We start from the raw sequence: 144,179 nt of genomic DNA on the forward strand, positions 1-144,179 counted from the left end.
GCAGAGGGTCCCCAGCTAAGTGGACCCAAAGGTTCGATTACTGAGCGACGCTTGCAGCCGTTAATAAAACCGCAGTTCCCGCCTTCGAATTGGCCTATCTGCTTTTCTCAGATACTTCATTTACGTAAGCATTTAAGGCGATAGGGTAAAAATATTCGTCATACAGTACACGAGAAATGCTGAATAAATTAAAAAGTACTAAATATCTTTATACCGCGAATCCAACAATACATTCAAACCGTCCGCCATATATTTCTCTAATACCACTAAAAAATCGAATAAATAATAAAGTCGCATACCATGGTTCTAGAGAGACCATACGTTACAGATCGGGTTTTTGCAGCTTTAGCACTACACAGTCTGAACAAATGTTCTTCTCCACACGAACCTATCGAGCAAATATCGTCAGAAGAAAAAAAAACTTGCATAACAAAAGAGAAACAACGCTTGAAGCTACCGAATTTTGATACTGAATTGTAAAGGACAGGTCTCGAAATTGCCATAGTCATGATTCATTTCCAACAAAGGGGGCAACATCCAATCCAACACTGGCCTTACAGCGAAATGCTTAAAATGAATTAAGTTCTTGAGTTTAATAATTGCCTGTGCCTTCACTAGCTAAGGCGATGCGTCCTTTGAGCAGTGCCATAACGAAACTCGACTTTATGTACAGAACTATTGCGGGTCGAAGCGTCTTAATAACTTTTCCTTACTATGTACATGTAGTCTACAAGTTTCTATAAACGCTTGCATCATGTTTTTGAGTGCCGAAGACTACAAACTACTCGAATCGCATCAGTGACCAACGAGTGTACAGGCAAAAACATACCTTAGTACTAAAACACTTTAGGTTTCTGGTCCTCGGAAGTTAAAAGCATGACATGTCCTATCGAAAATTAGAAAAAGAAAAAAAATTTTGGCCAAACAGTGGTTCGCTATAGGTGCAGTCGCTTCAGAAACAGAAATTCGAATGGCTGAACGCCATAGAATAAACGAATACGGCTCAAGACCTGTAACGGAGTTACCTATCTCTAGCGGTAATTGCGATTGCTTCTCTAAACGACCGACAGGTGGCGCACTGTCTCAATAAGAACGCTGAGAAAAGTAGACAACTAGCTTCCTCTCGAACAGAGTTCAAGCCAGCTGTGATGTACTCTAGACACAATCTGCCTAACTACTATGAACGAAAGGGCTACATGGAGAACACCGCCACTATAAGCGACAAGTCTTTGTGATGATGATGGACGGGGGCCTGGTTCTGTGTTTTCACTAATTTTCGATAAATTTCACCAGCGTACTCACGAAGAGCAGCTAAACTACCTAACGTTGTAAACTTGCTATCCTCTTACACACTATACCAGCTTATAGTCATAGACAGGCAAAAACGTGGTGTAAATATTTACCAATATAATGTGCTAGTTGTGCGCAATTTTAGACCTATTCAAGTCTTTCAACATGTTCAATAGCTCCGGATAAACAAATATCCTCCCCAGAGAACCGGCCTAGCGTCGTGTACATACAATAACATCGTCTGATCAACTAGAAGATCTGGTTTCTATTATTATTTTATGTATTCAAGTCACTGGATTTGTTCCTGTGGTTGAATAGATTTGGAACGAGCTATTCGAATGGTGAAGTTAACGTATTTCCGCTTCTGTGATGATTATATCGTCATTAGGTAAAATAGCAATGTTTTCAACGTTCCAATGAAGCCATATCTATTTACTCTATTCAGCTATTCAATGGTCGATTGAAGACGCTACCGAAGGCAGCAAGCTACAGGTTTCCTATGAACATGATCTCAGCCTCAGTCAGTTCTAGCGGCTTTTTTAAAAAACAGCTAAAAAGACTGGCATCTGCCTATGTTCAGGCGGTACATTTTAATGCTCTATGTTTAATTTATATATTTATAAATATTTAATATTTCTATAATATAAATGCATTCAATGTTTCTCATTACAATGTCTCTGTTTTTCGAAAATAACATCTGGAATTGTATTAGGATTTCTGACTGTTTACTAAAGAGTGAGCTGTGTACCAATCAAGCTGACGCCTAGTTGCTCACTAAGCTTAAGTGATTGATGATAACCTGGAGTCAAACCGTACTTATGATCAATTATCACGTATATTGCATATAATCTAGACCAACCCCATCAATCTACACCTGTCGTCTGATTTTTGGCGGTACAAGCGAGAAGTATGCTTAGCAATGTTCCTTTTGTCCCAAAAGCACCTGTGGCCACATATCTTACATTACGTACTTGCAAGTTTAATGTAGTTGGAAACTGGTCCTTCTGAGCGTATTCCTGTTCATCGTTACTAGGCCGATCAGCCATATAAACATAAACCGATCAATAACGTACGGAAAACTCGTCGTCAAAGTGTGTGCTTGTAAGCAAAAATCATTACTAATAATCGAAAATAAACATGACCGTAGTCTCATGCACATTTGTTTGTTTTCGAATATAAAGGATCGGGCAATTAGTTTTCCAATGGTTCATACAAGGTAAATAGACGTTACCTTATGTACTGATGTTTAATTTCGCCTATCACTAAGATCAGCAACAAATGGATCATATATATTAGAATCTCCGATCAGGATATCTGTGGGCATTGTGTGTTACGTTGTACGCATTGAAAGCAGTTTCGGATAGTTCCTCGAAGCGCAGAGTCACGTTTGGTTAATCATGCATGTCCGCATCTCAAGCCTGGCGGTACTCTGATATTTTGATAGACATCTAAGCTTTGTTCGACACAATGCGTTCACTTTTCAAAAAATGATGCATTTTTTTATCTTGTAATTGAGGCGAATCAAGAACTCAGTGCAAAATTTCTAGGTGTTGATAACCCAATCAGATTACACCATCGGATATTATTCGGCAGGTCGCATGTCTGTTGTGTTCTCGTGTGTTTATATATTTAGTTTACTAGTCTGGTAACGCACAAGGCGTCGGACCGACTCGGTGGATCGGTGGGCAGCCCCATCGATGCAGTTCTAACCTCGATGAACGTCACCTACGAGCTCGTCACCCCGAAGGATCTGAGCAATTGGGGTATCTGTTTCCAAAACGGGACATGCGTTGGCCAACTCGATGATGTCGCGCAAGGGGTTCGTTGTTATATGTTTGTATATGCATGCACGTTTACGTTTACAAACAAACGCGGATATGTTTCGAAGTTTTGCGACTCGACACTGTAGCAAAGTGGGAAACTTAGCCGTTTAATATACGATGCAAAAAAGGATACTTCTTCCTTGCATTTATCTCATGTGGACGATATACAAGTTAGGTTTGATTGTTCAGCGGCCGACTTTGCTAGGCTGTCTGTACGGACGGGAAGCCAGAGGTTCTCGTTCAAAAGACGACTGTTCACGATTGTTTACTTAGACGAATCATGAAATTGTGAAGCTAGATGATCGGTACTATTAACGTGAATTCACGAGGCCGCTAGAAGCTCTGCCGCACGGCATTCGAAATCAAAATGGATAATTACGCTGAGTACAATTATATGATACATACGCATATTCTCACTCTGTTTTAGCGAGCTGATATCGCCGTTGGGCCTTTCGGAATACTCCCAATAGATATAGAAAAATTCCACACGACACCTGTCTCTGTCATCGACCGCCTCGTTCCAATATCAGGGATGTTCATAACGCATGCGACCGATTCAGGGGAATTTTTTCGTATGATTGACACTTTGGCCTATGTCATGCTCATTCTAACTACTCTACTAGTACCTCTTACCGTTGCGTTCATCGAGGCAACGCTACGAGCCGCCAAAAACCATTCAACGATATCGCTCTTCGAGTGCAAGTCCGATTTCTACAACCTTGTAACAGCAACTCTAGCAGGAATGTTAAATCTTGGTATGTATATTGAGCATTCATTGTAGAAACAATTATTTACTCGCTTAGCTCAAGATAAACGTACGTATCAGGAGCTCGCGTTCGTTCCATGCGCATAATTCTGCACTAAATCTGATCAAGATTCTACATTGAACTACACAAGAATTGAACAGATAACGAGTGCGGCCCATAGGCGGAACCTGAATTATTGTGATCTTCGCTCTGCTTCAATGGTCGCAACAGTTAGATCGTAAAGCAATGGACGTTAGAAAAATATGGTTTATTTTGAGTCTGTTTTTCTCACTTGTTCAGACACTAAGGTACACTTATTGTTATTCTATGTTAACGAAATATAGGCTCGGAGTTGGTTCCCTTTAAAAGTACATCATCTCGTTTGGTTTTGACGTCCTTGAGTGTTATGCAAACCTTTTTTACAATTACGTTGTCAGGAACCATAATGGTAAGCGATCATTCAAGCCAAAACGTAAGTACCTTATTAGCCAGGCATTAGATGTTATATTTTTATATATATGCGTCTATTTTGGAGCAATCAATAAATGAGCGAACCGTCAGGTTCGCTGTGCTCCATGACCTTTGTAATGAAACGAGCCGGTTGTAGAAATTAACGAGTAGAAGTGAGCGCGCCATGGCGTGAGACAACGTAAAGCATATTGTGTGTTCTGTGCGAAAACGTTTCTCGCTGAACCAGCTCAGTTTCTGCAAAGTCTTCTTTTAAGAAAAGCCTCAATTCTAGCATAGCTAAGCAAGCAGTTGAAACACATAGATAGTAGACATCTAGATAGACCTGTAACTACTTATAGCTACATTAATGGCGAACGTACTATTTCAGTGTAAACGCATGTTTACCATACACACTGGACATTATCGCATGTCCAGTAAGATCATGCCTAGCAAGTATGTATGAAAGCTCTGATAGGCCATCTAGGACCGCAAACATTCACCTTGCCTACGTGTTCGTTAATAGGCGGCAATTATGGTGAAATCGCCGACATCGCGTATAGAAACGCTCCAGGACCTGGCAAGCAAAACTCAGGTGAACCCACTCGTTCCACTGGGAACCACGATCGTTGACGCATTAAAGGTATTGTGTTAATAGGGTAAATGCAATAGGCTTTGTCTCAGAACCCTCTACAGAGATCGCCCATGAATTTCACATACGTTCAGACTGCACATTGTTAAAAAAATTAAGTTGGCAAACAGAATCGAAAGAGCATGACGTATGAAGTTCCCTCTTATCAGGCTGGACAAATAAACGTCCAATTTAAGTTAGTCAGAATCAATGCATCAGACAAAAAAAAATGCTAATTACAGCTCGGTAGATGAGATGAATGGATGGATGATGAAGGATAATGAAGGAGTAGATAAGTCCAAATTCGCAGCTAATTTAGAATTCCGATTACGGTCGTATTTTAATGTTTAAATATTGATCTAGTGCTATGACACTTCCTTATCAAAGACATCATCACTATTGGCTGCATGCCTACTTTCTGATGAAAGCCCTGTTTCGTGCGTAGCTATCTATCTTCAGTTTAAACAAATGAATCAGTCGCTGACCTCGATAGTTTCGATGTAATTAGCTTTTGAATAGGCACCTCTTGCCAGTGTTGGTAAGTCTACAATTATGTTGCAGAGCTCAACAATAATTCATATATATATATATATATATACATGCGGGGTCTAGTATAAAACGCATTGCAAACATTTGGTATGTATGTACTGCAACAACAGGCTAGAACTGGTATGACCTTGGATATACTGCTAAAGTCTGTCGATCCTTCTTCCAGTCAGTTGATGATCCCCGATACCGTACAATATACAAAAGGGCGGAGGATAGGGGTTTTCTTTCAGTGGAGACGTTTATATCACTTGAAACGATGCATGAACTCGCTAACGGAAGCGGCGTCGTCTTCTTTAGGTTGGTCCATTTTCTGGCTTGTTTGTGTCGCTCAGATCTCGAACGCCTTTTCGTTCATATGGTGAACAGTTCTACCTTAAGTCATACATTGCAATACATATTCAAAGAAGCGTACCAATAAAGGCGAACCGTTTTCGTGTCCTACTTTCGCAGTTAATATCCAGCATTAAATGCCGGTCTAGCAAAGAAAGGCCAAATTCTAACATATTTATAGGTAAATTTAGAATATTTCCAGGTGTTTACCCGTGTGATTTAATAATATGTCATAACAACGGTGAGGTTAGTAAGGGATTTGCGATTAATATCACCTGAAGTTCTATCTTTTAGATGGATCTATGGATTAAGCGCGTGTGGCTTCATCAATCACAATCAGTGGAAGGAAGTTAACAAAGTAACCAGGTTTAACGGGTCCCTACAAAGAGTCGAAGCGGATTCGATGAAGGATAACTCAATGAACGAGAACGAAATCTTCGAACTTTTGAATTTCGCTAGCCTTTGAAGGCAATCTTATTCCTACACTCATAACATCTACGGTATTCAATATAATAGCATCTAGTACTTTCCGTTTTAGCCCAACATTTCATCAAGTGGAACGATCGGTTGAGCTCTGCAAACGGAACTGGCAGCAACGGTCTGACTTAACTTCGCATATATTTTATTGCGGGTACTGCCTCTAAAAAGACAGAGGCTAACTAAGATCAAACAGAAGTTCCCAAAAGACAACGAAGCAATTAGCTATAACAATCGGCTTTTGTTTGTAGTTTTCTTTAATCCAAGACTTCATTGGGACTAAATACGTTCTCGCATAGTCATACACCTACTAAACAAGAATTCAATATTTATTAGCTTAGGTAAATTTGTCCTTAGTTTGTATTTAACCAATTGAATGAAATGAGCTTCAAGTCCGTCACGACGCACAATTTGGTGCCATTTTCTGGCTACTTTTAACCTTGATGACCAATATCCTCTAATTCAGATCAGTCCATTCGTCCACATATGTGTTTAAAATGATGGTGACTCAGGACTGCGTTTCAGACATAGATAAACTGTTTCATTTCTGAGCAATTATCAGTTCTGAGGACTTGAGAAAATGGCGATAAATTGCAGCCCCTTCTGGAAATTCTACAACAACATCACTCTATGTCTTAGAATGAATTAAATGTAGCAGAACACGAAATTATTGGGCTTCCACGCCATAACAGTTTATTCTCACTGCGATATAAACAGACTGTAGACATTTAGGTTCGCAAGGTATACGCTCTTAGATCAGGGGTGTCAAGGGAAGCACCTCTTAGGTCGTTGAGTAGCGCGTGTTTTCAAATAATAATTTGCGCTTACGCGTTTATAGATTTGCTACACGGCCTTTTACGGCCATCGAAAGCCCTTTTTCCGTTTCTAAAGACTCTGTCGGATCATGCTATTCGTTCTCTCCTGAGTTTACAATCAGTAACGTTCATTAAAGATCAAAGTTAGCATATCTATGCTAGGTAATCGCACAGCCTATTTTATTAGCAGACGGATAAGATGAATCGTTAGTTAAAATAAATATTTAGCATGAACAGAACGCTGAGCTGTTCATGGTTGTTTACTTAGCATGCTAAACAACCGAATGTCGCTTGTACTACTACTTCACTCGACGACGAGCATCATGCCTCTGTTATAGACGCTATATATATATATATATATATATATATATATATATATATATATATATATATATATATATATATACATATATATACATATATATATATCTATAGATGCGATTAGCTAGATAGAGTTGGACAGAAAAAATTTGAAATTGAACGCCTTCGAGAATATAGAGGGATTTATCTTTATTTAATGGACTAACTTTTTTTCTAGATCTCATAAGGATAGAGTAGTATCATTATGGTTATCCATCGGTAAAGTAAATGTCATGGTGGAACAAAGTTGTTCTATTGGCGCAATGTTGTTTGTCTTGGCAGCGTCTCAATATACCTGCTGGGCAAATAAATAAAGTTAACCATGCAATTTTACTCAGCGGACGATTCCGTCAAAAAAAAACTCAGGAATAAGAATGATTAGATGTGCGCTTTCGACGTATCTGCGACCCACTGATCGTTTACGACAAAGTGGTCCGATGGACATGCCGAGCCTCACAATGTTCTTCGCTACGAATGATCAGAACGATATCAGAAGCTGCTACTGGTATACTTACAGTGTTTAGGAGCTTGCACGATAGACAGCATGGTAATACGGCAGAGCGAGAACATACCTAGGTAGAACTAACAACCTTCGTTCTAGTTTTCTACTCTTAATACATTTTTCAGCTGTGAAAGCACGAGCCTTTTTTTCGCATCAGTCTTCGCACCGTACCGAGGTAAGGCGTGGCTCTTCTGCGGATCAGAATCGATATCGGATTATATGTACTCAAGTTACTTCTCAATGACCTTTGATTCCAACTTCATAATGGAGGCATTCACTCGGTTTGTGTATTGCTTTGTTGATTACGCATGTTCTTAAATCAATCTTGTTACTTCCATGTGTGATGTCAATATTTTGCGATACGTATGTACATGGTGATCGTATGCATGGGCTTCTTTTACTGCTAATATTATTACATATCTATATTATATATTACTTTTACAGGACTTTAAGTCTTGGCTAATTCTCATACCGAGCATACAGCCTCTGTATATAATTAGCCGACATTGGCCAGCTTGAGTTAACTGGGTGGCATTTAATTAAATATTTTCCATAAAGCGGCAGCTATGATTAAATGGGGGTCATCACGATACACTACAGGCGCACTAGCGCGTTAAGGGCGCAGTTAAGGAGCTTTTAGAGTAGCATAAACCACAGGTTCATTCTCATTGTGGCCAACGACAATTTTTCCCCAGGTCGTGGTAAATGGGCATCTGGCAGAAGACATAAAATAGAAAGGGCTTTATCGACGACTCTTTTTTTTGCTCAAAAGGGCCCTTTCGGGTGCGCTGAATCACAGTTGTTCGGCTATTTAACCGAACACGTTTAGATCTGCAGTTGTCCATTTGTTTAAGGATGACATTCTACCGGTTCAATCACATCCACTCACTGATATGATCGTCTACGATTTTTGTAAAAAATGAGGTCTTCCACAACACTCGGCACTGTTTTTTTCACTGAATATAAGATGAACTCGGTGAACTTATCTGCCGCTATAGTTCCAAAATCGAACTCCACAAACAGGAAGTTAGTAACTTACTTACATTCTCTTATCGTCTATGGCTCGCCTGCCAAATGCCCGAAGATTTGATACGAATGAACGGTCTCGTATGTGAAAGATAAGCGCAAGCAAGCACGGTGTTACAAAATGTCGCAGCATTTTACAAAGCGCTACTTTGAAATCTGCGATTGACGCTTCTCGTACCTTATACTAATTCATATTGATATAAATCAATCTGACAATGTACGGTTGCTAGGAACAGCATTTATCCGTTCACCTTTTATTTCAACTGCTTCTGCATCTTCGCGAAACTCTAGATCTTTTTTATAATTTAATCAACGTACTCCTTAGTCCTTGGTTCTTCTTTTTGAAACCATCAGTATAGTAAGTTTTTTTTTTAAATGGCCTACTTTTTGTTGCGAATGTTTTGGTAGTGGAGCGTTGGATTTGTCTCTGTATTTTCCATTGTTTTCTACATATAACATTAACATAAATTTCTACACATAACATATGAATTAAATTAAGCTAGGTTCTTCTTATTGTATAACAGCCTTCCAGGCGCATCGTGTTTCTGACCGTTAGCGAGTACGATGTATGTTTGCCCTTATTCTTATTACGTCTAGCCATAAATACGTGATTATTTGAGCAGCAACTTTATGGATGTCCTTGCATAGCAGCTTTTCTTACCTTGCAAATTACTCTTTAACCGTTCTGTATATAATTACATATATTATCTAGCATATAATATGTCGATACTCGGATCTTAGCTAGAGGTCAACGAAAGTATTCTTCGATGTTATTAATGAGTTTGCGTGTCCGTCGTTTTAATTTCAAGGGCTGGACCGCTTTTACCTTCATCCTCTGAATGGTAAAAGGTTTTTTGGCCAATTTTCGGTTATTAGGACTTTCTTATGTTATGTTATGTGGTTTTTAGGATGGGAACCATGAAATGCGCGCACTTGGCCTTATAGTAACGCATCCCTCACCTGTGTGTTCTTCCGACCTGGAATATTTTTCCTAGGATACATGTTCTTATTCTTCTTCTTGTCAAGCCTCTAGCGACCTAATACGTCAAACAGTGCCTATAATTTTTTTATGTATAAGTTTATTCTACGGGGGTTCTGAATACTTTCTAGTTTGCGTGTTTTACCCTTTGCACTTCAGGAAGAGCGCACAATAACATGTTTGTGACTTGCTCAGGACGTTTTTATTATGGAGTTCCTCTTTCTGTCGCGAAAATGATCTGCGTAGATATGATTTGCAGAAATGTCCAAACTTGATAGTGAACAACACATTATGGCAGTGTGGCCTTTTAATGACTTGGACAGGGAATCCAGGAAAATTAGCAGTCACATTTTCCCTTCTTACATGTATAGAAATTGCGCTGTTCGCGTCTTACTTTCGAATTGGAACGGTGGAAAAGTTGCTTAATAAAATGTTAAATTAAGTACCAGTCGTAACGGAGGCTTTTAGGCTCTTGAGATGTTAACAAAATTTCGTTTGTGGTCACTTTCAGATACCAGTGGCTAATTGATATGCCCAGCCGTTGGATTCACCCTTTCGTGTTCGGGGCTCTTGGGGACGAATTTTACACGAGTAAAGCTAGGATAACAAGTTCAGGGAAGAACGGCCTCACGACGACAGAATTTCATGGCGTGTTAGTAGCCTGTTGTATGTTACACGCTTTCGCTTTCGTCATATTCATCATGGAAGTTGTCGTATATCTTACCCTCGAAATTATACTGAAGTATTCTTTTGGACTTCACAAGGATCTGAAATTGGCCATTCCTACGTGTACACGTGGCGGCAATACTTTTTTGTGAAGATGCACTGCAACAGGTCATCTTTAAACGCAAACGAAATTTCCTTCTGCTGTTTAGAGATAAGCTGAAGGGGGTACTGTTAGAGCAGCAAGATGCAAAATTAGAAAATGACCGTCAGCTAATTCTCAACATAGGCGCCATGTGTTTTTGACTAATAAGGTTTTTGATACAAGACGTGAAAATTATTGTGACGAAACCGTTAAAGAACATAACAAACGTACTGCTGACAGTTAATAAACGGTCAGCTGCTGCCAAATCTCGATTTTTGTAAAAAGAACATAAAACATTGTGTTAGTTTTCATGACTGGTAATGAGTGCCATACAGGAACAATTGTGAACGTACAGAAACTTTGAAAAATTTAAATATTGCTGAGGACGGTACCCTAACGTTATCGTACCGATTCAACTGATGACAGGAAAAATTCTGCCGAGACTGTTCTATGAAAACGAGTAGAAGTCACATAGATAATGACTATACACATAGATAATGATAAGACGCTTTAATAGGACATCTGCATCCAAATGACCAGAGGTTCGTTGTATGGCATTTCAACTCAAGGAAACACTTTATTGGTGTCTCTATTAACGTCACTCAAGGGAAACAAGCTAACTTGATCCCGTTACATCGGATACTGATTGACCTCGAGCTTCGTATAATGCGATTCGTTTTTTTAGATCTTTCGCCATTTTCGTACAGTAAGGCGTAAACAATAAGTCTGCTTAACGTTATGTAGCATAATATAGAGGATCGAAACAGTTTATGGAAGGCTACGAAATGGAATAAACTATTAAAATACGGATGAAAGTCATCTACGAACATCAGGCACCAAGCAATCCCTTGAATTGAATTAGAACTCTTACGAGCGCTGAATAATATTATCGATTAGTTGTTTCCTATGCTACTTCGTTTCTCGAATATAAGATTAAGATACTGAACTTTATAGCCGACGTCATTCGACCTATGAATTTACTTATAGTTAGACAAATGACTCGAGATTTATAAATAAGTACAATTGCGATAACTCCCTAGGGGGTTCATAAGTTGGCGTTATTATAATGATATATGCTCTGTATCTATCGAAATTACGAATGAGCAAGCACACACGATACCCGTTACTATACCCGACTGCCATGTTCTAGCACAAATGATTAATTACAGGCCATAGTTTTGAGTCGTATTTGGTTCGAAGTATTGTTCCGGTACACCGGGCATCAACACTCGCGCAGTCAGTTCTTTTTTCCTATTGACGATTTCAATTATATCTCGCTCTTTCCGCCACTGTCCCTCTGCTGTGTTTTATTCTGTATAATAAGTCAGCTATTATCCAAGTAAGAGCATCGCGCTTTTTTTTTTTTATATATATATATATCTAGCGTTTCGGTATGTTCATGGACTGTAATCAAATATCCATACTAGACACTGTTCATGTCAGATTACCTAAAGCCCCTATAAAAAAAAAAGTGTCTCCTCTTGCCTGGTCTTGGCGATCAGCATTTTCATGATCCTCAGGACACTAGCAGGGCAGGTCTTGTTACTATGAAGAGTTTCTATTAAATGGCTAATTTACGGATTCGGATCTAAGTTATAAACCAAATTCTATTTTGGGTTCATTATACCGTACGACCTACTAAAATAGAACAATTTAGCTCCGATACGTATTATAGAACCCGATAAATAAAGCAGTAGAAAAGTTCGTATTTGACAGTCTCACCGTGACCGAAGCTGCTCTTCCCTGGGCCAGTACAAAGATAGTAGATGGTTATACGAAGGTCTAATGCTTCCCATATAATATATGGACACTATAAAAATTCAGTATTTACAGAATCAAAGGTAGAAAAACTTACTCAAGGTTCGTTTGGTTATACCTTGACTAGAACTTATTGTTGGTTTTTAATCTGTCAACGGTATCCATCGTCTTCATTACAATTTCAACACACAAAAATAGATAATACATTTTTTGAGATGATGCACATCTATATTTACCAATTACCTGTCACCAGAAACTTGTGAAACTCGAAGGTATATTACACATACTAATAAACTTATAAGAAAAACTACGGTTTTTTCAGTGTGATTTTTTTGTTAATGTCCAAGTGTTACATGCCGTCGGGAAGTTTTTTGCGCTCCTGTATATGCTGTCAAGATCACAAAATGTGCCTTTGTTTTCAGGGTTCAAAAATGGGTATGTCTACTCCTCGTAAATTAGGACCCTACAGGTAAAGTATACATAAGTTTATTTAATAATTATCCTTCCCAAAAATGACTCAAGATCAATACTCGACAAATTCTAAAAATCAAGTAGGGTTCTTTAGACCTAATATTTTTATCATTTGTTAACCTATAATTTTTTAGCTTAGCAGGCTACTTGTAAATAGCAGTTTTAGCTATAGACTACTTGTCGAGGCAGTTTTGGCGGTTGTATTTTCTATTAAACACATATAATGAGGGCCGAAAATGCTGTTTTCACGACTTGATGTTTAAAGCAGAATTTTTAATGGCATATCACACCTTAATATAACTAAATGAAAAATCATAGAGAAGCAGTAAATATTTGCCCGTCGTTAACATAAATTCGTATTTCTATAAATATCCACGAATTTCTTGCATAATATTGCCCGGTTGGCCAACGCGTTTTCTATTCAATTAGTGGGAACAACGAGTAAAATCGAACCAAAAGTGGCGTCCATTGTTCTGCTTATGCGCCTAAGGCTCGGGTACGCTAGCACAGCGGTAAACCAGAGCGAAACATAACAAAAAAACTGCTGAATGGTAACATATAAAAAAAAAAAAAGAACATAAGTAAGTAAGTTGCTTAGCCAAGATATAAACTTGTGTAAGAGGTACGAACACCCTTCAGTCGTTAAACTTTCATAGAGATGTAATGTGGGAAGTTTTTCGAGAACGAAAACACTTCGTCAATTAAAGTCTAGATATATATAAATCTATTGAACTATTGGTATGGATGAAATTTCTATATGCGTCCTTTGCTGGACGCGGAATTAGGCTGCAAAGACCCTTTCAGAAATGCCCTGACCTGAATAAGGCTGCCCCTGATCGCTGGTGCAAGCTACACAGCGTCCAAAAATACCCAAATTGAAGATCGTGTCGTATTATATATGCTCCGGCCGGCATTGATTAGCTAAAAAGTAAGAGCGAATAAGGCAGTGCGTACTTTTAAGTTATCGGTAGAAAGATGTATTAGATGTTTTCAAAGTAAATAGGTATCGGTGACGCTATGTGGGCTTTCGACAAGCATTTTGAACACAGCCAATTCGATATACGTATTATAGTTATCAGCCTGAGAATGACGGATATGATTAGCACAACAGGTCATCACATCCAGTAAGTACGCTTCAAAGTACACTCTGAATATTTCTATTCTATGAGGTAACGTTTTTATCTGAAAAGTCTTTCCCTAGTTTTATTTAACACGAAGACGTTATTGAACGTTAACCTCGACCATGAGCACTCTGGCTAAAATTATACTAGCGGTGTGAAATTATGAAGTTTAGATTTTACGTCAAAACATTTCTATATATATTCAATAAAAAAAAAACCCTGATTGAATCACGATCTAACTAGGATTTATTACATCTGCACGTAGTCGCTTAACTGCGTAAAAAAACACTAGCGTAAAAAAGTCAGGTCCCAGACATATGAAAGCTTGGAGAAAATTTACTCTTGGTATCTGCTTATCTTTCTAGTTGCTTTCTGGGACTAAGCATTGACTTGGTATACTAAATCTTCTAAGATTTATTACTTTTGTGTAATTTCAAGTTGATGAGCTGAGAAACTAAATGTTTTTGTACGTACGCAAGCACACATGATTGGGTTCAGGCTCCCACAAAGTAAAACGAACGCTTATATAGTCAGGTGTCTTAGAAAAAAAAACGATAGAATGATTTTTTTCAATAGAAACACATCAATTTCAAGAGTCCATAGCAAGCATCCGCCTTGTCGATTTGACAACTCTCCTTACAAAGCCAAATAACTAGTTGACTTTAATCTGACTTTAAGGTTATTTCGCATCAGTACATAAATAACGTATGTAGGGCTATTACATACGGACGCACGTAAACGTGTTCTTTCCTAAGTAGAGAGAGAACTCGATTATATGATATATAAGAAAAGAGGCTGTTTAAAATAGGTTCGCTCGAGGTTTATATATTATATAGAATGAAAAATGTAGTTGACATAAGAATAGTAGCGACATCAACCATGTTTCTTGTTATGGCAACACCAACATGTTTTTGCTATTTAGCTAACCCGCAAGAGTTCTATTTATAAACGGATGATTTTTAACGTTGCGTATCGTATAGTTCGTGAGTATAAAAACGCCACAATGAAACGTTGACATTCAAGTTACCGCAATGCAAACGAATGATTTAGGATGAATTAGAATGTATTGCATGTCTATTTACAGTAGTTCCACAAGGCAAAATAGATCCAGGATTTCTGATTCAAAAAATTAAGAAAAAAACACAACACGTAGGTAACGGTTTCAGCTAACAGTGGCCACTTCTACGGACAATCGTAACGCAGTGTATATAATCATCAAAGCGGTTCAATTATGCCGGCCATCCATGTTGGTTTAATCACCCTTATTGCGTAGTATCTGTCATTGGTCGGTCTGAAACTGTCCTAAACATGTTCCCCTTAATTTTCATCTATAATGTTTCCATTTAAGCGTGTTGGATTGTGTCGGCATTTAATCAAATAGAAAAATCAACTCTAATATGGCATTGGCAAACTGAGTGACGAGCGGTTTGTTCGCCGCTAGTGAAGCCAGATGAAGAAAATGATACCAGGGATTCCGTAGTAACTTGCAGTACTATGAGTATTGGCAACGTGAGCTGGCAAAGGAAAATTATTTTTTTTTTACAAGTCCATGCATTATGTAGACTGCACACTTCGTAAGTCAGTGATAAGCGCCACGTGCAGTACTTTGCAGAGCGTAAACAACAATGGTTAACTTGTAATCTAACTCACTCCAAATTAGAATTCTCATATTGAAACAACGACGTAAAACGTCGTAACAATTATACAATGTTTACCTAGTTTCTCGGCGAAAAATTCTGCGGCGGGAAAGACATCTTCAAAATAGGTTTAGCTAATGGCCCATAGTGAATTTTAGATAGTTTTTATTTGTAATCGTATCTACCCCAGGCTCAATGAACAAAAAAACTATGTTGAACTCAGTAAGACGCCTATCCGGTACGGAACAGAAGCTGGTCATCTAATTATTTGACAATTTCTACAGTAAACCTATTCTATGCCCACGAATGCTCTACATAGCTCCAGGATATTCTTACGGTTACGCCATTTACAATCAAATACAGACTATTGTTATTTTGAATGCTATTCTTAGGTTTCACGTATTTTAGGCGTTAAAAGCTGGACAAACAACGACCGCTAGCCGTTTTTGATAACAACTGGGCAGTCAACAGCAAATAACAGTGTGGAGCAAACGCAATAGGCTTTTGCTACTTGCTGCGTAATCATCCTCCAAATGTTCGCATCTCTTGAGCATAGATAAAGCCAAAAAACAAATTACTCCAGTATAGAAACGGCGCAGAAGAGGCGGGGGTGAGGGTCATTTTTTCGTGGGGAAATTCACTTAACACCAGCTAATTATTAAGAGAATGCTACTTAATTCCGTCCTACCATAAGTGCCATTATTTATGATCAACATACCTTATCTTTAGTTAAAAACTCAAAAATGACAAAAAAAAAAAGGTAAAAATTCATTTAGGTCCATAATAGATGTTTTATTTCCTTTTTTAGAGCTGAAGACAGAGCATATATCGTACTAGATTGTTTAATAGAAAGATGGCGATAGCAAACCTTTCGAAATTCTCTCACAAATATTGTTCTTTTATTTTTAATCGAAGGACGATCCTTTACTACGTTTTACTTCCTATCAATTGGATGGCAGCTTATCTATTCTGGTGCTATAGAGGTCTGAGGTACGGGTGTCCGAAGCCTCGACTAGCAATCAAGACATTGTACTGAGATTTATGAAACGGTGCAATCTTCGATGAGCATGGTCGATTAAGGAGAGCCTGCAACTGTTGCTCCTGCGTTTTTACCACCATAATTCCTCCGCTATGAGGCCAAGCGTTGTCCTTATTGCACGGTAGTACTTTCCAACACAAATGCACCATTCTTGGCTATCTGCATTACCGCTTTAGGAACGAAAGCAACAATTAGTCAATCAAACATCGAAAAGGATCGACCATACAATCGAACGAGGCTGCACCGACGGCATGGGTCTTAATCATCATCATGACCGGCAGAAATTGGAGTACGGTAACGGGAATCGTATATATAGGAATTAATTACGTCAATCTCAAGCATTTCTGATGTCAACTCGCTAGAAAAAAGAGTCAAGTAGGCATAAATACGTAAAAGAATAGTATTAATTATGACATAGTTTCCACAAAATATCAGTCATTATAAGTTCATTTTCTTTTGAGTAATTTTTGTGATCCACAATTGTGATAATTGGTTTTTCGTCCTTTTTGAGCGCGTTTAGACCTTCGCTAGGCGCAACTATGCAAAACGTTTTTTTTCCACGTCCTTACTTTGAAAGCCTAGCGAAATAATTTAGAAGCTGAGAGAGCCTTTAATCAAAGAAACAGTCTTAGAATGGGGATCTAAATTGCCTAGGCATATTACTAACTACTGAACTAAATACAAAATTAAATAAGAGAGCGGCCACGTGAAGTGAAGCGTGGCCAATAACCAGCGGATAAATAGCACTTTTAATCAAGGGAAAAATCGATCCAAAGACATAAGTTAATCCGGAGCTGGATCCAATTAACCATATACCTCCTTGAATAAGATATAACAAAAGGTGAGCAAGTTCTCACTTCAAAAAATCCACGGGGGCAGGTTGCTTAGTACTTTCGAATACATTACAAATACCCTATTTATCCATAAGTATTCATACATCTACGAAGCCCTGCGCGACTACTATCCAATGGAGCCACGCAGGATCCGTTCGGATCTGAAAATATTTTGAATCGCAAGTACACTTGGGATCGTTATAAAGCAATAAAACTGAAAAACAATTGGTTTCGTAACTGCATGATTATTTGTATACCGACAATTTCACGTCGCTGCCATCTTGTCAGTGTGTATTTTCTAGCTACTACCTGCGCATCGGAGATTGGATCTGATGATCAGAACACATATACAACACAACATACTCAAACTTCACATGAATCGATTATAAATCTGAATGGCTATGTGTTTTTATTTCAGAGTACGATTTCATTCGCAGTACCATTTTCGCAGAAACGTAACACAATAAAACGTAGAATAGGACTATTGCATCAAGTTAACATAAAATGGCTTCAAATAAAGAGAAAAACGGCTCGCAAGACAATACTGCTAAGATTAAAACGCTCACGAACGTGCGTCCTTTACCGGATGAAGCCAGCCTCTGATATGATTAACGCGCAGTTGATGTCGTATCTCTGTTCTGAATAATCTATTAGACAACAGTATTGATCGTTTGTTTTGTTTCAACTGAAGTACATTTTTTCCGAGTAATGGATCTAAGGAAATTCGGTAGTGCAATTTGAACTTCAGGTGAAATGACTTTTAAAAGATCTACAGAAGATATTGACGAAATGTTCCTCGTTCTGCTCAGCCGTTGAGTCGCATGCCATAGTTTTAAAGATGGAACCAATTGGGCTGACACTATGTAAACATAATTGAAAATCGACACTGCAGAAGCTATTCGTTTTGTGACTGCAAGCGATGCTAGCTTTTTACTTCGCTGGTTCAGAGGTGCTTGATCTGGATTATGTATGAGTATTTACAATGGGTGTCAGCTCTATCACAAGGTGCCTTTCTACGGATTTACCTATAATGTACCCGTTATTGTGAACGTTATTGTTAAGTTTAGATTCGATTACAATGCTACCTTTTACGAATATGAGAGCGGAAATATATGCGGAGAGGATTTCTGTCTTGTAACAAATACAACGTCGTCGAAGTGTCAGGACATAGCAACTATGGGTTACCATTCAATATGATGCTTTCACAGAGTCGGTAATGGTCCCTCGCGCACAGATCATTAATAGTACGCATTTTCTAACAACGTTTAGAAGGACACAGTAACTGTGTGTTAGACACCAGCGTAGAGGAAAGCAGTCGAAATACGTCTACTTTGGGAAGGATAATCAGCTCTTGATCGACGCTCATTGAAGGAAACGGGTGAACTACCTGAGCAGAAAAATTCAATGAGAGAAATGCTATAAAGATAACATTGATTCACAGGTAAATAAATCTGTCTGGGATGGCTGTGACAAATAAATCCGAAATTCAATCTCAATGAAGCAAATATATTTAATGATATATATAGATGATAGTATATAGGGTAGCGAAAAGACATGCTTGCTATGACAGTAACATTAATAAGAAACGTAACCCATCGCTATTGTGAACGTAATGGATGCAGCGATGAACAGACAGGAACGGAAGGCATCTATTTAATTGTAGCAACCATTGAATTAGCTGGTTCATTAATGTCTACTACATTTCAGACTGTTGCTTTGCAAATAAGAATGTAAGTCATTTTGGGGATAGTTGTTCACTCGCAGTCAACTGCGATCCGTTCTCCCACCAGGAATAATTCATTACGGCAAAATCTCGTTCCTTTGTGATCACTAAAAACATTGTTGTCGAACTGGTCTTAACCCTCGGAAAAAACTAAAATTTACGGGTTAATTAAAAACACTCAAGTTAAAAATAATTGATCGACGCGTTCGAGCGCGTAAAGTTCCGACTTTTCGACTGCACGGAAAAGTCACCCTGGGCAGCGATATGTGATCCGCGCGTTAATTTAGCATACCTAAACCCGCTCAGAACCGCACATACAGTTCATAGTTTGGCAGCGTGGCCAAATGGCGACTCTGATGTCTATTCAACCTTTTCGCATTTGAAATGTTAGGTTATTGCATTTGGACTAAGCATACATTTCAATAGCAAATTAGCGACAGCTAACGTGTGGAACTCAGTGGTATCATACGGCAACGCGCGAAATTTAAATCATTGGGGAAATTTTTTACTTTCAAAATATCGAAACGAGTTTTCTCAGTCAAAACCTTCATCATATCGTATCCTCATGATCATAAGGTTTACTCCAACAAAGTCTAAAAAAATGTCTAAATTGCAATAGCCACTTTCGAAATGGCCACATGGTAAACATATCTATCTATATACTTAATCGCTCTCATTTTATATAAAGTCTTATACCTGGATTAGATAGTAGACAGCACTGTGTGACGCCGGAGCTTCTCGAACATTTTTCTGGAATATGAACAAAATCGGAAATATATCGCGAGCAAATCGTCAAAATGACGGCTACCGTCATTCCGCCGATTTCATCTAAGCACTCGCCTGTAACTTGATTTTACCTAATGATACAAAGATACGTATAGGAAGAATGATAGAAATAAGTTAAGGAAAGTACATCTTTTTCGCTTAGTAAAGAAGCAGATACAGAGTAGAACACAAGTTCGTAAGTAGTGAAAGAAAAAATCGATTGACGGTTTAAAAAATTAAATTCTTTACCTCAGTCAGCATCTGTATATACGGTAGACCTGCATCTTGCGAAAAGACAAAATACTATCGTGAGCGCCAATCAACCTTATCGTTCATGACCCGTTTCTAATAGTAAAAGTTAGTCTCGCTTCTTCTAGGCTTCTTCATGGGCGTGTTAGTTTAGAAACGTTGGACATCGGCTACATTGAAAGCGTGATAAGCCATGATATTGAGTAAAAGGTTTATGTAACCTTAGTTCGGTGTAAATATAGCGCATCTTCAAAAGCAGTTATTATGAGAGGCGCGTGAGAACTGGGTAAAATATATATATATATATATAAAATAAAAAAAAAATAGAGTCGTTCGACTTCATAGCGATTTTTTGTTCGTAATCTGGAAAACGTTTACCATAGCCCATCAGGTCCCTACATAAGTTTAGAAAATGCACACTTCGGCTTAGTCAGTGCCACTTCAGATGACACTTCTGGACATTCAGTCAGTCGCTTTCATCTTTTGCTTTTCAACGTATGCTGGTATTGCTTTTCAAAAGAATGGCTTTTTTCTTGTCCTACGAATCGAAGGACTTAGTCGAACGTTGTTCTGATCGTTGTCTGCTACAGGACTAGCAGTAAAGTTGTGTTCATCTATATAGGCTTTATTGTTAGCTAGAGGAACTTTTCCGGAGCTAGCGGAAGGCTTACCAGTTTTGCACTTATTTTCTGACAGGCAGAACGAACACAAACTGTTGACGGATATTTTATGTAAGACGATTCAATGCCGATCTAGTTCAATCAGTTAAAATTGGCTAGTTCATCGTTCTTCATCACCTTGTCGCTTTTCACGACCGTATTTTTTATACCGTGTAAAACAAAAGTTATATCTACGACTGATGCACACGGGTTCCAGAGTTGAATCTGTGATAGGACTGAATTTGTATCTGGATAGCTCAGATGTTCCCAGATGCTTATAGCATCATCTTATAGCAGTACAGATCCGCCAGCTCGATCTGTTCAGACTTAAAGATTCTTGTTCTTGTGAAAGTCTTCTCGACTAGCGAAAAAGCTGTCCTTTTAATTCGACAAAGTCCATGTTTCAGAAAGTGTCCGAAGCATTGATTTGAGCCGAGAGCATACTAGAGCTCTGAATCTGACTGGAAAGTGACGTTCGACGTACCATATTTAAGGTGTATCAATTTCGTTGTTTAGATATGAACGCATAGTGCCCATAACAATGAGTGTAGACACGTCTGGAACAGGGCCAAATACTTAAGGCCGTTACGTTCAAATTATCGCGCGTTCGAATAGTGATATCCTCAAAAGCGTAACAATGAAAGAGAGAACTTTTTTTCGGTGATCCGCCGTCCTAGTCTACTGCTTTCGGAAGCTAACGCAACTGCAGCGATGATATTCGGTTCTGCTCTCTAACGCGACTGACTATATAGCAGGCAAACGTGCTTTAATACTATTATTATTACGTAAAAAGCTTACTAAATATGTTAGCATCGACGCATGGCCATACCGAACATTAACAGGGGACTTGTAACGAAAATAAACATCGGCCTATCTTGCCAACTTCTAGTCGATTAATCCGTACCTTTTTTCATGAATGCTTTCTCAGTCGGACGGATTTCATTAATTCCTTATACAGTCTAGTACTCGATCGCTCTATGTTAATCGACGTCACTGTAAACTAGATCTTTACCATAGCCTCGCATGGAAACGGGCTAATCAGATCAGCGAGATAATCCAGCTTGTGAAGTCCATAAGATTACGAAGTCACGAAACTTAGCAGAGGGCTTCGATTGAGCCAAAAAAAGCGACTTTTAAGCATTATTAGCGTACGCACAATAAGAAATACATAGCACAGGCCTATTCTACGTCTGATTTTAATTACATATTTGAAAAAAAACTCAATGTTTAATAAAGTTAGTGTTGTTCAATAATTCAAATTGTTAAGCTGATAATTGGCGTCACTGTATGGATGTGTGCTACAAATAAAGGTATTGGCCCTCAGAATCATAGCTATCTTGAATCTATATTCCATTTACCATGCCTCTGGTCTAGCTGTCGCGTAAAATTGACTTCAAAAAGTTTTTTTCCAAAAAATCCTAGGTGGATTTTATTATATTAACAAAAAGATTCAAGTTTATAGAATTGTTGTAGTTTTGTATGACAGTAGAACGAATCTAAGTGGGTCGGGAAGTTTTAAGTGTTACGCCCGATTTGTACCGCACGAACCGTTAACAGCTCCTACATTTAGGTAAAACAAGCTGATCATCTGAAAAGGTATTCGACCGGAAAACCACCATTGATAAAGTGATCATAATAACAAACATTAACCTATAAAAATGGCAGTATATTTTGGACGCAGCAGCGTCCAGCGTTTTCGGTAGAATCCGAAACTACCTTAACTCCTGTTGCTGTCTCCCCTTTGCAATAATGACAAAGTTAGAATGAAAATTATATGGATTAATAATAGCAATCATAAAATTAATTACTGTTAGGTAAAGTATTTTGTCTATCTTTGATTTTCCCTTTCGTTCTAGTTGTTATCGAGAGTTTGCCGTTGGGCAGAGAAATGTTAAGTATATCACCAACATCATATAAATATCTTGCTTGGCCTTCGATTATCACGCAAAACCGTACGAAACTTTATTATTTTTCGTATAAAAATATACAAAAAATCCGTTTTACGTATGTCGGCTGAAGCTAATCTTTATTAAGAAAGCATGTTCTAGTTGATCTACAGCATAGAAGGTTGTTTCAGAAACCAAATCATTAATTCGTTCCTAGCCAACTGTACCCGGCGGATCTTAGAAACATTTCATTTACTCTAAGCTCTCACACAGAAGAGCACTTCCGGCCGATACTGAGACGATCTGGAAATAACATTGACATTATCTTAATGAGCTGTCAAGTCGACACGGCAAACAAACGCCAACCTGATAAACGATGGACAATTAAAAAATCCCGCTGGCTCATTCGACTTCTCCAGCTTAAACTTGTTAGGCGTTCTAGCGTTTCCAGGCGAACTGGACGTACCCTAACAAAAGGAAACTTGTATTTTCTTGTGACCTCAAGTTTGTGATTAGGTTCTAGGTAAAATAACAGCAACGTTAACAATATACACAAATAACGTGGTACGTTATCAAAATGTTAATTCTACCTATTAGCTGAGCAATTACTTTTAGGAACTTTGGCTGATCTCGTAAAGAAACAGCGTTTTGATCATTAACAGCTCACCGAATGGTAGACGTCAGAAGCTTTAAACAGACATTAGGCAATCTTATCGAAAATCCGATATTTTTATCTAGGACAAGTCCTAATCTAAATACTTAAATCTAGATCGTCCCGTGAAATGATAGCTTCTCCCCGTGATGTGGCGTCTAACGGCGACGGCGTTTTAAGCGGGCGTTAAAATGAAAATGTGGGAAAGACAGATCTGAATAAAATTAGTGTACACAAAGCCATCCATCGAGGTTTACACTACAACCAGTTATTTAAGCGACTGACTTTTCTGGCCATCTGAGTGGTTCCGTATTGCAGCGATGCAGTGTTCAAAACAATAAGTTACTTTAAAATGTTTGGAGGGCTTAGTAGCCGAAAGGGAGAAAATCTACGTTATTCCGTCATGAATCGATCATAAATTAGCTCACTATAGGGTGCGAATATTTTCCGGTATTATCGGTTCCGTATATTTTTTAAAGCCTATCTGTAACTTCTTCTTCTTCTTCTTTTTTTATTTTTGTTGTGTCTCAGGTTTTTTCACAATAATTTAGCCCTAGTTGTCCAATCTTTGGATCTATTTCTTGTTCTTGGCTCGTTTTCTGTTATCTTAACCGAATATATAGATTTATAAACTTCGCCTACTCATTCAGTACCAAAAGAACCTGTGCCTCTTCAGCGGTTAATGGTTTAACCTTTAAACTTAGTCGACATGATAGCAAAATACAGCCGAGGTATCTTCGTCAGACAACTTCTAGCCGAAGTACTTGCTTGTTCTACACTGAAATTTTAAACGCAGTTATTGAATTTACCTGGGTCCTCGATGCTATAAGCATCGCCGATTCTCAACGTTTGTAGAATGCTAGCCGTAGACAAAATGAGACCTAAAGAAACTCTGAATCTGTAAAATTCTACAGAATTTTCCCTTATTATAGTTTTTATGCCTATGCATGCAATGCATTTCTGGCAACAACCAATGGCCAGCTGATAAAATGCTGAAAGAGTCTAGCTATTATTTGTCCCCATTCTGTACTCGATTTTGTCCTTCGGCCACTTTCTGAAATTCGTCTATAAATCATAGCCCTTTTATCAGGACGACGACTGTTTCGTCTGCCGCGTCTGAGACGCTCTTCCTTCGTAAGACGCCCCCTTTCCATGTGGTCCGATGCTGAGGAGCGAAAATTTACATTGCCAGTGCCAACGTCGCCATTCTTCTAGCAAAAAAAAAATTAGACGAGTGTGGAGAGACAGAAAAAAAGAAAGGTAGAAAAGTGGTGTTTGGCTCAGACAGTCCCTGCTGGTGATATTATTCCTTCTCAGGCAGTGCGTTTGCTGCCCGTCATTGTAAATCGTACCCCGTCAGATTTAGCTATAGCGCCAAAACTTGCAAACGCACACCATTTGACGACGACGGCAACGATTATAGCCACCAGCATTGATGCATACAACTTTTTCATATTATGGGGACACAAAAGGCAAATCATCAAGAGCCATAAAAACATCAGCAATAGAGAAACTCCATCCAGGCACACGCGCACGCATCAAAAGTAACAGCCAACAGAACGTGTACTCGGTTCGCCCTTTCCTCTTTCTGTCTGTCGTTGGGTCGTTGTTTCTCTTTCGTTTGTGGCGGTAAGAGCTTCTCCTCTGCTTTCCTGCCTGAAGGGATCGCCGAAGGGAGGAGAATCGGCAGCGGCCGCGTCGCAACGGTGGCCGCTGCCGCGGCGGCGTCCCTGCCACTAAATTAGTAACGACGGCTTTGGCGACGGCAGTTCCGTCGAACAGTCAGCAGCAGCAGCAGCATCACTACCACTCTAGCTACTTCTCTGACGATGCTGCTGCTACGGGTGATGACGGTGATGATAATGATCATGGTGATGATGACGATGGTCGTGTCTGCTGTTTAGCTGGTCCGCTGGATCAATCAGTAGCCGTCGAAGGGTAGTAGAAGAAGTTTCATCCGTTCTGAATTCATCTGCTCGTGCACCAAAACTGTCCTGCCGTACTACCGATCGATAACACGCTGACGAAACATTGCCATTGGATTGTAGCAGTGTTAAAGGAAAATGAACGCCGTAAGTGGTAGTCTGTTGTAGGCGAGAGCTCTGGGTGAAGTGTGTGCACAACAAGATGCACGAGTTGTGCGATGGCAGAAACTAGCAGAAGCTGTAAAGCTACAGTACTGCTAAATGCTCGCCGTTGCTCGTTCTGACAGCCGTCGGGCCGGGTGTCCTGTGTGCCTGCAGGCCCTCTCATATTCTTTGGACTCCTTCTAGAAAGAGGAGCTCCCTATTTCACTCAGTCTGTTTTTCTAGCTCTGTTTGAACTATCCGTTCATTTGCGGCCTGTTTATCTACCTGTGAATCTGCGGGTCTGTTTATTAGGCGGCAGAGCTTTCGGATGACGTCGACAACGATCGTCAGCAAATTGTGGGGAAGCTCTCCTGCCGGCCGGCGGCTTCTCGTCGACGTTAGAGCATTGCTGCTCGTAGTAACACAAGTGGTCATATTATAGACCTGCCCCGTTGAGAGGACTGCGTTCCCGGCATCAGGATTAGCATCGGCAGCTACGATTGCCGCGGCAGCACCACGAGTAGGAGCATCGTCGACGGGAGCACCAACAGCACCAGATACTGCCAGCATCAGCAGAATTCTAGCTGCGATCGCGCCAGCACTGAAACATCATCAGGCCGCAGGAACGCTGCGGAGGAATTCTCCCAATAGCAGCAAAAGCAGCCGTAGTTACGCTAGGTAGATACCCCAGCGAAACGAGGACTATCGAAGTTGGAGCCACGGCCGTAGTAACGGATGCGACAACAAAGCCTGCTGCAACTGCTACTGCTTCTACCAGTAGAAGCGTTAAAGCGAACGCGAGCATCCATTAGCCAGCTGAGTAGCGAAGCAACGAATAGACAAACTAACGAACGAAAGGACGAGTGAGCGGACGATAGCGTGTATTCGAACGAACCGCCGGGAACTTGTCGAACGCTGGCTATGACAGTCAGTGACTGGGATGTTTGGACGCTTAGGATAAAATAGAGTCGAAAGCGAAAAAGGCCAATCTGATCCGCGTAATTTAGAGTTTTGGCTTCCCTTAAAGTTTTCGATAATCTGTTTGATGTCATTCTCTGTCGACACTGTTATAGCGTCACGATCATTATAATTCGTCAACTCGAGTGTTCGTGAAGAACGATACGTGCTTTTGTATTGTTTGGACGACCGGACGTAAAACTCTTTTGAGCATAAAACGGTTAAATAGAATCGTTCTATTCGGTTTAATAGTGTACCCAGAATTAGGTCGGGCTCAGTGTTGAAGGCGTCAGCTGGCGAAACATCTTTGAAGGGACATCCGTTCGAATAACAAAAACTACTGGATAATAGGTGGTTCCTATCGTAGAATAGATGTGGACAAACAAAAAGGAATAAGACGGTTATGCTATCAAGATATGCAATCAAATTAGCGTCGACATCCATGAAGAGTGGATACGATTTATAGTTCCACGCTGAACGAGCTGAGTTTTATTAGAGGACCAATAGAGATTTACCGGTTTGAAGTATCGGCTTGTGGGAAACACTGCTTTTGATGGTGACAAAGGTGAGTGCTTTTATAGATCGGCGCCTTTCATATCGCCCATGCCGTGTAAACTTTTATAGAAATAAAAATTTCGCCCTCTTTCTCTTATTCACATCTCTGTAATCAGGCATGAATAGTTCTACAACTGAGTGTTTTTTAGAAAAAAAAAAATATATATATATATAGGCCAACAAAAATTTGCCAAAAAGTTAGATTGCCATTCACTTTGGGTTGTCCTCTAAAGTTAGTGATCAGATGGCGGCACCACGTTTTCCGTGCTTTAGATTTTGCATTTACCCAATCGTTTGCTACTTTATCGTTAGGAGAAACTTTAGGTGGCTGTGACGATCGCCGTCACTAAACCGAATGCGGTCGGGCTCTCTTTTCTGCGAACATATAGAAACGACGGACCTTTCTGATACAATTCGGAAGTTCTGATACAGCGCCGATGTGACTAGGAACAGCTAGGAAAACACTATATGAGTGCATTAATGGAGAATTTACAGGACGCCACCAGACTCGGGCGTAACATCGTGTCATTCATGCGAGAGAGCGACAGATCTCAACTCTCAGTGGCACCAAATCTGCGAAAGGCTGTGCGATCTGTGAATGGCTGATATGTAATTCGCTGCAAACACTTGAGTACGGTGCTTCGAACGTAGTAACGATAACTTGTGAAGTTGATGTTGAGTAAAAAAAAAAGTTGAACCACTGGTCAAAGGAGCCTGGAGATGCAGTGGGCGTTGTTTCATCTGTCCTTGTTTATTTTATTCAACTTTCGGTACGTCTGAAGCAGATTGAGCGGCTAAACCTTTTAAGCAGATATTGGCGAATGGCACCTATCTATAACGATACATATAATAAACATTGCATAGTTCAATATTCTAGCACAACAAAGTTTCTCCTTATAGATTTAGAGCGAAAAGTAAGATAGAAATGTCATCAGATAGCAACATGATTTTTGCTGTTGTTATGTAATACAATTAGAGAAGAGTAAAAGACAAAAAATACACAGTCAGATAGGGATCAATCAGTTACACGTCTATTATTATTCCACCATCAAATTGGCGTCTAAAAGCGGCTCAGACCCAAAACGGCCGGTGCATTCACATCGTCTGTTATGCTGCATTGATATCGTGCTGCAGGTCCACGCTCTTTTAACGTGCCACTTATGTCCAAGACGCCTACCAGGCTAAAGTACAAGCAAACTGAAGAGGCGACGCGAAACGGCTAGCAGTAAGGGGAAATCGAGCTATTTTTCCCTATTTCCTCCTCTGCCGCCGGCTTCGATTCATCGCCGCCAGATAGATAGACATTTTGCGGTGGGCAATGCCGTTCAACAGAGAAAATGACGATTCGCCGACGGCAGCAAAGACAATAGCAAAAGCAGCAGAAACGCTGGTGGCACGCAAGGCAAATTGCAGTACTCTGTATTCTTCGTTGGTTTGATATTTTCGCCCTCGTGGCTGGCGCCGCAGTAGCAGCCATCAGCCCTCCTGCAGAGCGAACGATGACGAGTCAGAAGAACGTCACTCAGACAATAGCTTCGACCAGTTTCGTCTTCACTCTTTGCTCGTTCGTTCTCTATAGCCCGATTGTTGACTGAACGAAAGACTCGATATTACGACAGTCATATTCTTCAGTGTTACCGCTGCGAGGGCACCGCCCACATTGGCATTCTTGTGCAACAGCGCCTTGTATCTGTTCATTTATCGTGATACATATATATGTGTATATATATATAAAGCGAGGAGAAGCTAAGCCGAGCAGCACCGTACTACTACGACTATTTGCTGTTACCACCGTAAAAATTTATGTTATTGAAACATGTCTATGCGGCGTCGAATGAAAGCGACGGAAATCGCACTCGGGTTATCGGATCGGCCGGCCAACTCACTCTCCTCGAAGCGCGGCTGTCACCGCTCTAAAGAGATGATATGAGAAGTCGGGCAAGTGAAACGGAAAGGAAGATTGGCTTTTAAATGCGACGGCCCTAATGTTTCAGCGCAGCTTAGCTTCACACATATCAAATATACGATCTTTACCTAATGGTAGCTTCCTTGTCGTTCATAAGTGAACATACGAGGACGCGCACAAAACACTAACATGAAAACATTGGAAGCGCCCAAACTTACGCTTTTGTTGCCTTTACACGTGGTCGCTTGCCTCTCCTTCGCCCATTTTTTTTCGCTAGCGTACCCCCCAGTGTGGTTGACACGACGTGGTCAGCGCTGGTTGAACACTCGTTTTATTACTAATGAATTTTGCTATATAATATGCAAATAGCCACAATGTTTGATACAAAAAAAAAACGAATAAAAAAAATCATAAATGTAGCAACTAAGCTTACCGCATTATGTCAGTTTATATATACCTTACTCAACGATTAATATAGTAAAGAAATACTGATTTTCAGAACAGATTATGCACGCTTTGTCGTAATGTTTACTCCGCTGTATTACGAGATCTGGGTGGGTGGGGGGATGGATGCGACGAGGCTAAGCGTGGAAAATAGTTTTATAGGACGATCTGCTGCTGTGGTAGTTTCCACTGGCATTACTTGGCCGAACTGAGCGTTCGCGTTTAATTGTAATGTTCTAGAAGATTTAGCGTTAAGTTCGTTCCAGGCGATGACCCAGCACCGTACATTGCCACCGCCGCTAGCGGCGAAGTCGTTACGAAACGGAATGTTTGTTCATCCGTTCACCTTTATTTGGCTTTACATGTTTAATTAGCACATGTATAAACGTATGACAGGCATCATCATCACATTATGACACAATTCAGTTGCTTATTATAGAATCCGTAATACAGTAGAGGTTACCCTACACCTTGACGCATCGTTCATTTTTTTTTTAAAGTAACATATTTTGCTTCTAACGCAAAGGCCGATCGTTAAAAACGAGGGAAAGTAGGTCTTTTAACGCAAGCTTTATAGGCCCATTGTACTACATATGTGTACACACTCAGAACGATTATAAGATGTTCAATGTCTGATGTCAACTCTCTAATGTGAAACGATCGACGGGCGTACGACGCTTTCTTACGTGAAAACGTGTTATGATAAAAAATCGACGAAGCTAGTTTAAAAATTAACATCTTCAATGTGGATGTTCAAGTTAGAACAATTCACTTGAACTTCGACTAATAGTCTAGTTATCGGATGAACACAGCTTTGAGTATCGTTAGAAACATATTTCCCAATTCCCTTATTTCTCGGGAAGCTTATTCTGATACACCTTACCAGAAAAATGGGATCCTTCTTTAGTTTTGGGACCGCACATCTTCGAAACTGCGGCGAATCGGAAACTTAGATAGAAAGTTAAATAATAACTACACAAAAAGAATAATTTCTCTTCAGACGGCACCAAACAGATTATTGACTTCCATTTTCGCATAAAATGTCTGACTTATCGAAGTACCGTTGGCTGGAATACAAGCATTACAACATCCGCTTAGAGGAAGCGTCTGAATTTAAAAAAAAAAGCTATGGTCTGTCCATGATAAGCTCACAGCAATATTTTGTATTATTGTCGCAGAGCTCAAGCCAGACCCTTTTAAAACCATAGGTGTTAAAGGTTGAACATGCCGAAGAGATATCAGTACTTGGTCACCGTAGATGGAGCATCAAATCACACTATTTCAGTTGGTCCACAGTGGCCTGAACAGATTAAAGTGATAGATTCAACAGCTCATGAATGTTTTGCATGTCATCTAACTTAAGTTCACGTTTGGTAAGTAATATATTTTGGTTCTAACGCAAAGGCCTATGTGACCGCAAGATAAGTTCATCCGAACAAACAGTCAGTACTTTAAGCTATCGTTTGGACAGGGTCACATAATAATGTCGGGGTGCTTAATTTGAAAGACACGTGGTTTTCTCAGTCCGAATCAGGGCATAGATGGACACTTCGTTTCGTACTGATCGTGCTGGTCGTACTGATCGACTGCCTAATAATGGTACAACTCGAAACCACTTAGCTTACGGTTAAAAGTGTTGGAAGAGACCGGATACAAATGAACCTTCTAGGACAGCTCGAAAATCTATTAGATCGGGAACTCTTCAAACGAGCAGATATAATCACATAAAGGTCAGATCAAGCAGCGTAGCAGTCTTTGTCTATTTACAGATATATTTACATCTATGCGACGTAGGTTGCCGACTTACCTGGTTATTCAATTTAGCAAAAAAAAAACTGCCCTAGAATTCACTGTGACTCTGTTTCTGCTAGCAGCAAAAGCGTACCGTATAAACGCGACTTGCTCGGTGCGGTATAATGTGATAGCTAGTTAATTTATATTTAGCAGAAGGTCGTTTGTCTATTTTTATTTCGCTCGTCTATAAAATAGTATCTTGCTGTAATCATTGTATCTGTGGTCACTGCGCATAGATACGTTCGTTTAGAGCTGATCCTGCTTTACCTCGTCGTCGTGTGTAAACGGATATTGAAAATGCTGTCATCGCCAGCGCAAGCCCTTCGTCGTTACTTTATCCTAAATGTTACATATATGTAACGGCCGGGTCCGCTTCCGGATCAATCTGGGTTTAGCTTGTCACGGGTAGATTGAAAATGTTTTATGGCTGCTGTGAGCAGATGGGCCAAGATGAATAATCATGTAGTAATACTGTGTAAGACTGAAGAGATCACTGTAACGCGCACACAAACATATCCATAGACGCAGACCGTATACACGACATAGCAATTGCTCCAGCGTAGCATACAAAATAACGGGCATACACAAACAGCAAAGCCGAGTAACAAAAAAACGACAAAAAAAAAATATAAAGGGTGAGAAAATGCGAAAAACATATTTTATGTTGTGCAGTTGATGGAGCACATTTGTATTTAGTTGCTTATCCGAAACGATCAGGGTAATATATATTAAGCTTTAGGGGTTCCTGCTTACAGTTTCATGGGGGGATGGTGGACCTTAATTTACGTCATAGTACATTTAGAAATAAAGAATAAGGAAATGCGGTCTATATTCGAATGAGGGAAATGTGCAGCGGAATGGCGGGCGTCTTCGTCAGAAAGAGTAAACGAACCGAAGGCCAAATGATGTCTATAGAATCACGAGCAGAAGATTAAACCAATGACTATTAGACAGTAACGTACGTCGGCTACAAGACAATACACCTTACCTAACACACAAGTAAACAATGGCAAATAAAAGGAGGCGAACTTCATGATTGACACTTCAAACCGCTCAGTATTTGCAAACGGCATCGTCAGTGATTTTTAAGTTCGTTTTTATTTGTAAAAACAAACATTCTTCGGCTTGCTTAACTTTAGCATTTTGCCTTACCGCCATAGTTGTGTATGCTTGATACGATTCATTGCTATCGTTTGGCACGGTCAGATCTGAACGTCGTAAGGCAGCTGGTGATTTTATTTTGGTTCAAAGATGATTCTGCTAATTTTTCCCATATTGCACGCGTTCAGCGATGTTAGCAAAAGGTACTGTATCCTATAAGAATATCTCTATAAATAGATGTTATTGGACAAATCATGAATTACTTTGAGGCTGTTATTTACAATGAGAAACGTAAGGGTTGATGATGCATTCAACCTTGCATTCATGCATGAGTAGCCAAGATTTGCAGGCTGACACCTTCTATCAGAGTGAAGAGATTCCGATGTCAAGGGCCGTTCGTTCGTTGCCTTAACGATGCCTAGACAGAATACAGATGATTGTATTAGTAATTTATGAGTTTTCCTTTTTCTTCTACTTCTAAATCCTTAACGCACATCGATACATGGTGCTGGATAAGAGATGATCATCAAGCATTTACCCTGCGACACCTTACGTATTATACAATCTCTTACTAGTGGGCCAGCATCGCACAGAACTTTCTGACACCTTACGGACCCCGCGCAAGCGAAGGACAGCCGTACCACCGCCTCCCCTCATTTGGGGACACTTTGTTTTCGTCGTACGTATGCATAGAGGATTTTCTTCTGAATAATCATCCAGAAAAAGCCTGTTTGATTCCCAGAATCATCGCTCCAGAATCATCGGCGTTTTAGTACGCTAAGTCAGGCGCAAATAGTCTATCTTCATTGAATTACAAATTTGTACTGTTAGCATCTATCGCCAGCGGAATATCATACACAACAGTTATAGAGAGCACAGGGATCATTAACGCACAACTGTACATGAACGTGCTGCCACTGCCGTTATCGAAATTCGTTCAGGCCAATTACCCAATTACATCTCAAACGACAGGAGGTCGTAACGCTAACAACGCCCATATAATGCAGTAGAGACTTCTTACTTTCTAACTAGTCTAAGGTCAACAGTCACTGCCCGTCGGCAAACGAAGAGCCGGGTAGGCAGTCGCAATTGAAAAAGGTGCCGTACGGCAAATACGAGTCGTGATATAAGCTCTGACATTGACCTATTTGTCTTAACAGACACTGCCGCTGCAGATACAGCAGCTTAAATTAATAGAAGAACAATTTTGATGAAACTAACCGCTGAATGGCCAATTTGGCAGAAATTCAATTTTATTTGAGATCGATTTGAGGGCCTCGTGTAACGCGCTGAGGAGAAGATTGTCATTCGCTCATTGGACCCTGCTTAGCGCCCCGTTACCTGCGTTATTTGTAGTTTTGCAAAATGATGACTAGCTCACCATCGACACCATGTAAAAACGAATCCTTAATCCCCTTTTTTCCTTTCGAACGAACTGTGTAGTGGTACGTCAGCTTCAAACTGGCGCTTTTTTACAGCCTTGTCCTATTGTCAGGTGACAAACTGAGTAGCGAGCACCTCTCTATCGGTCTGCCTGAACGAATCGTTTCTTTTTGATTTTGTGACCACCGAAAAGCTACATCGATTGACGCGTTGCAACGCCGTAGTCGTTCCAGCTAATGGTCGTAACCATACTGCCATCGAAAAACCTAACTGATTGCACTATATATTTTTGCACCATCACCACTAGCAGCGTTATCTCAGATTAGCACTACTAGATTATGCTTCACTTTGACGCTAGCCGGTACAGCTGATGGCCGACTGGTTGCGGACGCATCAGTATATTTCGTTTGACCATTACCGGCATTTTGGCTCTGGTCAATTGATAATCGACCACAAGATGATAGCATATAGAATATGCTGGTTGCTGGGGGTCGTGGCAATCGCGACAACGACGCTATATGAAACGAAAACAATTTTGGTGTCGCTAGCAAAACAAAGCCCACATGTACGCGCTGCGTACAGCGGTTATTTATGGGGTTTTTTTTTTCGTATTGCGGCATATGTCGCTGTCGTAGCTGTGGATACGAACCAACAAAATGATATTGCTTAGCACGTTGCCTATCTTACTGTAAGAGTGGCAGCACTATCTGCAATGATATGGCAGCATTGCTTACGTCGATTTACGCTTGCGTCAGAGTCGAACACGATGTCCAAGCCACACTCACGGTAGGGACAGAAACTCTGCAGTCGTACCATGACCACCATCGTCATCATCGATACCGTTGTGCTGCTATCGCTTCCTGCTTGTCTTGCGACGTGTAAGACAGTGGTTCGCTCTGTAGCAGGCAACAGATAACAGACAAGGATACACGTACCCACCGACACGGTCATTGGACGAGGAAAATGATCGAGTCTGTTTGTATGGCTAAGGGACTGCAAGCCTGCTCCACCATCTACCTGATGCTGCAGTTGACGATGGTGATGTGGATCAAGACCGTTGCGAAGGCAACGTAGCTTGCAACTACCACGGCTACGGCTCATTTCAGTTGTATCTGGCCTGCACTTTTTGCCTCGACGGCTATCGTCTGCAGTTTTTCTCAATGACCAGTACGAACTACTACTGCCATTGGGGGGTATGCCCGTCGTTTTTTGAAACATAATATTTTTCCCACATCTGCCTTACGATGCGATCACAGTACAGAAACGGCAGGAGCGACGCGGCCGCCTCGACGAGCACTCTTAGGAGTGCTACGCCTGAAAATTACGCGAGATGAATACATTCATTTTGGCGTTTTAGGGCTGGCAGCAAAAATTGTGGTCGTGTAAACATTGCAAAATTCAGGCTCGATCGAGGGGACGTTAGTTCGATAATGGCTGGTTGACTCTACCACGTTTGGACAGTCAGAGGGCACTTGCCGGCGTCTTTTGTAAACAGTTCAGCGTTTCAGAAAAGGTTCGTGTTTTCCTGACGCAACCTGGTATCAAGCCAGTTCCATGGTCCCCAATCGGCAACAATGGTAGCTATAGTGGCGACAGGACCAGCAGTTATTAAAATTTAACTGTTGGCTCCCAGCATCAGCTTCGTTTAATTGTCTTTGTCGTCAAAGGACGCTATCCCCCGCGCGGTTAATTGGGTGCCTCACACATTTTTCCAAGCGTTTGTTATTTCTGTGTTACTGACCATTGCCGTTACCATCACTTCATTTTTTTATCCTACTGCTGAAAAGTTGCTTTGTATTTTTAGCTGTTCGAAATTTAGGTCGGCGGGGGATTTTTCGCAGATATATGCAAGCAGGAAGAAGTCTCAAGTCTGCAATTTCTTTTGGCAACTACGCCGCGACTAGCTGTGCTGTCGCCATCTGCCATTTGACATGATTTGTTTTTTTTTCGTATCTATAGTTCTTTACCACTGTCCTTCAGGTAGCTTAATACCTGCATCGAAATTACGTTGGCCATTGAATGGACATTTTGCCACTTTAGTAAAATTGTCGCACGTTTCTGTGGTCATAATACAAGTTCTTCAGTTTTCATGGTTGTTCTGGTAAACAACAATACCTATCAAGCAGATAGATAGAGCGTTTAAAGGACACACTTAGTGAACCTTGTCGAAGGCCATTTGCGAAGCGCAGGGTTCTTCGATTCCCGATATAGTGTATGCCTGACAAAACAAATAAGCCGATCAGTTTATTCCCGTTTACCATCGAGCATCAGTAGTAGCCGACTGCTCACCCGCTTACCAATATATATGTATATAAAAAGAACGTAGTGGCAGACCCGCGAAGCACAGTGGGCCCTATGAGTCTAGCAACATCCATTCATGCTAAATATGCTATCTTTGCTTATTCTAATGATTGGCTCCACATCGAGGCCAGCCACTCCGCGTCGCGCCGTCTGGACCCGGTGTGAGGTGGGCTGCGACGGCAGTCTTATTCGATTTGGGTCGCCAGATCGCGCCACGGTCGTCTGCACGGCTCACGGTTGTTACTAGCAGGTACCCGTGACTAGTCTATCTGTCGAGGTGCTAGCATCAGTGACTTTGTAGTGGTGGCGGGAAGAGATTTGTGGTCATTCAACTATGGAAAACCTCTCATGCTTTCGGCATTAGTTTTAATCCGCGTATAGTTGCGTCTTATCCCTTTTTTTTGGGGTATTTCTCGTCAGCAGTTGAAAACTAACCAAAAGTTCCAACTGCCGACCCCGAATCTATTAAATTTGCTGAATGCGACGCGCCAACAAATGAGGGAGTCGATAACTGCAGCAGTAACAACAAACTGCGATACCAAAAGCTACACATAGAGGCGACAACGTAATGTTCCATTTGTCTGCTATGCCCTGTTACGATGTGAAATCGTTCACTAACGAGCAAAATCGGGTAGCAGTCGTACAATGGCTATAGCATAATACGCAACGGCATGGCATTGCTAGGAGAAAAAGAGTGGGAGAATATCTGCCACGCTGTCGGCTCGATATATATATATGTATGCATAAACAGCATAAATAATTCGACCTACTGCTATTGCTGGTTTTTGTCTGGAGGCAGATCTATGTGGTTAGCCACTGAAAATGGCTGTGTACGATCGTCTTATTAGAACTGTCTGAGAATGCATGTGATTACACAGAGAAGTCAGCATTGATTTTTCTTTATTTGCCAAGGGAGACGGCTCTGTCTTATCAAAAACGGAAGTTTGCCGATGCTGTCGTCCCTGTTCCTTAGGTCTTCGTCATGCGAAGATCTTAGTTCACTCGAGGACGGAAGCTGTTGAATGATTCGCAGTCGTAATGATAATGTTTTCATCATTGCTTCATTTTGCCAGTGCTGCTTTAGAGAAGATCTCTTCTAAGTGTCTGCTTTATTCTACGCACACGATACTGCATCAAATAGAGAAATGGTATTACCGTGTATCGGGCCGGTTATTGAACCGGCATGATTTATTCTGGGAATTGCAAAATTTTCACAATGCGACGCACAATGTCACGCGGACAATTTCGAATGACGTATACAATTGCTACGGGGATTCAGTGTTTTCATCATTCTAAAACAGCGGCTGTAGTCATTTTGTTCGCGAATTGTCAAAGGGACCCGTGTTCTGGCTACGACATTCATTCACCAATCAAAACATTTTCCAGAGGAATATACTACGAATTTCCCTATTTGCTAAAAGATCGAGGGATGTAATGGCACGATCATGCTTCTCGATCCTTCCAACGCTTGCCGTTATATTGCTACTTTCCTTCAGTTCTTCAATCAATAAAGATGGTTTTCGAATCTAGCTATCGTTGGGCTATCATAATTGATTAGTAGCATGCATACCTGCAAGCAGAATGGATGGGCGCAATATAGACCAAGAAACTTGTAACTTAAAGAAAAAAAAAAAAGGTAATCAGCAAACTGTGCGTGCGGTGCGTAGATTTTATTTTGAGGTATGTCCACTAAAATTGATACAACCATTATTATGCTTTTGCAGACCTTGTACGCAGCTTATTGGCAGATCTGATTTAATTGTGGGTGTCTGATCAACAGTGACTCAAGTGGGTAATTGTTCTTGCCCTTGAAAAGAATTCGATTGCTGCAGCGGCGTTCATTTCGAAAAAGCCCGCCTTGTTAGCAGAGCCTGGCCAAATGTGTATTTACGCACATATCTGTGCACATCGACAGCCGCTCGGGTATCTAGAAATCATGAAACCTTTTTTCCTACCTTAAATCAAAAGTGTACGACACAAAAGAGGGCTCAAAGCTATTCAACTTAAATGTATCATTACTATATACTGTACTTTCTTATAATTTAGCTGTGCACTAACAGCTGGCCAGGCTTAGAAAAAAAAAAACTTATATTTCGGTGTACAAAAAAAACGATATATTAGGAAGAGTGGATTTGTAACAAAAACAAATTTCGTAGACAGTGGCAATATATATATATATATATATATATTGGAGACACCTGATTGCTCACCAAACCGCTTACGTATTTTATACACATCTATATAAAGTATACGTATCTGTATATATTCAGCGTTATGTAACAACGAGCGATTAGGAAGACGGCTTCATGATCCATACACGCACATGGATGCATGCGATGGCAAAACCATCGAACCCTGCTAGACTAATTGCAAACAACAGAGGCGAGAAGCTTACCGCCAGTATACGATCATTAGCACTATGTATTTGAAATACGTCAAAGCAGACACCCTAACGCAATAGTTTTTAATAATGTTAGCAATAGGTAATAGCACACAACAGAAAATAGTGTAAAATCTACTTAACATATATGTTCACTAGCAGCTGCTATTATCTGGTCGAACGTTTGCATGGTTGACAACACGATATCCACCAAATTTCTTAAACTAATGGATAAATGATACCCTCACAACCGGCCGGAGACGGAAGTACATTTATTATAACAATGAATATTTGCAGGTCTGGTTCGGGATCAAGTGAATTAGTGCCATAATGTTAATGATGCAACGATGGAATTCAATGAAATAACTTAATTAGAGAACGTTGCGGGCCTCCGAATTTGCTCTGGAGAACAAATATTAGGGGTTATTTGTCACTGGCCATTCAAAGAAATAGACAGTGCTCTACTGGGCTGTTTTTCAATATGTGATTTTTTACTTTTATAGTTACCCACGTATTGTAAATACGTCGGAAGCTGAGTATATGTCGCCGTAATCTCGGCACGGCTGCTCGAAACATTAAATAAACCGGCCATATAAAGCGTACGCCATTTTCCATCAGTGCAAGCGTGCGCACAGCTTTCGTAGCTCCGAATATGATTCCCAATAAGAAAATTAATTTGGGATTCAGAACCGTATTACTCTAATTTCTAAAAAGTTCTGTCTGTATTTAAACCTTACCTTTTCGTCTCCGAAGTCGAGATTATGTTAGACGTTTGGGTATATATATTAGTAATACTTATGTGTTTCATTTATATTTTTAAATTATTAGGATTAATAGTAGTCAGTAAAAGAAATAATCGCTAGCTGGCTTGTGGTGCCGAAAGTGTGATTTTTAAAAAATAACTAAAAAGTATAATAATATGCCTAAACTTCATTCTTAAATAGATCCGCTTCACTTTTATGCTAGTGATGTCCCATTATATCATTATTTTTTCTTCCGTAATAGCGATCGTCTCAAATCAATAACGTATTCGGGTGCACGGCCGGAGAAAGAAAAAAAACAATGAAGTTAATAATACTTCGGATAATCAACGCGCCCTATTTGATCGTGGAGGAAAAAGACAGATCTGCTTCTTTGGAGCGTGCAGACCAAATATAAAAACGTCCCCCAATAACTTTGACTACTAAAAAAAAGCTAAATTGCAATCATAATAATAATAACTAAATAAACTATTGGAAAACGCATTGCCTACAAAACAGTTCCGCATAAACTGATACTTTCGAAAAAACGCTCAATCATCATACAGCCGAACGAATTTAGTCATCCAAACATGCACGTGGCCTGGAAGTCGCTAGGACAACTGAATTAATGAGTTGCGCTTGCGTGCACCACCTACAGCAGCTGCTAAGACAGCAGTATGTTTGGGTGTGTCCACAGGACGGGGACACGAGCGATGTATGCATTATCGTCTCCGACTCGTTGTCGTTCCTTCAGAGACTGCTTATATTTTTCGGCAAGGTTTGGCCTTGTATATATATATATATAGGCCACAAAAGTTTAATAAAATTACCTGTACCAATAATAATAATTTTTTTTCGTGTAGTAACTTCGTGCTCCACCTAAACAAGTGCACGCGTTCTACCACTTCGGTGGATCAGTGCGCTTTCATTCCTATTCCAGGCTGCGTGTTTCGCTAATGCCAGCAGAACTGTTATTCGCGTGCATAATATAAAGCTTAGCTGATATTACTGCAGTGGCCACACAGCAACAAAGCCTGCTTTTTACAAAAGCTACTGCAACGGTTTAATTTTTCACCCGCCATCGGGTATGCCCTGTCCCTGATCCCAGAGGCGGGAATGTTTAAAACGGCGAGCCGCAGCTTCATCTCGTATAGTCTATATTGTATCATATGATGGCTTGTCATTAGGGGCTTTTACAGGCGACAGCAGACAAGGGCAGGATATTGGCTCATGTAAACGATTAAGACAGCAACAAGCTCGTAACCGCTGCAGAAACAAACACAGCCATCCTATTCGCAGACCGTTCACATACCCCGAGTCCGTTCAGTCCTCTTTTCGCTGCAGTACTCATTTGGACCCATCCTTCTTCCTCGTGATGTCCTGTACATTTACGTAGTTTTCTCTTGTACATCACGCTTAACATTTACTTACGCTAATCATTCTACCGTTATTAGCACTAATTATGTAGCATTTATTATATGCACCTTTTTGATTCTCATGATATAAAACATACATAAATTGATATATATAATTGCAAGCGATCCGTATTATATTAACTGCTGCTGCTGCTGCGCGTCTCATGCTTTAAGGCTCATAAAAATTAATATTTAACTTGGGCTGTCAGCACGGACACTCTGACAACACGCTAATACGATATAGCGGACGTCGGTGCACTTTGCCACATCCTATATTATTTTTTCGCCCTTAGGGTGCCGATGTTCAACCCTCGAATCCATGGTCAACGATCAAACCGCTTGATTCGTTAAATTCGAAGGAAATTCACCATTAAAATTAAAAAAAAAAAAATCCTCTGCTATTTTTTTATAAATAGTTCAATTACAATTTACTCTTCTTTTCTCTGCCTTTGCTCGCTTGCTTTCCGTCTCGGTTTCTTATTCACTATGGCAAATCTTATTGTACAGTTCGAACTAATACTGCCGTAAGTCTGTTTCGTGATTAAACTTTGTTTTAAGAAACTTTCTGCCTTCGTTGTCTTGCTCATACAGTATCACTCTGCTTTGTTAATCTAATTCCGTATGATGTTTTACCCTAGACCCTCTCCGTCCAGAAAGTGCAGACGTGAAGTGCCCTTTATCAGGGTGCTCTGTGAAGCCTTGCGTAGCTAAACTGGAGCACAAGCCGAACAATTTCCCCGCGTATTAAGCCTATTGATCATTCAAGCTATATGTGTGCTAAAGGCAGAGATATACAAACTCTTACCTATGAAAATTCGTTGCGGGTCCGCAAAACCTTCTTTTTACAGGTTATGAGTCTCTGCATATCTTATCATTTCTATTGCTAGCTTACCTTCGACAAACGTGTACGCGGTATGATAGTACTGTTCTCAGATATCTTGTCTGTTACCCTCTTTCTTTGAATTTCCAAGGTTTCTCTTAGCTGTTCAACTGTCCGTGGTAGCCCAGGGCTTGCGGACTTCTTTGCATCAAACGTATTGTCTGGTTTCGTCAGCGTCGGCCTATTACACAATAGAAAGCGCCCGCTGTAACCGTGAAGCGGTGATGTAGTTAGAGCGTATGGTTTATTAGATTTTATTATTGTCAGATATTATCAGATGTACACAATTACTGTGTTATCGTTATCGTTATCGGGTATGTACAAAAGTGCGATATTAGACGCAGTCTTCGATGAAGTAACGTTGACACCAGCGCGTTCGGGCGCTTAGTTCTTGTAGAGTACCAAAACGTTCGAATATAGCGGTCCAATCCAAAGTAGCTAGAAATATAGAATCGAAATTATAGATGGTAGCTTTTTTACATCTCGAAGGGGACAGTTCTGTTTTCTGTCTGTCTACGATTGCCAGGGCACAATACATTCGCTATTTTTGGGCCTAGAAAATTCGTTTACTTCCGATTTTCATTACTGTTTCTTGGTACACTACGCTCTAATCGATCATATTTTATGGAACGTGATCGTCGGGCTGACTGTGATCAATCAAGGTTAACTATGACTCGACTGCTTATCGTTACTTATCAATCCACCAAAAAGTATGTATGATATTTTCATCTGCGTTGAGTGCATATTATATATGAAGTGTGGCCAACTTTTGGACAATGGCTTCTCCGGCCTAAAGGCTTAATTTTGATGATTGTTCGGTTGCTGAAGCTGGTGTCTTTTACGCAAAGTTAGATATCAACAGACGGGACGTTGGCATGGCTTGCTGCGGCCGACTGCAATTAACTACGTATTTACAGATTATAGTTGAAGTATGAAAATTATCCTATTATAGCAACGCTAAACAAAAATCAAATGTAAATAGGCTTCAGGTTGTTTCTTTGGTGCGTCGTTAATGTTTCTGTACTTCGAACATAGCCGTCGTCGTCGTCGTCGTCGTGGCTAGTAGTCTGCAGAAGTCGCGCCGCGGTTTTTGTAAATAGTTCGTGATTTTCCATTACCGCTATAGGCAAACACATGTACACATGTACACGGAAAATCATACATACGCATGACTCTGTGTGTTTGTGTATATTGTTGTTTATCCATAAACTTACTCTCGTATTTCTATTAGACACCATAGCTATCGGCTGTATTGATTTCCATTAAATCCACAAACGTCAACATCGATGAGCATCAGTCCGAGATGCCGCGTGCGTAATCATGGCGCGTAACCAAGGCAATGATCATTTACGCAATAAACATTGTTGACAGAAATAAAATGAAGCGTCTAGCAATAAATAGCTTGTACATTTATACAGAACATAGGACACTTCAATAACATGGAATAGCGTTGGTGTTATTGTTATTATTTAGGTGGATTCACCGCTCGGCGTTTCAGGGCAAAGTAAACACAAGCGACTGTCGGGTGGGCGTTGCATCAGGAAATTAAGACGAAACTCGCTCTTAACAGTAACTGTTTGACGATTTGAAGGGGGCGTATAACATAGATCATTGAATGGTTTGTATAGGCTCACCAGTGAGCTGGGTTCTACATGCAGGTATAATTTACACGCATTGAAAGTGCTTTCGATATGAATGAGCAGTACAAACGTGCAGATCCTGTCATGCATTTGATGGTGTATCATGGGTCAATCATAGCTTACAACGTAAACCTGTGAGCCAAGTCGAATAGGCAAGACAAAACAACATAAACGTTTTTACATAAATGACTGCTGAGTATAATGAAGATGGTAACAACGACGACAATGCAAGCGTCAACAGCGTTTGAAGATGACGATCATGATGACGGTTATCCAGTTGATGTACCGCCTGCCTATTTAATGTTCGCTGCTATCGATAAGTAATGAAATTGACATTATTGTGGCATACGAACACATTGAAACTAGCTTATATATACAAAACATAACAGTAAACGCTACATGTAACAACAATAGAAAAAATCACGGTAATAACGAACTTCGCTCGCTGTGCACCGACCGATTTGACTATGACATTATGCTTAGAGATACTATACTCTACGAACAATCATTCCTAATAGCTAACTGCGATGACCAGTCTTTTATTAGTAGTATTACTAAGCGTGGACGCTTATTGGTACCGACATTTTGAACCGCGAAATTCTAGCCGCTCGAGCTTAGTCTAAACACCACCTGCTAAGGCTGGATAAATAACGTACGCCCAATATATCGTTGGGTGTCAAGCGAGGTCGCAAACGCATTGCGTTCGGCGCTTGCCGCCCAGACTGCCGGCCTTTAACGTTCGCTCAGATGTATTGTTATGCAGTTGTCTTTTACCATATCGACCGAGAGACCGGCTGTGCCGCTCGCCACAGCCGACCGTCGTTAACCTTGTATTTTATATAGAGGTCTTGTACACGCGTAATCGGCGACATCGTGGCTCGAGGAAGTCTGTCTGACCGAGCTAAATAGCGGCTATGAATGGTCGTGATGTATCTATGTACTACCGGTGCATTATGAAAGTTACGTCGCCAGCCTGGAATCATCACAGTCACAGTCGGCAGCTGCCGTGACAGTGGCAAGATCATAATCAACAAACGAACGACTGACTGGGCGATTTATCAATACCTATTCGTTCGACCTCCTGTAAATCTCACCCCCTCACACGGACCGTACCAGGAACAAAAAATGCCTGACGCCGAAGTTGGGACGACGGTCCTGTTACGGGCATTGCTGTTGGGTCTGGTATAGATTCGCCAGTTCGGGTTGCTTGGCCCAGTGGTTCGTCCAGTCGGCGAAGTATGATACATTTAATTAATTGCTGTTGCTGCCCTTGCTTGCGAAGCTTTCTATCCCCTAGTTAGGACAACTGTACTGGTACTTGTTATATTGTTATGAACGACGTCGTAATTGTCGTTGTGTTCAGCACCTTTTCTAGGAATCGTAGCATTGGAAGCTCTAATCAATGCGACAGTGAGAATGTTTTGTTATCAGCTGTGCCCGTCTTTCTGCCAGGCCCCATTGTACCTGGGCTAATTTAACGAGCAAGTGGCACCGTCTGCCCTACCTGACCGACAGCCGGCACCGATCGAAAATCGTGCCCCAACTCCATGCAGATCAGCCGAATGCTATGCCCGCTTTGGTAATTTTAAAAAATACAAGACTACCGAACACTTGCAACACAATACGAGCCGATCCATAGAGTTTTCATTAATATTACAATTTAACTTGTAATTTAGCTTAATTGTAGTTCTCGTGAGAAAAACGCAGCTGTAAAAACTGAAGACGGCTGAAAGATTTAGAAAAGATCGACGTAAGAGGTACCGCTTCTGTCATGTTCATCATCTGCCGACATTTAATGGTTCGTGTGTCATAGACAGTAAATTATTGGAAAAATATAATTTTTACATATATAAAGAATTATTTTGAGTTCACTTAAAGATTTTTGGTTTTTTTTTTTCGTTAGCTGAAAGGATTACACGTATCGAGGGAGTAATCGTTATATTGTCTCCATAAGGTCGTTTATTAGATTTCGACTGGTTTCGCGGAAGCGCTATAAAGTCTTACTTTCGCCAAATGGATAAGTTGTGCTTTCCCATCTAAACTAGGCACTTATTAGAATATACTTCGATTCCATAGCCAATAATAACAGCCGCCTTTACCCGTCGGTGCTAGGATCTCGCCTTTTCCCACCTGAACTGTACAATGGCTTCTATCTTTCTACCAGGAATGTTTTGTGCGCGCGCCAGATTGAAATAAGTGAAACAGGCGGCAGACGCACCGGATAGTCTGAGAATGGCAATCCTGATAGCATTCACGTGTTGCAAGGCTGCTTTAGCGCGTGTTTGGCATCTAAAGGCAGCTGCCCTGAAAAGATAAACTAAATACTTAATTCGATTTCTCTGCTCGGGGCATATAAGATTTGTGCTACCGTTAGCACCTTTCTTTTATACTTAGATACGGTTTCCTGTTCAGAAGAGAACAGCTTAATAAGCAAGAGAAAGGTGACAAAGCACAAGTTGGTAAATAATTATGCTAAAGCACATGAGTATTTTGTGATTCTTACGGAACGCCAAATCCAGATATAATGCAACAGTGTCTTTAGTGGAGGTAGACAGATCTATACAGAAGAACGCCCCTACACGCTGACGTTACATGATCGCCTTGACGGAAAGGAACATATGCTTTCAAACCTGACGTCCATGCTAGCTTTTAACCGAGGCTCGTCTGTCAGAACGTGCGGATTGCTACAATCTGTCGGAGATCAGAAATTTATCATATTGGCAAAAATGGCTTTGGACAAATATGACTAATTTAACTAAGATGGAAATAGCTTGAACCATTCATTACATTGACAATCTCCAATGGACGAAACAATACGGACAGTGATAGTTCAAAAAGACTGTGTAAATATATTATCAGTTACGCCGTAAATACACATCACTAGCACGGATATGGAACAACTAAACCTACTTGCTACCATTATTTACTGAAATAAGTAAAAGGCGCGACAGCAGCGTCTCTGAAGCTTGACTAAGCCCACCTTCAAGTAGATCTAGTAATAACTCGGGACAGCTAAAGCTCTTTCTCGAAGCAAGCTCTTCATCACTCCGAGTCTAGCCACTGATTAGATCTCTCTTTAGGCTATCTGCAATAATCAATCAATCGATCCCTCCTAAAAACAACACTGACAGTGACGATTGGTGAAACGCTACGGCCGAAAAAGTACTACAAATTAATTATTACTGATCTTTAAACTTCCGATAGTTTGACCATGCTTGTGTACTCATTTATCGGATATTTAACAAGACACAGAAGTGTTTGTGATTGCGTGCTTGGCCGAGATTCGGCAGGAAAAGTTAATTGTTGCATTGTAACTTTTGGCGACCTTTAGCTGTTTTTCGGCATCAAAATATATTTGACTGGCGACACGCTACAACTCTCTGTCCAACCAACGATTTTTCAATGGGCAGCTTTGCCCCGTCCAACTACCGTCTTTCGTTCGTTCTTCCTCCATCGTTGGAGACAGAGTGTTTTTCCTTTCTTCTTTCTTATCATAGTCTTGGTCTCGCTCAAGTATTCTATCAGGCTGGTTACTTGATTACTGACGAGCAACTAATGTCGGATCATTACTGCCGCTCTTCCATAATTTTACGCCGTGTTCGTCTACGGCGACTTCTGCAAACGGTCTGAATCGCGCGGTCGTCATTCGTTCACTGAACAAACGGTGAGCACAATGTAACAAGTAGAAACTAGTCCCTTTATACCGCCGGATCAGACGGTTGGGGAGAAAAAACTGTTAGAAATGGGCATGTAATAAGCATCTGATATTATTTGTAGCTGCGACTGAAGGGCCGACCGCCTAGCTAATCAAATTTAGTCAGTCTGGTTACAACAACATCTATGCGACACATTATGAAGATGTACGCGCTTAAGTATTTTATAAAATATTGCTCACGACTCACTCTGTATACTTTAGGTCTAATCTGTTCCTATAATTATAAATATAAACAAGTATTTAATAGCAAAGCGAAGGGTGCTGCCATCAGAGTCACTCCAGAAGCCTAGGTAGATACTATACATTATATGTATGACACAAGGTGCGTCTTATGTCGTCTGATATGAATACGGCATAATTCTTATGACGTTTCGTCCTGACCCCTAAGCAGCTGCTTCCAATAGTTTAGTTGTTGTCAACGCCTAGGGTTACCTAGCATGATATTTGGTGTCGCTTGTGAACTGGAGTAAGCTATAAATCATAGTTAGCCCGAACAGAGCAGTGTACTGAAGGCTAAATGCTTTTCTTTTTGAGCGTTGTACACGTACAACGGTTTTTGGAAGGTCAAGTCGACTTAATCGGCGACGGGTTTGTTTTTCTGTCTCGGCGCATTTTTCTTACTGTGAAGTTTTTTCCCGGAAAGCGTCGTTATTTTTGATGACGCGATGCAAAGTATACGATTTGTGGCACTAAAAACAACCAAACCTTCTCGGAACCTGATGGTAACAACCATCCGAAACGCGAAATTGAAAACCGGACACATTGGCTTGTTTATTTCTATCTAATTTTTTTGATCGACTCACCTACAGTGAATTTCTATCGATGCACTGTTTAGTAAATATTTTAACTATTTGTTTTCTTCTCTAATCTGAGAAAGCTACTACGTATTAATAACAGTCAAAAATCTGGTGATTAAATTATTCTATGACAGGTAAGTAGGTGCCTATTCTATGATAGATGTGTATACAAGAGCGGAAAATAACAAACATACCGGATCATATGTATAGGCCGGTGTTCGTAAGGAAGTAAAGTCTACCCTAGTAGTTGTTTTGGACGTCACTTTGAATGTATAATGAGCAAGGGAACATGGTTGGCAATCGAAATCGAAGCTACTATTATTATATGCTTGCTTCGTTTGTGCCTAGAAAAGATACATAGGCTATTCAAGTTATCCCTTGAAGCAAGAAGTACCTCTCACGATATCATGACGCCATATTGCCTGACTTATAATTAGCAAGGCATTTCAATGAAAAAATCATGGCCTATGCGGAGCAAAGCAGACGACCATGCATCAATATGGCACAGATCTGTCCAAATCCAATCAAAATTCTGTTCGAGTATCCGTTTCCTGTCGCTTTAAATCGTACTGCCAGTTGGCGCTTAGAAGATGCAGTTATAATGTATAATTGGTGCGTTAGGTAGAACTTATGCTGCAGTATACGAGTAAATCTATTTAACTTCACCTACAGCCATAAAGGCAGATGTAGTCTTTGTCGAACTTTTTATGTTATTTAAATTTTCTTACTGCTCGCACCATTCGATTGAAGTGGAACTCTAGATTTGAAGAACTGAGCACTCTTAGTCCGTTTAGCACCGTTTTAATCTTAGGTGAATGTCGTTTAACCCTACAAGTACGCGTCAAACGTTTATCAACAGGGAAAGCGATGGAAAATGTATTAGAAAAGCGCCGTATGTATGGTAGGATATTCTCGTATAATATATATCACAAAATTGAGCTTGTCGTACAACATAAACTTGCTTGTTGTAGATTGGGTCATTGTTTAGGTGCGGCTTTAACGCATAGCCTTACGTGTATATGCCAGAGAGAAACCAACGAATACCCGAACTTCAGTGTGTAGACATCTACAAACCGATGGTGTGTCCTTAACCTCGTTTCCTCTCCTTGCTGCACTTTAAAGGTTAGGGCGTATTCAGGCCAAAGCCTGTAACCCCTGACTCATATCTTTCTGTTCTTTTTCCCCCTAGAAATTGTTACCTAGAGGAGCACTACGTTATATACGACCGGGCGTCATATACGACCACGAACTGCAGCGCCGAAAGGACACGTTACGCCCTCGTAGGCTCATTACTCTGTATCATTCGCTGAGTCACTCACCTCTCTTCCTCCCTTTCTCCGATCAGACTACGTTCCTCACCGAAGTCGTGTACAGCTGAGTCACGCTCGTTGGCGTGCTGTGGCGTGTTTACGAAAACGTGTCTAGTATCGTAAGGTTTGGATGCCAGGGTGTCGGACCGTGTGTCTGACTGGTCCATTAGCTTTTCTATGTGTAAGGTGGGTTGAAAGCGGTTAGAAGAGACGTTGCCAATAGTTGGAGAGGCTGCTTTCAGTAAGCGGCAGTTTGCTACAAAATACGGACGTACAAACAGGCGGACGATGGAACAGCACACTGGAAGCATAATAGAACCACGTATTGCGCGTAAATAGTTTTCCGACAGTTTTACAAGCTGGTCGTGAGTGGAAAATGACCATTGGCTAAAACTCACTCTACAAACGAATGTGACTCGATAAGTGAAAGGCGTAAATCTAATAATTTATAAGTAAAAGCTGTTTACGGTTGTCGTAAACATTTATTGTGTGTGACGACTATGCCCCTACGTACATCTGTATCAATTCAGTCGGATGTGCGTATCTGCTGCGGACGTGATGACACAACAGCTGTACGGTTGGCCATTCCCTTTGTAATGAACAAGCCGTCTGTGGCAACGACGACGACATAGTTGATCATAAAGTTAGAACAGTATTTCTGGCCGATTAATAATTTGTTCAGTGTCCGATATTCGCTGAACGCGGCGGGACTAATCATCTGACAGAAATATCAAGTGAAATACGAGCGAAAACGACTTCGTTCTCAAAGTTACCAACGGTTCTTGACACGTACAGCGATGACGGTCGGGATGCCACTTCTGCCGACCCTTCTACTGCAAGCGTCATCAAGTCAAATGGTTGACTGCTATGGCGTGTCACGTCCAGTTGATTTCTGAATGATGAGGAAATAAGCACTCAACTACGTATAGAGCGACGCAATCTGACGGGACGAGTTGTATCGCATCAAGGTGCTGAATTTCTGCGTGAGTCGCTGGCCAATCTGGAGGTGCGTATTGACAGAGGACTTTATGGTCGTCGCTTGTCGCTCCGTTTAGCAACGAATCAGCCTATGTTGGTAAGTGATTCGACGTAGTTATTAATGTTTACGCTTGTCCCATGTTGACAGACAACTAAGATATCGATATCGTGCATAGCTAATGTTGCTTCTGTCCAAAACAAACAAAAAAAAAAAGTAGAACTGCACATTCTAGTATAATAGGAACTCTTTTATGTTATAGCGTTAGCATGAATTTTGTTTGAGTAGTTCGGTGGCGAACAGGGCTTTGACGAAAAAAGAGCTCATCTACTATGGGTTGTGGTTTTTCACTGGAAGTTCGAGCTGAGCTCTTAAGACTTTCCACCGGGTCCAGCATCAGCGACGGCCGACTACGGCTTCAATGACTTTGTTCGGTAGCTCAGAGCTAGTTTTCTTGTCTTCCCCTAGATAATCGTGGTCACTTGTTCTCTGTTAAGCTAAGATGGTTGCCGGTTGCTCCATGGGCAGGTGCACTGTGTTGGGGTGAAAATGAAATAAACAGTGGGCGAAATGCTGCATCGTGAAGCAATTGCCTAGGGCATTCATGCATGCAAAACGTTAGACGCACTCGCGACTCGTGGAGACGCTTTCCCTCGGAAGAGACTTGAGCGAAAAATGAACTGAAGCTGAGGAGAAAACTAGGGACATCCATAATGTGAGAGGCAGGCAACTGACATCCTGACTGAGAGCTTTACGATGTCGCCATGTTGGGCGGTTGAAAGCGCCTATTTCAGGTGTCAAGACTAAAGCATCCATCGACCAAATGCTTGCTTCGTTGGTTGGTCGATTGGGCGGCTCGCGGCCTTATCTTTCGTTGCGTTTTGGCCTATTCGGTCACCCTTGCGAACGGCACAAGAAGGTCGTCTAATAAAAATGGTCATGATTCTGAGCAGATAGATACACAATAACGAATAGGAAGAAAACTTGTTCCATGGTCTGCGCGGCAGAACATCGCGACGACAACAGAAACAGATCAGTTGTTGTTTACTTACTGCAACTTCCATGAGGTATCCCGCCAAACATAATGGAACGCATTTGTTGTTCGAGCCTATATCTGGTGTGCAGGTGAGCTTCGTCCGCATATACCGCCGCTATGTGTAAACATTCAGTACTACAATATATATATATATATATATAATAAATACGAAGCGAGCATATACGCAGCGAATCGAGCGGCAGCCTAAAGTCGCATAACATAGAATCCGCGTTGATCATACACTTTGATATGACGCACGGTTGTAGCAGTGAAATATCTATATATATATAGACTTGTTGACAGAATATGTACGTCTGTGTTTTTGAGATATTAATCAAATTAAGTCATATATATAAAAAATTGATTTCAGACAAAATAATTTGCTAGTCACTGACATTTTCCTCGGTTATCCTAGGGTAGTCGTCGTCAAAAAATCACTGTTTTTTGGCATTGTTGTGCTTGGAGTCAAGACCGCGTTCGATAACAAGCCCACTCTTCTAAATACTAATTAATATTGTCCCGCATGTCTACCATGAATGAACCATTTGGCATATAGTTCTGGAGATCTGATACGAAGCAGCAAATTGGGAATTGCTAAATATGTGCACGTCAATGAAACACATTTATCTGGAACTAATAGATATACCAGCGGAACTAAAGTAGTATCCGCTGTTTTTGTTATCAACTCGAGACGCTAAATTCTGATCCAAAATATAATAGGTAATAAAATCTGGGCTAAATGACTGAACCCATTCATCTAGATATAGCGAGAAGTCAATTGTAGCAGATTAGTTGCCAGTCGTATTAGGATTCTGCGTACAGAAATAATAATATTATAAAGTAATAACTTTTAAAAATCGTAATAGACGAGGAAACACGGGACATGGTACACGACACTACGTCACAAAAAAAGTAGCCCATAATTTACATATAACAATGATAGTCTTAATAAACTGGATGCACTATCCGACCCAGCTACCGAAGCAGATCTGAAACGAAGCTACTGTGGCCGCCATCGTTGGCTTTGGTATTGGCACTGCTAGCGTCGGAGCAAACCAGTCTGATAGACGGATGGTATGATCGCGGACAGAACCGTTTCCGAGCGGATGACGAATGGCTCCCAGTCGTTTACAGTGATCGCAGTTGCTTTTGATGGAACGGTGTGTCGAAGTCGAGAGCCAGAAAGGAACGGTGCGTCAGTCGTCACGCTTCATTCAAAAAGTGGCCATTTTTTTTCTCTCGTTTTCATCGTACTGCAGTGGTCGACGCCATTACGTGTGCCGCTGCCGGCGTGCCGCTTTAGTACTCGAGGTCATTGACATTAGCACTCGGCCGGCTGCATCGCGAACTCGAGCTAGCTGATCGCAGATTGAGTCAGCAAATGGAACGGGATTGTTGTAGCTTCGACGAAAGCAGGTGAAATAACTAAGGGAAACGTAATTCATGGAAGTAGAATTGAAGGAGTCCAATACGATAGGGAAAAGGAGCAGCACTGGCAAGTTGCTGAACACAATGTTGCCTTTCCGAACCAATAGGCCACTGCCAGCCAAATAAAGAAGCTGTCGGCCGTTGGCAATGAAATATCGTGCGAAGATCAGGAACAAATCAAGCGAGCCGTAGACCCGCTTGAGTGGACGTTCGTAGCCCACCACCGTATCGTTACGATGTTTATTTACGGTACCTAATGTCCACTAGCGGCAAAGGTCCGACAAATATATACATCGACTCTGACATAAAAATGTATATGTATGTACTTATGAATGTATATGTATGGCAGTTTATTTGCTACTTTTGTCAACGTCCGTCCCTCCATTTATGGCAAATATTACAGATTATCGCCTGCTGCTGCAGCCACCTCTTTTGTCACCACGATTCTTTAAAATGGCGAAAAGTAACACCAACAAAAAACAGCAAATAACTATAAAAAAAAATGCAAACAACTGAATCCTTTTTATGCTCCTCTTCATAGTCATACAAGCATAATTGGCTATGACAAATACTCAAAAGTAAATTTGGTTGAGGCAAATATTTACCGGAATTTTATTTGTACGATTTCAAATGCCAAAAGCTAAAGACTTTTTTTGCGAACGCAACAGGAAAAAAGATACAATATCTCGATTGCAAGACCAACAGGACCAGTTCCAAGGTGTTATGTACCTATGACGGATCCTGCAACTTGCCTCGTCTGAATACAAGGACAAATGAGCGAAGATTAATCGCATCAGCGAAGGTATCACTTTGTTATTGATGCGTTTCTACCAAGACACATGACAGAGACAAATTCTACGTCCTGTATTGCCTTTGTGCGTCCTATCAGACGGCTGGCCCAACGCGAATGTCCGTTCCGCACAATGTGTTCCTAAAATTAGCAGGCCAATATGTCAGCCACTAAGCTGTCGTTACCTACATGTAAAATGCACGGATGCATCTCGAAAGAGGAAAGTTTACTTACTAATTGTTGTTGCTTCGTAACTTTTAAGATCATCAGAGCCATACAAAATAATCTAAACAAAGTTGCTGTGTTGAATAATTCGGTCAGAGTTATATTACTTAATCAGAATAAGTGGGAATCAACTTATTATCTACAGTTTGCGCACCAACACGACACGATATAATATTATTATCGTAACGTCTTACTTTAAAATATGCATTCGACAATCAGAAACAATCAATAAAAGTAACGGGAAAGTCCGCGTACCTAGCAAATATGAGTTTTCATAGGGTTATGCATTGTAAGCTTTGCGCATTTTATCTTTAGGTTTATAGATCGATTTATCCCAGGCCGTATCTGTTCATTCCAGCAGAACAGATCGAAAGACCGATCTTGAAGGGCTGTTTACGTACGGGCAGAAAAAACATTATACAAAGAAACACGTTGGTATTTTCGACTCTGTAACCGGTCTAAACTAATCTCGATAGATCGTCATGAGCCTTTCAATTCAACAGCGCCATTATTTTTTTTACAAAAGACGCAAGTTTCTCTGTAATCCCGTGAGGTCTGTGTATCAAATAAGAATCTTCATACCTTTCATCATACTTCGTACACCAGTATGCCCGCTCCCTCACAATAGGAGGTGTCCACCAGCAAATTCGAGAAATTTCCTATTGAGAGTTATATTTAAAAGAAAAGACGAGCCGCATCACCCATCTCTATGGAAGGCAATTCTGAGAAGAAGTTACCACTACTACAAGCTTCTGGCGTATCTTATCAAACGCCGGCTGATGCGGTTCTTGGAAGGCTGTCTCTGTATCTCAGCTGAATAGCGCAATTCTGCTCAGGACAATCCATCCTGACGCCGTTCGACATGTTGCTTTAGAAGGTATGCCGTATTAGTCACAGAACAGAGCTTTTTGTTGTATTCGCGGGATGCAGGTCAGCGTTTGGTATGACTCTAAAAAAGCATTTTAACAAAGGTTGCCAGATTCGGTGTACACTTTGTCAGGCCTATGCACCAAGAGAATTCGCTTGGTACAGATAATGGAATAATTCGGTTAAAATCGTCCGGCAACTAACTGGCGTGCCACAGGATGATTATATTATGGCCATTGCTGTTCTCGCTGCTGCAGAACGATTTACCATTTCTAGTTCAGAACCCGGCGTGTCAGGTAATAGCGCTGTTTTATGTTGATGACCATGTGATTTTTGGAAGCAGATTAAGCAAGCTCTAACTGGGCTGATACTGCACGCGGAAGAGAGTGAATTGTGTATCAACGTCGACTGGACAGATGCCGTCCGCTCGAAAACCGCTTTGCTACATCCGATACACTGCACCTAGACCTCAAAATGTGTGAACGCCTTCAACAATTGAACCTCAACAGGGTGCTTTACAGACGATGTACCGAAAACGAATGATGCAAATTGGACTGACTGTGCTTAAAATAAAAATGGTGCGGGTTGCTTCATACGGAATCTGGATGCTCCTCTCGCCAATACAATCTAAAGAATTTTACTGAATTAAGCTTGGGTTCTTACGCGGGCCATTAGACTATATCGCCCATCGTTCGATAAATACGTGTATCTTCTAAACGACACACTGCTATTTATAGTGAATCTAAAATGCAGGTTCAAACTCCTTGCTACTTCTGCCCACCTGGAGTTCATTAGCACATGGGAGAGAAAAAAGGCAAAGAAAGATTCCGACTATTGCAAAGTGGGAACGGTAATTAAGGAAACTTGGTTACACAGTAACACGTTTTACGGTATATAGGTTTTATCACAGATTCTCTGAATTTTTACTTGCCGGCTGCTATGTATATGTATGCAAGATGTGGTGCAATACGCCCCATTGATCACGTAACATCATGTGCCGCGGTATTTTCGCTGGGCAGTTTCTCTCATTGAGCACACCAATCATATAAGCTTTTTAAATGTTTAGGTTATATATAAAAATATAAAAATATAAAAATTTACTCTAAATTCTAGATTCTGAAATTTCGAATTTCGAGTCCATACGTTTACATACGTTAAACGTACTATCATAAACACAAACGATCTGGAAATATGTCATTTAAACTATATTAACTCCCTCAGCCGACCACTTATTCAATAGCTAGCCTTAATCTAGCTTATTCTAGGTAAAAACAAATATGGCAGCTAATTTTACGAGAGCTTCCAGAGCTATTCTGATCCATGTCTTTTTACGTGTACCAGTAATAGATTTATATAGCTTATGTAGGAATCTGGGCGAAGAAAACTTATGCCGGTTTTCACCAAGTATTTTTTGGCAAAAATGAACCACGATACCACAAGTACAATTTTGATCTTGTAATTTTCTGTCTTTCAGACACGTTTGTTAATTTTTTTTATGATCACGGTTGATTCACAATACGAAACACTTTTCAGTATTTTTTCTTGCCTAATTCTTTAATTTCCGGATGGCAGAATAGTCACAGTCGGACAGCTATTTAGCCTATAGCACACTTTTGACGGAGAGAAATCATACCTATAAACGTAGCGTCAAGTAGACTACTAAGTGAGCGGATAATGACAGTAATAGTTTTTTTTTTTGGTAAGGAAGAAGTGCTTACGATGGCAAGCGTTATATACCAACAATTATAGACATGAACCTGTTGGTCGGACTGAAGCTTCAAGGATCTAAATTAACACTAAAGCCTTGTCTGACTTCGTGTGGAGGCAGACGGAAGCTCAGGATAAGGGTGGGGAATCGGGATTTTTGAACTTTTTATTGAAGTGACTGACATTCTGCATGAACGGCGCTAGCGCCGTCGGTGAAATAAGGCCGTCGAAGGGAGGGCTTCCCCTCCAGCGATGCAAAGCGCGCCACCGTGCTGCTTTCATTAACAGAGTAACTGCTGCTTGATACGTTTCGTTCCTCTTCAGAGGCCGGACTCATGTTGGAATATGGAAAAAATAAATTAGGCGTCACTGAACGACTGTAAAAGCAAGCGGAAGATAGGTACGGGTTTTTTAAAATACAAGCAACGAACTGTTTTAGAAAATTCATCATAATTACCGCTCTATCTCAGTGTCTGTAGTAAAACTTGTAAACGCTGTAACTGATGCGTCTAGAGTGGATCATTCCATAATCAATAGCCTTAAGAAGCCTATGTTAAATTTCAATGTGATTACCACAAAAGTTGAAAAAAGCAAAAGTTCAATTCGAATATGCAACAGTTCAGTGAATCACAGTTAGTTATATATGGATTGGCTGCGTCATGCATGCATGCATGCATGCATGGTGGTCACTCGCAAAACAAGATCCTACATAGACTGCGCGCAACGAAGACCTTTTAAAACTCCTTGTCCTTTTAGCATTTGCACTTGAACATGAAATAGATAAGATGCCATTACTTAGTAAAATAAAGCGACGAAAATTATTTCATTGATAATATATGCTCCTCTGACCGACTGAGCTATACAGTGATTTTTCTTAAGAAGGTTCGCCTTTTCCATATCGGCATATATTAGAACAAATAGCAACTTTAAAATTTACATATTGTGTTCAGCTTTGTCCCTTGAAGACCTATACCTATATAGAGGGCCGATCAGTGCAGGCCCAGTAACCATTACACGACCCTGGTTTTATCAATAGCAGGGTACAGATAGTAATTCTTGCCGATCTAAACTTACAAAATTTCTTTCATTAAGTATCGAACGAAATAGAAGGCGTCCATTGAAACTGTCTGTAGCACAAGCTTGACTAGTCCAAGCGATAGGTTCGATGCGAAGTTTTCCGTGATCTCGTGCGACTACGTCGGCTAACCACGCAGCGGTGTGGACCCTCTTAAATCACCGATTAGGTCATGAACTTCATTACTAAGCGCAGCTACTTTTCTGTCACACACTTCAGTCGAATACGTACTGTCGATAGCTAGCTTGGCTGTCTTCGTAGTCGTTCCCGATTTTCGCGGGTAAAAGAACACTCTACTGGGGATTCGACTAACCTATCGCCTACGGAATACGCCGCCTTAAGCGAGACGTTTTTCACGTGAGCATATTTGAAATTGGCTTATGTTATGATCACTGGAAGAGCCAAAAGCAGCGATTTTCATGTTTAATAACCCCCCTACAACAAGCACCTAGTTAGAAATGAGATGTAATAATAACAGATAATAAGTATCTAATAAACCTACTACCGAATCGCAAAAAGGTCAGTGGTTTTGCCGTTTGTTTCGTCTAAAACTAGAACTAGTTTCATTTTCATTTCAGTCTTACTAAAGCTCAGAGCTATTTTAGGTGACGCTAACTATTGATACCTAAGAACCTTTGGCTTTTTTTTTTGCTAGCAGCATATCGAATCGTGCCTTTGCTTGGCCTCCGAATACAGCACTACGACTAACAGGTTTGGCGTCCACAAGTGCAATGCATTGCCGGTCTATGCGCAAATGCAAGACCTTTATCTAGATTATGTAGACATCGCTCACTGTTCCATTGTTGAATCGATTTGAACACGCTTCGTCTAGTGCTGCCTAGCACAGGGAAATTGTAGCGTCCTCAATCTAGAGCCTCTTCTACCGATGCTATTACGTGATGATCATATGAGACGTATACTTGTTGCATTGCAGGGAATCCACTACAGTTGAAACGGAAGCTCTATTTATGCGTGGATATAAAGATTTTTTACAGCCATTGGCGTGATAAACACCCCAGCAGTAGTCTAAAAGTTTGCTAGCAGAGATAGCGTTTATCGTTCCAATTGAGGTATGTTTCCCTTGCTTACGGTACCTCCAAGTTTTCTGGCTGAACACATGGAATAGCTTGTGGTAGTTCAGCGTCAGCCACTCAGGTCATTAGTATTCCCACAACTACTATTAGCTCACTATCGTTTGCTGAATTCAGAGGGGAGTTTGACCTAGGAAAATTTTAAGTCAATCCTACTTACAGCTGAACCACTGGACTTCGGTTGGGGCTGAGTTTCATCCATGTTTGAATATTTCCTCGACTGAGAACGAATCAATTTTCCAGCTTACTATTACTGACATGTGTTCATAAGCGCTACACCTAAAAGATGGACAATGTTTCTAAAGAGCTCATTCGTACGAACCACGAAACGTCGGGTGCACGTTTCGCGCACGCACTCATTCCGCAAGACATGCTGGAGATTCTCTATAGCAGCTGATTCAGGTGGTTGAGATTACGACAGTGTTTGATGCCCAACGTCTGAGACCTTTAGATCAAGTAGATTTGTGTCGGGTCAACGATTCGATCTGCTGGTGGAGTGGGGTGCTGTCATTGTTATAACCTCTAGGTGAGTAACAGTGATATTGTGATGTTAGACCGATAATTCGAGATAGCATCAGGCTATAGCAGCATGACCGATCGGTGTCTTATCGTTACGAAATGGAAAGTTCATTGGGAATAGCAATTTTGTAATTTTAAGATGAAACAAAACATGTTTTTTGCCAATGCTATCTTGTACGCTACTGACGTCAGTGAGAATGGTTCAAAAGCCAAGTCGAATAACAGTGAAGAAATTAGTAAAAATAGTAGCAAAAATTGAGAGATCTATAAAGGGTGCATTTTGTCGTTCACTGGACAATTTGGTTGATTTCTTTTATAAGGGGGTGATCTTCTGTGGTACGTAGTCTCGTGCACGCTCAAACAGGTATCATGCAAAAAAAAAACCAGCAATATAGTAGCATGAAGTAAAATCCCCGGTCGCATGCATATGCACGAGAGAACCTTTGCTAGGATCAATCGAGAGGTTAGGAGAAGCTTCGCAAGGTTTGTCAGGGCAATTCCTAGCTCGCACAGTGCTTATCATGTCATCGGATAAAGTTCTACATTTAAGAACACTGATGTGGTACAATCTCATAGACAGGGCAAATACAAAAGGCATTTAATTCACTTGAATTGCGACCGAAAAAGTGTCAAAATCCATGACTAACACGTGAAGCAACAAACACAATCTTTCTTATCAATTAACAATGCATATTCAAAAACAAGGATAAGAACCCGAAACAGGATATGGCCTCTTGACAACGGCACTTTCTTAAAGAAATATTTTTGTGATTTTTTTTCCATTATAAAAAAGTGATCGGTGCTCATTTGAGATGAAACAATGACCCACGATTGAATTATCTATATGAAATATTACTGCCAATAACTGTTTGCATTTGTCATATAGAACGGCACGGCACCCGAGCTCTGTAGAAGGACGCCATATTCCTGATGGGTTTAAGTCTGCGCACATATATTCCTAAATAGAACTACCACTCAACGGCCACCATCTATTTCCCTCGTCGCTAATGATAAGAACACAGTATTTTTTTTTTCGAAAAAAATACTTCGCAGAAGCAATGTAGACTTTTCTATATTTGCCTGAGAGGTAGTTTGAGCAACAGGCAGATTCTGCAATTTATTTATAACCACTATTACGACCTTGTAAGGTTCGCTTAGCTGATTAAAGATGGCACAGGTATTAACGGTCACATTCGCAAAGACATTAGCAATGTTTACGTGGAAAGATGGCTATATATAGTTGTACCTTGATATCTATGTCGACGGATCTAAAAACCCTTGTCTTGATCCGATGTTCGAGTGCTTACTGAATATAGATGTTGCACTTTTTCTCCCATGCATTTATATAATGCTTTCCAGCGTAATCAACGTTCGTATTTATGATTTGAAGGTCTGGGAAACCAAATATTATCACGTATATCCTACAGGCGCGACAGTCTACGATTCAGTTCGACGGGATGTAACGCTCTAGGCTCTTTACAAAACTGACAAGCGTCATTCTACTCAAACTGAAAAAAAATAAATGATAACCATGCCTTTGTTTGGTCCCGCGAACTTTTCTGCACTCTCATTAATGCTGCTATGTGAGCATTCGCTTGTTTCACGGGGTCTATCGTCGCTGGTTGGCCGCTGCTGGAGCGTTCGTAAGTTGAAGCTAGAAAGTTCCTGTCACAGATACGAGCCATGCAACGACAGTATTCGAAGGTTTTTTTTAAGGGTGGAATCAATTCCCGTTTCGCAATGCTATAGAAAATCGTTATGCCAACTTTAAGCCAGTATTACTAGACAACATTGATAGCTAGAGTGATAACAATGGTCTTTGGCGACCACATAAATCGCGTTTAGAGGATTCTCTGAACAAGTAAGAAGCGTTAAGCAATGCTGCAGAAGCTGAACCACGCGACCGAGTCGTTACCAAATGCCTTCGCCAAGCGGTCGTTAACAAAAGTGTTGTTGTTGCACTCAAGTTGAAGACGCTACTGAAGTGCAGTTCGTGCGTTCACTGACGAGCCAGTCTTCTTCATGCTGGCCTGTTAGCTGTTTCTTGCTTGGCTGAGGGGCCGGAAACTTCCCGTGTATCCGGCTTTTTGTCGTTGTTTCTGAACGCACAGGCGCTCCGAGGAGGGGCCATTGTCTCCGTCCAAGGCCACGGAATGATACCTATGCTGCGCCGCGATTCGCCACACGCGGGTTCATTAGCTCGATGCACACTAACGTGCCGTGTCGGCTGTGCGAGCAGCGTAATGGCTTGTGGTACAGGATAAAATCAAGTAGCACTAGAGGCAATGAGGATAACATCTGTGCCTTCCACGTGATTTCTGCTTCTTAAACGTTTTACCATTTCTACATCATGAATAAACATAAAATGATAGCGCTAATGACTGCTACTAGAACGGTCTGCTTCAGCGAAAAAAGAGCGGGAAACTTTTGCTCGATTACACGAGGCGGCCATATAGGAAGGCGGTCATATCAAATTTTCGTTTATACAACCCACTAGTTTCGCGGGAAGTCTTAAAGACGTACAACATGTAACCTCCGTGACGTATTCTAATACTGCGTATGACTGCGTCCCACTGCTGTGTTATTTGCAAGGTCTGACCGGAGCGGATCCGCATATTCTTTGCATCAATGTTTATTCCACCATTTTGGCTTCTCACTGGCCATCTAAAATAATCTCCAAACAGTTAGGGTAATGATGATACCCTAACTAGTGCACCTAGACCGGCAAGAGTCTCGGCTCTTAACAGAAGCAAATATGTACAGTATGAATCACTCGTTTCCGAAACAAATGTGACAGCATCCTATTTGAAGCTAGAATGACATTTTCTGCTCGTGTTAACATTCAGCATTATTTGGCACCACAGCTAATTCTACATGTAGGTTACCGTTACCGTAATACTAACTATATGAATGTCAGAGAAAATACTCAGAAGATCGGTATTCTTTGGTGACAACGGAATCTTCCAAGGCATTTCATGTTACTTGAAAGCTGAAATGCCTACTTAGTCTGAGTGTCGCGTGGCTTGTCGAATTTTACGGTCGTAGAAAAGTACATGTATCTATTGTCCATAAATAAACTAAGATTGAAAAGTAAATATGTTTCTCACCGTTGCGATTCCTTTATGTAGCCGCGCGCATTGCTTACATAAGCGATAGGTCCACAAAGGAAAACCTAGTAAAGTACGTGCTGTAGCTAAAATCCACTTCGACACCTTAAACACAGTATTAAGTGATCCCAATTGAATATTCCCAGTTTCTTTTCCGGGAATCAACCTCTGCGTCAAAAAGCAAACATTTCGTTATATTTTTAGACGTATCGGCTTTGGCCTGCGAACGGTGGGCCAAAACAAATGGACAGTGTTAATTCAATCTACTCACGCGAATCGAAAGCAGTAATATTGATAACGATAACATTTTTGACACTGTCAACGGAGCTGTTGCCTTTTAGCTTAGGCCTATTCATTAATATTTATACGAGAAAGATTATACTATTTTTTTACTGTTTTTGCACAGAAGAGCTTATAGCTTTGTGCCGAAGAGCAGAAGCTTCTCAACGATACACTTTGTATAGATAATTTCGGCACGCTGTAAGAGTCAAAATTGCTTTTCGCTACGCATAATCTACTTTTTAGTTCTATTTGATACCTAAATTTTTAATAAATTAAGTTAGAAATCTTGTAGATTTCATTCGGACACCTGGTATTCATTTCGTCTCGTTAGTAGGACCCGTGTTTGGAAACAGGAAACGTGCGTGTCCTGTACGCAGTTAATCTGAAGGCACCTATGAGAATAGCCTTCGAGCGTCTGTGGCATATACAACAGATAATCGCGTTACCTGCAAGCGCTGTTTTGTGCAAAATCTAGAGATAAATGGCGTAAAATTACGTCACTGGAATTCTACGAGTGCTTGTAAAACTAACAGACAATTACCTGATAATAACTAAACCGTGTTTTTAGACGGGTCACTATAACGTAGGCTGACTAGTGCTTCGAACGTGTGATTACGCGTATTATTTGTTTTTATAGGCACAGTAATGCAAAATCGGTGACGAAACATTCAAATCCTGATTGCTCAGGATGACATCGGGCTCAGGAGAACAGCTCCGGCTGGTCATTTGGAAAAATCTGTTGTTACGTAGACGGAGACCGGTAAGTACCTTTGAAAGGGGCCTCTTTACAATGCATTCGTAAACAGTACGATATATACCTCTCGAACCCTAGTGTCATAGACTAGTGTAAGAAGTAAAGTACATAAAGCAGGTTCGTCATAAGAAGCATGTTGTTTTACATTACGTGTCTATTAGATCCAAGTAGGTTTTGCGATGTAAAAAACTAAATTTTTCTTCCAAAGTTCTTTAACAAATGCCCGCGCAGTCCCTTACACAGTAGTTAAACATTGTTCTTACATGGATTAGGCAACGCGTTTAAAACCTTGGGTTTATGAAACCCAAAGGTTTATGAAATACTATTGAAACTATATATATATATATATATATATATATATATGTACTGCAAAATAGATGTGATTAGACAGAACAAACTGTGAGGAGCTATTAGCTTTGGTAATGAATTTTCAAATCGAATTTTTTTATACTTACCTTAGCCGGTACGAGTCTAATACTTTATATATACAAGATTCCCTTTTTTATTTTCAGCACAGTAGTTGGCGAAGGATGGCTTATTGTATACTGAATGATACGAAAAGGCTTGGGATAAGCAATGTAATAAATAAAATGAATTTTTACATTTTCAGATAATTTTGAGCCTAGAGGTGCTATGGCCAATAACTATCTTCGGCCTCTTGGTGGGCCTCCGGATATTGTTGCCCGCGCACCACCAGACTGCGTGTTACTACAATGCCCGTGCCCTTCCCTCGGCCGGGGGTCTACCACTTTTACAAGGTATGGTTATCTGATTTTTCGGCAATATTACGAAGCATTTTCCGCCTAAACAAATTATGCCTGAGCTTGTAAACTTCTTTCGTTCATTACTAAAATAAGCCCCTATTCGAAAATTACTGTTTGAGTGTTTCTCACATCGACCATTCGATACTAATAAAAAGCATAGTATAATGCGTGTTCACCGTGACCGGTTTTCGATTAATTACTTCTGTTATATGTGACGCCCGAGAATAGCTTTCGTTGCTTATATTCCCATTTATACTATTTATAAATTGAGGAGCATCTTCGATTCAAGGAACGCCTCTCAACTAACCCTTAACAAATTCCAGGACTTATATGTAATATCGACAATCAGTGCCTTAACCGGACGCAATATGAGGATATACCGACCTACCCAGGATCCAAGTAAGCTCACTCAAATCCTAACTGACATTATCAAAGAAACAAATAGAATACTGTATCTAGAGGCCTAATAAGTTCGTCTTAACTTGTATTAATTAGGTAGAATTAACGTAAAACTTCATTCGAACTCTTGTACTTGAGCATCAGACCAACCTTTTGGGGAAAAGTGCGTATAAAGTTACTCATATGTTTTTTCTGGATATTCAAAAGGTCCCCTCAGAAAAACAACAGAAGTAATCCACTAATGAAATTGAACCTCTGATTATGTATTCATTAGTGGATTGAGAGAAAGGATAAACGTTTGATAAAACAATGCGAGCTTGATCCACTCAAGGTCGTTTATATGCTCTACCTAGCTGTTCGCGAAATTCGTTAAATATATTAACTAGTACTGTTGGTATGAGTTTATTTATTTTTTGCGATTGCTATCTATAAGCGTTTTGAATTGTAGAACCAAATCTTTTTTCCACCGCCATATAATCCGATTTTAGGTCTTGCAGGCCGGCCTAATAGGCTAAATTAAGAGAAATAGGTGATCCGAATATCAATAAAAAGACATACGTTTTTTGCAGGCTGGATTCGTTAGTTGGGACTGTATCTCCACTGTTTAATAACGAGCGGCTGCTCGGTCTAGCCAGAGAGCTTCCAACGTCCGCGCGTCTTCTGGATGCAATCGGCAACTTGCTTTCCCACGACACTGTCAAGCAACTCCTGGGTAAAAAATATTTGATTTTTTTCGGTAACAATAATTTCATAAAGATCCTTATACATTATTTTTTGTTTTTGACCTGACAAACTACGCATTTTGACAAAGATGTACTACATGTAATAGAGTGAGTGATTAGGGCTACAAGATTCTTTCAGTATCAGTAAAATATTTCAGTATATAATCCGGACTAATTCAACTATTTGATTATACTAATAATAATATTATTGTTATTATAATTAGGATTATTATTACATCTAGTGGTAACAAAATAATTTTGGTATAGCTCTAAGATTTATGCAACTTTACCGCCATGACAAGTAAAACCAAGTAAGACGTAATTTGTTGTGCACGTCCTGATAGTTACGGGAATTCCTGTACATAATCTTGCGACGGATTCTGATGAGGTACGCGCTGTGTTTGTCGAGGCCCGAATGCCCCTGGACGTCATTAATAGCCTACTTGCATCTCGACTTAGTCTACCGTCACTTGTGTACGGACTCATCACTAAGCATGCTGCCTGTGACGAGCCACTCATCAAAAGTGAGTACTATGTCATGTCGGACTGATATTAACGTGTATGCCTTTCCGCGCCCAATTGGAAATTTCGTACGTTGAGGTCCTAAAAGGGTAGAGATTTCAGGAGGCGACGTGAAGTACAAGCCTTAAACAGTTGTTGGAATCTGTGAAGCTCAAATTTCCCTCAAAGGACTAAGCAGCTTACGCGAACAAAATGTTAACCCTATAGAGTTTGATTGTTTTATAGGCATTATCATCTCATCCGATCCTCGTGTTGCAAGAGAGCTCGCCAATCTTTGTCCTTTTAGTGACGACTTCAAGGAAGGTCTGCAGCAGGTATTGAAGGTCGAGGAAGTGATTCGGCTTATATCAGGTACAGCAGAAGCTTTGGACCAACCACAAATGGCTATGCAAGTGGCTGAACTGACTGATCTCGTGAAACTCGCAGCGCGGTTAAACTTTGGATCAGGAAATCACTGGTCGGAAGTTGTTCGTCATTCTGCCGACGTAAGTTGATCCCAAGTACATTAAGGGTATCGCATATGCTTGGAATCATGTAGTCTGTTTACAACTGAGATGTTCTAATTATAACAGTTTTAGTAGAGGTCTAATGCCATTAGCTGATGCTAGGATCTGTATACTTTAGCGAACGTATTCACGACGACTTCTTACCTCATTTTAGGTGCTGGCTCATTTATCAAACAAGGCGAACATGGCGTTTCTTCGTGAAGTTTTTCGAGATTGGGGTCGGACTATATTCCCCCAAATGTTCATGGATATCAACTTAATTGCCGATACATTAGCAAAGAGTTTCTGGACAGAGCCGTCATCAGTGTACAATGACACGGAACTGCAAGCATTTGTGATTTCATTAGATAAAGTCATGAAGGTTTGTTATAAGACTTTTATCTTTCTAATGGCAAGATGTAAACTCGCTTTAGAGAGCCTTGTTATTACACTGAAGTAATTTCTTAATAATATTATTTTTAATTTATTTTCAATGCGCTCAGCTATTACTACTATGTCAACAAATTTTCAGAATTGCCTCTTCGGTATAGCACCAAAGGTAAATGTTTAGCCGAGGTGGGTTTTGCCGGATTCGTCTAGAGTTTCTACGATAGACCTAAAAAATGGCTTTTAATTTTTTAATTTAAAATAACAATTTATCAACGCTGAAATCTGAACCATCTACGACCTTTTATTCACGGCTGCCATCACGACACACTCGAACAGATATGCATTAGCTACCCAGACCATCGCGTTACACGATAGCATATTTGACAGAAATACTGTGTTGTTAGGTCATTCCTAGATGCGCTAATATTGCTGACTCTCTAGACCGAATTATGACCTAACTTAATCATTTAAGAGTTGGCACTATAATACATTTATATTGAACAATAAAGCCTAAATCATTAACCCGACAATTTGGTTTTTTTAGGCTGTTTCTTCATCTAAGGGAGCAGTCAGTAAGGTCTTCACTGTTCTGTCGGGAAACGTAGCTGATATAGCGCATAGCTTGGATTTAGACGCTGACTGGGTCAACATTGTGACTCATTGGATTCACGCAGAGGCTGCAGCGGTATCAAAGTCGCATACGTTTCCATATTTTCTTCGTCTCGTTGAAGCAGCAACATTAACTCTCAGTGATCCGAAGAGACTTGCAGTGCTCCTGGAGCGCCGCCATGGGGCAGTCCTTAATATTGACAGAGATATATGTGACCCCGACGTATTCGGTGACTTTATTTCGCATTCCGGCGAGGCCAGTGAAATGTCAAAGTATGCCTGCGTTTTACTTAAAGAGGTAATTGCATTCAACGCGTTTTTATTAAAAAATATAATCATTACCCCTCTACAATTTTTTACATAATCTATTAAGCTATCGCAGGGCTGCTAATAACCGGTTTGCTAGCAATTTGTCCTTCACATTTTACGCTTACAACTTGAGTCTTTACAACGGTAACCTTAGACCACGCGCATTGCTTGATCGTAAAGGCAAACATCCTAATCGGACTAAGTCTTGCAGGTTGTTCCTGGTGTAATCGACAAACTGACTGGTGCTGTTCGAGCGCCGTACCAAAAGGCCACCGAAACACAGGCGCAGGACGCTATCGAAGGCGTATCTTTACTTGTTCACGCGCTTTTCAAAGCGGCTCCATTCGATCTCCGTGCAAAGCTGGATAGCGCTATAAGTGCTTTTACCTTTCAAACTTGGCAGGACCGAGACGAATCTGGCAGGATTAATGTGGTGGCAGCCGTTCTACAGTTAATTAATGACTTCCTCAAACAGATACATGTTGACAATCTTGACTACGTCGATCGAGTAATTGGCGCAGCTTCTTCGCTGGTCACCATACTAAACCGACATATCAGTGAGATATCCATCAAAGGCGAGGTATCACTTTCGTCGACGTTCGGGGTGGTCTCTCTCCAGAGAGCCGTCAATCTAATTACTGACAATATAGATGTCATTTTAGAAACAATAGACAACCTTCTAAATCGGGGCGTCAACCCAACAGTTCTGTCTGAGTCTGCACACTTTTGTTCCACTGAAAGACCCCTATCGAGATACCTTCTGGAAGATACAGCTGGCTTCGGTGATTTAGAAAAAAGGTTCTGCGCAGCAGTTCACCAGATTCTTCCAGAAATATCGAGCTCTGGCCCCACCAAGGATATTTTCGCCGTCTTTAGTGGCGTGACACCAAGTAATGTTACCGATAGCCCCGTCTCTTGGAAAGAGCTCGCTGATAATGTTGTCGAACTTAAAACCACACTGTTGGAAAGCGTCAAATTAAACGCGGAAGTCCTATTAAGTGGTCTGAAGCCCGTTAGAAAAGTGAGTATCAGCCTACATTTTCAGGTTTTATGAGGGATCGACTAAGTTGATGAGGTTGGAAGTTCTCCTGCCAGTTCAGCCAAGGTTTTTTAAATGAAAAATAATTGAAATTTATTAATTCAATATCACGTATATCTATGAAATTATATTCAGAGGCGGTAAGTTATTCATCCTAGTTGAGTGTCTATATTAAATGCGTAGATTTTTTATTAGTAAACAAGAGGATGCCTATACAAAAAAATAATGGTATTCTTTTTATCTGTGCTTATTCTCCTTGCAGTTTGCATCAGGACTACGGGTCCTTTTCGCAGCTCCTGCTACAGAAACGGAACTGTTTCGTCTTAGACTTCGACCATTAGAGTTCCTTTTAAAAGCCGTGACTCCCAAAAGTGCCATAATTCCGTTTGCTTTGCGTCTCACGAGAGAGCTAACCGAACTGAATGCAGATCCCCCTACAGCTTTTCATAACTCTGCTAGTTTAGTACAATGGGCAGAGAAAAATTTACCAATTTTTGCCGGCTCCTTAATCGACACCTTAGATGACTCTGAAAAAGTTAAGGCACTATTTAATACCGGAGCATCAGGTATCTGTGAAATGCCAGTAGCTAAAATTCTTAAATTACCAGACAATCGAGACATGCAGGCCAGAACAATGGAGGCATTCAGTGAACTCTGTGAAATTCTGGGTACATCAACAGCAACTACGGAGGACATCGTCCCCTTTGAAGTTGTGGTACGTCGTCTGCTCGACGAAAGTGCTACATATCTAAGTCTACTTAGCTCGAGACAGGTTAGTACCTTAGCGATTCAGTCTTAACATCACAACTTACTCTCGTCTTCCTGATATTGTTATTATGTGGGTGTATAAGATTTGTACATTAAATTCGACACCCATCGACAGCATAGTTCACCATATTAATTCAGATATGAAATTTCTTTTCAGGCGTATAGTCAACTGTTCAAAGCTGTTACATCGATTAATGCTCTCGCTTCTCAAGCGGATGCCTCGAAGGCCTCGTCTATCGATGATCTCATTGCAAAATCGCTCTCTTCCTTAATATCTGCGATCGGTATATCACCAAACACTATGGCTCTCGCCTCATATAATTGCTCCGTCGAACGTGCGCTACGTGTACAAAAAGGGAGCTTTAGAAGTTCCATTTGGACTTTATTGAAGGACTCAGCTAGCATCGCCGGTGACAGCCTGGCGGTTTTCATGCAGCCTTCCAAAATGAAGAAGGTGGTACCGTTAATAAACACATGGATCAGCAAAGGCGGCTTTTGTCAAGGAAACGAGACTTTTAATCGCCTCAGTTCTCTCCTCGGTATATTTCCCTCCAGTTTAGCTAATTTGAAAAATGTGGTTTGCGTCAGCAGTGAGGAAATCGCCGAGGAGTTCCTACCCTGTGAGGTAAGGCGCCTCCCGTTGTCATGTTGTATCACTTCTGCAGATGAAATTAAACACAGGGCCGATAATACATAAACGTAATTATACATTTTCGAAACTGTTAACCTTACAGACTGTCACGCCCGCACCGAAACTTCTTGACGTCGTAACAAATGCTGTTCGTCAGCTGAGCAACTCCGGCGGCTACTCAGTACAGTCCAGTTCATTTTCGCTTACCAGTTGGGCAGATGTTGTCCTTGGTCTCGGAAACCTGTTTAGAAATGGCCTGCTCGACCAAGATCTTGAAGATCTATCTTCGTGGTTTTACCTTCTAGACAAAGTTCTCAAGCCGTATCCTATAATCGACAGTGAGCTAAAGACAATAATCACAGCTGCTGGCTCTTGGGCAAAGCAAACTGTGAGTACAGGTTGTTTTTTGCAAACCTCATTGGATTCAATGGACTTTTCGCATCGCTACAAACACTGGCAGACAAATTCTAGGAAATGAAAACGACAAGTTTTTTATCATACTAACATGTGTTTGTTAATTTGCATTTTTTTTTTGTTATTTGCGAAGCTCTCAAAGAAAACGGTCAACAGCACAGACCTTTCAATGGAGTATCGTCGTCTTTTTGAAATACTTAAGTCCGCTACGGGTCGAACAGCTCTCGAAGCAGCCATGTGGTTTGTTGCTTCGGCCCAAAAGGGCATTTTCGACTTTTCGTTCAGTTCACTGAATGAAACGTTCAGTTACCACTGCGCGATACCAAGTACTGAGGTTACAAGGCTGGCATGCCACAACGAAACGCAAGCCATTGTACGCCACTTACTGACCCGAAATACAACGATAGCGGATGTTCCCGAGATGACCACGGAGGAGGCTGCAAAGAACCTGTTTGCCCTACTCCACAGAATCGACAAAACAGCCGCTCTGAATTTAATGGATGCTTTCGAACATGAGGCAACTAAATACCAAAATAGGATTCTCCATGGGTAGGCTTGTTTAAATGAATGGCCTTAGGCACTTGTATGCTCTAGTTTGTGCTGAACCAAATTGTTTCTTGGTGTAAATTTTTATGATAGGTTGAGTCCTGCTATAAGTTAGGGTATTACTTGCACTCTTATTAGTTCTAAGTCGTGACTTCATTTGGTAATTATCGGCGTACTAGCTACAAACATTTCGCGTTGCAATTCGTGTTCAGGTTAACAAACATTTTTTCGTAATGTTTCTAGGCTGGGACGTGTGATAATGTCTTCATTGTGGTGGACGCCGCTTCCAACGAAGTTTTCGGGTCTGATTGATTTCGCCTCTATGCTCAACCAGATAATCGAAGCTCTGCCATCGACAAATGTGACCAAATTTTTTATCGACGATTTTGCCTCCGCTTCGGCGAACTTTTCACAGTTACCCGTTTCTGATAGTCGGCCTCTGATCAAGTTCTTGATCAGAAATCTCGTCCCCATTTGGGCCGGTTCGCACAAGTCTGAAACAATTCTACTGAATTTTTGGAATAGCCAGGATCTACTCGCTAAAGCTATGTATGTATCTAGCCTTACAGCAGAAACTTGCCACGTAAATTTTTTTTAACGTATTGGCGATCCTGGCCAAGTCTCTATAACATCTTAAATTTTATAAGAAGCTTATTTCTTATACTATATCTACTAGGTGTTTTCCTTACCGCAAGCACCAAAAATAACAACGTTGTGAGATATAACCATAATATATTGATTGCTATTACAACGCTCTTCAGATATCCAACTACAGCTTGTGCGGAAAACGGTTCTATAGGAGAAATGCTGGACCGATTGGAGTCGCCAGTAAAGATGGTATGTGCGATACCACGGACCGGTTTACAGGAAGCTTATCGTCATTTGATGAACGTTGTGCTTCCCGTAATAGCCGCAAATGCTACCAAACGGAGGGATATTTGTCTACCAAAACTCTGGATTGAGGTAAAAGTGTTTCTTTTATAACGTGTCTAGTCAGCCGGTCTGTGTATTAGCAAGAGTTTCATAATGCCTCTGGGCTACTCGCAGTGTCTATAACCAAACTTGATGATAAGTCACAACAGATTGAATGAATTGTATGGGATCCCAATTGGCAAGACATAGTCTTCCCAGTCCTAACACGGTGACACCAGTGAGTACCTCGAGCTTAATGTTTATTCTGTTCTTCGGTTGGCTACTGATTTCAGCTGGCGAGTTGGTCCCGTGTGAGTACAACGCAAGCTGAGCTTATCTTCAAGTGCGCGACAGATTTACGTTACTCTCAAACCACTAAAGAGGCGGTCCATATAGCACGCACGACGTCTCACTTAAGCAAGCTCGCGTCGAAATTTTCCAAGTACGTGATGATTCTGGTAGTAAACGCTCATGCTAATTAGTTTTTTTTTTATTTTTACCAAATTTATATGCGTAGAAACTGTATAGCCCAACAAAATTTTGCCCATGTCTGTGCGAATAAGTCGCTAATTGCCCTTAACAACAGATTCTCTAGTACGTAACATTAAACATTATCTGTTCGTGAAATAAGAACTGTGTTCTATAGAAGAAATTCACGGCTAACCACATAGGAACATGGGCTCGCATGAGAATATTGTAGCTATAGTGTCGATAAGTATCAACGCGTCTAATCGTTCCATGTTTGTTTTTTAGGCTCCAGAAAACCTTGAAAACAGGTATGTCGCTTGATGCTCTGGCCAGCCAACTTCCTTACATTGCACGCTTTGAGAACATCGTCAAGGACCGCAGTCTTCTGGAACAGTTTACTGCTGATGACCGTACAAAGGAGATCGTCATTAATTTTCGATGGGTATGCCACTATAATTAGTTATACTCATTAATAGGTTATTAGTGGCATCAAGAGCCTTGAACAGATGCTTAAGGTGATACGAGTTCAAATTATGGTTTTTTTTATAACGCACCTCTTTTATGACGAACTGTAAAAATAAATCCACTCTTATTTTATTTTTGCGTTCCGACGTACTTTAAAATATTTTTGTATTGGGTATTTGTTGCTCATTTTGATTAAGTTAAAAATAGTTAAAGCATAAGTTTGAATTTTTCAACGTATTTTCCAGTTGTCACATCATCGGTCACCATCTCGTATAAAGCGTCTATTTTGTAGAAACTCGAAAAGCGCATTCATCCTATTTCCCGAAGAAGTATATCCGAAGTGAGTTGGTCATACAAAATAATTAGATTTGACGGCACATTATACAACAAACGATGTAAGCAACCAGATATAGTAGACACGTCAAAGTCTAGCTTCTATAAAGGCCACAGGCGTGAAGACTGATGACGTTTCGTAAATGGAGAAGTGGAAAAAGTGGACCGTAACTGCCAGTCGTGAGGATGGTTTTTGCGTTTCAATTTATCAGTATCAGTTTTTTGTGTAACAGTAGCTCAGATACTGATTTGGTTGTAAAGAGCGAATCATCACTATAATCACGTTTTTTTTAAAACAAACTCCACGGATGAGCTAATTCAACGAATTTTCATTCACAGGAGCTTCTGCAATGATCATTTCGTGCACAAATTTATCGACGCCATAGATTTCCACAGACTACATTCAGAGGTATACTCATCTGTCTGCTAAGACGCGTATACTTGAATCATTCATTTAATACAATACAACTCCTTAGACATAGTAAATATATTCTGTGTTTAATTTTCTAGTATATTCTATCATGATGCGATTTGTTTTAGATGCCTGTGTCGCAGAACAAAAGCCTTTTCTCCGGAACCTGGCTTCGTCCATTGCTGCGACCCCAGATTATGGCCGCGATAGAAAGCATTGCTCGGTACGCACTGCCATTCATTCAGCTTGCTGAGGAACCGCTTAGTCTGGACACTGCCACTGCACTCCTGGTTTCCCTCAAGGAAAGGGAGCTTGAGGAGCTGTATCAAGCGTTCGAACACCTAGAAGGTCCAGTTAATGAGGCGTTCGGCGGAAGTGAGACAGATGCACTTGTGCACGCGCTTCGCCGGGCTATGGGCGCTATCGCTCAAATGGCATCGACAGGACTTTTCGATGTCCGCTTCAAAGTGTCCGAGGTTCTAAACGATCCTGAGTCAGCTAAAAAAGCAATTATGGACGCGCTCGGTACTAGCGCCTACTTTGTCGATTTCATTTTAGGGATGAAGTTTGACATTTCAAGCTTTCTTGTTGATCTGCATACCCGTAAACTAACGTTCGTTAACGTTGTCAGCGATCTCACGCTACTCAAGAGGGCATTTGGCATGTCACCCACGTCGACGGTGTTTGATAAATATTCGAAAGTACTAAAACAAGCTGTTGATAAACTAGGTTAGACACTGGTGCCTACTTTATATTATAGAGTGTAATATATATATATATATATATGTATGTACGTGTTATATAAGGTCAAGTCATTAACAGACCAGTTGAGATTCTTTTTAACACCACTTGAATTTGGCAACATCATTCTGGTCGCTACATGCAAAAAGCAAACCATATGTTTTAGGTCGTAAAGGCCGAACGATCATTTACCATGATATTTTGCTGAACATAACACTACATTCTGCGAGCCAAAGTTCTTACATTTCCAAAACATACTTGATCCTAAGAGTGCGAGAATGTATATTTCTTTAAAGGCATACCACCCAATCCGCTGGTGACAGTTGCCCAACAAAAGTTGCTCAAAAACGTGGTTGATGTTCTTCTCGAGAAAGCCCTTCGGAAGAACGATCTGGGTTGGGATCACTTAGTCGCAATATTTTCGGCATTCACTTCGGCCCCAGATGTAATCCGCGATGCAGAGACCCGCTTCGCAGTCATTAAGGACATCGTTGGAATTGAGACTATCAAGGGTCTTGCGAATCTTAACGTCTCCTCTAATGGGGTGCGGGTTCTTGCCCATCCAGTCGCGTTGAAGCTTATAGGAAAGCTCGTGTGCGGTCGTCCTCTTCGCGCCTTGGAACAGGAGTTCAAAATTCTACAGCCCTCGAACAAGGAGCCACAGCTTAATGAGATGGACATCGAAGAGCTTCCAGATGGTTTCTGCAGAACTGGATATGAACAGGTTATGCGATTAACGGGAGGCCCTATTATTTGGGGATTTCTCAAGCCAATCCTTCGAGGAAAACTGCTTTATGCTCCTGACACGGAAGAAGCGAAACTTATTGTCTCCGAAGTTAACAAAACATTTCAATCGGTGCGTTCTTTGGATAAATTAACCACACTTAATCCAAGTTTGAATCCGAAATACTTACACAGAACATGTCCGCACTAAAAGTTCTGTAATTCAACTCAGATAGAGAATATCAAAGATAATCTATCAGATATGGAACGTTATTAGGGCCTGCCAATCTGTGTGCAAATCTGTACCAAATTATCGCTCTCATTTCAGATTGAAACTTTTCGTGATCGCTTATATGAGTGGGGCGATGCGTCAAATGGTCTCAAGATGATATTGGGCCGAAAAGACGCAATCACCAATGTGAAGGATGCTTTATTCTCTTCAGTATTAGAACCCATAATGAAGAAAATCCTACCTGACGGGATGACTGCTGAAGCATTTGACTTCCGAAGAGTCGAAGAAGAGGTTTGACCTATATAACTTGTGTACATCTAAAGCTGAGTGATTGATACCCATGAATTGGTAGATAGTCCTTGTATAGCTGTACAATCTATTGTGCATATTTATTAGGCCATCATTATTATTATCGATGACATCGGCAAGCATGGACTTGACTTCCTCTTGTTATACTACTGAATACTTATTTTTGCTTTGCAATTAATTTTCGCAGGTTGGAGATGCCGGTGGTTTAGTTGACATGTTGCAACTTGTGGCAAAAATTTCTTATTGCTTCACACTCGACCGCTTCCAAGGAGTTGACACAGAAGCTGAACTGGAGGTGTTGGCGCCGCAAATGACGCGCCGCAAGGAGTTTATCGCGGCAGTTGTATTTGATGGTTTTCAAGAAAAGATTAAGAAACGCATTCAGGAGCCATTTGGTAACTCTAAACTAAAACCAGCTGGCCGAACTAAGCGAGGTTTTTGGGAAATGATCGGTTTCGTCGATGACAACAGTGAAGCGCGGCTCCCTCACGAGATCAGCTACAAAATCCGTATGGATATCGATAATGTCCCACTGACACATAGGCTCAAAGACCTTTTTTGGAAGCCTGGTGCAAAAGCCGATTTCTTCGAGGACATGCGATATCAACGTGGCTTCTCTCAAATGCAGCAAATTATTGATTCGGCTATCCTCTCCGTTCTTCGACGAGAGCATCGAAATACAACGACGACAATAACAGAAGAAGTTCCACTGTTACCGCCATTATTTGTTCAACAGTTTCCCTACCCGTGCTACGAAAACGACACTACTGGACATTTGCTTAAATCAGTCGTACCAATGGCATGTCTATTGTCATGGCTGTTCTCTGTGGCGTTCTTAATCCGTCAACGGGTACTCGACCGGGAGCAGCACCTACAGGAAGTGTTAGCTGTAATGGGCTTGAAGCCGTGGGTGGATGTGACTGCCTGGGTGAGCATTTTCTATAAATTATTTCATTATAATTTTTAAAAAAACAAGTAATCCACTAACGATAATTGTCATTGGTAAACTAGACTAAATTTCCTCTCCACTAGTGGACCTGTACTTGATTTTAGGATAGCTTCGGACGTTTTTCTATATCGAATTTTCCAAATTCTATTACATGGTTAGCTCTGTTAGAATTAAACAGCAATATTCTAAGCATACGAGGTAAAATCAAAATGGTAGGAGTATGTGTTTGTGCGTGTGTTTCAGGTTCTCCTTTCAGGATCAATATTTTTCTTCATAGTTCTCGTGACGACATTGTTGGTATCCTTCATACTGCCCAACTCAAATTTCTGGCTCCTTTTCATATTCTACCTCGCTTTCGCCATGTCTATATTGAGCTTCTGCTACCTCATATCGAATCTACTGCAGAGTAATGCCACCCTGGCTGCTCTCACAGGTAAGTTACATATGGGGTCTTCTGATTCCACATGGTGTTTGACCAGGCCGATCGATTCACAGCGCGGTGCAGAAATCCCAGTTACGTATATACATATAGGGCATATGAACGACATCCTATACGGGGCGTTTTAATGCATTATTTCTACATTCTCACTTACAGGCACTTTACTATATATGATTTCGTTTATACCTTTCATCGTGACGTTAACATCCGAATCAGTACTCCCACTGGGAACAAAGTTGCTGTTGTGCATATCCATGAGTTCGGCGTTCTGTTACGGCTCTCTCTATATAACCAGGTAACTTGAAGTTATCCGACACAGCGTTTCTATGAGCGAGTTTCACGGATTCGATCTAGCAAAACAATGGTTTGCTTGTTACGTTGTGTTAAATCTAATGGCCATAATTTGCGTCTAGGTTCGAACAACAAACACTTGGTCTCACGTGGAAGACGGCATTTTCCAGCCCTTTAGCAGGAGATCACATGCATTTCATGTACGTTCCCCCAGACCTTTATCTTCCTTATCATATTTATGTTTTTAGGATTGGTGACCTTTGGACCATTTGTATGATAAAAATAACTCATGTTGTGGAAACGATAGTCGTTTAGGATCAAGCATTTAGAAGACAATATAAATGCAAGGCCAAAAGCATTCTAACAAAGGTACTACAACAAAATGTTACAGGTACGCTCTGGGTATGCTAAATTTGTGTACAATTATCTACTCCCTATTCGGCTGGTATTGCGGTTACGTCTTTTGTAGTAACCCTATTCTACGAAAAAAATGGTACTTTATATTCCAGTATGAATTCTTCTTTGGCGACCAGTCTGATGGAGGTAAGCATGCTATAACAAAATAGCATTTTTTGAATTTGAAAGTGCTTCATCTTTCTGAAAGCACCGAAGACCCTTAGCGTAGATAAATATTACCGATAGTCCAATATCGCTAATGTTGAATCACTGTACAGGAGTTGTACTCGACGACAACATTATGAAGCAACGTTCAAGTATTGCTTTGGTTATTTCTTATGCATATGTTCGTTCTAGGGGACACGATGTACATCGATAATAAGGCGGACGGTGTAACAATCTCAGACCTTGTCGTTCGCTTTGACTCTGGGAACACTGCCGTCAATGGACTTACGTTAAACCTGCGTGATGGTGAAATTACCTCGTTGCTAGGCCAAAACGGTGCAGGAAAGACGACAACGATTCGAGTACGTTTAACGAGGCATTCAATTGTTGCATTTCTAGTTTTGAAAGCAGAATAGCATAAAGTTTTTACTTGAGGCCGTCTTCATGTCACTTAAGAATTTTTGTCGTATTACAGGTACTAACCGGCCAGTGTCGTGCAACGGGAGGGCGCGTTCAGGCCTATGGAATTGATAGCCGTAATCTGAGAGATCTTCGACGCTTGATCGGCTATTGTCCTCAATACAACACACTGTTTGACAAGCTAACTATTAGAGAACACTTTCAGTTCTTTGCTAGACTAAAATGCTCCGGCTTCGCTTCAGAGGAACAGATCGAAGGTGAAGTTTCGACCATGCTTCATATGATGGATTTAACGCACTTGCAGAATCGGTTATCATGCGAGTTAAGCGGAGGCCTACAACGAAGACTTTGTGTTGGTTTGTCATTTATTGGCGGGTCGAAGCTAATCATTCTTGACGAGCCCACCAGTAGCGTTGATCCTGTCGCCCGGAGACAAATCTGGGACCTCGTACTGAAGTACCGGAAGCGGCGAACAATTCTTCTAACAACCCACCACATGGATGAGGCCGATATTCTTTCAGATCAAGTGGCTATCATCCACAGAGGCAATCTGCTCTGTGAGGGGTCGCCAATTACACTAAAGACACGTTTCGGCTGTGGCTACCAGCTGGCCATTAACCGAAATTCCGGCAGAGGTTCGGATTCGGGCCTGTCGGCTAGCGACGTCAGTTTAACTTCGAATAATTTCTCCGTCGATCTCATTGATGACATACGAGAGTTCGTTCCCAGCGCCCTCATTGCTAGCGACGAGGCTGATCAAATGGTTATTAACTTACCGCATCGCTCAGAGCAGGGAATAGTGTATGATTTCGCAGGATTATTTGAAAAACTTGACACGACAACTTTACTAGGCTATCACGGTTTCAGCAGCTATCGTGTAACGAGCACTACACTCGAAGACGCTTTCCTTAACTTGTGCTCCGACAGTAGCGTGAACTGTCCTACCGGTTTTCAAATCAGTCAGGAATTTGAATCTGCTGGTTCGGACGGGTCGGCGTCTCCGGTGTGGGACTCAGCTTCGACAAACTCGCTCTATCTCACGTCTAACGATCGCATACGCGGCTCTCGCCTTCTGCTGACGCAACTGCAGGCGTTGCTTTATAAACGCTTTATGCACTCAGTAAGCAAACGATCTGAATATATGTATGTATATGACATGGAAATGCATGTTTGTTGTCGTAGCGATTTAATTTTATTTGTATGCTATTGATCTGCGTCTTCGTCTCCTTTTAATATGATTACCGCGGCAGACGGCTATCTTAAATATTGAAATATCTACGAATGGCTCCTATTTACTTATGGAATGCTTGCTGTACTTTGACTGTGATTGGATTTACGTTAGTATTAAAAAAATTCCTACAAACTATCATTTTGCACTTCCAGATTCACAATTGGAAAGTGTTGTTTTCGTCTGTAGTAATGCCGTGTCTGTTCATTGCGTTGGCCATGGGTATCACCTCCTTGAAGCCAGACAACATCAAAGAACCCTCGCTTGAGCTGCATATGAATTTGTACGGCAGGCCGGCCTTATCGGTACTCAGCGGTCAGGCAGGACTGCCTCTCATGAAGGAACTTCTTGGGGAGAACATAGTACGGCTTGATGGTCGCATGAATGTATTGCCACAAGATGGTTTCTGCCCCGCTGTGGATTGGGCCTGGAAGACCTTAGATTGGAGTTCCATTAACACGTTTGACGCTTTTAACAGTTCGCAAGTACTGTTCGCCCTTGATCCTTCTAAGGTGGAACTTACTGACTACCTTTTAGCTACCTATGCAGAATTTGCCGACAAACGGTACGGAGGCTGGTCGCTAAACCGGGAACACATAAAGATTTGGTATGACAATACTGCCCATCACGCATTGCCAATCTATCAAAACCAAATAACAAACGCGTTTCTAAGAAAACACTACAACAATTATACCATACGCGTGTCTAACCATCCGCTTCATCTTACCCAAGAACAACTTGGTCGGGAGACATTGTGAGTATGAACGTTGGATCTTCTTTTGACATTTTGCTTGAGGAGCTAGGATCAGCTAATTTATCAAAACCGAAAATGTGCCTGGCACCGTTTCATAAATCCACATGTTTGACATACCCTTCGCGAACTTGAGTCGTAATGTATTGGTGCATTGATAGGATGTTTCAAGGGCGTATCTCCCGTAGCAACTAATAAGGTGATAAACATTGCAGCCTGAGTAGACTAGCCGATCTGGGCGTTGCATTGGTCATCCTTGTCGGATTGGGCTTCATTCCTGCGTCAGCCGTCATCTACGTCGTTCAAGAGCGTGCCCGAGAGGAAAAAACGGTGCAACACTGTTCGGGTGTCGCCAAACCAACATACTGGGTATCGGTGTATCTGTGGGATCTGATTGTTTTGCTGATATGTATTGCACTGTGTACAATCGTCATTCAGATGTTTGCTATCCCAATCTACGTCGGTCGTTCGAATTTTGCAGCCTTTATACTGCTGCTTTTCCTATTCGGATTCTCTTCATTGCCACTTACTCAGATTGCCTCACATCTATTCAACGAACCCTCGATCGCATTTATGGTGTGTATACTGGAACGGGTGACAGGGACGTTCTGTAGAGGGAGTTTAGTATCATTGTGGGCATATAGTTTACCTAGCCCATACGTTAACCTTCATTGTACATCTAGTTAGTACAAATGCTGCGCAATAGTGCATCAATGATATAGATAGTATGCTCGCGCTACCTTACGTCAACTCTGTATGTACGAACACCTAGTGTAATTTCTTCCTTAACATTCAACAGGTTACATACTGCCTGAACCTGTTCTTTGGACTGTCAATTTTCCTCGTGCTTCTTCTGTGCCAAGCCACTACCTTCGACGTCGCCCACTTATTGGGTCTCTGCGTTCCACAATACGCGTTTATTCAGGGCATTCTTGTACTCTTCAAGAACCATATTACCGCTGACATCTATGACATATTCGACCAAGACGTCTATGAAGATCCCCTCCACCTTCTTTCGGCGAATTACTGGATGATGTTGGCTGTTGGAATTGTATGTTTCGGTATCAACGTCCTGATTGATTGTAACGTTTTCTCAATGGCGAGATTTCGCCGACGGAACGAGCTCGTCCTCCCTCAAGACGAGGACGCCGATGTGATCATGGAACGTAAACGAGTTATATCGGCCATAGGCGAAGACATTTTATCACTGGTTAATCTCAGTAAAGATTACAAGTCTTTCGGTGAGTTTAGCGGTCTTTCTCGAAAAGCGATCGACTTAATGTGTTTAATATTTCTATCATTTTTTTTTTTACATAAACGGATATAACTTCTCATGTATCACAGAAGGACAATATTTAAGTATTCGTAGAGGCTTCTATATTTCTAGGAAAAAGTATATCATATTGATTTTGCTCTTAGGTCTATCCAAGCCTCAACGTGCGGTGGACAATGTCTCGTTTGGAATTGGAAAAGGCGTCTGCTTTGGATTAGTAGGGCTGAACGGTGCTGGCAAAACCACCCTTTTTAAAATACTTACGGGTCATATCCAGCCGACATCGGGACGTGCCTTCCTCAAAGAGAAAAGTGGAACATACCGTACACTTGCGGAATTGAATAACCACGTTGGATATTGTCCGCAGAGCGATGCGGTCGACGACCTACTTACTCCAAAACAGCAGCTTACCATTTACGCTCAGCTAAAAGGTATACCAAGCCCTGATGTAGACGAAGTTGTCCTTAAAGCGCTCACCATATTCCGTTTACAAGACTTCGCAGATAGGCCGTGCGTGGCGCTAAGTCGAGGTACCCGGCGGAAAGTATGCACAGCCATGGCATTCCTTGGAGACCCGCAGCTAGTGCTTCTCGATGAACCCACTACGGGCATGGACCCAGTTACGCGCCGTTTGCTATGGAACAGCGTGCACAAATGCGTCGATTCCGGAAGGCAAGTCTTTGTTTGCACAATGGATATATTTCGTAGGACTGTTAAATACTGAATAGTTCCACAGTACGCGTACATACACGCGTAGTAACAGAAAAGTGAAAATGTAACGATAAGACTTTTTTGCTCGCAGATCAGTATTGTTAACATCACACAGTATGGAAGAGTGTGACGCATTATGCCATCGTCTCGGAATTATGGCTCATGGCAGGCTTCGCTGTATTGGCTATCCAGACGCTCTCAAATATAGGTGAGTTTCCCACATTCTAAAAGGAGGCGTATCATGCTATATCTCTTTGCCATATTGCGTAATTCTGCTGTATCTATAACCGCACAATGTCTTGAGGTCCGCTCAGTTTGCACAACCTTCCGCGTATACAACTGAAGATTGATTGAACCCATCTTGGTCTTAGGTTTTCGCAAGGGTACACACTCGCCCTTCGAATCGAGCCCGGCAGCGAGCAACAGGTACTGCAATACGTAACGAAGCGGTTTCCGTCGAGTCGTGTCAAGTCGCTGCACGCAACATCGCTTCAGATTTCGGTGTCTTCTAAAGAAGCGTCACTTTCTACCCTGTTTTCACTGCTGCAAGATCCTCGAAGTCGGCAGGTGAGCAGAACGTGTGCACGCCAGTCGGATATATACCTGATAAACTGAAATATAGATACGTGGGTTTGTCAGTTAGCAGTGCAATGAGTCATTCACCACGTTTATGCTTTTAGGCGGGGCTAGTGGATTTCGCGGTCCAGCAGACTACGCTCGATCAAGTGTTCGTCGAATTCGCCTCACAGCAACGCGGAGACGACGACGACGAGGAAGCGTTCTCAAGAGTAGCCACCGTATCGTCTTTTGGGTCAGCTTCGTATCAACAACTGTCATCGAAAGAGTCCGGTGGCGGTGACGACAACTGTCCAAATGACGAATCCTATATTGATTCCACTCATTTTTAGATGACGATGAACATTGTCGGCCCTCTGCCAGAACCCTGACATCGTCCTGCTTCTTTGTTCCTCTTAAAACAGTTCACTGTAAACAGAAGATGTTGGCTGCATGCGCGGCAATTTTCCTACAGCGTCAAAGTAACGTAAACGTATTTGGTAACCAGCTAAACGGAGAGCTGACCTACGTTAAAGGTATCGTGAACACAATAAGTGGGAATAGGAAGAGGAGTGTGCAGGCAAAGCAAAACATTGCCAAAAACAGATAACGATGTTTGTATAAATACTTTGGATATTTCACTCGATGTGGCGCGTTGCCGTTATTAGTAAAGGTAAAACGGACTCATATAGTGTTGTACAGCGACTTGGAGGTTGCAAAAAGACAGGAAGTACACTACACTCGTACCATCGAAATAGAAAAGTGGATAACTATCTACTAATTACCACCATGAATATTTGATTTGGCTTTTAAGCCGCAACGTCTCGTCTTGCGATTACATCGAAAGTGTCGACCTATAAACATAAGCAAGAAAAGTATTTTATGAAAAAATTCGTTGTAAATACAAACTAGATGACCCCATATTAATATCCGCATTTCCAGAGTAAATTTTTAAGATTTTATCAAAGTGAAAAGGCTCAACTAGATGATTATGATATGATATATATGTTTTAGTTGCAATTAAATGTATTAAACAACTAGTTCTACTAAGGCTGTATACATTGTACATAAATAACGAGTTCATATAGAAGACTTTCAGCAAGATTAACAATAGCAACTGCGGACAATAGCATTCAGAAGATGTGGCTCAAAGACGTTGCCTTGTTCGGGATCCAGAGTCCAACCGTAGAATATGTCTGCGTTGTTAGAAATACGTTAGCGTAGGGAATTTGGTAAATCTATAATTTGCCGCTTAACTGTGTTAGAAAAGCTATCGCTGGCTAGCAAGTATACCATTAGGTTCCGATGGATTTTGAAAAAATCTATGAAACGGTCACAAGAATTTCAGCAACGAAGTTCACTCCGTCTGTATTACCTAATACGCTACACGAGGACAAAAGATGCTAAGCTAGATGGTAAGCCTTCGAGGTGAATGAAATACTGTTCAAAGATTCTGTGATACTACTAAAAGGCGCATACGAAACGCGCTCAAGTCATAAATGGCAAGTTAATAAATAGCGACGATTTCTATTACACATAAATACTGCATACACATCAGCCATTATTGCTTACCGATAAATTTGCATTAAAAAAAAATGAATCACAAATGGAGTCGCAAGCTTGGTAGCTGTTGAACATTGTGTCACTCTATCTAGCAACTAGTCCGCTCGTCCGTTTAAGGATTGAATGGTCGTCGATCTGTCTCATAACGGCCAGAGCTACCGTACAACGGAGACATACAACATCTGGCCACTTGAAGCGATGAACAAAATGGATCGTGGACTTCAGTATTTTTTTCCATGAGACTAATCAGCTTTTCGTTCTACAGCGTCGGCTATCCGTCGTGTTATCATCGTGTCGTTTTTCTCAGTTCAACTTAAAGCGTCTTTAGCGGAATGGCATCGCATCGTTCAGTAATATTACTTTGCCATCCTCTTCCGCCACAGGACTACCAGCTACCTTGCTGCGATGGTTCAGCTGTTTTCCTTCACATGTCCTAATAGTCTTGTAAGTTTGTGGCAGGGGTTTTATATTTCCATGTCAATTACGTTGCGGTATCGTTGAATGGCTGTTTCGTGCAATTGTTCTTTTATCTTAAAATGAAGCGGACCTGAATTTTCTATGAGCATAGATAGAAAACCGATCAGTGAGGTGAGCAGGGGGCTAATATGAAAGCCGATAAAGTTTTCGGCGGCTTTGAACCATTTTCTGATACAAACGCACACTCGACTACTTGCCCGAAAATGTAATAAAGGACATCGGCATTTTATCCCAATAGAGTAGCTGAATCGGGCTCGAAAAAACTATCCAATCTTTACATTTAGATGTTTCGTATCTGTTTAACAGTTGTTGAGGTAAGTGCCGGAAAATGCCATTTGCCCTGGTCTACACCGAAGTCGATATGCTAGGTATAGATTATCTTCGAATCGGTCGCTGTCACCAGCATCGTTTCGTGGCTTGCTCATCGTTGATATATATAGCCACAAAACTTCGCTGGCGGTGACCAGCCAGCTCTTTAAAGAAATCAGCTTGCTCATGTTTGTCTTCTGAAAGCTGCCACTGATAGATGCGTTTTTGCAATCAGAAATAAACGGATGGACCTGTGTTTCACGGTTCACATTTATATTTTGCTTTTTTTCGAACGCGGTGGATATCATCAAGATCAGCTGACAGAAACCAGTGCCAGGTCGATGTATCTTCAGCTACAGATTCGATGATCGCTAAGTTTAATTTGGAAACACTTTGAGAGCAAAAAACTAAAACTTACTATATGAGATATGACAATAAGTAGATAGCTTTAGGTAAAAATTGGAAGATATGGCTTTCGGATGATTCAAATTGGGACATTAGAACACATTAGGGCCACGCTATATTCATATGTGGGTACTGCAATTATGTAGCTTTTTATTTTATCATATTAAACCATAAGGCGAAGTTTCGATGCGTAAGCTAATGGCTTTCGGCACAACTCATCGTCTATGGTTTTGTTTTAGCGAGAACGTTAGGCAGTTCCGCTTTGGAGTATCTATACCGCTTTTTATGGAAAGCCTGAGGAATATTTTAAGTCAACAGTTCTTTCCTTAACGATATGAAGACCTACACGGCCTTGGTGAAAACTATAAGATGACTATCGAGTTTCTTTGTGGACCATTGGGTGCAGCCCTCAGCGACTGTTCGCAGGTATGAGATACATTGTGTTCACACAATCTGCGGAGTTAAAAAAGCCCCATGATTCAGGTACAGAGTTTTTCATTTTAAAGATACTTTTTGTATTGTTTTGGTTACTATTTATTTCGTTTCAAAGAATATAAGATATGATTTAGCTGTTTGAGATTAAGTTATTTACTTAAAGCAGGGCTTTTTCTATGCGATAAATCGACGTCACTCCGTTATTCGATCCAGTCAATGGGTTGACGAAAGATGACAAGGCAGACAATTTTAAACAATACGTTTTTTACGTCTCCTCGTCCACGTGGGACACAGAGATCGAAGGTCCATATTTCAACGATGGAATGGGCCAGATAGGTAGGCAAGAGTGAAAGAAACATCGTATATAGTGTATACACGCGTCGGAGCCGATATTCCGCAGTATAAACTTATATTCGTAGATTTCGGCGGGTCACCGAAGTGGGCTTAGTTATGCAGTGAGCCACTTCCTGGATTACCTCCATAGTGATACTTCATCGTTTAGATTTGGAATGTGTCAATATGCAGCGAATGTAGACTGAGACCCAGTTGCGAGTTAAAAATAAAAAAAAAAACGTTACACATTTGTCAAGCACAACGATATTATGATTTTGAAAATTATATTTTAGCAAGTAAGTGCTACTTAGTAAGAATGAAACAGTTAAATTAAAATATCAACTGAACATAGCGAATCCAGATATATGTAGTCCCATTTTTATGATCTTTCTGCTAACGAGTAAACAATGGTTCTGATCAGGGCATAGTGATGGATAGTGATGACAAATAACATACGAGCAATACCGTAATTGCCTTATCCTAAAAAAGAAGGTCGTGCTGTACAAGTACAAGTAGGTGGTAATGCCATCCTCTGTCGGACCAGAGTTCTTGTATAATCGATTAGTTTTTTCAATGTTTACATACCCTCTATGAATAACGAATACGCTTTTTTAATTAATCGTTTTTTGCTTATTTTTATATGAAGGTAAATAAGACCTTCTCTCTCCAAAAAATCCACCAAATATTGCTACATAGTATAACAATACTAAGCAGGAGCCTAAAATAAATTTGTTGTGTTGCTGCAGGTAGTCGGCCGAAAAGAAGTATATATGGACCAGATTATATATCTAGAGAGTCCCATATGACCTTAAGCTTTTTTGGCGAATACATTACCACTGTATAATTAAGTGAACTAATTAGGGACGTACATGATCGTATCTTGATTTTCCGAAATCTTTGCACTACTACATGAGACGCATAAATTACTATCGATCTTTTAAATGATGCGAGATTCATTTTTGTGATGGCCTTACTTAATAACTTCAATTATATTAGTAGTATATTAACTGCAAGATATTTGGATGTCACAAGTTCCTTTCACCTGAAGCAAAATTTGATATATATGCCAATACGAAAAAATCGATATGAGATACTCTTACTGCAGAAAACTACGCAATTCTATCAGAGTTTGATCAATGTTTTCACGCGTAATCTTCCATCTAATTTTAATTCGTTTGTGTGTTTTATAAATTATAAAGTCGATTATAAAGGAAAAAGAGTAGTAAAAAATAGCTGTAAGAACGTTATGTTTTATCCAAAATTACAACAGCCATATGAAATTTTCACAAAAATCGCATCTTCCGCATCGTTCCACTTCCTTTTTTTACTCCAGGTATTTCCTTTGATTTTTCTCACGTGGTCCTCATTGTATACTGTCCAATTTTAAGGAACAACTCCGATATAGGTCTTATATTTATCAATTCTTATAAAAGTTTTTTTATCGAAATAAGTAACGCTATTTATTTCTAGAAATTAAACTGAACTGTGTTAGCTATCGATCTATTTATCTCGTTCTCCGGAGAGAATAGTTTCCATTTGATAGAAGATGATGTTAATTTAGACAAATCGTTCACCTTTCACAATCGCTCCTCTTCGGCGTCTTCTCGAAGGATCTTTTTCTACGTGTCCATAAATTGTAAAGGCCAAGAACACCTACATTTTCGTCCAAAGATGTTTTCTATTGTTAAAATGGCAGTCGAATATTTATGCCGAAATCTATGTAATGGGGGGTTCTTCTCGATACTTACCGAAAGCTTTTGTCAGGACAAATCAAGATGCATTACACGTCCCTATAGTAAAATGATTGTTCCGGTACAAAAAAGGTCAAAAACTCACTGTTTACCTGCGTAACAGTATGGTAAAATATGTTTCCAGCCACCTTTGAATTGTGCCAACTTCGAAAAGTTGTAGAGTCTTAAATAACTAGTATTATAGTTCTTCATTTTTTTTTTTTCGAAAATATTCCTTGGATCGAAATCTTGAAAACATTCTTCATATACATAGTTTCTAGTTCTTTTGAAGCCAATTCTTTACACCAATTGATAGACTTTGTCGAGTTGAACCAAACTGTGATTCATCCTTTTTATAGCTAAAGCCTGAAAAAAGGCCAAAACTGAATATGGCAGTTTTTTCGCTTGTGCAACACTGGGATGAAGGTTTTTACATAGACTTCTATGTAAAAGGAGCACTCCTTGGTACCGATTTAATACTAAAGGCTCTGTATAAACTGAATCGAAATTCAATTCATGTTCATATACCTAAGTAGCAGTTTTCAGGTTAAAAATGCCGTTTAAAAGGTGAAAACTTACCATGGAAGTTTTTCTTGACGTCAATCGATAGACCTCGGCCAGCTAAATAAAAATGCAACACACGTATCTACATCTAATATTGATATTTTTGAGTGGATATTGTTAAAATCTATTACTCGTATCGGTGCTTTTATACAACGATGGAGAGAAAGCGCGTCCCAGGTCGTTATTTAGGTGGATTTATAATATACGTATGCAAACGGCTAACGTATAGTTGATTTTCTTGAATTAATTTTCAGAGGAAATTCTAAGATGTTAAAGAAAATAAGAAAAAGTGAAGCAAATCTTCAAGTTTAGGTGACGTCCCAGGAACAAAATTAGCACATTGCACGAAACGTATAAACGAAATAAATTAGAATATATATATTTAAATATTATAAGAGGATTGAAAAAAGATTTGGGTCATTTCTCGAAAACAAAGTCAATTAAGTTACACTAAAAAAAAAAAGACAAAATAACGTTGTAGAAATGAATCAAAGGACAGGATATTACAAGTGAGACAAATCCGAAGCTGGTTGGCCGCTTTGATGAACATGTTGGAACAAGCTGATTAAATAACTGCAAAAAGAATAACGGGTTAGACGAGCCAGTAAATGATAACTTGTCTTTGACTAGTTTTTATTAGGCGTTGGTGTAATATCAATAAATATTAAATTAGTTCAATCAACTGCAAAACCCCGCGGGTCCGTCTGGTAACCTCTATAGTTAGATGGCCGATGGAATCAATTAGTGCAGAGCCGACGAGTAGCAAAAATTCTCGTTGAAGCCCAAATTTATTGTGCATAGTCACTGTTATTTTGCCTCTATGAGACGATTTTTTACACATCAATATCAACTAAGGAAATCTCATCTCAGAGAGGTACGTAGCAAATTCTTATTAATCCTAAATTTATTCAATAAATATTGGCATTTTTTAGTTTCGAGACTTGGAGTGGTCAAAATCTATTAAATCGTATTCCCTGATTATAGCAAACATGGTCCTCTGAAATCTTGCATTCCAGTCGATTTTTTTCCATATATACCATTATATACTTGGATGCTAATTTTATTGTAATAAACTAATGTTAACGCGGATCTCGTAAAGCAAAAATTGCTTTACGAGATTCGCGTTGATTCTTGATTGATCTTTTTCGAACTTTTCCGGATTAATCCGATACCTCGCATAAAATTGCCCCAATGATCAAATGAGACAATTCCCCGCCAAACCAACTAACAGACCTAATTTAGCCGCTGGCGGTCTCCTGCAGAAGCCGTCTATTTTATGCAAAATATCGCTAACTGAATACTCGCTTTCTATCGCCCATCGTGTACAATCTCAATAACGGGATAATTTTAGTACTTTCCAAATGACGCAATGCGTGAAGCCATCGTGCGGATAACCCCGGAACTGTTTCTGCAGCGCATTAATACGGTACAAGCAAAAAAAATTAGCTAAAAGACGTAACGAAACTATACCTAAAGAGGCCACGGGAGCATAAGCTGCGAAAGTGTATCAAATCTTGTCTGCTATTTTAGATGACCTTTTTGACTTTACCGATTGCTGTCACGGATGATTTAGGACCCAACAAATAGTGAGTGTATTGCTCGCTCTGTTGAACCCTATCTGGTATTTTTGTTACGAATTATAGCTGCCCTTGAATCTTGTTGATGTTGACAACTCTAAACTCTACTACGCAGTACAACAGCACCCAGATCATATTGGCCCCGGTGACCATAACACATCCTCGGGGTTACTATTAATCGTAGATGACAGTTATAACTCTGTTTTCTATTGAAACGTTGTGAAATTAGCTAACCTTTTAATATTTGCAGTGCTCTTTCATTTGGATAATATATTATATGTCAGCTATATTCGGCCTTAACATTCGGAAACTCGCAAACTTTGTCTGAAAATTTCAAAACAAAGTTTCTTAGCAACCTATGCCTATAAGTTATGTCCTTACAATAACTTTGTCGTATGTAGATTTGTTGTCGAATCATTCATCTCTACCTATGCATCCGGCAGCGTCAAGCAGCGTTTGCTAAATTCACGCACTCCTTCCGCGCTCCCGAAGAGCGCAGGACCAGCTAGGCAGATAAATTACCCAGCGGCCCAAAATACAAAGGTACTTACGTGCATAACTCGGATTCACTACTGTCCTGCTATACTATTCAGAGCGTCTTATTCAGCCCTACCGAACCATGATTTCGATCAGTTTCAATCGAACTTGATTAATCTATTGATTTTTTTTTTTTTTCGATATTTTGATGTTGACATTTTTGAGAGATAAGGCAGTTTTCTACACATATATTTGCATATTTAACGGCCATCAATGCTCAATAAAAAAAAAACGCTAAAAAGCGTTTCTCGTATATGAGAGTATAACGTCATTTTACTAAGAATTGACACATAATTTCGTTTAAAACGTAAACCACTATGTTTATATAAAAATTGAATTACCACACGCGACACATTGTCGTTTCGTGCTTGTTGAAATAATTATAATCGCGATTAAATATATTTAGGTATTTTTCTATATAGTATTGCTCCGTAGCGTACGCGTTTTATTGGAGACAGTTTGAGATATTCTGTAATCTACCGAATCGTAGGCTGTTCAAGATCTATTTCTACGACATATTATAACATGATAAAGAGATTGGGTAATTTTATTGCTAAGGTGAATTCAAATAATTCTTAAAAGGCTCTGTCGATTACTTTTTAAGTATTGTTATTGATAATATTATATAATATCCATGTTCTGTTTTGTTGCAGGAAATATTTTTATTATTAAATAGAGTGACTAAGAAGGCACCTGCTTCGCAATTACCTATTTTACATTTCGGCTTATAGCAGCTCACATCGGAACAACCAGGAGGCGCATAATAAACTTAAATTTTCTTCACTTAGTTTTTTTGTTGTACACAAATGTAAAAATTAGTCTCCAGAGTCAGTGGTCTACCTTTCGTTATTTTATAAAACTGCTTGCGATTAAATATAATATACGGTCCTGTCAAAATCTGAGTAGACTCATAAGAACGTTTATCAGTTCATACGCATCGGATTAACGACTTAAATCTTGATCCGTACGAACGATGCCCATTATTGGCTGTTAGTGCTTCATAATCCAATCGTAACGAACGCACAACCTGATAACATCGAGATGCAAAAACTAATAATACTACAAATGTCACCATTTATAAGGAGTTCCAGAAATAGATACAGGTCTGGTCCCTTCATTCTCACTTTCAATGCTGACTTTTAAAGGCAAACCACCATAGCCATAGACAGCGAAGTCCCTGCTTTGTTGGCCGTGCAGTTCGTCATACTCAGCAAGCTGTATATAGCGAGGATCTTCTAATCTGTTCTTTGGAGATAGGCAGACGGACAAAACTGACAACTACCACTAGCACCCTCTACGGTTTCGGCTCGGTATCGGGAGCCCGCCCTTTCCAATTCGGTTGTCTGCTCTGCTTCTCACTAGTCTTCCGCGCAACAACGACGAACAATTTCAGCAGACTTGCTGAAGTTGAGTTGAGGAGGTTGTTTCGTACGGGTCAGTCTGTCGCCCGCCTTCGGCGCGGCTGTGTGCTCTGTGGGCGCGTGTAGTGTAGGCGCAGACTAGACCCTCTCCCAAACCCCGTAACCCGCTCACCACTGTACTCGCGCATCGAAGCCGCTCCGTATTCTCTCTCGTTCTCTCCCACACACGCTTAGCCATCGCTGCCCCCTTGGGAGGCTGTTCAGGAGGCGAACGAGCGAGGCCTCGAAGCCGTCAGGGAAACGCACAAGGCACACATTAGCCATTAGGCAATTGCTAATTGACGAATGCGGTGGACAAGCAGGCATAGTGCGGATCGAACCCATAAGACTCTTATTTTCACATAAAAACTCAAGGCGATTACCACATTGTGAGCAATGAACGAAGAACGGGAAAGTTCTTGTCATCCTATTACCTTGTCTGGCATCTATCAAGGCGTAACCTCGATGTATTAACGACATACATGTTGAACCACCATTCGAAGTGACACAGACTGTATAAAAGAGCGTTGCCTATTTATCTACGAATATCATACCGTTTCCATTTCGAAGTGGCTAGTCAGAGCTTATCATCTGTGGTGCGCGTCGCGTACGATCGTGTTCGGGTGGCGAAAAAGACGACGCAAAACAACTTGTGCTTCCGCGCGTACTCTATTTCTATGTTCTGTGTGAGCAGTAAGTCTTCCCTGGAACTTACCTAAGGTAGATCGATTTATTTGCCTGCTTGTCTGGGAGTAATTGTATGTGCATATCTACATCGACCCCGACGTTTTTTCCTACTGTCTTACCTGCTGCTTTTCCTATCTATACCCATTGCGTACTGCTGTCGCGCATCTCTACTTTAAACCCCGCTCGGGCTGAGTGAACGCAAACTTCCAATGCACTAGAGATTTCAATTTACTATTGCATGTCTGCGCTCACTCGTGAAAAAGATAGTCTTTGAAAGGTTGTTAATTGAACAGTTACGCTCAGGCATTATCACTAGCAGTGCTAGATAGGCTGTTTGAAATCTCATGCATACATTAGATATATATATATATATATATACATGTATCACTGCAACCAATAACTAAGAAACGTAAATTCTCATCACAGATATTATCATAGCATAGGTAGATACCTACGACAAAACGAACGATGTACTGACTTTCCACTAACCAAAGTCATGGCGGAAAATTCGAACGAAAAAGTCTCATCTGTAGGTGCTACTGTGTCTTTACCTGTTTACTTGCGGGCTTTCTTCTAACGACGTCAGGTGACGAGCTGGACAGCTCAAGCTTGCACCTGTACTGTCGTACAGCACGTGAACGATTCCCTTTCGATGAAGACATATGTCATTATGTCTGTGGTACAAAGGTGACACATAATTAATTCTAGATCAATACATCAAATGGGGTCAAAGGAAATCATTCAACCAACACCTGCAGCTTTATATGGACTCCTTTACTGAGCTTGCTATTGGCATTTTTTGAAGTTCACATCATCGTTAATGTCTTCTAGCTTCGTAGGGGACATGTAGGGATTAAATCAACAAACTATATTTTCTGCCACTTAAGCCGAATCTTATTCGACAAGGCAGATGGCATAACATTCTGGGCTTTATACTATTTCGTGGCTTCTTCTGATTACCAATGTGTGAGAAACTTTTCACATTCAAAAAAAAAAAGATGGAAGTTGACTTATGGCCTCGCTGCCTGGGGCGCGCGAGTTATGTGAGCGAGTCAATTTCTTAAATTCAGCGCAATATATAAACGACTGACGGATGAACTGGGCGACTGATGCTTCCAGAAGTGTTACGTACGCTCATCACGTTATTTGAAATTCAGTGCATCTCCCGCAACATCTCGCTTTACATTCTGTGCCAAAACGCGTTTTTCATTATCTTCCTTTTGACGGCGGACCTCCGAAGCGAATTCAAGGAATTAGATTGGGCAATCTGTTTGATGACAGCTAAAACTTAACACGCTGTCATTTCAACATAGAACTAATAGAATAATTTCTAAACCACTCGAAATGTATATTCGAAATATATCGTGTGTAATAATCTAGTACATGAACGGCTAAATGCAACTGCAAAAATCCTGCCGTTCCTGTTTCGTGCCTCGTTATAGAGGTTCTTTAATCGATACCGGGATATCGTTCGCGTTTGTCTCAACAAACACGGCTTTTCCTGTTTCGCGATTTGCTCAAAGTGAGAACGATTGCTGACGCTTAATTATGTAAATTTGATCCTAACTGAAGCTGAATCAATTACGGAAGGCATTAATACTAAAAGGTATTCTAGAACAATTTCTGAACGAAATCTCACGACTGACTAATTATTATAATACTATATACTTAAATCCGTCCTAGTATCACCTTTAGAAATGCTGTGATCAATCCCTGTGGGTCCAATTGTTTTGTGCTATATTATGTATACGTTGTGTTGTTTGTCAAAAAACCTAAAAAGCATCGCAAAGTGTGTGTGTCTAATACTCGTCATTGAGCTGGCCTTGCAGGCGCGTCCGTAATACGGCAGACTCACAACTAACTGATCGAACATGAAAATTAAACACGAAGTAACTTTTCCTACGGCTTTTCTGCAGCTGTTTGCTACCTTCCTGTGCGCAGAATTACGCTTGTGAGAGTGCAGTCTACACCGACTTCAACGCTTTTGCTGACTGCCGATGTCGATCAACCGGCTACGTGAGTTTTTCGGATGTCCTCGATATTTCTTAAAGCATCATAAAAGCTTGAACCATTCGTTTAAAAAGTGCTGTGCCCATAGGCCAATTCCCTATCAGCACACATCAGAAAACCCATTTAGCGTAAACGGTTTACGTGACCAAAAAAGTTCTGTTCTTCAAGAGCAACACGGACCCCACTATCGTTTTGGCGGCTTTTCTGAGCCTCGCTGAGTGACATTATTAATCGACAAACGATAAATTCAGAAGGAGTCGTCGTGTGTCACACGCGGATTGTTATCGTATCTTACTTTACTTATTACTTACCAAAATGGCAATTAGGGACCCTTCCTCTGGACTTCTGCGCTATATCGACTTGATTAGAAACCGCTTGACTGTACGTCGGCTTTCGCAGCTCAAGCCGCGGATCTGGCCGCGATGGAAGCGCACTTTTTTTTAGTTGCCATTAATATTGTTTTGTATAGAGATATCGGTGGAATAACAACGATTTTGGGAATGTATCTGCCATCACTGATACTATACTCAGTATTCAAAAACAGTATTCTACTTCAAAAACTAACAATGGCTAACTCGTTTAATGAATAACAGAATGTCTGCTGTCTATGAATCAGAGTATGAAACTGACTGCATTGTTCCTCTAGTCTGTCTGACGGTTTCCGATGTATTTATATAGCTGCAATAATTTCTGATAGCTCTACGATTGTGGTAGTGTCAAACATCTGCTACGAAAGACGCCAGGCCTCCGAAAGCTCGCGCACTCTTGACTCTGACCGCTAGTATCTATATATCCAATACCTATAATTACACTCATTGTAATGTGTTTCATATTTAAATTGAATGCGTAAATTCTTTAAACGACAGGAACTGACCGACGCTAAAAGCTTTTGAAATGGATTTACCACTTTCACATGTCTATGTAGATGTAGTATTTCGCAGCGTACGATATTAAACATCGCTTTTTTATGTTTTTAAAAATCCTTTCGGCACCAATAGAGCTTTAGAGTGTCCGTTTGTCCTTAAGTCCGTACCTTGAAGTCCGTAACTACTCTCACGATATTTTTTCCAAAAAAAGATAACCAGGACTCGATCGGGAGACGCGGAAAGAATGATGCCTTCCGTTTCCGTTCCCGTTCTAGAGAATCGCTGAGATAATGCCACTTTCTATATCTTCGTGTATCTGATTCGAAGCCCTATGAACAATCTGAGCGCATATTGCAGTGCTTCATCGTTTTTTATTTGCAATAGAAGCGCTCGCACGACTTGTTTACCTCGGACCTTGCCTACTCCGAAGTTTCCGCTGTTTTTAGCAAAAATGCACAAACCTAAATTCGAAGTTATGCAACACGTTCACTCAGGCAATCGAACAGCTGGCTTCTTTTGTCGTGATGTTCTGTAAATACAACCCTGCGTTACAGATTCTGTGTTTTATAACTCAAAGGATTGTGTTTGGGCGAGCATTGCTTTTGAACAAGACTTTACTCGACAACTATCGCTCTGTTTGTTTTTTTCATAATTAATTACTTCCAATTCTATGCACAGTATAATCAATATTAACGGCGTATACGCACGTAAGCCTCACTAGCAATGGTCAATTGCGCAATACTAAAAGTTGAAAGTTGCTGTGAAACAATGGTACCATAATAATTATGGTAGTCAATGAATAATTTGTTATCCATGAGTAACCCCGTTAAAGGATGAGAGCCTTTTTTGAGCTGTCGAGTGTTAAGAATATACGAAAATGGCAAAGAACCATAATAAGTGCTCTAGATTCGTTAATGCTTTCCAACATATTTTTCCCGCTAGAACTCTCTGCTTTTTAAATGCCAGCTGCGTCTCCGACTTTTCTCAGACTGATTATTCCGAAATAAATTGTGAATTTGACGCACGGAGCAGAGATTCTGATATAGAAAGATTCCACGCTATCTGCAAAGGCGGTCAACGATCGTTATCCTAAGGTCGGTCATTTGCGTGGCGGATCAGTATCTTTGGGTTGCGAGACAAGACACGTTCGATGAACCACGTTTGCAAGGTTTTTTTATTATTAACGATATCTGACATTCCTGAGAAATGTTATATCACAAATGCATTCCAACCGATGGTATAAATATAGTCACCTAAGTGTGAAAGATTCACTTACTGAGTTAGCGGAAGTTGCACATATAAAAGTGAAACAGACCGTGGCTACTACCTACCGACTGGGAAGTAAATCTACGGTTTTTCCAAACGCCTATTTCGAATGGGCCTTGATTGAAATTCTATCAATACAGGATGTTGCTGTTATCTTACCTATCGCTATATTATTTTTCAAGCCCCAGTTTCTGAAGTTCCCTGAAGCTCGTTTGCATTAAACAGGTTGTCCAGCTTTATATCGACTCACAGATATAATTTCAGAGACAACTCAACTCTTACAAGGCAGCCCATTACATACTTAACTATATTCACTCTTCTTTAATGAGCACCTATTAAATCTGTATTGACTAAGGCGATCGTTACGAGTCGGAACGCTCATTAAATGAATGCGGAGTAAGTATAGCATCAATTTCCTTTAAGTCTTCACTCGTATCGACCAAGCAAGTTCGACCTTCTCACATAGGCAGGCGCTTATCATTTAACCGCGCGACCCCGTCTGATCATGGTACCTTTCTGCTTTGAACAACGAAATAAAAAGATATTCTGTTCGTAGTTGCTGTCGTTGTTTCTGTTGGCTTTAAATGTCAAGTAGGAACGAATCCGTCGCGATGGATTACGATAAATTAGTTTTTCTAAACGTTGATGTCCGACACTGGTTCCCAGAAAACAGCATATTGTCCATTAGTACTAGTTGTCGCTTAGCCTGGCAGGTCGCCTCGGACATGTTGCTTGATTGACTACACTGAAAGACTACCAAATAAACGGCGTGCCTGAAAACTGTGACAAATCCAGTGGTTCGTGGGGTCCGAAAAACAGAAGAAGACGAAGACCGAATAGGCTTGAGGGATACGGACAAAGCTCGTGTTTATTATCTACTATCATTTGTTGCACTGAATGACCATAGACCTTTGCATTTTCCACTGCTATGTGGCGGCAATAAGCCGAAAATTCAAATCTAGAAGACACCGTTCTTCTAGAGGATCCGACGCAAGAACGCAGATTATTTGAAGAGCTGTACGAAACTATAGTTCTATTATTGCTAGACATGATACAATATTGACGTATTAAGCAAAGCTGTGTGAACTATACTTCGAAGGATAGCATCAGAGACGCAAGGCTATTCCACAGATAGAGTGACAGTTAAACATAATAGATAGACGGAGCCTCGACAAAAAACCTGTTTTGAATTGTGGCAGTGAAGCCTTTCTCAATAGCTTATGGTTTTCTAAAAGGCCTGGTGACAACTAGACTTAGTATTTTTCATCAGGTCCCATGTTTGATTCCAATTGTTCTTATTAAACATGGATTATACTGTTTTATTTGTCTTGTACCTAAACAGTAGATCCATTTCTGCTTAGCAGGACGATTCAAGAGGATAGCAACTTGGAAGAGGAGTGGAAGAACGACGGAGTTCTTCAGCCACTCCCGATCCAACGCCATCTTCTAACGTTGGGATGGCCTCGATCGCAGGGTTCTTCGCTGGACAGAGTGTCTTCCTTACAGGGATATCCGGTTTTCTTGGGAAGGTAGTTTAAAATGTATTATTTTTTTCTACTTACTAATCCCGACCGCTTTGGTAAATGGATAACTGTACATTGAATCTTTACAGAGCTTGCCAGTTCTTCAATGTCGATTTCGAGTATCTTGTGCTAAAATCAGCTTTGCTTATCACCTTTGCCTCACCTTTGCTTTAGTTCAAATGGATCTGTCGTTTTATTGCAATATAGCTGAAACAAAATTTCCCGGCAGAACTCAAGTACTCAGTAATTTGTTTTTCTGTCCTTTAAACAAGAAGAATAATTTACGTTATTTCCTTCAGCCGAACCCCTGAAAATAAGAAAAGTTATTGTTGGAGAAAAGTTATTATGTTTATAAAGTTACTATGTACTATAATATTTGGCCGTCATATCGGTAGGTAACAGGCCTGCGTTAAGAAGGCTAATTATATGTAAACACTGGGAATGTATTAAACTAGTATTAAATGCTCATGGTTTTTTTCAGTTCACAAGGTTTCTGACAGTCACTGATTACTTAGTCATTCAAAAGCCCTACCTAGTATCTGCATCTACTCTACAATGCCGAAGATGTGGCATATGCACAACCCAAGTTACGGGTTACGTTTTGATTATATAGAAAACGATGAGATAAATAAAAGCGTACTGTTCACGATTCCTACGTGTTTAAAAACTTGCTAGGAAATCTCCCTGGGCTAAGGAAGAAATGCAAGTACTACACGAGTGTATATATATATATATATATAACGTGCGTTTAGAATAATTTTTTTCTGAACAATTACATTATATAGACGCACTTCTATATACACCAATAGTGTTAATTTGCAAAGCGTTGAATAAGTTCAACGCATAAAGCAGTGCTTCACATTTGAACTAACGGTGGCAAAGTGGCAAGAGGGCTGGCAAGTTTTTCAATTAGTTTGTTGTAAGACGATGGTCGTTTTTATGTAGAGTCTGATTTTTTAAATTCTCTAGGAAGTGTCGATTTTGGTAGCGGTCTGAAGCTATGTATACCGAACGCTACGGTGTCGCACAGATGCTAATGCAAAAAGTATTTTTTGGGAAAAAAGAAATATCACCTAAAAGTAAACAAAGTTCTCGTTTTAACACGGTAGCAGAGCTCAATTTTAATAATAAGAAGCAACTGCAACCGAATATGTTACTCGATAGACCATATCACAGAGCTCATGTTGTAGTTCTGAAGAACGCGGTTTCTACGCACAGTCTTTATGTAGGTGATATTCTCAACGACGGCGAAAAATTCCTCATTGAATGTTCGTTATCCGAACGAAAAACCGTTAGTGTAAACATTGAAAAGTAAACCGGAAACAACAACACCGTGTGCTAATTAATAATAAATAAATTATAAGCTTTTTCTGTCTGCGATAGGTTCTTGTGGAAAAACTGCTGCGTTCCTGCCCCAATGTCAAGGCCATTTATGTGTTGATTCGTGAGAAGAAAGGCACTCCTGCCCCAGAACGATTGCATTCAATTTTGGCAGAAAAACTCTTTGAACACCTGCAGCAGAACGATCCTTTGTGCTTCAATAAGGTAACAGAGAGAGGAAAGACAGCTGTAGATAAGAGTTACTGTTTTGCTTCGTTTGTAAACAGATGCTATGCCTATGTGATAGAAAGACATGTGGAAAAGTTATGATTTGCTTGTAAATCCTTCGTAACCGTAATGATGGCTTCTAACCATGTAGGTAAAATTCGTTTCGGGTGATCTACTGAAGAACGAGATAATACTCCGTAATGAAGACCTGGAAATGCTCCGCGAGAAGATTAACATCGTAATACACTCTGCCGCATCGGTGAGTAAGGCTATTGGCGTACATGACAATTTACCATGTCCCACGTCCCATTACCCAATGTCTATCTAATCAATTTTCTATTCATAGTCCTATCCGCATTTGATAATTACGTAAAAAGCACATCTCCTAAAGAATTATTAAAAGCGTACAGCTACTTTGTAAGATTTTCGTAGTTTTTTGTTTGTTCGTAACTGAAAGCGATTTAGTACGTTACTATGTTGGCCAGCAGTTTTGCGACCCATATTAATGCTGACTCATAGATGGCTAAAGAAAACTAAACGTTTTTCATCTTCCTTCCCGAAAACAAATTGTTTATATAACAGCGTAAATAAAAATAGCGCTTTAGGAAGTAAAACCAATAGCATATATTTATATAGGTTCTATCTATTCGGTAAATGGAATCAATTTCAACCTTATACCTGTGTCGAGTCGGTTCAAAGCAAGTGTCAACGACACATCGGTGAAAGGTCATTGCCTTTGGCACAGGGTCTCGATAAATTATCTGGCTAATAAAAAAAAAAAAACAAAAGGAATCATTACTTTGCAGTGATGATTCAAATGCTAAATCCTATGAAGATATATATAACTTACTGCCCGAATGATTCCGTATCTTAATTCTCGATTGGTAACAAATCGATGTTTGTTGGATGAAAAGTCGGAAAAGAACAAGGATTAAACTGATGACAAAAATAACCCGGTTCGTCTCAGCACACAGACAGTCGTTGTTGTCAAGTTAACGAATTGACTGTCGCTGGTTTTAAGTTATTACGTAACGCTCTTATTTGCTTCTACGTTTGACGACACTGACTGTAACGCATTTAGCGTCAGTGTGGCGCGAACTGCTGTGTCACGGGCTATAGCAACCGTCCAGAATCACTGACTGCTCCGTCGTTACACATGTATACGCAACAACAGCGAACGGAGGGAAGTGTATAGTTTCCAACGCCATCAACCCGCATCTGCTTCTCTATATTGACTACTCTATGAGCGAATAGAAATACGAGTTCTCTATAGAAAAAGCGCGCACGAGTGAAGTCAATTTGTTTACTATCAGCAGGCCCCGCATTCAATTTTCCTAATTTAGCATTAATTACCATCACGAATCACTAACGTAACTTGACCGGCGTACGGGTTACAATGGTAAAAATAAGGAGCATCTAAGATCACATGAACGTGTTACACAAGTTGACAACCGATGAAAAAATCAGAGGATAAAACTCGGGAAGGGCAATTATCACTCGAGCTTCATTCTTCGTTAGGAGAAGTAATGCTGGAAAAGCAGGAAGTTGCGAAACTTGTCTCGTTATCGATATCGCGTTTTTACAATACCACACAATGAACTGTCTCGTCGTCGTTCTGACTATGTCGACTACAACAGAGAACAGAAGTGGCAGTTTTGTCACTGAAGAGCCGCTCCCATTGTTCAGGCTGTGGAGAGCTGGAAACAGCTTATATAGATCCACAGAAGAGTGGGTTCCCAACGAACACCTTGCTTCGCCTGAAGTTGTATTCTGTTTATTCGATTGTCTAGACAATTTTTATACTAGTAATAATTGACGAGACCGCTGAGGGGTGGTTTAAGCTACCTCGTGCAAAATCATGATGACGTAAAGAATCGAGCAATTTTAGTTTAGCAAGTTTAGAATATAAAATCCATTTCTTAATAAATATAGTCGAATTAAAGATTCAAGTCTACCGTCGAACATGCTCTGAAGACGTTCTGTACTATCACCTATTGGAGGAATGTCCAGCATGGATGGGTATAGTAATTAGCGTGATGGTCACGCTAGAAACCCGAATTGCCACCTATATTGCATAGCACATCAGATAAAATATGAAAGTCACCAGATCTTGATCAACTGGTTTGTGGCGTGATATCCTCAAATAAGTCGGCGTAGTCACCATTCCTATCGGAAGAGAGAAACGTGTTTTGCCAATACGTTCTTCTAATGAATAACAATGTTGACATAACGTAACAAGAGCGGACCCACCCAACGCGGTCACCAGCCCACGGTGGGTGGATCCGATTCGAATATCATTTAAGATTGCTTTAATGTTGTTTGCAAGCAACTGAGATTTAGGATAGACACTTAATACCTCTGTATGATGAATAGACATTTTGGAAGAACATAGCCACCCCACTATATTCTATATATATACACTATATTATATTCCACGAGCTTCTGGCTTCTTTTAGCAAAAGCTCTCTCTCTCTGCCTTTCCCTCTCTTTCTATATATTAAAGGGAAAGAATAATTATCCAGTGAATAATGGCACAAAATGTCTGTAATTGTTCGTTGACTTTGTTGGATGTCTGTCATCTGTGAATCCTCCAGGTTCGATTTTCCGAACCGCTGCGTAACAGCGTCGAAATGAACTTACGCGCTACATTTAAGGTGCTCGAATTCGCTACGACAGTGAAGAATTTGAAGTCTTTCGTGCATGTTTCGACGGCGTACTCAAACTGTCATATGTGCGAGGTCGACGAAAAGGTTTACCCCTGTGATGTAAGTAAAACGTGTTAGGTATTTATACACTTGCATGTTGGTTTGTAGTAAGCAGGAGTCAAACGGGATACATAAGTAATCGCAATAGTTACGCATATAAACATCTAGATAAACAACTCTGCCATTTCTAGGCTTGTTTCCCAAAAGGAGAAAATCACAAGGAGCCAAATCTCAGAAATATCAGATATCTAATTAGAGCCCGAATGACCTCATAAAATAGCTTCTAGCCCTACCGCAAGCGGCATCAAGAATGATCACAGACATCATATAATAGCGGTAAAAGGAGCAATCAATACGGCGGGTACCATTTAATCTCGGCCTTGACCCCTAACTCACTCGCGTCTGAACTGGCATCGTCGAGAGCGCTGAATAAGGATTTTCCCTAGTGATCGTATTACGGGTGGACTTCATGAGTACGGAGCGATTACCTTGCATGGCTGTGTTCCTTCTAATCGGAGACTGCTCCGCTAGTTACTGTCAGCGCATCAAGATATATTTAGGCTCTCGACGAAATCAAAGTCGTACAAATTTAGCAACCTTTAGGTTTTAGACCTAGAACCTGAAACTGTTTTGCTCGAACAGACAGTAAAGTTCCGCGAAAAGTAAAGCCAACTTAAACAAGTTGTAGGTAGCATAAAATCTTTGTGCTGTCTACTATTGTGTTTGCTCGTTGCAGGTTGAGCCGCGACAAGTGATGTCGTTGTGTGATTGGATGGCTGACGATCTTCTTGAGCACCTTTGTCCTAAATTGCTAAAGGAACGACCAAATACGTACACTTTCACAAAAGCTCTTGCCGAAAACCTTGTAGCCGAGTATTCGGATAAGATACCTGTCGCTATCGTTCGTCCATCGATTATAACAGGTCTGATTATTCACGATCTTTCGCTTTAATCCTTTTTTTGCCTAGCATATGTAGAGTAATTATCGCATCTATATGAACCTTGCAAAAGAGAGTTCTGTCACTAGAAACGTTGCTGCAAATAAATCGCCTTTACTAAAAAAGTAAGTGCTACAAACTTAACCGATTTAAACGTCGCAATCGATCTATGCTGTTGTCTATCTACGTAATCATCTTAAATCGGAAAGCCCATGTCTGCATTATGTTTACTAACATATTTTAAATATATTTAATAATCTGAATAGCCCGGACTGATCTGACCTGAAATTTCCATGGGCGCGGAGCAAGCCCTTGTTTTAATTCTTGTTGCATCCATTCAGTACTTTGTCTTGCTGTCAATATAGCTTTCAGATTGTTACATAAACTATAGTAAGATATGAAACTTGACTTTAATATAAGCCAAGTTTTGCCGAAACTAAGAGTCACTGTTCCACTTTCTGCATATACGCATAGTACCTGCTAGATGAAGAACTATATTAGCCTTTTCGAAAGGAAGACATCGAAAATGTGATCTTCGACAATATTTACCAGCCAGGTATTTTATCCCGGGGGAGAAGATGCATTTTTAAATAACTCATTGCGCTCAAACTAAATATGTTACAGACTTCGTCTATCCGACATATTGACCCCAGAACACCTACGCGCACCTTTATACTGCCATTTCATCCTTGTCTGTTCCTTGTCTCGGAGGCTAACGTATATAGGCGCACTTGCAAATATCAGCTCCCGTTCATGGCTGTTTTATTCTACTTTTTTGTATGATGCTTTTAGTTTCTATAATTAATTCGAACGAGCAAATGTGTCATAATAGCAACGTTTTTTATCGCTCTCCGTCGTTATGTCTACCCGCGGGTTAACTGTTCTGAGCAAAGGTGGCCAAACCAACCCTTGACCTTCAGTCAGCTGGGGTTCCACAGCGAGTGATGGTTATAGAACGCTCATTGAACATTGCTCCGCATGAGCGATCCGAACTTGCCGTCCCTGCTGCCAAGTGTTCTTTCTGAATGTGTTTTTGTTTCAAGAACTTTCCAAGTAATAAGCGTGGTATGTACACCTGGCTCTAACGTAATTCGCGATAACATTGTCCATCTTCAGCCCCGTAGAGAAAAGACCATTGCATTTGATTTGTTCCTATTCCAAAGCAAAGTTCAGGCGTAAACACATGGAACGGAAAATGGGAATGCCGCGAGCTGTGTCTCGGCGATGTTCCGTGCTCACGCTGTACGCCACCAATCGGTTCTGTTTACTTATGTGAATCAATACTGGATTTACCTTCCCGCCGATCCCACGAAAAGATTCTCTCGCAGTGTTCTTTTATTTTATGTTAACGTATTTGTATGTTAGTTCTTTTAATATGATGGAATGGCTTTCAGGCTTTTTGGGGCTTCTTGTGATAACTAGGGCATAACATCTCAGGAACTAAACGTTGAGTCTGACAGCTGATTCATCACCAGGAAACATTTAAGTCTATGTATATATATGTAGATGTATCTGTATCAAAGCATCCTAACGGATACCATTTTATGAAAAAAAACAATTGTTGGAGTTATTTTCAGATGGCGTTTATATGAAGTGTTCATGTTAATCGCTTGTTAAGACCAAGACTTTCTGCAGGAATAGTCACCAAGTGCTAATCAGTAGACCTTACCTAAATTCAGAGATAACTTACAGAGGATTGACGCCAATAAGTTTTAAGAGAAAACAAAGAAGTATCGAAAAAGTGTTTTAGTTAGAAAACAATGGCGGACCATCTTCTGCAATTTAACCTTAGCCTAATCATTTTATGTGCGACTTACTTAGGTGCCGCTACCGAACCCTTCCCAGGCTGGGTGGATAACTATAATGGACCAAATGGGCTTTTGATCGCTCTGGGAACAGGTGTTCTAACGACACTATATACACAATTGGATTGCGTGGCTGACTTGATACCAGTTGACTTCGTAGCTAATACTGTGTTGGCGGCTGCGCACCGTACCTCGAACGGTTTCCGGGTGTACAACTGCACATCGGGAACCCAAAACGCAATCAAGTGGTCAGTACTTAATGCCAGGCTATGACATAGCTGGGCAAAACGTTATAGTCTCGGAGTTTGTTATCAATATCGTACTACAAGATTTTCTTAGCATGATGTAAGGCAGAATGGTCACAATTCGGCTTTTTTTTCTATTTATCAAAGCAACCACTAGGCAGGAACACAAACACTAACCCCTATAGGGAGCAACGACAATTCATATTTGCGTTGTTTTTTTTTAGGCGTGAATTTATGGAACAGTCAATTGATTTTCCTCATCAATATCCGACAACCTCAATTGTGCGGTACCCACACCCGAGAATCACCTCCAACAAGCTTCTACACCAAGCTCGCCTATTTCTTGAACATTACGTGCCCGCTCACATGATAGATGCTATTTTACGATGTGCTGGCAAAAAACCCGTCCTGTCGCGTCTGTACGAGCGGCTAGCGAACTCGATGGGGCTGCTTGAATTTTTTGCCACAAACGAATGGCGCTTCCATAATGATAACACACGACAGCTCTTCAATGATCTTAGCGAGACCGACCAGAAAGAGTTCAACTTCAACGTATACACCATTGACTGGGCCAGCTACGTCCACAACTATTGCCTTGGCATTCGCCAGTTCATACTCAAGGAGGATATAGGTAACCTTGACCAGGCCAAACGCCATCTCAACCGAATGAAATATATCAATTATGTAACCAACGCGGTGCTCGTGGTCGGAGCATGGAAGGCATTCTGTTCTGTTATACCTTGCTCGGAAATGACCGGACTTTGCTAAACAACAAATGCGGTTTTACGGTGAAATCGACATTTTGCAACTGCCCTCATCTGCATGGTCCAGGCGCTCCGGAGTCCTTTTAGCATCTTAGCATAGAAAGACGAAAACCAACATATCAGTTCGTACTGGGACCATGTTACGATGACAAGGGTAGCCAGGGATGACTTGACGAGCAACGCAGTTATAAAACATTACGCGGGTGACCACATTTGGTTCAGAGGAGAACCACCAAATAAATTGCGAAAGCGAGAAAAGTAGACAGGTACGAAACGAAACGTCGGTAGAATCGGGATCAATAGCAACGCATCTAATGCTTTTAACCTTCTCCGTTGTATTGCTTCGTGGTTTTGGGCGGAGGGCGCCTTCTCATACATAAGGCAGGAGTACGCTGATTACTTAATAACAATAGGTCGTGGATGACGTCACGCACGTAATTGTTGGAACCCTCGGCTGAGTGGCCAGAAAGGCATAGGAATTTTTTATTTATTTTTTTTTTATAGAAACTTATTTAACCTCACAATACACAGTACAACATCAGTGGCCGAATATTCTTGTTTATATATCCTCGATTTCACTATTATAATCGTTATGAATGATAGTAATTGATTAGTCGTGAAGACTTGATAGATTCAGCATTAGCATATAGTTGATTGATGAAATAGTTGATACATCGCAGAATCCGAAAAGAAGACAACTTACCATTGATGTAATACTGGTAGCGTTTAATTTGGATTTATTTGTTTTTATTTGTGGCTTTGAATCGAAATAATCCCAACCCCCTATGAGAACTGAGATGTAAAAAACATATAAGAAAAAGCCCCTGAGAGACTGTATTGTTTTAACTATAACATGTATATACATATACAACTGGTCTCCGATCTGACACCTCGTCGTGTTATATCTTGTGCATCTACAACCTCTAGCGAATTAGGGTCCCATATTGGAAAGTGCGTTAGGCATTTTTTGCCTGCGCCGACCCGTAGAAGGACTGCGCAGCACAAAATATTCGGTCACGCTATTATTTTATGACTAACACAAAAAAAACCAATAATAACAATATGATTTATTATTCCTATAATTATAATTAACTATTTAACCAACGACATTTAATCCTTGATGATGATAGTAATGGTGGTAGCGGAATCCATATTATCCATTGTCGCGTATGGCCAGTCCCTTTTTACATTGTTTTCATTTTCTACTAACAACAAAAGGAGAGAATAAAATACTATTTCGTACGTATCCATACACACACACACACACATATACAGACCTATCTACAACGGTGCAAAGACAATAGATAAAGATTACAGACATAAATATATATCAGCCAAGCATGAATGTGAGATACAACTAACTAACATAACTGAAAATTGAAAAACCACTAAAGGAGTGGCAGAAAGAGAAGAAAAAGCCAGTTCGAAAGGATGCCGACAGCTGTCGGCACTATCTTTTACTAAGAAATGAAGCATTTGTAGCAGTATTACTGGTATACAGATGGCTGAGTGCAACACTTAGCTAGTTAATGGTCGAATACGAAATTCGCGACATTCACCCAGATTTCTCTGTACATAAACATATAAATAATAATAATAATAAAATAATATGCGGATTATGGAAAGAGTGAGGATAGCCGAGAATAGTTAAAAGCCCAGAAAGCGACAAGTTCATAGGGGATTGCATAAACTGATTGGTAGGTGGTGGACGTTTTCCAGAAAATAAAACAATTTTCCGTTTAAATGTTCAAAGATATTTTATTGTGTATTTATTCGAGCACATGTACACACATATATGCCATTTAATTCCTTATATAATTTATGTACAGCGTAAAATATAGTGTAGCGTACATACTGGATAGAACTATGGATAGAGCAATTATAAGTTGGTATCATGCTATGTCAGGGGTGGTTCTCTGTCAATGTACTCGTAATGTATATCGACGTAAGTGAACACACTTCATTGAAACTATCCTGGCCTATTTCAGGCCTGCTGTTCTCCTTCCCATTTGAACGCGTTACCCCAGCAGAAATTAATTGCTTGTGAGAAACAACGTTTCTATCGATTTCGGATGTCTAAGAAACCATTATCTTGGGAGATTATATCTGCGGTATTCCAAGCAATAAGATCCGCGATCTTTGCACCCATGAAGATGACCACAACGAAGCCTGACGTTGAAATTGTCGGGACCGTTGAGAGATGTATAGGTTAGTTTATCACATTATCATCGCGCCCAAACGCCCATCTTTCTCGCATTACCCACAGAGCACCTGGTATAGGCTTAGCAATGGCTTCTCAAGTAAACCCATGTGTGAGCTAGCCTGGCGACAAAAGCCTTCAATGTCTTGATCATTATCGCAGTGGGATCTCTTCCATTGTCATTCCATAGGTGAGCTTCAATTAGAACCAGAAGTTGCTAAAACGAGAGGCAGCTTTCATTTTTGAGCATCTAGTGATTAAACACTCTTAAGAACCTTAAGATACTTGTAGACAATCACCTTCTTCTCGTGCTGGTCAGCTCAAGAACTCTTGTAGGCTAGCGGGAGTAGGTAACTGAAAAGATGTTATTCCCCTTATTTTTTGCATAATAGGCGTATCTTGTTCGAGCCAGAAAAAATCACTCTTGAGTACACTTACAAATCATAGCTAAATGAATACATTCGTGGACAATCATTATGTAATTCAATTTATATATATATATATATATATATCTTTTGCGAAATTTTCTTGACGCGATTTTGGTCGTCATCTCTTGGGCCAGTTTTATGAATTTAACAAAACTTATATGACACGAAGTGTTCTTTCTCTCTCGCTCTTGCTGGCTGTGATACTTTTGTTTCTATGAGTGCCTTACACAATCTGTCTAATGTGTACATCTATATACGAACACGGAGCGCGTAACTGCTGCCCTGTTAATATTTTCGTTAATAACGGCTATCTGTATGATCACTGCATAAAGATCGGGCCAACCGAGACAAACTTGGTCTTAATATTGACCTTATTAACAGTGAATGCAAGAAGCGACTTACTTCGGCGCGCAGTACAAAAGCCCCGAACAAACAAATACAACGTTAAATTATGTTGTTGCGTGTTTTGTATAGTAGACCCTACAAAAACTCTTTTTCAGTTAAACAATAGTATCTCGCACCGACTGACCCAGGATAGTAAATTTTTGCTACACTGTTCTTAATTTAGACCCTGTGCATCAAATAATCACTTGTTCAGACCGTGCAGGACGATCTGAAGGGCAAACGATTTAAAAGAAAAGCAAGAGTTTAAAAGTACATGGTTGTATTGATCACCTCTATGGACGCGTCCGCCTTTGGTCGAGTACTTAAATTGTTTCCCAAATGACAGGTGAAGACTCTGGAAAGCCACGAAGATTACTTTTAGTAGAGATGGTTGTTTTCTTCCCGATGTAACCAGCGCTGGTAATCAACGAAAAAACAAATATTACTTGTTAACGCTCCTTATAGGCATTTCATTGACTCTATGCATTAAATCGTATACATTACTAGAGTAGGTAAATTCAGTATGAAACTGGGTATCAAATATGACTTCGAGCAAAATAGGAACAGAAAGCGCTGAAAGTCGTAATATTATTTATTTACAAAAATGCAAAGCTAGCAAATTTACAAAAAAAAAAAACAAGGCAAAAACTTAGAAAGCCGCCTTCAAGAAATTCTAAAAACTTTCCCGTAAAGCTATCTTTAAAGATCTTGACAAAACCAAGTTAGATTTCTAGACATATCCAATAGCCGTCACATTAATCAATCTACACCAGGGTAATGAAACTGAGGCATGAAAGAATGCAAAACAGCTCCATAAAAAAGATTTTCACTAGGATTATATAGGTTAGGGTAGGATGAATAGGTAAAGATCAAGAATGTTTTGCACGCTGTTACTGATAGATTCGTACTACTTGTAACTTAAGCAGATAACAGCAGTCAGCGGTTCATACGGCTCACAACAAATTATTGTTAGCAATCGCTATGATAAGGATTGGTGGAACTTGATGGATTCGTAATATTAAGAGATCTTGAAACGGATGAAGCGCTATTCTACAATTTAGTTAGTGTAGCATTCGTAACTGGGGACGCACGCAACTTTTTCGTAACGGCAGCGTTGAAGCTTTCCTTTGCACAATACCTACTAATTCCATAATATGCAATTTGGAATGCAAGCGGTCGTTTTTGAGGATGCCACCTGAAAGAATCATAAAACAATCGATATATACAGAATGTCTGCACTTCTTGTTCTCAGAATTAAACATGTTCACTTATAATATATCTAGTTACCACAAGTTACCATAAGTCACGCATTTTTTTTCGATAAAACCTCTTTTTATTTGCGTTAAGTTCATCGCTTTGTTTTCTCGTATCATTATTTATAATACATAAAGCAGACATGACGAAAACCATTTATTTTCCCACAAAAAGCGAAACTGGTCACCTTCTTTGTTTGTAGTAATAGTAACCACGTTTACCCCGTTTTTCAGCTTCTATGCTCGCTTAACATGTCGTCCAGTACTCGCTTCGGCTACAGTAACCATTAGTATCTTCCGGCATTGCTTGGAGTAGTGATTATATATAAGTATCACTAATAATAATATTAATTGTTGCATAAAGTACCTACATTATTTGTGTATATGGAATGACTTATTTGTTCTGCTAGTTTATAGTTCCATTTGTCCTTTTTTGACTAGTTTACGTAAAAACAGCGTATTCACTTTGGGACTCTCTCCTTGCTCTTTTCAGTTCTTCTTCGCTTCAGTCTTCTGGTTTGTTGACTGACCTCATTGCGATTTCCGTTCACGTTGTTAGGGTTTGTCAGTTCTCAACGAGTAACGAACTTCGCAGACGAAATGATCCCACCCATGTGCATAATCGAGATATTGGTGTCTAATATCAATTTACCGTTGCATTCATCTCCGAAGCACCAGGCCATTCTTCACTAGCGACTTCACATTTGTCGAAGCCGACCTCTTTAACATACTTTATACCAGCAGAAGGAAGCGAACTTAACAAAACTGCTTTGTCCCCCCCCGCCCGCCGTTTATCTTACGCCATGATTTTATTCTCGTTATAAATAATGCATTGCTTTAGTCACAAGCGCCTCTAATTTATGACCCGTTGACTCTGCCGTTTTTTATACTACTGGTTTTTGTTAATGTCTAGAAAGCGCACTTTTTTACTGAGCTTCTGAACTGATGATGATGATGATAATAATAATAATATATGTAGCAATCACGTGGCACCGTTGGATGCTTTCATCACTGATTTGACCTCTTTTCACGTAGCGCGACTCCGAATAACTTCCTTCTGCACCGAATTTTGCGCCGAAGTTCTATATATGACTAGCACTATTTGTTGAAACGACCGCGCCTGTCCGGTTCACTCAATTCCATATTTATAAACTCTTCCATCATTACGGCCATTCCATTCTGAAAGAGATTCGTACTGCTTGCTAACAATGCTCGCTTTTGCGAAATGTATCAGTGTAACATAGTTATTCAACGATTATTATGAGGATACGAAGAAGGTTCCGTTCTTCGAAAATTTAGCCCTTTTCTAAGCAGCAGATCGTTCGGTCTCACTCGGCGCTTCATTCATGTCTGTCAGTGGTCGTTCCGCAGGTGACTTAAGTTCGTCTGGACGACTTGATGCTCGACTGTCACCGGTTTGCGTCTGGGCCGATGTTGAGGGCACTGCCAGTGGTGGAACAAGTACGACCTGTTCGGATTCAAACGTGTACACACTTTCGGCATAGTGGGCACTCTCAGCGTAGCCAGGATACTCGACAATCTCCTCCGAGATTGGGCTATTAGGCACGGAATCGTTGTTACCGAGCGCTACCGGGGGAACAACATGCGGGACAGGCACCCCAGCACCAGCAGCAGAGCCAGGAACTGTTGCGTTCTGCTGGACAATTCCGGCGGGTGTAGTGCCCTGTGGGGAGGTTTTATGTGTTGGCAAGCCGATCGTACGTGGATAATCAACTTGCTCTTGTATTGGTCTAGAACACTTAGCGGACAAATGGTCAAAGCTTCGCCCGTTGAGGAAACACACGAGCACCACAGTCATATTATCGCATCCAAGGCCTCCCATCGAAGCATCTGGTGCTAAGCAGCGGGTCATTAGTTCTTCGCAAATCTGCAAATTAGATTCCATATAATAAAGAAAAAACGATCATTTGCAATGTAAGTGACAGAAAAACAAAGCGCATATAATTAACTTGTGATTGCTAGCTAACTAATAGTAATCCATTTTTGATGTATCAACGTAGCTCACAAGATTACGTTGTCACCAGATTGTCGCTACAGGCCCGATGTTGTTCATAAAAAAAATGGCAAAGAAAGTCGATTCCCGAGGAGCTATAATCAGAGGACTTGAGTTGTAGAGCTCGTTCTAGGGTTGAAATTTACAACGACAGAATACGCGGTATCGTAGATACGCTGCATTCTATTAGAGCTCAGTGAGCTTTTTATGGAATGGTTTAAAACGGCGGAGTCTGTATCTGTGCCCCGGTGTTTTGGGGGGTCCGCGCGGAAAAAGTTGATGCAGTAGCTGGGTGGACATTAGGTAATCCAAGCAGCCCAGTTTCTCTTTAATTGACACAGTTAAATGTTTCGAATTTTACATCCGGTATTGCCGTTAGGTCGACTGCTTGAAACGACCGGTTTTTAGCATCGAATGTATCTAGGAGCTTGGATCAACTCTAGCAAATCGCAGTAGCCTAGACCGTCACTATTTGGAGCGTGATGCACTAAAATTACGTTTAAATACCGTTAATTCAGACTATGCGAAGCGCCTTCGTTTTCAATGCAATTCTATTTTGCAATCGGAAATTCTCTGTTCGTATGAAGCGAATTGCTGCCTGACTGGATCAGTAAATAAACGAAAATACCGCATATTTACATATAAAAACTTTTATTCCATTCACAAGCAGCTGCTCTAGGGAACTCAAGTGACCGTATGATGCTCAGGGCAGGCCATTAGAACTTATTTGCTTTACGCAACTGTTAATGGTCCCCATGAAACAAACATATTTCCTAACCGGATCTAGATTACTGTGATTTGGGTAATACGTACTATCAACAAAATTGTGCTAGCTGTTGTAAAGCTGAAGTGATAAAAAATCAGGCTTAAAGAATATACAATTTCCTGAAGGCAAATCGTTGCCATACCCGTTCCGTCCATGCGACTGAAAACCACTGAGCCTTTCTTGTGTGACTTTGTAAAGAATAAGACACATAAGATTCAGACAGATTCTACAATCAGTGCTCTAAAGGAATAAACAAACCGCGGCAATTGTGCCCTATTTTTACAAAATGTAGCGCCGTTAGCGTGCTTCATTTCGAGTTTGCGCGAGAATTCCTGAACTTTTACCTGTAGAACGCAATCTTTAAAGGGTAAGGACATTGCCGTTTGTAGCACAATCTTCATAGTGTGCGACGAGTTTCGTTTCCAAGTCGTCAACTCGTTACAGAGCCAATAGGTTTTCATATATATTTATGTATCATTCTGCTACTATTACTTTCTAAAGTTTTTAAACCTTAATTGACAGTAGCACTGATTTGACCTCGGATCATTTTTTTTTCCATTTATATAATTTCTTCGTAGACACATAAGGCTTCTTATGTTCAGTTTGTTTAACTGAAATTGCGAAGTTAGTTCGGGAACTCGTTTGCAGCAGACATCGTAAGGTTACTCCTATACAGATTTTACAATAAAATTCTATATTTCGTGATGCCATCATAAGCTTTACACCGATCAATCGAAAAATCGCGAACTACTCATTTGCCTCATATAATTACTTTCTTCATATGATACCAGCTGAAGTGGAAGCTTCCACTATACGTTCTTGACGTTGGCGTGTGTTTACCGCACTATCATAAGCGTCTCTCTTCGACTTTTTCGTTACGTATATAGTACGGTTACCGAGAAAAACATCCTCACGCAGCCGTCCATAGTGATACTCACGATTTCTGGCTCCATTCGTTCAGCTAGTCGAACCCGAATAAATTCAATGACCTCTTCATTTGACATGACGTCCCAGATTCCATCGCAAGCGAGTACAACAAATTCGTGATCCGGCGTTAACTGCGAAAATCAGGTCACAAATTATAACAAAAAAATTATACACTTCCTTGAGGGAATTTTGTAAAACACTTGTCAAGAGAGCTATTTTTGTCAGCAAAAAATAGTAGTGGGTATCCGTGCCCATACTGATCTCCTTTAGTATAAATAGAAGATATGTTGCTTTTTCGTTTGGCCGTTAGTACGATACAATGCGAAATAATGTTCCTACTCACCGGTTCAACTGTTACATCTGGAAAGGCTGTCACAATTTGCTCGTGAGCGGGTTTTTTCTCGTTTTTCTTAAAAACAAAATCCCCAAATGCTCTGGACAGCGCGAGGTTACCTAAACAACAGAAAACGTAATGTGTAGTATAGTGCAATATCATCTAACCAAGGTCGCTAATGAAACTATTTCTTCGATTTAAAACTGCAAAAGCTATGAGAGGCGATACCAAGAAAGCAGAAGAGTCAATCAGTCCGAAACAACTTTTATATAAAAGTGATATGTCAATCAAGCTCCTTCATTGGATTTGTTCATGGTTTCAACTATACATTTTACGTACTCGGGCTATATAATTATTTTTTTTTAAATCACCATTGACGCGATTGAAGTCGACCCATCCACCGGCTGCGTTTATCCGCCGAGCCTCTTCTTTGTTCGATGGTTTATGATCAAACGATAAAGGCATAGTTCGTCCCGCTATGCAGCAAACCGCTCGCGAGTCGCCCACATTTCCACAGTACATTGTTCCCATAGATTTAGGGTCATCTGCAATAGATATTAGGTAATAAGTTAAATTCTATGACTAGGCACGCAGCGGCAATTGACAGTGGCCTGTGCATCTTCAAGGTAACGTGCCCGAATCCTGATCAACACAACGTCCACTTAAACGGCTTAAGGATTCAGCATGTCCTTTGTTTATTAAAAAATTATTATGAATGACGCTTCAAGAGTGGCTTTCGACCCATTCGCACGCCGCTGGGTCGAGACTAACTTAGTTGATCTTTGTATTCCGTAAAAGTGGGGTTCTTAGTGTGGGGTTTGAAAGGATCTGTAAAACAACCATGTCAAGTGCGTGGTTTCGTTCGTCGCTTACCAGCATAGAAAGGGTCAAGTCAACTGCTGAAAGTAGCACCCACTAAACATACCTCTTTTGATTAACACAACTACTCCCGTCGATCCGGCTAGCTCTTCCTTCATGACATCATCTGCAGCAAAAGAATAAGCAAGAAGAGAGATATAAACTTACAATACTATAACATTAACCATTAACGTGCTATGAATACTGTAGAATCGTTATAGTATAAATATTGAAAGTTCCTAGATCTACTCCATTGTGGCTGCTTAGGATAAGCACTTCGTTTATGCACATTATACTAGGTTAGGCTAAGGCGGAGGCTTAAATAATATAAGCAAGTTCGAGGATTAATTTTCCTTGTAGCTTCAGAAATAGAACACAGTACTGCAGAATGTAATATTGATTCACAGCAAAGACATGGCATCGATGAGACTTAGGAAAAAGCAAAAGCTTGATATTTATTTAGATTTCTTCATAATAATTGTTTCGACGTACGCAGTAATAAAAAAAACGAACATTATAATACATACGGGCATAGTAATAAGACGTTTTTATTTTTTTTATCTATAGGTGAGGAAAATGGACCCCATACTTTGAAGCAGTGCACTCTGACCCTAAATGTTTGTCTCTATATAATATATATATATATATATATATATATATATATATATATATATATATATATATATATATATAAAGAATAACACCAGTTTAGAATAGTCTGGTGTTATTTAGTATCAATTGTGTACAACTTGTACCGTTTAACATGTCCTGATCAACCTCGAGAAAGGCCTGTTGAATAGCCCTTACATAATTGCCTTCCTGATACGCTTGCTGGGAAACAATTTTCCTGAAAAGTACAAAAGAACAGATTACATTTATATCGTTCTTTTTGCCAGCTGTTCTTATAGAAGATCGTTGTTTTTCCAGAAGAGAAGCCCTACACTACTCGAACGAATGCTCGCGTACATGACTCAACATACAATCGCCTTTCAGGTTTTAATAATTCAGTTTGGACAAAGCTTTAGTTACTTCTTTGTGTCTTCACCGACCTGTGCACATGACAGCTTGCGTACTTCGCCACCTTAGCGCCACCATGACCGTCATACACTGCAAAGAAGGCAGCGTCATGATCATCGGGCAGACTAAGTAAATGTGTGTGAGCATCCTCCATGTTGATGCGCCATCCCTGTAGACAAGACGCCCCCACCTATATCATTCCGCCAAAAAAGGTAACAGTGATCAATAACGTACCGTACATTTTTGACGCCGATTAGAAGATTAGAAAAACACTGAACCTGCTAGTTCATTTTCGTGAAGTGTATTACATCCGTTTAGCAGAAGATGAACAGATGATAAATTATTATTCTATTTATTCGCGCCATTACGGGTCATTCGTGGGTCTCGAAGCAGCGACGCCTGGGTTCCTCAGCCTGGAGTCTGGTCGTCCAAGCTAACGCGTCGACATTGTGTTACTAGGGAAAAAGTCAGTAACATTATGTGAACTCGAGCCACTGGCTACGAGATTGATTTTTGCTACTTTCAATAGGCCCTAGCATTTGTCGACCTAGAAATTCACATGATAACATAGTACAAAGTTGGTCGCGCATCAGAATGATTCATTAGCTAATTCACCGTTATCATGTGACGTGAATAATTTGTACCGCGAAAAACCATGATTACATTGAACATATTGACCTTGAGCAGTTCGTTTCCACAGCATGACGTTTCCTTGACAGTGACTGGTTCCGAAAGAGTTTGTCCCATAGTTTTCAGACGGTTCAGTTGGTGGTTGCTGAAAGTCAAAGATTACCAACGTAAAAAGACTAGCCGTATTAACGAATACTACTTGTACGCTAACACAATGATTTCTTGATGCGTTTCCTGCCATGCAGGTGCTAGCTGGTATGCGCTACTCGCCTGAGTGTGTGCCCCTTTAGCACTGACGAAATATGGGTGTAATACATATAAACCTTCAACGAACTGGCCTTAGAAGTAAACTGTCTTCATAGACACTACGACACAATATTTTTTATGTTGATGGAAGAGGCGCTTGTCAAATAAATGTATAACAGAATTAGCTTACGTTGTGCTACGTGCCCTTGCGCATATTCGGCAAAGCAGCTTGCGTAGAACTTCGTATTTCGCAACTAGCTCTCTTTGGCTCAGCTAGACGTACTGAACGCGACATTGCACTAGTAGAATACATAGCCTAACGAGCCTGCTTGGCGTGGCCTTCGGACCAGATTCGAAGAGACTAGGAGGAAAGGGAGGGAACTATTACAGGATTTTCAGAGGACTCCACACCCTGCTTTAAAATGGTTAAAAGGAAGTATTGATAGACTCATTGCTCTCCTCTCAACAGAAGCTGCTATTATTATTTGTGATATACGAATGTGTCGGTTGCTGCCGTCCTGCGCCGTCACTTATACATCCTAAACCCTACACACGGCATTGCTGTGCAGGTAAGAGTAAAAATATGTTAAACGGGTAAATCTCGAGCCGATTCCGAAATCAGGTAAGTAGGTAAAACCTACTGAAAGGAATATCACTCTAAAATTGGTATGATCGGTGATAATTCGCGGTTACGCGCGTAGTGGTCAGGCGCAGTAGCGTTTTGTTTTGCATTTTGTTAAGAAAGAGGCTCACTGCCTGATATCTGGTTAGATACTAACGCAATATGTGAGTTTGAAACACATCGACGATAACTTAAAACTAGAATGATCAAACTTATCGTACTTGAGTTAAGTATCCCATGGTCCGTTAGGTCGGTGCTAAGTAAGCGACCAAGGGCCTCCTTGGAGACTACCTGCACAAAGCAGCTATATCACAGATTAGAATTACGTTACAAGTATAGTAAATCATAATTAATTTACTGAGTTCATCATTCATACGTCTATGTTTTGTTGATGGGTGGTTTCATTCATGCGGGAACTGATCCGGTGGACAACATTTGATCGCCTCGGAAGAAATTCCTTGCTTTAGCAACAGCCGGCATTTTTTGGTTATCTATCTAACACAAAAACGAGCTGTGCAAGTAAAATTAGAAACAATACTTATGCGGCTAGCGTTCATAGAATGTAGCACATCGTTAACAGGCGGTTGACGATATTCTATATAGGAGCAAAACACTTATGCTAATATGAGCAGCTTTTCTTAAAGATACAATAAAGAATAAGCCGTAACTATTGTATAAGAGCGGTTAGCACCTACTCACGGTAAAACAAAGCGACGCTAGCATATCAGATCCCATGCTGTTGAGGTTAAAATGGTACAGAAACAGTACAACGTATATAACAACAGTGGCAGGAGTAACTACATGAATGACAAACGATCTAAAAGGGATTCAACTTCAATAACTAATAATACTTTTCTTTAAGATAGGACTAAGTGCTTGCCTGTTACGGATTTTTAACAAGCAAGGATATTTGTTTCATGCGACATTGTCATTCAAAGTACATACGCGATTTGAGTCTCATTACAAGTTGAATGTCGGTGCTACAATCGTGACGCTAGAATGTTTACTAACGTACTTCATAATCGACATGACAATATAGATCCTTTAAGATAAAGGTACTTCGTAAGCGTAGGGTTGATGTCAGAGTTTTTGAAATAAAAGTGGCTTCAGTATCTTGTAGTAAGTTTTAGTTCAACTCCCATAGGCTCGACCAATTCGAATTTTGCCATTTTTCTAACGTTATGTCGATCGAAAGGCATACACGACTCTACCAGCGACAACAAAATCTAGTCTTTACTTCGGTCACGCTTTTGGACGCATAATTCTCTTTTCTTTGTTTTACCTATTGAGCAATACACTCGATCCTATGGTAATTTCCTACGCTGGCATTGGCGCCGTTAAATAAACAAAAACTGTATGCATCGCTTGAGCAACGGTTTACCCAAATAGTTGATTTCTTACGAATCAACAAATCGTATTAAAGCTAAAACGATGTTTTATTTACGATTAATAGGAAAATATATCTGATCGGAATAATCTATGCTGTTTAGACGCATTTTTGTGTTCGACGATTACGTAATCTGTGCCCTCTGTAATTTTTTTCATTGCGTTGCAGCCTAACGATACCCCTTAATCAAATGTTCCTAGCATAGATCACAAGGCCAAACTGCAACGCAGCCATAATCCCCGGGCTTCAGCAATACAACAAAAGCTTAGGTTTACCGCCGTGACCTGTTTTTGTTACTCCTTTGGGAACCTCTCGCCACTAGCTTTAGCTACTATCTCTGATCGGTAAGCATGAGTTCATGATGTCAATCGAGCACGATTCCCGCAATAAATGAGCAATAATCCAAGTCCTGCTTTTTATGTGGGATTTTATGACATTCATTTAAGTCGATATTTTGTTGCAACTGATACCAGTAGAATTAATTGGAGGCTCAGTAAAAAAAAAGTCATATATTTAGTTGCTGAAAGGCATTACAACAAACCCCTCGATCAGTTTATATCAGGTTTGGTCGAAAATTTACTTTGGAGCAGCAGTATAAACATTTCTATACAACGGATTCTGATCAACTTCTTTATATAGAAACCCTTTCATTGTCTATTAGACGTTAAGACCTTGTTTTAACCACGGTGTTCGGCTCAACTAAAGGATAGGGCTAGGCGAGAAGAATCAGCGCTGGTAGATGGGCGTATAATTATCAAAACATGCATAGCGGAGAGCACGCAGAGTAAGGGAATGCCCCTGTTGATGACCTCTCATTATCATCACTAAGTTTTATTTCACTAGGTCATCAAGTAGCGTCTATAGATTTAACATAACTCTCACGCTGTCTATCGGCACTAGCCATCATTTACTGACGGAACAATAATTACATTTTGTCGCTTTACAAGAGGACAAACTTGTCCGCAGCAGCGACATGAACTTAAGGAGCACACACATCACGTACATAAAGGCACACATTTCAGCTAAGGTATCACCCAGTGCAGGCACACCTGGGCTCGACCACAAGAAGCCGAATTGTTTCCGTTATCCTGGTGCGATCTACCTGTGTTTTGCTTGGACGTCGTTCAGTCGCTCGTATCAGTAGTTATAGTACCATAGCTCCTCCATACGCGAGAGCAGTGCAATCACCGCCGAGAGAATCAGAGCCAAGGACATGGATTCACGAGGAACATAAGGGCGCGCGCCACACAGAATGCTCCGCCGCTACTCTTGACTGTAGAATACACAATAAATACAAGAATTAAATAGGCGAGTGCACGTTCGCCTTCACTAACGAACGAGCAGAGAGAGTAACGAGACAAAACGTAAGAGATGACGATCGCGATGTTGATGCTTCGGCACTACACTAAAACAGTGCGTGTTCCAGGCTGTTCGTCGATTGTCGCCAGTCAACAGCAAATGTCTCTGCGTTTATAGTACCCCTTAAAGAGGCACCAGTGGGAGTCCAAACTGGAATGATTCCAGTAGCTACCGACTAGTAACCAGGAAGACTTAATGCTACCTCCTCCACATGAAGAAAGGGAAAGACCCACACAGGAGCTCACAGGTTGCACTGTGTATAACGGCTACATCAACAGCCAGCTTACATAGTCAGTAGTACACAGAGAACACCGAGCCGTCTGCTCACATTGTCCTCGCCCCCTTATGACTTGCTGTGACGGCGCAACAACGCAGAAGAGCGGCCGCGATTGTCAAGCAGAGACACAGAACCTCCTCACTCGACAGTTACACAAAGCCGACCACCTACGCCCTTGTCCCGCATGATTTGCCTCTTGCAGTCACCAACAACAAAGGCGAACAGCCAGCCTGAAGATTTGTTGTCTGAAAAACGAGTTTTTGCCGTAGGCGTTTGTGACCGGTTTGTTCATGTCGTGGTTCGACGGCTTTGTGAGATAAAGAGAGCGAGAGGGATGACTCGAGGGCGAGGGCGGCTAAGGTAAGGGATGCGCCGGTACGCCAATGGGAAAAGCGATTTTCACAGGAGGAAAAACTTACTGATTATACATTGATAATATAATTGAGTACAGTGCAAGCGAAAGAATCGGAGTAGACAAATGTAGATATTTAATTGTGCCAATTAGTTTTAATACTGAATAAGGTGAAGTCGTATAGTAAGTATGTTATGGAATACCGTTGAGACCGAGCAAATTGATACGTATGCTTCAAAACACACTAGCATAGAGTTTAAGCTGTGCCCTTAACCGTAATGTCTGTTGGGTGTATGTCTGTACGACTATGTGTGGTTAATGCAATGAGTGCTGTTAAAAATTCTATAATAGTATATTCTTTATAAATAATTCCCATCTCATGCAGACCTAAAGAACCCGCAAATTATGACTGAAATATAGTGGGTGTTAAATTCATTCTTTTTATTGTTGTATTTTCCCTCATTTCTACGCTATTTCGAGGCTCAACATGATAATAATGGATGTACGAAAATATATATTATATCAGTTTTGTTCCTTTGCGGACACTTGGTTTCAGAACCAGAATATCCCGTTCTAAGCTCTAACAGATCCGGCGATGACAGTAGATGGTATTCTAAATCGATTGGCACCGATTTAAAATACCACTGTTCCACAACATTCGGGTCCAAAGGTGTTTTTACTAAGATATAAATAAAAAAATTAAAAGTTGAAAAAGTGTGCCTCTCCGAATTACACAAGGGCGTTGTGTTTGTCGAAAATGGCACTTATGACGACATAATAGATGAATACTTACACCTCAGCTTCATAGTCTTCGTCGCAACGGCTTGTCCTTTTGGTTATCCTGAGTTGGCGTCATCAGATAAAACCAGGAACCGCCACTATACATAAAGCTGTTAGTATTATATTTCTGTGCGGAGTTAGTACCGAATGAAGACAGGATTTGATACTTGAGACCCTTACTACTCCGTCCGACTGCATGATGCAATACGTGAGACGATCGCTAATCGACAGTACCATCACACTTCGGCAACTTCATACGTTTTGTCAACTAGTAATAACGTATCTGAAGGATACGTAATGTAACACTACATTGTAGAGGCCATCCTTTTATGGTACCCAAAAGGATTTAGCGCAAAGCCGATGAGCTATCGCCCAATGCATACCGCATTATTAACATAAACATGCTCAGATTCTCTAGTTATTAACAGATACCAAGCTACTTTTGTAGAGCGCAGTACCGCTTAATTAGGCTTAGCTCTCCAAGTACGGGGTAGAATACAGAACGCATTCAACGAGTTGCTCCCACGCGATACATGATGTGTGGTCCAACAGTTAAGCTACTGTTTACTTCTACCATCATACGTAACGACGAACGATGATAACATTCACACAGAATAGGCCAATGATGAACAATGCAGACCTTAAACCGCGAAGAAAAACAATGAAAATTTCAGTCTTTATTCGGCACACGAAGCAGTTACGTGAAACAATTTTGTCGAGCATCTAATAGATTTTTTTTTAACGAGAACGCCAGCAAAATTTTCAAATGATTATCGCTATTGCAACCTCTGGTTAAAAAAGTTACCTCTTTTGCTTTTCTCGTCCAATGTTGTTTTAAGGCTTACTTTAAGTACTATAATGTGATATATTTCTGCACGTTGGTGTGTTATTAGTGACTGCCTTTTAAAGACATAAACGCAATTGCCATTATGTAGCTCCTGCAAACTCTTCAAATCATGTACATGTCCATAACGGATACATTAAAAACTTGACCTTTTTACACCGGAGGCGGCATTGGAAGCAACAACTGGGCTGCCAGTGGTCGAATTATAGACGCCAGTAATCTCGCCCATACTGTTGTTTTTCTAATCAGTATCAAGCTTAATTAGTGATAGCGGCGTTTTTCAATAAACATAAGTAGACAATCTTTTTTAGTACACATAGTCGGGACAGACTGGCTATTTCCATTAGATTATTATGGTTCATCATTAAAATTATCATTGGGATTGTTGCTAGCAATTCTATTTTGATCATGAAGCATATCTATATCCTGTATTTACTAAACGCAAAAAAATGGTGGTGGTCTACATAAAGCTTAACTTCACTTTCGTATATATTACATTCATTACCATATATGAAATAGCGTCGACAAACTCGGTCTGATGCACCACATGTTTTGTCATGCGCGTACGTACTGTAGGAACGTCGATATAAAACCCATCGATCAGGATTTGATATCACATCGCCCAAGGATACTTATCAACGGGTCATGAAAAAACATAAAAGGGTGGAACTGGGTTTTCCACCAACTGACTTGGCAGCAACGATAAGCGCGAAACTAAAACTCACCAACTTTATTGGACCGGTTGAAAAGATTTTGAAAATATTATTGAAGTTGTACCGGCTATGATAGGTGAATTACTTACTCCAGTCCCTACGAACGTTTATAATAAAATGTTCGAAAAAGTAACCCTTCATGCTCTGTAAAATCTAGAGAGAGTGCTAATATTATCCTGAAAGGATTACCGTAGAAAGGTTTATCCAACTAAGTTGAACGGTTCTGCCGGATAAAAATGCATTTTCAATCTCAAACCTTACAGAAACGTAGGAAACACAATCATCGTAAGTCTTGCGGAGACAGTTCACTTTACGGTGTTGTCTTGCCCAACTTCAGATTGCCACTTTTTTTAGTTCAATGCAAAACCTGTCACGAGCGGTTCTTAATAAGCCTATGGTGGCTCTGTTTATCGAATGAGTCGCAAGTACCGTCAGTAGGGGGTGTTTGAGCTACTTGATAAATGAGAAAAGGTCCTTGATGATGACTGCAATTGTTGAGGTCTGTATACTGCTTTACAACATCGAGTTAGGCGTTAGTTAACGTGGCCGAGAACGTAGGCAATACTATAATCGAAAAAATGTCGATTGTAGTATTACCTATGCGCTGGATATAAAAACAGTAAACTAATTAGTCAAGTTCATATATCGAAAACATGACTGCGAATAGTAATACAAAGGTCTCCGAGATATTCTCACTAGGTTATTGCTTTTAGTTATATACGTAGCTAAATGCCAAGTTGCGCCGCTAGAACGGTAATGCTTCATTAAATGAAGCTATTACTAGGCCAGATACGTGCCCATTTTTTAATCAGGAGGATAAAAATATTATTATTAAGGCATTTAAAGAGAAGAGCCCCGTAATCCATGTATCATACTGCATAAATTTTATTCTTTTTTTTCTGAAACTTTTTTGTTCCCGAGAAAATCTCCAGTCCAGACTTCTGAAATTAAGAGGCAAAACGCACCCGGCTCAGAATTAAAGCTGTAATTATTCGGTAAAAGTATTTCAATATAAAACTGAATGTCCTCCTCCTGAATACATATATGAAAAAGAATGTTTTCGAACCATCAAAAACCGGTAGCCTATGTGTACAATGCAATCTTCTTATTATCGTCAAATACAATTTTGCCGTGCCGCAAACATACAGAAATTAAACATCGAAAGTCTTCCCAGTTATTCTCACGTAGGTCACAGTATTGTATATATGGAGCCAATCAAAAGCTAAAGGCTTGTCGAATACCTAGTAGCTAGCCACCTTTGTTAATACTGGGCATCTCTATCGAAATTATGTACTCCCACCATAATAATGTATATAACATGCAGGCCTTAACATACATTTCGAGCAAAAATATAGGCCGAATTAGTGGTCTGCGCTTGCGCGCAATGATTCATTGACCAAACCATAAAAATACTCCACTAATAGTGTAACCAGCATCTTCGCTGAACACATATTATTTATCAATATCCTCCTGGTACTATGAGAGCTATAGGTGTAGCTTACTGACCGTGCCAAACCCGACTGATCAGAGCCGCTGGAATGAGTATGATGAATAATGAAGGTATTATGTAGACTAGAGCCGGTTGTGGTATATTCATTATTTCCTTGGCCACCAGTGACAATACGTGAAATCGAAGCAAAAAACAGAATAAAAAAAGCTTAATTTTTTATAAACATGCATGCAAATCTTGACCCGAATGGTGACTTTCGTAAGGTGTATTTTTATTCAGAGAGTGGTTATAGTTCTGTATTGAGTGGCAAGCAGAACCGAAGAACATCCAGATTTGAGGCAGTTATTTTTTGTCTGGATCCAGGTGTTTCGCCGTAATTTGCCTTACTATGCATTTTTGTTTTACTAGCTGCAGACTTGTGTTATGTGGCGTCCTGTGTGGGGTTCACAATAGATGACATGAGCATGTAGTATGCAGTCGCTTACCTTGACGCCGTATGTCACGAGGAGGCCGAGAACATACGCTGCCATTGCCAAATAGGTGAACTTAAGCCAGTGTTCTCGGCGACACATCGCATCGAAGGCTCCAAAATAGGCTACAACAAAACCGGGTATAATAAAATCGCCCATACCGATAAAGCCCTGAAGTGGCCCTGTACACTCTGGATAGCTGTACACTCAAAAAAGGCAAGTATCTAAATGTAGAACGTCATTACATAGAGTTAAATTGAACTAATTCCATACAAGCCATCAATAGTGTATATTTAGAATATTTTCTTTTAATAAATCTGATCACACATGAACCGGTCACAATTTAATGGAGAACGTTATTTAGACACTGTATGTTACACTAAATATACACACGTTGAAAATACATATCATTAAGGGACATTATTCGAGTTTGTTCAACGTGTTGTTGTCTTCAAATAAGCTATTATCGTGGCAGTGCAAAGGTAAAATTTGCTTTCATATCTTGATTTTTGGTTATCTACAGACTCGAATGGTCATCTTTGTCTTGCCTAAACCTGATTCAAACGGCAAAACAGGCTTTTTTTTTGTCAAACTTACTTTGCTCCATAGGTAAAGGGTGGCATTTGTAGAACCATCGGCATCTGTTCGCCATTAGTGCCCCTTGCCACAGCCTCCATGACGCTCTTACCGTCGTACGTGAATAGTGGTGTCACGTAAACCATAAAAAAATCATATAGGGCAAGGAGTACGGCAATCACGACGGCTACAGACAGCGAGGGTAGTCGAACGAGACTTATGAGCCATATACACATAGTAGAACCCATGAAGTTCTGCAGTTAAAGTAAACGCAAGAATGAAAATTCCACCAGCTGTACGAGAAAACCAGATCTTGATACAACAATTAGCGCATGACCTCCGAACGAATTATTTTCACCACTCTCACACCGCATGCACGAATACAACTTTTGCTCAAAAGTGTCAATGGTGACAACTTACTACCAACTTACTTGACAGCACTAAAAAATTTCACGCATAAAAACAAAAATCATAATAATAAACTTATTTTTATAGCATAACTTGAAACTCTCCTTTCCATAGTGAGCTCGAAATCTATTAGGTTCGATATTTCGATATTTCGCCATGTTGACTAAGGAACGTTGCCTTTGTGTTCTGTGTAATGTTATTAAACAAGCTACAATCCTCATGGACCTTTTAGCCTATATATGTATATATTGACTTGAACGAAGAAAGCGTTTCTTCGATTGCGTTAATCGCTGCAAATAGAGAAGACGATGATTGTTGCGTACGAAGTACTACTGCGAATTATAATAGCCTGTTATTTCAAAGAGAATACGTACATGCAGAAGCCATATTTGGGTGTACTTGGTTCGGTGAATATACCAGACAATCGCCGACGTAACTGGCACGGCAAGAAACAGAAGACGAATTGGATTACCCCGGCTAATGCAGGGTAATGGTACGTTTCGATTACCGGGAATGTAAGGGACTTTAACCGAAAAACGAATTAGTCACGATTTTATTTCTCTATGTTAAAATGTCGTTAGTTTTATTGGACGTATTGTCTATCCCTTCCTTAATTTGTAATGGTATTCAACGGTAATCATCAAATAATCATGATAACTACTGTAAGCAGAAAGTAACGATTGTGCAAAGTTGCTCGGATCCGTTTGCTTGCTTCCCCGTTTTTTTTATGATATCTGCTAAAATAATTTGCAAAATTTTTTTTACGGAAATACGTTACGAAATACTAAATTGCTTGTTACCACGCCGATGTTACCAGTAACGATTAACGGTCCCAATAAATCGTCAAACGCCATAATGAACAAAATAGGAAAGCCGAGGTTGAGTATTGTAAGTGTCCAATTGAAATAGTACAGCACCAGCAGCATCAGGCAGATCTATGAAGAAAAACAAAACGACCGAAGGAGAGGAAGCAAATGTAAGATTAACTATCGCGCAGACCAATCGTATAATACGCGGGTTCGAATCTTTTGAAGTTACGTTTCTGAATGCGCGTAGGAAAACCAATAACGATAGTCTTGCAGATGATTGGCTCTGTAACTTAAGTTCGAGCATACCAGATATGAGCAGTCCTCTGCCTATCTCATTCCTCTGCTTTGGTTTGAGCAACACTCTTAGGTACCGTTAAAGTAAACTATTTTTTTGCGGGCCAAACGTGAGCCTCAACCCATAAAAAATGACCTTTACCTCAGCTCGGTTCAACTGGCCCCATTTCTGCCGAAGCTACCTGTTACTATGCCTCACCTCAAACTAACCTGGATTTTCGCTTTATACTAACCTTACCACTAGCGGTCGATCTAATCGTTTGCGAACTTTTTTCAGAAGCTCATATGTAAATATTGTTACATATTGAACTTAATGGCATCGAGACAACATCGAAAAAAAAACGCTAACTTTCATTGGTCATTTCGATCGGGCACGGTTGGGTTAGATTTATGAAAAAGGGCGGTCAGTAGATTTACTGTTGATAATACGACGAGACACCTCGCACCGGTTGTAGTATTGTACTATTATCCGAGACGCAAAACATAGTCATTGCTATGCCTTAGATAACTGCAGCAACAAATCATATCAAATAAGATCATAGTGTAACGTATATTATCTATAAGGCAAAGTGAGCAGTTCGTATGTGATTACTCCATTCCAAGAAATGAATGGCTTCTTAATTGTACTCTGCTATTCCGTTCTAACGTTTCCCTATGGTACTCACTTGCTGCAGTGTTACTAGGACGTAACCTAAGTTCATATGAAGCATAACGCCTTCCCATCTGCCCAAAAGTCGAATAATTTCTGACTTTTCCATCGACCTTTGGCGTTCCTCTTGCCGGTGTTGCACGTAATAAAATTCGCCTTGCCGCAATTGAAGTATTTATTAATACATATCCGTATATATTCAGTAATTGTGTTATATAATATCAAACGTCAAATTTGGTTTATAGTGTACAGTTTAGTTGGCAGCCAAAGATAAAAAAGGTATAGATACCACTATCTTGGTACCATTTTTCACCGATTTCGTTTTACCTTATGTGGCTAATACTGTTTCAATTAGACGATCCTACTGATGCAAATGTAAACCGGGAATTAAATTATGGCTTAATATAAAGTTTTGGACACGAAAAATTATCATATATTATTTTTTCAAACATAAAGAAAAACCGCTTCAGATAGTCTTGCATCACTCTTTGCTAGCACTGAAGACATTCACTATTTTCAATGATTAATTTTACCATTCTGAAAGCTGTTTCGGGACCTATTAAGCTGCACATACTGTATCAAAAGCTTCCATATTCCACCGTAGCGATTGCCACTAGCCTAGAACGGGGCCAATTATATATCTAAAGCTTGAAACGAAAAGTAGATATTTATTGTCCTACACATCGTCACCGTTTACCTTCAGCCTGTTCAAACTGTACTGTAATATATTTACAGTAGGTAGTACCTAAGTAGATCATAGGTATATATTACCTATGATCTACTTAGGTACATCGAAATAGCCCCAGTTTAGATCTTTGCCAGGCGAGCTGTCCTGAATGATGTGGCGTAGGAGACGCATAACTGCTTGCCACTCCGTTGGGCGGGGTTCGTATCGTCGAATAATGGGAGCGGATGGGCGAGTGGGTCGCTCCTCCGCAGACGATTTACTTACAATGTGTTCTGCTGCAATTCAATATTGAAAAAAACTAAAATTCTAAGTGGTCTTAATTATCGCTATTAGCCACCGATATCAGCTTTTTCTACCCTGTGGGACGTTACAATGACGCACCTATTGACTTCTTGTCGCTACAAGAGGCCGTTTTGCAGCACCAATACAATCAACCGGCATTGTGGTGGTGCTGTAACTAATGTAAATGTCTGTACATTACATTATACAAATTTTGTACTTTCATGTATCGTGCATGAAAGGTTTGCGAACGAAAATCAGCGCAATTTTTCCAGGTCGGTTTCTACATATATTCTGAATTTCCAACTTCCAGGCGATTTAATAAGATAATATATTTAATAAAATAAAAAGTTCACTACACATCTAGTCCAGAAATTGGCTAAAAAGATTGCGAACAGTGTTTATAGCTGAAATGGGTCTAAGTAGCGCGAAAATATCTTTCATCTTCTGGGACGTCTTTATGTGACTGACAATTTAACACAGTTTTTCGAAAACTTTGCAGTATGGGCACTCTGCAATTCGATTAAAGTGACAAAAAATATAGGCAACCTTAGGCTTTTCGTACAAAAGAGCCAAGGTCCACTTCTGCTACCGCAGAAACTACAACAACAAGATTTACCTTTTGGAAAACAAGTACGACTATATATATAAAGTTTTTTGTAAACTTTATATATATAGTTTTATACTTTCGATGTGTAGGCTTGATCTGATGATTAAATACACTGCTGACGACACGTGTAAGAAGAACTAATTTTATGCATACAGTTTAGAGAATCTCGATGCCTCTAATATAAACAAAAGGAAGAATTTTAAGCTATTGCCCCGTGACTAGCTCGGACAATTCGTGTCGGACAATTCATTGTAAATTTCGTGCAGTTTTTTTTTCCTAGTTCTGCGAAGTTAGCGCAAATTTTTATCTCTAACAATAGCCCTTGTACTTATATTGACATCGGATATAGTACAGTGTCTTTTCTAGAAAACAGCGGTGGAAAATTTTTCCGAAAAAATTAACCGTTTCGCGTTGATTATTTGCTTGGAAAGCCGGGCATTTAGATAAAATTTCAAAAGGCGGGACACTAAGTAGGATTGCATCCGAACTATAAAGTTAACTATAGCGGGCTAACGATAGTAGTGTATACCAATAAAATAAAAAAACATCCACATCGGAACGAAATAGCCTAAACCTAGGTTGAGACCGAACAGGTTTGAATTCGATTCACACATTTCATTTCCCCTTTTCAATCAAGGTGATAGAATAGTAAGATGGGGTCCTGGATCTATACATAATGAAATATATGTGCAAATATCAAATAATTCAGTATTTGAGCTTTGGTTTTTATACACCATAAACTTGGGCTGATTTTGGCCATATAAATCTTTGGTCTCCTATGATAAGGGCTATGTAAAGACCGGCAACAAATCGACAATATTAAAAAGACGTGCAATTAAGCGCTGTAGGGTGAACTTAAACATACGATTGCGTCGAACTAACTAGCTACGCACGCTTTTTCCACATATTACAACCTACGAGAAAGATGATTTTCACGGTGCACTGACATAGCCCCATTTCTGACTAGAGTTATACTTCTATAAATTGGAAATTGCAACTTTCTTAGAAAGTTATAATAATTTCCAATTTAATATTTTGATATTTTTTGAAACATGCTTTCAGAATCTGGTGGTCAAACTTAGTACACAAAAACATTAACATATAATTTTCCGTCGGAAAGCGAGCATGCAGTCTTGCGTAAGTCGTTCTCAGTATTAAATTGCTATGGTTATATGAGATCCTTCATGATAAGCTCTTTATCTCTGGACAAATAGTCTATTTGTCACTTTCAAGATGTGGAACCGTAGTTACGCTCTTTAACAACTCAATACAACCCAGATTGCTTTTTGTTCCAAGGATGAAGTTTTCGGGTCAGTATTTGCACTGCCCCTACATTCTGCCCCAGAGTACTATTCTTATTCAATTAGAATCTTCAGAGTCATCGAATCACTTACGGTCGGCTTTGAGGTACATTTTTGCACTGCCAATACCAAGGATGAGCAAAGCTATAACGCAGAAATACATTAGAGCTAATGTCTGGCTCGCAGCCGTTTGCGCTACTACTTGCACTTCCACGAAGCCCTCTGGATGAGTTGCGTTTTTCGAAAGCAGATCCAATGATGGACCATGTAGCGGATTGTATATTCGAATCTAAAAAACGCAGACACATTTTAATGCTTAATTAGGACAAGAACTTTCGATCTTATGTCGTCGTGCTTTGACTACACGAAATACATAAGGTCGTTTAGTATACAATGCAAGAAACGTTAATTTCAAACTTTATTTTAGTAGGATCAAGTATGATTTTATTAATTGTATTTTGTTGTTGTTTTTTTATGAGTCCTAGTTTTTCGATTATGGCTAAAGTGTACTCCTAACAAATGGTGACTATGGTGAACTAGCTATGATTTACACATCTATGACTACTAAACAAAGCTAAGCAACTCCTACTGCACGACTACGCACTCAGGAATTGCGGTATTTATTTGTAAATATTTGGTATTGTAGGCTCTCTGGAATTACGGCAGAACATTATCTTTCTTAATTTCAGCAGTTTAATATAAAAGTTGTTCAAACCTCGACTTCGTTCAAATTCTTTTTGTCAATTTCATATATCTTCGTATACCATACGCTTACAACAGCGGAACAAGAAAGTACCAACTTATATTGAAAATAGAGATACTACGCTTACAAACAAGCGTATCATTTACTAATCGAATTATGTTGAACAATCTCAAAGACATGACCAAGTGGTATAACTACCAAGAGAACGTATCGAGCGCGCAAAAAAAAACATGCCTGTTTAAACCGATAAGGGTTACGAACGAAAATATGCCGTTTATAGAATAGAACATTTTCCATGTAAAATAAAATTGACCTTTAACTATTTAGATGATGTCATGGTCAAGTTAATGTCATGTTAACTCGATATAATGCGATAAATAAGCGTGGATTTGCAAACATTACGTGAACGTCTCATCTAAAGAGAGCTCATGAGAACCTGGTAATATCTACTACTGAGTACCAAAAACACTACATACAGGGTTTAGCCTTAGAATATCAGTTCCCTTGTCGACCGAAGACAGCCAGGCGAATTCTGCTAATAAACTCTTACGTAGAACATTCGCAAGCGGTAGAAATGAAACAACCGAATCTGCATCCGTCTTATAGAGTATTAGCAGACTTTTCTTGCGACTTGTCGAAGTCGAGGCAGATTCGAGAAACACACGAAGATCTGTCCAGTTTTGAAGCTAAAAATAATCACCCTGAGCTAGACAGTGAATTTCTGTTCAACATAGCAATAATCATAATAATGATATTATTCTTAAAATAGTTTAGTAATAGAATTAATAAATATACAATATTAGTGTCTTAGAAATTGATGTTTCTACTTTTCTCTTGCGATGAGGTAGAAGCTGGTAAATCCAGGGAATTGCCACTAGAAACTGCCATATAATACAGCGTGCATAACATCTCTGGATAGTTAAAAAAAAGCCTCTTAACAAAGGAGTTTCCATCCTACATCTATTTCTTTTCATGTCTAGCAAGAGGACGCAGATTACTGTAATAAAAAGCGAATTTAATTGTGCAACATTTTTGCAACAGCTTTTTATTTGTACATTTAATATCTTTACAACATCTGAGGACAGTGTCGATATTGTTACAACATTGTTACAATACTAGATCATATGATTATATAGTTTGCGTATCTACTGCTGCCTTTACAAGCATGGAATCAAATGAGTCTTGGCTTATTATCTATATATGTGCCTTGCAGTTATCCTTATTGGTTTGTATTTAAAACAAATAATCTGCATAATTTGCTCTAAAACAACAAGCGTTCATTTAAATGATTCACTACTATGATACGTTCTAGTAATGTGAAGACAGCTTTAGGTTTTGCCGTATTTTATAATTCGGTATAGATCACATGTTTTCAGATTAAATATTAATGTATTTTCATATTTACAATACAGTCTTTACATATATCCCTATTTAGTAACCATAATATTTCTCGTACATGGAAGTAAATAGCATTATAAGGGGAAGTCAGAGAGGTGAGCCATTTTATGCCGTTATTGTTTGGTTAAATATTGAGAAGTTGTAAACAAGCAATAGCCAGTATCCATACAGATGTAATACTAACCACATAAACCGGTACAGTGCCAGAGGGCACTCGACGACGATTATCTTCGACACATAGAACCCCTTTTTTTGACGGGATAATTATCACGCCTTGATGTAAGCCGGTTGGCGCCGCCACAGTTGCTGTTCCGCGTACTACACAAAGACATAACAGAAAAAAACCAACTTGACACATCGTTTCCCTACTGGTACTAGGAAACTGTATCCACATCGGTAATACATAAATCTGTCATGCTATTAATCGAGACGATAACTTAGTGAAGCTGGCGTAAACACGTTTTGCGTGCCGAAGTTCAGTAACACCTGTAATTGGTGAACTAAATACCAAGAATAAGGGCGGTTTCTGTTAGAGAGGTGACTCCACGATGCTGTTAATAACGAACCGCATCGACACGAACGCTCGTTACATACGAGGTTTTGGAATTAATCCTTGATCCCGCTAAACTGACTTTGATAAATTCTGTTTAATTTAGGACAGGGCGAACGCTTTCAGATCCGAATCTTCTCGAAAAGGCTTTTACATGGAGCCTAACGCGAGAGACAGGTATAATCATATCCACCCACAGTTACTTGACAGACGCGAGCTTTCAAAAATTCTTTTTCATATCAATATATGTAGACTGCAAATTATTACATACAGAACCACGTAAAAATTTTACTTAATCGGCTGCAAGCTCAGGCGTTCCGGATCTAGCTAGCTGCTTTGTTGGTTACTAATACCTGCACAAGAAGAAGAATTCTGTACAAGATGTAGCGAACCCTGCAAACGGTAAATATATTTATGCAGTTGATACGCGTTGTATGCCACGTATGCGTATCCTTGTTTTAAAGATTTGGCAAATTTGAAGGCTGCCCGTACAAGCTGATTCAATATAACATTATCAAAAGACAAACCACAGAACGAATGCAAGGCCCTATATATACAAGTACTATAAATAAGATTTACTTAACACTAAAGTGTAGCAAAACTAATATAGTAGATGAAGATACAAATCCAGAGTTGAAAAGAAACTAAAGATTATAATTAAAAATTCGCTTGCAGTTAATCTCTTCGAACTACAAGCTTACTATTCTTTGTAACTCGAAATCATTTTCCTTCTTGCTTGGTTCATTGTTAGCCTACTTTTACCATATTCTGTATTTTACTCATACATTCTATTTGCACTCGTCTTGAGAAAGCATCCGAGATAGAATTATTGAAGTTGCAACGATATAAGCTGAACACCGAAGCTCACATAAACCACATACAAAAAATAAGTTTATTTACTTGTAACAGTCAGAAAAGCAAACAGTACGTTCTGATATAGCTTCAAGTGCTCGTTGATTTACCTAGTTAACCTAGTTCCACTGCTGTTCTGGCTAGACATACGAATCAGAGCCACCCACTTTCGACTCTGCGTTCCTCAAAAAAATCCGGCATGTTGATTTGCCTTATAGGAAATCAGCCGCATTTATAGTACCATAGGCATTTGCTTATCTTAAATATCTTTCGCCACAGCCTCCACGACGCTCCTGCCATCGTGAGTAATCGTTATTCGTACGAAAATAATGACGGAATTATAGACGCCTAGCAGAATTGCAAATACGACAACAATAAGGCAGCCGCGTAATGCTTATAAGCCAATATACATAATGAAGTTTCGCGGTGATAGAACACGCAACAGCAAAGAACGCCCAGCTTACAGGGAACACCCTCGTGGTCTATTATGAAAACATACCAATTCATAAACGAGTAACTACTTAGATTTGCTTTAACTAAGAGTATGTAATTTTTGCACAAATTTTTTGTAACAATTAAAAATAATCAGATAGCACGGGCAGGTGGGGAATTGGGAGTATGTATCTCTAAGTGATGTCAACAGTGGTAACGACACGCGTTCACCATACAGACAAACAAGTGTGTTTGCAAGCAGTGTGATAAGTGCTTACGACAGTGCGAAGCTTCCTACATAAAAATCAAGGTCAGGAAATATAGACACGATACATTAATATTTGTATGCTAATAGGCAATGTAGCCTTTTTCGCAATATTCATTAGCAACATTGGATTTATATTGATGATTTTAATAGAAGATCTATAATTATATTCTATATTAGATTAAAGCTGTCGGCATCTGCACATTACGGTTACCAGGTAAATACATTTAACTTCAATACAGTCAGAAATTAAATTGTGATCACTATTATCTGCCATTACTCTAATAATTCTTCATTATAAAACAAATAACCCTTTCACTGTGTAATTGGTCCAATCAAGAGTTCTCGTTACAGCTTAGGTTTATATACGATAATAATCAAACCCACAAGAGCTTATCCTGTCCAGCCTTTGACTGTTGTGTTTTTATTTATATTCGTTGCTGTTTTTTTAACATAGTATATGATAAAAACCTATGTTAAGTTTAACTGTGCACTTACTGGCAACATTACTGTAACTGGCAATAGTATCGGCATAATAAAAAGGACAAACAAAATGTCTGTGCGTCATTCTGCAGTGATTCATTAACAAATAGTAGATTAATGAAGCCTTTGGTGACTAACGTTTCCAATAGAGTGTCAAACGCGAAGGCGAATGTTAAAGAGGAACTGAGCTTAAATACTATCATTATCCAATTGAAAGAGTACAGCACTAGAAGCATTAGACAGGTCTACAGAAAAGAAACAGCAATACCGGCAGTAGTAATGGAACGAGTTTGCGCCATGATTGCGAACTCCCATTAACGATTCCAATATACAGTCCACCATATATGTGTTAGCTTTCTTAGCGAGGAAGATAACAGTTTCGCTCTAAAGAGCTCCATGCCACCTTCCTCATTATAAATGGCACTCAGAAGGGGAGCCAACACCTTTGATAAGCAATATTTGCCTCAAGTCTGCGTGAATCTTGCAAAACCTCTCAAATCAAACGCAAGAGTCAACTAGGGCAGCGCCCTGGTCGATCTAAAAGGTACTAGGACCCGGTATTTTTTTACTCTGTTATCTTCCTCGCTAAGAAAGCTAACACATATAAGATGGACTGCGTATTGAAATCGTTAATGGGAGTTCGCAATCATGGAGCAAACTCGTTCCATTACTACTGCCGGTATTGCTGTTTCTTTTCTGTAGACCTGTCTAATGCTTCTAGTGCTGTACTGTTTCAGTTAGATAATGATTTGAATCCTGTTCTTATAGCTAAGCTACCTAGTAAAACAAGAACATTTAAAATAAACACCAAAGCATTTAGAGATAAAGCAAAGGAAGCATTGTTACAAATCTTCGAGAAGGCACAAACCACAATTTAGAGACTCGAAACCTATTCTGAAGATATGCAAACAAAAGGCTCCATTTCAAATATAAGATTGAAATCATCCAAACAGATAGACAGTTGATAAAGAATGATTCTAAAATAGAATAGTGACCATATTTCAAGAACTTTGACGAAAAATATAATAAGTAAATAGCTTAAAGTCGTAACGTAACCACTTATACGGCAAGCAAAAGATCGTCGATCCGATAAATCATACGTTTTCATCCTTATCCTTGATACAAGCTTGAAATTAACAACCAATATCAGTTTATCATGTAAATCTCTACGCTAAGTTAATCGTTTTTCATGAAAACGAAAATTCACATCAATTTTCCTTAGGTGCCTGATAAAATAATTATAACATTTCGTCCTGCAAGCTTTTCTTTACCTAGACGTTGATATTTATGATTTCACATGAATTGTTAAGCTATTTTGAATTGAGTGAATTGTGGCCGAAAAAATCTTAGACCTATAAGATGTTTATCTACGAATAGAGGTTCCGAACACATGTGATCATATTGATCACGTGGAGTTCTGCAAACGCACTTCTGGAACTGGCCAAAAGGTAATCGACAGAAAGTATAAGCACCCGCCTGTAATACATTACTTCAACAGTGTGACTTTTTTTTGTTCAGACGATATTTCCTAAACAAATATGTAGAACCTTGTTTGTGCACGAAGACTGCTCTAGTCTTTCGAAGTTACTGATGGACTGTCATTAAAACAAAGCCTGCGTTCATCCATAGTGGAAATGTATCCTAAGAGTCTCAAGCTTGGATGATTTCCATTTTTATTTGCCTGTTGCGGTTTGCCATCCGTCGCTGAATGCTCACGAATCTACTTAATCATAATTAAGGTGTAATTATAAACGAAAAATGATAGAATTTTCTTTAAAGGGCCAGTAAAACAATTACCATTCGGTAAAAATAAATTATTCTTTTATCCACAACCAAAGATAGAAATCCTGTCATTATGAAATGCAAATGTATCTCACGGAGTTTCCTTTTCGTAGTGCAATAGAATTAAGTGTTTAACAATCGGCCTATTCGAAATTTAGAGTGCCAACTTATTACCACTACATCAAACAACGAGATACAGCTTATTTGTCTTAGAATTCTGCGGCATAAAAGAGCACGTACCTGTTATCGTCCAAAGGGTCTGTCTAGATTCGATATATCTTCCGCTTCGAACAGCCTTACTAGACATAACGACGAAGTTGTCACTAGTCACGCGTCAGGCGCTTTAGTGAAGTATAACTGTACAAATCAGCTTTAAGTAGTAACGAAATACTAACGAGCCTATCGAATCACATTGGTTCATTGTTTATGGTACATGCTGAAGAAATTACTGGAAAGGTGCGCGAGGGCAGTACTTCTCTCAACTGTAGCACCCCCTAGATCTCGAGCCATCTGAGTTACACTTTAAGCTAATTTGAAATTAGTGTCTTCAAGGCACAAAATACCATTTTGACCATTTCTTCGGTGCGTGCCTATTCTATCATATATGACACATAAATTTCAGGCATATAAAATGCATAAGAGAATCGTGACCAAGTTTACACATAGATTGCATAAAATAATAGACACAGGAAGAAACCGGGGAATATTATATAAAGATAGGCTTTCATAGCGGACAGCGCCTCCCTAATCTTAATAAAAAAAGTTGAGGTGGTCACACACGCACAGCGTCAAACCAAAGTGCTTGCATCGAGCCTAAATTGCTGTCATGTTTTCATGTAAGGCCTCATGGTTTACACGAAGGAAGTTATGGTATCGATTTTGATAACGTGAAAAAACGTGGACGCATTGTGCTTACGAGTCAGTGCCCAGTCATAGGGAAGTTTACAATACTTGAGAAAAGGTTGACCTCTTTTTAATGATACACGCAAGTGTGGATCTACTAGGTTTCACTCGAAAGTATCCACCTAACTGATACTGGAGTTGATTTGACCATGAAACTTGGATGGGAACCACAGTCATAGTTTTCATTCGACTTTTTATAAAGTACTTTTTATAAAGTACTAGGTAGATCAGCCGCTGTTAAGCTTACTACAGACCGACGAAGTAAATAAAACGCTTTTAGCGTAGAATATTACGCATTCGAATTTAGGCTATGCATGTAAACAAAAGCGAATGCTACATTGTGTCTGCAATATTTTTCCTCGATTTAACGTTTAACTGTTTGTTCTCATACTCACAAAAATATACTGCATTCTTAAGTGTAATTTGTCAACAAACGTGTAAATTATCTTGATCTCCATGACAAACAGTCAAAGGCCTATGGCAGTTGGCATCATAGTAATATGATAACGTATGGTAGGTAAGCAGTACGATAGATACCTTCCGTAATGTGTGTGCGTGAGGCGAATATTGAATTCTAGTTAGGGTTAAATGCATCGTTTTCGTTTAGGTATCACCTCATTATAATACATTTAAAATCCTTTTCAGTTCGCATACATCCTGTCGGCGGTAGGTGCTTGTCATAAATTTCGCAGTAAACATTTTTGAATAGAATGACCGCCACTTTTTGAGCACGAAGCTTCTTTGCTCAAAAAGCTGTTGTCGTCTGCTATAAAAATCACGTATGTCAATAAACAATCCTATTCTATATTGTGTTCCAAACCTATGTGTTAAGGGTCTCCGATTTGTGGATTTTATTGAAAGAATTTGCCAGTGTTTGAAGTAGCTCTTCTCAATCCTACCGAAATGGCAGACGATTTCGACTATGAAGATGATGACGTAATCGACACCCAGGTAAAATCGACACCTTTGTTGATGAAATATATTATTATGTGAATACTAATATTAAGAGCATGCTTTATTTTCTCTATATCTATGCTGTTACCCTTATGGTCATTGATTGTTTGATTATGTATTGACAAACTTCAGCTATCATACTATGACTGATTTATCGTGCAAATAGTTGAAACACTGCATACATTTCAAAACAACTTATGTCCAAAATACAATATTATTTTTTGAAATAACTACCAGAAAATAAAAACCATTGTCATACAGCCTTCATGCACAATACTAACACACCGTAGCTTACTTTTTTAACGCCTTCGTTACATTTTAGTAACTATAAAGTAGTTCCTTGAGAGTACTTGTTCGATTTGTTATGTTGCACTTCATTTGATAAAGTAGATATCAAGCAATCATGTGCCTGCCAGGCCGGAGTCGCTCAGTTTTATTACTATGCATACGATGTGAATTAAAAATAGGATAAATATTTCTAGATCTAGAATATTGTTGATGGGATTCGTCAATTGTTAAAAAGAAGTTGAAAATGATCGTTTAAAAATCGTTATCTTTACAATTTATGAAATCACACTATATCCATGTATTTTTGTATTATACTATATAGAATTAACATTTTTATATAACAGACAGCTCAGCGGAAGCGTCTGTTCTCCAAGGAGCTGTGCGCTATGATGTATGGTTTTGGAGATGACCGACAACCGTACATGGAAACGGTCGATTTATTAGAAGAACTGGTTATTGAATTCATCACAGATTTGTGCCATCGCGCCATGGAGATCGGTAAGTAAAGAGGCTTTTGTTTTGTTTGGCGCTGTTGGTGGCGGTTTCGCTGATTTGTTCGAATTAAGGGAAATTGGCTTTCTACGGAGTGATTTGACAGAAAAATGCACACACATAACTGAGTCTTCGGTATTGCGGTGTTTGGTATTTGTCCTTGGCAAAGGGGTCCTCTATGGTGATCATGGCCAAACTTATTTCGCATTTACTTGACTAATCGTGTGTTGCTGCAGCTTTTTTTCTGCTCTGGCAGAACAATATTCACTCAAAAGGTCGCATGAAACTGGAATTTATGTTCATATAATCTGTAAAGCTACGGGATAGAATCTTCGGAGAGACAAATGGACAATACAAGTTCTTTGCATACTGCATTATGTACACTATATCTGAATCGGCTGCTTCGTATACCATTTACAGGTAGACCAGGTCGAATTCAAGTAGAAGATATAATATTTTTGGTGCGGAAGGATCCGCGTAAGTACGCGAGGGTCAAGGATCTGCTAACGATGAATGAGGAGCTGAAGAAAGCTCGGAAAGCATTCGACGAGGTTAAATATGTTCAACAATAATTTTATTCGTGTTTTAGTTAAATTATGATCTGTATAATTTAATAGCATTCCTATAATGATAGGGAGATGGTGTGTAAATATATGAAACACACGCATAAATATTGTGTACATAGGGAACGAATTTAGTAATAAAACTCAATTTCCGAAGTAATTGAGATTGCAGTTTTATTCATGTGACTGGGAAATTTTTAGAGGAACTTAGTCTGTATTTTGTAAAATGAAAAAAGTATATATCTATTGTTTAGAATGTTGCCTTGCTGTTAAATCAGAACCGGTACCTACTTTAGGGTGTACATTTTGTAGCGTTTATTTTCAACTCAGTCGGAATTCATGGTTTTAGCTATAGAGCTTTAGAGATACCTTGACTTCAAGTTGTATGTAATCGTATGTTTTTAAACTGAGGGGCTGATATACAATCTAGGCAGAAACATATAGTGCGAATGAAAAATATACCTAAATGAATTTTCAAATTTATATTGGACTCTAACTCAAAATTACTTAATGTTGAAATTAGATACATTTAAGGATAAAGTTTCTTTCACATGAGATACCGGTTATTTAGCTTCTCAGCAAGCTGAATAAGGATCCCAACGAATAAAGTGCAAAAAAGTACGATGGAATTTACTCCGTCGTTTCTATTAACTCAAATTGTTCTGTGGTGTTTTTGAAAAGTTGAATGATTGATTTGGTAAAGTTTTGAAGCGAAGAACAGTTAGTTACACTAGAAATTTGTTTCGAAAAATATAGGGCTGTTGAAGAACCGGCTACATTTATGAACAGATAATAAGGGTCGATAACTTTCAATTTGCACGTAACTACTACTCAGCTCATTTTGAAATAGTTTGCAGCCTCTTCTTTCCGTAGTTTAATCACTTCGAGATTCGGACTTCTTTGTTTAGCGAGCTTTCTAAAAGTTATACTCCGTTTAGAGTTAAATATAAATTTTATGATTGCGATAGATTTTAATAACCAAATAGCGGTTAATATTTTCGAAACAATTGATCGTTTCTAGTGACGTCCTTTATACAATTCTGCGGCGGTACCCCTAAGATGAGCGACTGTAAAATCAAGCGAAGTTATCGTAGTTTTTTTAGAAAGTATCCGAGGTCAAAGTCATTACATAAATATCCAAATGTAACGCTTACTTCTACGGAAAAATGTAGGTACTGTGCTAATTGAATGGAGATGTTAATATCTGAGGTATGTTGCTCTACGAAAACACGTGTGTAGGAACCAGGGAAACCAGGACTCGTACGACGTGACGAACGCGAGTTTGGCGCTGTGAATGCCTTTGTAACTTTGATATACGCAGACGCCTCTTTAAGCAGTCATCATTCGGCTCAAATACGTCAGGTACAATGTCAAAGTCCAAAGAGAGCTGGCTTGGCGAGGTACACGCAGCAGAGAAGTGGAAACATCCATGGCACTATTTTTAGCCACAGTCGTATAAGTTTTTGTTCTGGTGCTATAACTGTTTTTGTCAGTGTATACATTCTTGATCTCAATGTGATAGCTACTGCCTAAGAAACTATTAAACGTGCGTAAGTGAAAGGAATCGGCTACTTCGGACTTGCGAACCAATAATTGGTTATTACAGTCGTATTGAGCGTTGAAACTTGGTGGTTAACGTATAATTAATGTCGTTGCTGCAAAATTGTTTTGTACAATCTTATTTCTTCCAATATTGGGGCGTATGTAAGATAACGATGTAACTGAATTCGTGTATACAAAAATGAGACATCGTGATCGCTGGAATTCTATATGTTGGTCCATAAGATGTTCATAATTATTGGTATATGTTGGTCCGTAATACGAAACTCACGTAATCTGTACCATACTGTGCACAATGTGTATTATTTGAAAAGTAAAGATCAGGGATTCCCTCTTTTTTGCCAAAAACGTCCCTGAACGCTACTTGAGTGCTTAATCGGTTCCCGCTGCCTAATCCACTCTGTTAGCATGTCTTATCAGCATCATACATTAGCTCCATCACCTGAACCATTGGTACGGCAGAACGTCGGTCTACCGCTGATGTTTTCGAAAATTTGTGTATCACTCAACAGTTCTTTTAGTTAGTTGCTGACGCATTAGTGTGTTGGAATAATCGTCACAAAGCGAATTACAGTAATATATAGCAGAACGTCCAACATTAGTGTAATATGCTGAAACTTAGTCCACCTTCGTAATACCTCTGGTTTAGCTGACTGTTATCGAAAGTGCAGATTATTGGAATGAATATCCCTAAATCCCGTTTGATGGAGAATACACAGCTTAGGAATATAGACTTCAACAGCATAGTGGTCATTGCCTGTTTATCTTATACTGGCGTTGTGTCTCGAAAACTATTTGCTGCTTATCTTGCATACCAATATTATAGTTGAATAGACGAATATTGGCTTAAGTTATTTTAAAATAAGGCCTGCGTCGTTTATTAAATTAATGGCAAAGCCGTGACTTAACTTAATGTGCAATACAGTGTAGAAGAAAAAGTGATTTGACAGATGTGTACCGTGTATAGATATATACATACATTATTATAAAAAATATAGTAAAAAAAATAAAATGAATGCTCTCAAACTATCAAGGGGCTTTTGCCCCACCCTATGCTTGACTACTTGAAATCCTCGACTAAAATTGATCTGCTGACATAGTTGAACAGGTCTCCTCTCTTGGTTTTCCCTTTTTATTTTATTTTCTAACGTAATATTTTCAGCTGTTCCCGTTTAGTCAAGTAATAAAGTTCCAGCGTTACGCTATAACCTAAGTGAAGTTAATCGAAACCAATAAAAACTGAATAGTCGTTTTAAATATTGGTCCTATATACGGGATTGGAATAGCAAAGCCAAGTTGCTCACGTTGCCTACCCGCGCCTGGGTCTCAACGGAAACGGGTGTAAATTTCGTAGCCCTTGATCTATCGTCTCTCGGTCGGGCCTTTGGCACTAGCTAAAGGTACACAAAAGATAGACTTTTATCGTAATGTGATTAGTGTATGCTCTGCCGTTAAAGAAGGAGCAGGGCGAAAAACAGATATTAGGCGAGGTAAGTAACAAGTAGAGGCGCGAAGTCAATTCAGGCGAACGAGGTTGCCGTTTGATAAAATGCCTAACGGCGATACCGGACATAAAGATCGAAACATAGGTGTGAATAAGGTTGAAGTTCTACTAAAACCTACGCCCTGCTAACAGGCGCTGACGTCCTGCGTAGATTCTACCGCGAGGGCCACCCTGTGGTTACGGTAGCGAACTCAGATTAAGGCTGACAGCTGCCAGCATTGCAGGTCCCTTGGATTTGGTCGGCCTCCGACATCAAGGCAACTACCCACTCAAGAGTCCTCTTTCCGTATTTGGCGAACCCGAGTTCATCGATAACTGTGGTAGAGCAGAGCTTTCTCGAAAGATCACTTTGCGATTTTTGAGCAATTAAATTAATTCATGTTCCCACCTTATAAATGTATAAAGTGTTACTGTTTAGGCTGCCGCGATTTCGAGTCATCTCTTTACTGAGAAGCCGTCTGTTGATGCGATCGGCTGTATTTCCTTTTAAATGAAAATGCTTTTTAAACGCTATGGACTGGCTACATCAGATATCTGGGATATTGGATCTTGGAATCCAAACGAAGCAATCACAGCACTAATCTGGTCGGACTCTTATTGGCTAGTTAATGATGTTCCTAAGGGTGGTATTGCACATGCTATCAGTG

General features: G+C 40.1%; 6 protein-coding genes and 2 long non-coding RNA genes across 31 annotated transcripts; 4 read left to right on the forward strand and 4 right to left on the reverse strand.

Moving 5' to 3' along the window:
- The first annotated feature begins 2,637 nt into the window (after positions 1–2,637).
- LOC111255379 (uncharacterized) lies at positions 2,638–11,627 on the forward strand. Its single transcript, XM_022817297.2, has 8 exons — positions 2,638–2,714; positions 2,924–3,109; positions 3,541–3,868; positions 4,204–4,307; positions 4,833–4,949; positions 5,653–5,783; positions 8,096–8,251; positions 10,487–11,627. The coding sequence occupies exons 1-8, from the start codon at positions 2,688–2,690 to the stop codon at positions 10,791–10,793; spliced, it is 1,356 nt and encodes a 451-aa protein (XP_022673032.2). The 5' UTR covers positions 2,638–2,687; the 3' UTR covers positions 10,794–11,627.
- A 5,012-nt stretch (positions 11,628–16,639) lies between these two features.
- Positions 16,640–58,481, reverse strand: LOC147758602 (uncharacterized). Of its 7 annotated transcripts, none has more exons than XR_015319147.1 (3): positions 58,319–58,444; positions 20,062–20,115; positions 16,640–19,029 (listed from the first exon to the last, which is right to left on the reverse strand). It is a non-coding gene; the product is annotated as an uncharacterized LOC147758602 (long non-coding RNA). The 7 variants fall into 7 exon arrangements; XR_015319149.1 differs by lacking the exon at positions 58,319–58,444 and adding an exon at positions 48,973–49,130; XR_015319148.1 differs by lacking the exons at positions 16,640–19,029; positions 20,062–20,115 and adding exons at positions 56,141–56,369; positions 57,067–57,219 and having other exon boundaries at positions 58,319–58,430.
- LOC111244063 (uncharacterized) lies at positions 25,281–83,739 on the forward strand. 3 transcript variants are annotated; one of them, XM_022790645.2, is made up of 37 exons: positions 25,281–27,167; positions 62,704–62,826; positions 63,431–63,578; positions 63,908–63,983; positions 64,553–64,695; positions 65,050–65,229; positions 65,453–65,712; positions 65,888–66,094; positions 66,647–67,009; positions 67,232–68,041; positions 68,322–68,831; positions 68,985–69,452; positions 69,562–69,846; positions 70,006–70,421; positions 70,662–70,967; positions 71,180–71,381; positions 71,624–71,772; positions 72,084–72,240; positions 72,509–72,603; positions 72,936–73,005; positions 73,137–73,737; positions 74,046–74,605; positions 74,801–74,995; positions 75,201–75,941; positions 76,206–76,395; positions 76,558–76,696; positions 76,815–76,892; positions 77,084–77,235; positions 77,446–77,615; positions 77,729–78,793; positions 79,057–79,655; positions 79,868–80,228; positions 80,452–80,893; positions 81,072–81,597; positions 81,728–81,844; positions 82,008–82,203; positions 82,317–83,739. In XM_022790645.2, exons 2-37 carry the CDS (start codon positions 62,755–62,757, stop codon positions 82,542–82,544), a joined length of 11,277 nt encoding a protein of 3,758 aa, XP_022646380.1. In that variant the 5' UTR covers positions 25,281–27,167; positions 62,704–62,754; the 3' UTR covers positions 82,545–83,739. The 3 variants fall into 3 exon arrangements, with proteins under 3 accessions (XP_022646380.1, XP_022646390.1, XP_086833552.1); XM_022790655.2 differs by lacking the exon at positions 25,281–27,167 and adding an exon at positions 49,258–50,038; XM_086977426.1 differs by lacking the exon at positions 25,281–27,167 and adding an exon at positions 58,548–58,684.
- On the reverse strand, positions 59,734–60,987 carry LOC147758603 (uncharacterized). The gene is made up of 2 exons (XR_015319156.1): positions 60,593–60,987; positions 59,734–60,342 (listed from the first exon to the last, which is right to left on the reverse strand). It is a non-coding gene; the product is annotated as an uncharacterized LOC147758603 (long non-coding RNA).
- A 7,413-nt stretch (positions 83,740–91,152) lies between the features above and the next one.
- On the forward strand, positions 91,153–107,634 carry LOC111243245 (fatty acyl-CoA reductase 1-like). Of its 6 annotated transcripts, XM_086977449.1 has the most exons (9): positions 91,155–92,214; positions 94,125–94,224; positions 97,715–97,879; positions 99,257–99,418; positions 99,573–99,680; positions 102,016–102,186; positions 102,863–103,049; positions 104,886–105,117; positions 105,339–107,634. In XM_086977449.1, exons 3-9 carry the CDS (start codon positions 97,808–97,810, stop codon positions 105,880–105,882), a joined length of 1,476 nt encoding a protein of 491 aa, XP_086833575.1. In that variant the 5' UTR covers positions 91,155–92,214; positions 94,125–94,224; positions 97,715–97,807; the 3' UTR covers positions 105,883–107,634. The 6 variants fall into 6 exon arrangements, with proteins under 6 accessions (XP_086833576.1, XP_086833575.1, XP_022644214.1 ...); XM_086977450.1 differs by lacking the exon at positions 94,125–94,224 and having other exon boundaries at positions 91,153–92,241; positions 99,603–99,680; XM_022788479.2 differs by lacking the exon at positions 94,125–94,224 and having other exon boundaries at positions 91,155–92,241.
- A 2,566-nt stretch (positions 107,635–110,200) lies between these two features.
- Positions 110,201–120,528, reverse strand: LOC111243246 (putative protein phosphatase 2C T23F11.1). Of its 3 annotated transcripts, XM_022788485.2 has the most exons (10): positions 120,047–120,528; positions 117,126–117,296; positions 116,738–116,834; positions 116,092–116,249; positions 115,798–115,889; positions 115,110–115,169; positions 114,556–114,729; positions 114,194–114,303; positions 113,862–113,981; positions 110,201–112,031 (listed from the first exon to the last, which is right to left on the reverse strand). In XM_022788485.2, the coding sequence occupies exons 3-10, from the start codon at positions 116,804–116,806 to the stop codon at positions 111,450–111,452; spliced, it is 1,365 nt and encodes a 454-aa protein (XP_022644220.1). In that variant the 5' UTR covers positions 116,807–116,834; positions 117,126–117,296; positions 120,047–120,528; the 3' UTR covers positions 110,201–111,449. The 3 variants fall into 3 exon arrangements, with proteins under 3 accessions (XP_022644220.1, XP_022644218.1, XP_086833578.1); XM_022788483.2 differs by lacking the exon at positions 117,126–117,296; XM_086977452.1 differs by lacking the exons at positions 117,126–117,296; positions 120,047–120,528 and adding an exon at positions 119,874–119,897.
- A 270-nt stretch (positions 120,529–120,798) lies between these two features.
- On the forward strand, positions 120,799–140,632 carry Taf13 (TATA-box binding protein associated factor 13). The gene is made up of 4 exons (XM_022788486.2): positions 120,799–120,940; positions 139,004–139,122; positions 139,758–139,911; positions 140,326–140,632. Exons 2-4 carry the CDS (start codon positions 139,075–139,077, stop codon positions 140,475–140,477), a joined length of 354 nt encoding a protein of 117 aa, XP_022644221.1. The 5' UTR covers positions 120,799–120,940; positions 139,004–139,074; the 3' UTR covers positions 140,478–140,632.
- Positions 124,131–138,696, reverse strand: LOC111243244 (signal peptide peptidase-like 2B). 9 transcript variants are annotated; one of them, XM_086977431.1, is made up of 12 exons: positions 138,567–138,696; positions 137,509–137,625; positions 133,089–133,222; positions 131,983–132,192; positions 130,897–131,092; positions 127,942–128,081; positions 126,952–127,108; positions 126,548–126,696; positions 125,787–126,019; positions 125,205–125,388; positions 124,776–124,872; positions 124,131–124,210 (listed from the first exon to the last, which is right to left on the reverse strand). In XM_086977431.1, exons 2-12 carry the CDS (start codon positions 137,573–137,575, stop codon positions 124,155–124,157), a joined length of 1,623 nt encoding a protein of 540 aa, XP_086833557.1. In that variant the 5' UTR covers positions 137,576–137,625; positions 138,567–138,696; the 3' UTR covers positions 124,131–124,154. The 9 variants fall into 9 exon arrangements, 8 of the variants coding, with proteins under 8 accessions (XP_086833557.1, XP_022644211.1, XP_022644212.1 ...); XM_022788476.2 differs by lacking the exon at positions 138,567–138,696 and having other exon boundaries at positions 137,509–138,560; XM_022788477.2 differs by lacking the exon at positions 138,567–138,696 and having other exon boundaries at positions 126,988–127,108; positions 133,089–133,404; positions 137,509–138,560.
- Positions 140,633–144,179: the final 3,547 nt, after the last annotated feature.

The sequence above is a fragment of the Varroa destructor genome, unplaced genomic scaffold (genome assembly GCF_002443255.2).
Source record: "Varroa destructor unplaced genomic scaffold, Vdes_3.0 BEIS01000001.1, whole genome shotgun sequence".
Taxonomy (NCBI): domain Eukaryota; kingdom Metazoa; phylum Arthropoda; class Arachnida; order Mesostigmata; family Varroidae; genus Varroa; species Varroa destructor.

Coding starts and splice junctions, on each gene's coding strand:
- LOC111255379 (XM_022817297.2), top strand. CDS start 2,688: ATGCATGTCCGCATCTCAAGCCTGGCG. Junction 3,110..3,540: donor TCGATGATGTCGCGCAAGGG/GTTCGTTGTTAT, acceptor ACTCTGTTTTAG/CGAGCTGATATCGCCGTTGG. Junction 4,950..5,652: donor CGATCGTTGACGCATTAAAG/GTATTGTGTTAA, acceptor TCCTTCTTCCAG/TCAGTTGATGATCCCCGATA.
- LOC111244063 (XM_022790645.2), top strand. CDS start 62,755: ATGACATCGGGCTCAGGAGAACAGCTCCGGCTGGTCATTTGGAAAAAT. Junction 62,827..63,430: donor TGTTACGTAGACGGAGACCG/GTAAGTACCTTT, acceptor TTACATTTTCAG/ATAATTTTGAGCCTAGAGGT. Junction 80,894..81,071: donor TAAAGATTACAAGTCTTTCG/GTGAGTTTAGCG, acceptor TTTTGCTCTTAG/GTCTATCCAAGCCTCAACGT.
- LOC111243245 (XM_022788479.2), top strand. CDS start 97,808: ATGGCCTCGATCGCAGGGTTCTTCGCTGGACAGAGTGTCTTCCTTACA. Junction 99,419..99,572: donor ATCCTTTGTGCTTCAATAAG/GTAACAGAGAGA, acceptor CTAACCATGTAG/GTAAAATTCGTTTCGGGTGA. Junction 102,187..102,862: donor AAAAGGTTTACCCCTGTGAT/GTAAGTAAAACG, acceptor TGCTCGTTGCAG/GTTGAGCCGCGACAAGTGAT.
- LOC111243246 (XM_022788483.2), bottom strand. CDS start 116,806: ATGGGACAAACTCTTTCGGAACCAGTCACTGTCAAGGAAACGTCATGC. Junction 115,170..115,797: donor TGATCAGGACATGTTAAACG/GTACAAGTTGTA, acceptor CTTTTGCTGCAG/ATGATGTCATGAAGGAAGAG. Junction 114,304..114,555: donor CGACTTCAATCGCGTCAATG/GTGATTTAAAAA, acceptor TCTGTTGTTTAG/GTAACCTCGCGCTGTCCAGA.
- LOC111243244 (XM_022788473.2), bottom strand. CDS start 133,298: ATGTGGATACAGTTTCCTAGTACCAGTAGGGAAACGATGTGTCAAGTT. Junction 125,389..125,786: donor CCCTTTACCTATGGAGCAAA/GTAAGTTTGACA, acceptor TTGAGTGTACAG/CTATCCAGAGTGTACAGGGC. Junction 124,211..124,775: donor GATCAGTCGGGTTTGGCACG/GTCAGTAAGCTA, acceptor TCTTAATTTCAG/AAGTCTGGACTGGAGATTTT.
- Taf13 (XM_022788486.2), top strand. CDS start 139,075: ATGGCAGACGATTTCGACTATGAAGATGATGACGTAATCGACACCCAG. Junction 139,123..139,757: donor ATGACGTAATCGACACCCAG/GTAAAATCGACA, acceptor TTTATATAACAG/ACAGCTCAGCGGAAGCGTCT. Junction 139,912..140,325: donor CCATCGCGCCATGGAGATCG/GTAAGTAAAGAG, acceptor TACCATTTACAG/GTAGACCAGGTCGAATTCAA.